The 144,179-nt window shown below is 43.4% G+C and overlaps 3 protein-coding genes across 5 annotated transcripts; 1 reads left to right on the top strand and 2 right to left on the bottom strand.

Moving 5' to 3' along the window:
• Positions 1–54,184: 54,184 nt before the first annotated feature.
• On the bottom strand, positions 54,185–83,895 carry ENGASE (endo-beta-N-acetylglucosaminidase). Of its 3 annotated transcripts, XM_063456253.1 has the most exons (15): positions 83,829–83,871; positions 78,025–78,143; positions 75,489–75,556; positions 75,170–75,371; positions 74,802–74,950; positions 73,886–74,043; positions 73,623–73,771; positions 71,329–71,488; positions 70,443–70,546; positions 60,926–61,034; positions 60,531–60,721; positions 58,891–59,039; positions 58,460–58,553; positions 57,030–57,144; positions 54,185–56,801 (listed from the first exon to the last, which is right to left on the bottom strand). In XM_063456253.1, the coding sequence occupies exons 3-15, from the start codon at positions 75,535–75,537 to the stop codon at positions 56,406–56,408; spliced, it is 2,025 nt and encodes a 674-aa protein (XP_063312323.1). In that variant the 5' UTR covers positions 75,538–75,556; positions 78,025–78,143; positions 83,829–83,871; the 3' UTR covers positions 54,185–56,405. The 3 variants fall into 3 exon arrangements, with proteins under 3 accessions (XP_063312323.1, XP_063312321.1, XP_063312322.1); XM_063456251.1 differs by lacking the exon at positions 78,025–78,143 and having other exon boundaries at positions 83,829–83,895; XM_063456252.1 differs by lacking the exon at positions 78,025–78,143 and having other exon boundaries at positions 58,460–58,548; positions 58,898–59,039; positions 83,829–83,895.
• A 6,402-nt stretch (positions 83,896–90,297) lies between these two features.
• C1QTNF1 (C1q and TNF related 1) lies at positions 90,298–109,084 on the bottom strand. Its single transcript, XM_063456254.1, has 4 exons — positions 108,853–109,084; positions 94,351–94,488; positions 93,150–93,283; positions 90,298–92,270 (listed from the first exon to the last, which is right to left on the bottom strand). Exons 2-4 carry the CDS (start codon positions 94,485–94,487, stop codon positions 91,720–91,722), a joined length of 822 nt encoding a protein of 273 aa, XP_063312324.1. The 5' UTR covers position 94,488; positions 108,853–109,084; the 3' UTR covers positions 90,298–91,719.
• A 9,384-nt stretch (positions 109,085–118,468) lies between these two features.
• Positions 118,469–131,385, top strand: CANT1 (calcium activated nucleotidase 1). Its single transcript, XM_063453428.1, has 4 exons — positions 118,469–118,601; positions 126,253–126,905; positions 129,349–129,552; positions 130,691–131,385. Exons 2-4 carry the CDS (start codon positions 126,272–126,274, stop codon positions 131,059–131,061), a joined length of 1,209 nt encoding a protein of 402 aa, XP_063309498.1. The 5' UTR covers positions 118,469–118,601; positions 126,253–126,271; the 3' UTR covers positions 131,062–131,385.
• Positions 131,386–144,179: the final 12,794 nt, after the last annotated feature.

Genomic DNA, 144,179 nt, shown 5'->3' with positions numbered 1-144,179 from the left:
GAACCCAGGCTCTCACACAGACAGGTCTTCTAAAATTATTTATTTCTATTCAATAAAGTATATTTATATTGAAGAGATTTTTGGTTTTTTTTTTTCAACGTGAGCCTATTGGAGGAAAAAAGCGCCCTTATAAACCTAAATGATACCGGGTATTTGTAACGGCAATAGTGAATGTATTTACCGTGTTGCATACTATGTAGCACTTGTTAAATCCAAACACGTTATAACGAATTCTTTCAAAAGAAATAAAACAAAAACTAAATTGGAACATCGGAATTTGTCTGCAGTGCTTTCTCTGGCAAAAAAAGAAACAAAAAAAACCTACTAATTGAATTTCACCGTCTAGTAAATAGAGTCTTTTTTTTTTCCTGAAATTGCTGATTCTTGAAATTGCTGAGATAGCTATACGGAAGGAAGCTGTTGCAGTTCTAATGCAGTATTTGTTAAGCAGGGGGGAAGATGTGGGTGAAATTCTATTGTACCCATATGTGATACTGTGTGTCACTTTGCATTTCCTGAGGGAGGGACAATTTCATTCTTACTCCGAGTCATTAGCGGATAATGAGCCACCTCACCTGGGACTTGCTGCTCAAAGCCAGCTTTGTTCTGACATTGCTCTTGCAAGATAATTAAATGGGTTTGAATCAAGTACAAGCCTATCTTCACACTATAGCATGGACTGCAGATAGACTTGGCACCAGGTGGGTAAGGTGCCAAGCTCCGAGAGATCATCTGAGAAATTCTACTGGGCAGTCCTCTCCAGAAGGGCGCAGCAGCTCAACGGGGTGGCATGCATTGATCGAGATCATACGATTATTGCAGAGCCACGCGGTACGTGTCCTGCTTTGCAGAGGCAACGGAAGATACAACAGAAAGTGATTTGAATACATTGAACAACAGGAAGACTTATTGCTAAAATGACTGACGCACTCAGTGGATCCATTATTGTCATTACTTATTTATACGTACCTTGAACGATTTCCAGCACACTAAACAAGAATACGGATATTGCAGGAACTGCTGTTTACAAACAAAACTAGTGACACAGTAGATTCTGGAGAGGAAGACAGGCACATGAGAAAGAGCAGACAGTAGATGGGACCAGCCTCTTGGGTGAGGACTGGAGAATAGTAAGAAGATAATGGGTATTCAGACCACTAATTACTTGAAACCATTGTGAATGTGACACAGAGTTCAAGGCCAATGGTTTCCCCCACAGTCATCAAACCACGTTAACAGTCTAGCGTTTAGTCCCGTTCCGGTTCTGCTCAGGCCTGTATGAATTGTAACAAGCCAAGAGAAGGCTATAGGATACATACTGGTAACGTTTCACCCCTAGATAACTGCAATATCTAAGGCAGAATCATATAAAAGCCAAAACTATGAACATGCGCATACCAAAAGTGCACACAAATCCAGACGCCATTGCTGAGAGTGACCCAAAATGGTAGACTCGTGCATTCAGATTCAGCTTTTTGTCATGTGTCATAACCGAGCAAACGATTCGGACGATGGCTAAGCAATTAATTTGCTTGTGGTTCCAAAAAAAAGAGGTGATTGATGGTTAGTGGACACTAAATACTGTTTTTATTCACAAATTAAGAGAAGTGACAAATATATAGTGCAAAAAAAAGCAGTGAAAATAATACTATATATTTATGTAATCTATATCTATTATTTCTGAATATTATTTTTTATAAATATAGATTTATATATTTATTAACTGTTCCTCCTTATTTTCCCTCTGTTGGTTACTTTTTCTCACTTGATTTGTGAGCTTAATGGTGGGAAAATGCTCCTATCATTGTACAGTAGAATATATACATTATTAATATTTCTATTATGTATACATTTTGCAGTACACTGACTAGCCCATATCCGAATATTTACCCAAATAGTTAGTTATTCGGCCCAAACGTCACACGAACGGTCGACTGACATCCCGAACAAAATTTTAAACTTCGGGAAATAATATTCTGCAGAACCAAACAATCTCGCCCAGAACAGGTCTAAAGAAACTGTGTCTGTACAAGCTACCAGTGCTAACCATGATGAAACATTTAGTCGTGATTTGGCAATGAGGACAAAAGCGGGAACACTTGTCTAGCTGTCCGGTGTCAGAGTACCAGCCAGCAAACTTAAGACTAAATAGATGCCAACACAAACAGCGAGTGTGTATTAATAGTTGGTTGCACAGAAGAAAGAGATTTGAGAATACAACAGTCAACAGCCATCCAATGGGTCTATCGGCATGAACTCGGATTTGTTCAATTAATAGAACTGCCGTAGGATAAAGGGATTTGTTCTAAGAATTTATTCTATTGTTTGTAATGAAAGTGCAAGTTCTGTTGTATTATTGTATAAGATACTAATTGCCAAACAAAGTATTCACCAACGAAACTTTATAGAACCCCAAACGAGAGAGAGATTTTCGCATGAGAATAGAGTCTATAAAACAGATATAGGAAATGCAAGATCACTTGTAAAATAATTATGCACAAAAAAAAGTGAAAAACTGAGTTATTACATTCCAATACAGATCAGAAAGTGTATGACCTTCTGAAACGGGGAATTATCTCCCAGTGGCAGCATACGCCATACGGCTCTGTTAGTCACACTAACCTTCATGTAGCTTCACACTGACCCAGCCTATCACAGGCCGCTGTAGCTACAGTAACCAGCTAAAATCACCATTAAAACCATTCCAAGACAGAATTGGAGAATCTCTAGGGGAGATAAATTGCTTTTCGAGAATGAATGAATCAATATACGAGTAGGTTATCTTAATGTACCATGTATCCTGTAAGGTCTGGGTGTCTTCCTGCTAATCGCGTGGGCTCCCTATTCTCCACGTTGGAGGCGATCAGGGTTACTTACTAAAAAGGGGGAATTGTTGGGAATTTTAAGCAAATTTAGGACAAAATAGCCCATTAGAAGCATAGCGAAGGATTTTTCCACTTTAAGTTGAAATTCCCTTTTAATTCCCAAGAACTCACACTTTAGTGGATAACAACGAATGCCACAAATAATGCCATTTGATCGCACAATTCTTTACTAGTTTCTTTGGTCCCTTGAAGTAACTCCGGCTCAGAAAAGGTCCATATTTTAAACACTGATGTTAAAACAGCACTGTTACGACTAGTGTGAGGATTAGAGGGTCCCTGCCTTCGTGATACATCATTCTCAGCCAGCAAAAGTGGGAGTTACAGTCCACAGCATCATACAAGTAGAGCCCCACTTGACCCTATGTCCTTCAAATTAGCCAGACCCCTGCATTTAAGTGGGTATTATGGCTAGAATTCTCTGTTATCCTACTTATATACATTGTTTGTGATACACCGTGTGTCAGTACAAACACTGTCCCAGATTCCCAAAATGAGTAGGCTAAAAAAACACACACACGTCAATTTGTAAGATAATGATGGTCAAACAGGCAGGTCACATCATTCCAAGAAGGATTCATTTTGTTTGTCGTTGGTTTCGAGATCTAACGTTGATGACTACATTTAGACAGCATCCCCAGCAGGAAAAGGTCGTGCGATAAGAATTGATCACAATCCAAAAATATCATATTTAAATAAAAAAAAGTACAAAATACATTATCGAATGGATACGGACAATGCATTGGGACCAGTGCCATACTTTCGCATATTTCTGTAGTTGTTATGGTACTGGGAGTCTTTGGATGCCATCTTTGATTTCTGATTAACTATTTTCAAGCGGTTTCTCACCAGATTAGGTAGTTATTGAAATCTTCCAGTCAATCCTCGCAATCTTAAAGTTAAAGGACAGATGTCATCACATTTTCACTTTTAGTTTTTTAAATGTTTATTACATTGAATAAAACCTGATGATATGATATGAGATGATGATAACATGATAGTTTTTAAATGATTTAGGAGTCTTCTGCTTCAGTTTCACGCAGAGTTTTGCACAGATCAATCACAGCAAAGTGGGTTGAGATAACAGTAGAATCTGACCCAACATGGACACTCATATATACAATTGAAATCATTTTGGTTAAAAAAAATAAAAAAATTGGGGCATTTTCACTTAAAGGTACACTATACAATTAGTATTCCTAACACTATATTGGCCCACTCCCTACTTGTATTCCAGAGTTTTTTCTCCCCTCGCTCATGCAATAAAATAAAATTAAAAAAATAAAGTTTTCCACACATGTGGCTCCCTCGGTGTTGCTCACCTCTGACATTGATTCCATAATACATTCTTCTCTTTATAGGTGTAACCAGTCTTACACCTAATGGAGTTTAGAGAGAGAATGTCAGAGGACCTTGTCCAGTATAGCATGGATACTACAAGTGTCAGTTCCAGTCTTATGAACTACTGGCGAGATATGTCCAGCGTGAAGAAAGTGGTTTCCCTAAAACTATATAAATGATTACCCACAATAACATACACTAGGTAGGAAAGAATCTATAGGAGTATATTTGCCCACCAGTTTCTCCGGAGGCTGTTGATTTCAGACCGATAGAGCGGCTCCAATAACGTCATCCCCAGCACATATCTGCTCCACTCTTTGTTCCCGCGACCAAAGATTAATTTTAGGGAAATTTAATTATTCCAAAAAAAACTGTTGTAACACCTGAACATGCCATAGTGGGAATACCGTGTACACAAACACACAATGTAAAAAAAAAAACAAAAAAAACTTGTAGCAGTGGCCAAAAACACTATTCTCCACTATCTACAGATATTTAAATACAAACGCTCCTTCCTCATACAAGTAGAGTCGTTAGATCCCTTACGAACATCAGAAAGTGCAGCACATACATTTGTTTTAAACCTGTGGACTGTACATACTTTTTCTAAATGCCTCCAGCCAATCCCATTTCAAGAAAACTCTTAAAACCACCACTTTGTTCGTGGCTGGAGTCCTTCAATACCGAAACCCACCAGCTTCCTCAAGGCAAACCCTTATGAATGATAATCTCTTTCATCCTTTCTTGTAGCCCCCTGTTGGTCCACGTTATACCCTATCTTCATTTATATGGGTTGTTGTTTTTTTTATATATTTTTAGACTTGGACTTGACTTGTACTGTATAAAATGCACCAGTATCTGCTTTCTTAATATTATACATATCTTAAACAAAAAGAAAAAACAAAACAGCCATTTAATTCAAAATATGAGACAGATTTAGTCTGATTCTTATGGCAGGCCCTCACATTTCATATAGTGATTAGATAGTGGCCAAAGGCACCATTAGATACTGAGTTAACCAACAGAATTTAAACACTAATGGAAACATATGGAGATGGTTATTAAAGGGAACATCACACTTGAACTCTATAGAGATAAATGGACTTGTCTCGGCTCAGGGTCAATGTGTGTGTTACTCATATCGCTCACCCTTATAATTATTGTTTAATTTCCTATTATAACGACCGTTTACACTCCCACTTACCATCCCCCTTTATTTTGCTATACCACTACCCCAAGGCTGGGCCTCAGTTTAATGGTGGACAGAGCTCATTGGAAAATCAATATATCAGTCCCATGAAAAGATCTACTGAAGCAAAGAGATGTCTGTGTCACAGCTTCCCTTTCAGACTACAGCTCAAATTTCGACTCCCGTCAGGGCGAGCCATCAGAGCTCATACAATAGACTTCAGCCAGAGCCATCAGGTCTGCACTGCAAGCTTCCAAACCCAGATCAATAAACAATAGGCGAGAGAATGAAAAAGGCCATATGGAATTGGATGAGGAGTCCACCAGCTCGATACAAACCAGACCAGACCAGCACAATGATTTAAGGAGGGGTGGCACTTAAAAAAAAAAAAAAAAAAAACATTATTTAAATGTAAAATTTCACTGACAAAAAAATAACGCAAACAGAAATCTAAATAACAGCCAAACATCATACACGTTGTGTTATAATGAACAATGGTTGGACGATCCCATTTCAGAGTGCTTGAGATTAATGGGAGTTGTATGGGAGAATGATCTTAACGGATAGGGTTAAGTATTAGCAAGAGAGTTATTTTATGAAGGCGAGACACACTACAGAGAAAAATGGTGCATGGTGAAAACATTCGGTCCTTCCAAATCGAATCTGTTACCGCTCCTCCTTTTATCCCTCAGTCTCTGGATTATGTGAATAATATTAACATTTAGTGTCTTTCCCCAGACAATCATCTTATATCCATCCCATCACTGATTTGTTATGGTGCCACGGACAGAACTCCGCATCAAGAAACAAATGACACAATCTATTCATTGTCCGTTTGTTTTGTTTTAAGGTTTGGCCACATAACGTTTCAGAGTTATGAAATTCGGACGAATCTCCAATCACCCAAAATCCAGCTGGATCCCAAGTCTATCACACAGAACTATACAACCCATATACTATGGGTCCATCTGGGCTACGAATTATGGTTACACAGTCTTCCAAATGGGCTGCACCCTATTGCAATATGTGGAATTTTTTAGGAAGGTTATTATATTTTAGCTTTATATATGTATGTGTAGCAGTTTAGAAAAAAAACCCTCTCGTCTTGTTAGAGATTTTGCCTTATTGGTTGAAGACTACAAGGTGAATTGTTAGTGTAGGACTCACATAGCAGGTTTTTACAGGAGAGCTCACACTTAAATGGCCATTGGAGTGAAACGAAAAACTGATATTGAAATGTGAGAAGGGTTTTATTGAAAGTGTGCCAGTAACTTCTCTCTTTTGTTCTTATTCTATGTATTGGGGCTCCTGTGTACTATAGTCATTGCTGCCACCCAGGAGCAGCAGGTGTTTGAAGGCAGGACTTCATTTGGTATGTTCGTAATTATTTGTAACAAATAAATGATTTTATTACGAGCAATCAGGGGGTGTACGTGGTAGGTTTTCTGAATTGGTGAGAATTCGGCTAATCTATGAAGCTGTAGAATGTGGGGAACAATCTAACGGAGCAGGAATTCCATCGATAGAATGGAGAGAACCTAGAGGAAGTGGGGGAGGGAGGGGAGTAACGAGAGGAGAAGATCGGAGCACCTTCTGGACAGAACGAAGAGGCTGGGTGACTGAAGGTGGCCGGAGATACAATGTTTAATAGGGAGAGGGACTGGAGAATGTAATTTCATTTTATTAGGATATAAACCACAAATTAATCTCAGTAAATTTAACACTCTGTATAATTCATTATGCCGTTCTGTCCTGCAATGTGATTATAATACTCATCATTCTGAATGTTACAAGATTTACACTAGCTAATACCAGAATCCTTATATGTTCTTCACCTTTCGGATGTTGTTCACAACCAATAACATGGGGAGCTTCTGGACTGCCTGTGCAGCACACTCACTGAAGCTCCCCTCACGTCCTATAACCCACTCACTGCAGCTCCCCACACCTCATATAACCCACTCACTGCAGCTCCCCACACCTCCTATAACCCACTCACTGCAGCTCCCCCCACCTCATATAACCCACTCACTGCAGCTCCCCCCACCTCATATAACCCACTCACTGAAGCTCCCCCCACCTCATATAACCCACTCACTGCAGCTCCCCACACCTCCTATAACCCACTCACTGCAGCTCCCCCACCTCATATAACCCACTCACTGCAGCTCCCCCCACCTCATATAACCCACTCACTGCAGCTCCCCCCACCTCATATAACCCACTCACTGCAGCTCCCCCCACCTCATATAACCCACTCACTGCAGCTCCCCCCACCTCATATAACCCACTCACTGCAGCTCCCCCCCACCTCATATAACCCGCTCACTGCAGCTCCCCCCGACCTCATATAACCCACTCACTGCAGCTCCCCCCACCTCATATAACCCACTCACTGCAGCTCCCCCCCCACCTCATATAACCCACTCACTGCAGCTCTCCCCACCTCCTATAACCCACTCACTGCAGCTCCCCCCCACCTCATATAACCCGCTCACTGCAGCTCCCCCCTGACCTCCTATAACCCACTCACTGCAGCTCCCCCACCTCATATAACCCACTCACTGCAGCTCCCCTCACCTCCTATAACACACACTACCTGTGCAACACGCTCACTGCAGCTCACCTCCTATAACCCGCTCACTGCAGCTCCCCACACCTCCTAGAACACACACTACCTGTGCAACACGCTCACTGCAGCTCACCTCCCATAACCCGATCACTGCAGCTCCCCCCCGACCTCCTATAACCCACTCACTGCAGCTCCCCCCACCTCATATAACCCACTCACTGCAGCTCCCCCACCTCATATAACCCACTCACTGCAGCTCCCCATACCTCATATAACCCACTCACTGCAGCTCCCCCCACCTCATATAACCCACTCACTGCAGCTCCCCCCACCTCATATAACCCACTCACTGCAGCTCCCCCCACCTCATATAACCCACTCACTGCAGCACCCCACACCTCCTAGAACACACACTACCTGTGCAACACGCTCACTGCAGCTTACCTCCTATAACCCGCTCACTGCAGCTCCCCCCGACCTCCTATAACCCACTCACTGCAGCTCCCCCCACCTCATATAACCCACTCACTGCAGCTCCCCCCCCCCCACCTCATATAACCCACTCACTGCAGCTCCCCCACCTCATATAACCCACTCACTGCAGCTCCCCCCACCTCATATAACCCACTCACTGCAGCTCCCCCCACCTCATATAACCCGCTCACTGCAGCTCCCCCCCGACCTCATATAACCCACTCACTGCAGCTCCCCCCACCTCATATAACCCACTCACTGCAGCTCCCCCCCACCTCATATAACCCACTCACTGCAGCTCCCCCCCACCTCATATAACCCACTCAATGCAGCTCCCCCCACCTCCTATAACCCGCTCACTGCAGCTCCCCCCTGACCTCCTACAACCCACTCACTGCAGCTCCCCCACCTCATATAACCCACTCACTGCAGCTCCCCTCTCCTCCTATAACACACACTACCTGTGCAACACGCTCACTGCAGTTCCCCACACCTCCTAGAACACACACTACCTGTGCAACACGCTCACTGCAGCTCACCTCCAATAACCCGCTCACTGCAGCTCCCCCGCGACCTCCTATAACCCACTCACTGCAGCTCCCCACACCTCATATAACACACACTACCTGAGCAGCACTCACTGCAGCTCCCCACACCTCCTATAACCCACTCACTGCAGCTCCACCCCCCACCTCCTATAACCCACTCACTGCTGCTCCCCCCCACCTCCTATAACCTACTTACTGCTGTCCCCCCCCACCTCCTATAACCCACTCACTGCTGCTACACCCACCTCCTATAACCCACTCACTGCAGCTCCCCATACCTCATATAACCCACTCACTGCAGCTCCCCCCACCTCATATAACCCACTCACTGCAGCTCCCCCCACCTCATATAACCCACTCACTGCAGCTCCCCCCACCTCATATAACCCACTCACTGCAGCACCCCACACCTCCTAGAACACACACTACCTGTGCAACACGCTCACTGCAGCTTACCTCCTATAACCCGCTCACTGCAGCTCCCCCCAACCTCCTATAACCCACTCACTGCAGCTCCCCCCACCTCATATAACCCACTCACTGCAGCTCCCCCCCCCACCTCATATAACCCACTCACTGCAGCTCCCCCACCTCATATAACCCACTCACTGCAGCTCCCCCCACCTCCTATAACCCACTCACTGCAGCTCCCCCCACCTCATATAACACACACTACCTGAGCAGCACCCACTGCAGCTCCCCACACCTCCTATAACCCACTCACTGCAGCTCCACCCCCCACCTCCTATAACCCACTCACTGCTGCTCCACCCCACCTCCTATAACCCACTCACTGCAGCTCCCCCCACCTCCTATAACCCACTCACTGCTGCTCCCCCCCACCTCCTATAACCCACTCACTGCTGCTCCCCCCCACCTCCTATAACCTACTTACTGCTGTCCCCCCACCTCCTATAACCCACACTGCAGCTCCCCCCACCTCCTATAACCCACTGACTGCTGCTCCCCCCACCTCCTATAACCCACTCACTGCTGCTCCACCCACCTCCTATAACCCACTCACTGCTGCTCCCCCCACCTCCTATAACCCACTCACTGCTGCTCCCCCCACCTCCTATAACCCACTCACTGCTGCTCCCCCCACCTCCTATAACCCACTCACTGCTGCTCCACCCTCCTCCTATAACCCACTCACTGTAGCTCCCCACAACTCCTAGAACACACTCACTGCAGCTCCCCCCACCTCCTATAACCCACTCACTGCAGCTCCCCCCACCTCCTATAACCCACTCACTGCAGCTCCCCCCACCTCATATAACCCACTCACTGCAGCTCCCCACATCTCCTAGAACACACACTACCTGTGCAACACGCTCACTGCAGCTCACCTCCTATAACCCGCTCACTGCAGCTCCCCCCGACCTCCTATAACCCACTCACTGCAGCTCCCCCCACCTCATATAACCCACTCACTGCAGCTCCCCCCACCTCATATAACCCACTCACTGCAGCTCCCCCCCACCTCATATAACCCGCTCACTGCAGCTCCCCCCGACCTCATATAACCCACTCACTGCAGCTCCCCCCACCTCATATAACCCACTCACTGCAGCTCTCCTCACCTCCTATAACCCGCTCAATGCAGCTCCCCCCTGACCTCCTATAACCCACTCACTGCAGCTCCCCCACCTCATATAACCCACTCACTGCAGCTCCCCTCACCTCCTATAACACACACTACCTGTGCAACACGCTCACTGCAGCTCACCTCCTATAACCCGCTCACTGCAGCTCCCCACACCTTCTAGAACACACACTACCTGTGCAACACGCTCACTGCAGCTCACCTCCTATAACCCGATCACTGCAGCTCCCCCCCGACCTCCTATAACCCACTCACTGCAGCTCCCCCCACCTCATATAACCCACTCACTGCAGCTCCCCCACCTCATATAACCCACTCACTGCAGCTCCCCATACCTCATATAACCCACTCACTGCAGCTCCCCCACCTCATATAACCCACTCACTGCAGCTCCCCCCACCTCATATAACCCGCTCACTGCAGCACCCTACACCTCCTAGAACACACACTACCTGTGCAACACGCTCACTGCAGCTCACCTCCTATAACCCGCTCACTGCAGCTCCCCCCGACCTCCTATAACCCACTCACTGCAGCTCCCCCCACCTCATATAACCCACTCACTGCAGCCCCCCCCCCACCTCATATAACCCACTCACTGCAGCTCCCCCCACCTCATATAACCCACTCACTGCAGCTCCCCCCACCTCATATAACCCACTCACTGCAGCTCCCCCGACCTCATATAACCCACTCACTGCAGCTCCCCCCCGACCTCATATAACCCACTCACTGCAGCTCCCCCACCTCATATAACCCACTCACTGCAGCTCCCCCCCACCTCATATAACCCACTCACTGCAGCTCCCCCCACCTCATATAACCCACTCACTGCAGCTCCCCCCCACCTCATATAACCCACTCACTGCAGCTCCCCATACCTCATATAACCCACTCACTGCAGCTCCCCCACCTCATATAACCCACTCACTGCAGCTCCCCCCACCTCATATAACCCGCTCACTGCAGCACCCCACACCTCCTAGAACACACACTACCTGTGCAACACGCTCACTGCAGCTCACCTCCTATAACCCGCTCACTGCAGCTCCCCCCGACCTCCTATAACCCACTCACTGCAGCTCCCCCCACCTCATATAACCCACTCACTGCAGCTCCCCCCCCACCTCATATAACCCACTCACTGCAGCTCCCCCCACCTCATATAACCCACTCACTGCAGCTCCCCCCACCTCATATAACCCACTCACTGCAGCTCCCCCCACCTCCTATAACCCACTCACTGCAGCTCCCCCGACCTCATATAACCCACTCACTGCAGCTCCCCCTCGACCTCATATAACCCACTCACTGCAGCTCCCCCCACCTCATATAACCCACTCACTGCAGCTCCCCCCCACCTCATATAACCCACTCACTGCAGCTCCCCCCCACCTCATATAACCCACTCAATGCAGCTCCCTCTCACCTCATATAACACACTCACTGCAGCTCCCCCCACCTCATATAACCCACTCACTGCAGCTCCCCCCACCTCCTATAACCCGCTCACTGCAGCTCCCCCCTGACCTCCTACAACCCACTCACTGCAGCTCCCCCACCTCATATAACCCACTCACTGCAGCTCCCCTCTCCTCCTATAACACACACTACCTGTGCAACACGCTCACTGCAGCTCCCCACACCTCCTAGAACACACACTACCTGTGCAACACGCTCACTGCAGCTCACCTCCAATAACCCGCTCACTGCAGCTCCCCCCGACCTCCTATAACCCACTCACTGCAGCTCCCCACACCTCATATAACACACACTACCTGAGCAGCACTCACTGCAGCTCCCCACACCTCCTATAACCCACTCACTGCAGCTCCACCCCCCACCTCCTATAACCCACTCACTGCTGCTCCCCCCCACCTCCTATAACCTACTTACTGCTGTCCCCCCCCCACCTCCTATAACCCACTCACTGCTGCTACACCCACCTCCTATAACCCACTCACTGCAGATCCCCCCCACCTCCTATAACCCACTCACTGCTGCACCCCCCCACCTCCTATAACCCACTCACTGCTGCTCCCCCCACCTCCTATAACCCACTCACTGCAGCTCCCCCCCCCCCCCACCTCTTTTAAGCTAAGGTTCACATGTACCAGTTTACTGTCTAATCTTCTTTACATGGGAGAGTGTCAAGCAGTTTTCTTATAAAGAGATCAGAATCTGTAAAAGATGATGGAAGTGCTACACATCCAAAGTGGATTTCACATTGTGTTTAATGTCTGTGAGATTGTTAATCATATCACCATCCAGTGATTGCTGGAAATACAATCAAATCCAAGGGTTTCAATAAGTGCACAGTGGCGATTCGGCCGCCAAGTTCAGCGAGATTAGAGACGTAGCCCAGTGGCTGCAGGCGAAGCCCCGTTTTAACGCATTAAGGAGATACCAGTTCAGGCCCATTATTGCATTAGGGGGAGCTCTATACATATCCTGCAAGTGAGTTATATATAAATAAAAAACAAAAATCCCACAACTGATACGAAATGCCAAGAAAATAGCACGCACAATGAATCTTCCATTGCCTTACCAAGTAGCCCTCTCGAATGAATCGAGCTAGGCCTCAAACATGCAAGCTTGTCAGGTGCTCTCATAGAAAGCCATGAGAGAGCCCGTGCTAGTCACTAAGAAGTTGTGTGTTATACAGTTATCACCCACGGCTGTGTGGGGTAGAGAAACGTTTAGCCTGAAAGGTCACGGAAGGGATGGGGGACTAATAGGCCACTGAAAGGATGGGGGGCTGGCAGGAAGGGCCCATTTTGTGAAGAAAGAGGACCGAGAGAGATTGGGGCAGGGGATGTCCTTGTACAATAGCCTATGCAAGGAGCATGAGTGGTTATGGTGCTTGGAGAATCAATTCAAAGGATCCGAATTTGTTAATTCCCAGCAAAGAATGCAAAGTTAGTCCTGTTATAACAAAAACATAAACCCAGAGAATGGTCAAAAGATCAGAGAAACTCAATAACTTGCCCTTTGATTAGTCCCTGCTCGGGGGAGAATTCCAATTGCAGTTCAATAAATAAATATTTAGAAACTGAAGAAATCTGTGGCCATTCCAGAGCTATTCCTTCTCTGCGTCATTATGCTCTAGTTATATTTTGGAGACGAGCATCGGGATACGACAAAGATGGACAGGGAAGACAGACCTGACTACCAGAGGCACAGATCTCCCCGTCCCCCCAGCAGGTATCCCCTGTAATACAAGTTACAGAAGCTCAGCTCCTCGGTACATCATTCTCCACTTCTCTCATTCTCCACAATAACGAGTTATTTTTCTCCCCTAACAAATGGTGGCAGCGACCGGCCGCCGCTCATTCCACCAGACCCCATCTGTTACGCACTCGTAATGCAGCACATATTTCTAAATTACCCGTGCCCTCAGGATCAATTCTATTACTTTTATCTATTCTCATATTGATTAGTTCAGTGGTGTGAAAACAGACCTCTGGGTTCCCCTAACCGTTTGGATTTAATGACACCCCTGCTCCCTCTCAGGTGAGTCAATCAGGAGTCATGCAAAAGGCTTGTTTCCCTTACTGACTCACATTAAAAGGGTCAATGATAACTTAATATAAGTTGCTGTTCATTAAAACCGCACACAGACGGATGGAAAGATATGTACTCAAGTGATGGTCCATGGCGGTTTTGGGCCCCGGGGTTGGAAGAAGCTGGGTATTTTAGTTAATGAAGGTAAAGGGAGAACTGCAGTGAGACTCCTGAGACGAGAAGACCTGACTTGTATCTTTAAATTAACTAGAGAGACAAAATCAAGCTGTAACGAGAATAATAGTCAATTATCCCAAAACGCTTCCAATCAATGTAAATTAATGGCGTTTTTTTGCAGATTACAAAATGAAGATTTGAGCAAGTTTATTGCAGGAGGGGATTGCTGAATAGGTATGGGCTGGCTGAGTGTTCTAGGAGTTAGTGCGCGGCTGAATGACTGAACGAGATCGACTATTCCTGGACAGACCATACAGTGATATCAGGAGGAATGTTTATTAAGGGACAGGTCCATGGAGAACACAGACACTAAGCACAACCGAAGCCCAGAGAATAAGGGAATATACAGACACCTTGTACATGCAGTATACAATATATCTCACCCTGTAACAATATAACAGTGATGCGGTCTGCTGCCCCTCTTATAATTTGTCCTTCATTAGCTTCCTCATAAATGTCACATGTGTACTCATTTTTTATCAATCTTTCTTTTTGATTGTAAGCTCTTTGAGCAAGGCCTTAAAGCATTACTTCTTGTTGGAGTCAAACTTTAACTTATTTGTATTTGTCTTGTGAACACATTGTACGGCCCAGTGGAAAATGTTTTAGAAGTAATATTATCGGCTAACTTGGGGAATTATACTGTAGGAGGCAGTAATTATTGGCATCTTAGACCATACCGTTCAGGTAGGTAATCACAGTGGAAGATTTTCCCCTGGTGTGTTTAGGATTACCCCCTGAGCCTTGGGGTGATTCCTAGCGTGGTGATATTGCAGAGTGTGTACACACAAACACACGTAACCCACTGCAGAGAGAGTATTAATTAAATCCATCCAAAATTAATCTTCAGATTTTACTGGAGAAACAGATAAAAATTCCTAGTGTAATAAGTAAACAGACTGTGTGTGCCCCACTATGGTTCTATCATAAAATTCTCCTGAGAACCACGACAGGAGCTGGCTGAGTGTGCTACACTATGGACCTCTCCTACTCCCACATAATAAACATCTTGTTTTATATTGGATCAAGGGGACAATGTTCACTTTTACACATTTAGAATACCAGAACGAAAGGGCGATAACACAAAATCTTAAACTCAAAGCCCTTTGCTAAAATACAGAACAGCAGAGGGTTGGTGCCATGGTGGTACCAACGTTATCTGTGCACAAACTGCTTGAAACACAAGATGCACAGATAACACACAACATAAAGACAAAATAGCAATTACACGTATAGATTGATTTTTCTGTAAATTGATTTTAATTTCTTTTTTATGTCCCTAGACGGCATTGCTTCAATTATTTGTTCATTTCCAGCTGAAGTCTTGGGGGAGTCAGGGGACATAAAATATTGGTGATTTTACAATATACCTTGTCTCGCAATTCTGAATAAAGACTTTGCGCTTGCATTGACGTGTTCAGGACATCAAGAGGGTTTGAAAAAGTGAAAGCTATGAAGATCCCTATGATGGGGGGGTATCTGTGCATTTGGAAATAATCTGAGCCTATTTTTGGGAATGCAGACAAAATACTTGTGTGAACTACAATTGTGTGAAGCTGTAATGCTACATTAAATTAGAACACAAGCTGTAGAACACAGTAATTTATCTCGAAGCCAGCATTGGTAGCCATAAAGCCTTTCTCCGAGCCCCCATTCAGCCATATCAGTTACTGTGTAGCACAATACACGCTGGCAGACCTACTGATAAATCCTTCTCAGTGCAGGAATCACAAGATGGGAATATCCAAAATGAAACCATCTTTTTTATTTTAACATTTGCACTTTATTCATTGTTTTATGGATAGGGAGGGAGGGTACAGGAGGTAAAAAAAGGAAAGGGGGAAAAATTCAGTACAAAGCTTGTGTCTCATAGTTTTACATTCGATCACTTGTCGGGAGAGAAAGACAGTACCCATACATCAAAATAGACTCCAACTTGGATATCAACATATTAGTGGAATTATTGGAATCCTTCGATAACGTCATATTTCTTATACAACTCAGTATTGATACATTCAACATTAACACAACATTAAGACACCCCTAAAGAAACCCACATCAATACAGGTCACATTGGAGCATAGTTTTGTAATACATGGTTAAAGGGACACTATAGGCACCCAGACCATTTCAGCTTGTAGTTGTCTGGGTGCAATGTCCCTGTCCCTTTAACACTCAATGGTTTATGATTAACTACAATAATTACATTGCAGGTTTAAGACTGCCTCTGGTGGCTGTCAATCAGACAGCCACTAGAGGCACTTCCTGCTTGCTAGGCAACCTTTGGACGCCTGACGCTGGACATTTTCACTCTCTGCATGAGGGCATTCAGTTTCAGTAAAATTCCCACAGGAATGCATTTCAGCAATGCTTTCCTATGGAGAGGGCCTAATGGACTCGCCACACATGCGCTTTCGCACATCCCGGGTGACTTTGGAGGAGGTGGAGCACCGAAGGAGTCTGGCGCTGGAATCGGGTGAGTACAGTAAGGGTTTTTTAACCCTTACAGTATGGGGGGAGGGGACAGTTTTGCATTCCTAGCACTATAGAATTCCCTTAAGGTTATACAGTCAAGAACGTTTGTCATGCATCAGATCTCCATTCATGCCACATGTCCAACATTTGCAAATGGTGCATTACATCCACCTCTAGAACAATTAGGGTAATTCCCACCAGCTGCTCTTAATGTTTAGATTAATCCTCCTAGCCGCACTAGTCTAGACTCCATAGACCTCCATATTGGCCTGCTAACATCATCCAAGTAAAACAACAATAAAGGTTCTTGCTCCAACTAAAAAAATAGATCACTATCGTACTTACGACCTCAATCCTTTCTTTGCAAAATTAAAATTAGTAGTATAACAACCCACGGTGAACCCACTGTCTGTGTTATCTGACTGCTAATATCATGGACACCCAACCTAGTCTTAAAACAAGATTTTGATGGGAGAAGTAAAAGCTCAAACAGGATGATTATGTAATTTATGTAACCGGAAACCTTTCATCATCGATAGATGCACGAGTGTAGGGTGGCCTTCTTCAGTCAGTTGGAAATAGGAGATGGTGGCTTGGGACTTGCCAACAATAGACTTTAAACTGATCCTTAGGATAAAAAAAACCCTGGGGGAGCATACAACTTAGTGACCTCGAAACATTAGGGTGCGATACCCTGACTGAGGCTCTATTATCTACAGGATTCCTTGGTCCTATCATCCAGCCTCCATGTTATGTTCCAAAAGACCGTCGTACACGTCCATTGACGTCATCTATGTCAACTGCTGGCTTAGTGCGTTGCAAGAGTTCTGTTAGATAAAACATCTACTTAACTGCGTCAGAGCAACTGCTGTCCAGACCACCATGTAATATGGCCACAATACCACCCCACTGTTATACATCTCTTAGTCAGTAGCATCTAGGGTATTATGCCCTGCGGCGACGATACCCGAGACACCTGTAGAAGCACAATAAGCATTCCAGTTCTCAATTTACCAAAACAAAAGAAAAGAAAAAAACAGAGTTAAGAAAAAAGAATTAGCAGAAATTACAAAAAGTACTCTAGCTTGTGGAACAGACGGGACTAGACACTACACCATTTGTTTAAGTGTTTGACATTATCATACAAATATGTGTATGTGCTCATGCAGACTCTTACAACCATTTATATCATGCGCTCTCCCATGGGCAATGAGTCAATAGATCACTCTAACAATTATTTACACACTGTCATTATATCCAACAGGGTAACAAACTATAGCATATCCACAGACATATTTCATGCCAGAGCCCCTCCGGTCTGATTGGGGGCCACCAGGAGAAGACCATGGATACACAGTATTTTAGAAAATAAACCGCAGGCTCGTAAAGCGTGTGTGAATAGATCAGAGAGCATTGGAATATCACTATATTATTCTGCTAGGCTGAAAAGTTATAAATTGTTCATTAGGGGGAAGGAACAGAATCAGCAGCAGGAGAGAAGTCAATATAATGAGCTAATCAATAAGCGCACACAGCATCAAATGTGCTGGAATCCAATATCTGGGTATATATAATCATGTAAGCATCGCAATAGTAATGCATCAAAAAGTGGGCATCTAAAAAGGTTTTGTTCCAGACTCTTCAAATTCTGTTATTTATTCCTCTATTGACCAAGATAGGCACGCTGATAAAAGGGAGCGAGCGTATCAACGCTACAAAAATAAACTAATATTTGTAAACTGACCTAATGTCCACATCTTGCAAACACACAAAGCATATGGACATTAGCTCCAATAAAGTCGAGGTTTTTCCACCGATAGAATGGTCGTGGTGGAACCTTCATGGCTGTGGAGGTTAAAACACCAACAGTAGATTAACTCGTGATCAGACACAGAGAGGGGCCTTTTCCTGACTGCATTAATCACTGTATTAGTTGTATAACATGGATACTATTTTGTCTAGATAAGCAGGCTGTCCAGGGCGGGGCAACCTACGACCATAGCTGAGAACATTGGTGGATCAATAGCCCACAGATCTTCAAAGGGAATAGGTAGTTATACCACTCGTACCCAAGAAAAAAAAATGCAGGACAACAAGGTATCAATCTTTTCATTTTGTGGGCAAAAACGTGAACTGCCATTCTATTACCCGCAGCAGCACTTTTGTAAATATATATATATATATGGCAGGGGCATAAAGACAAAAGTATATTGCAAGCACCACCAAGGGAAGGCTTTTAATTAAAGTCCATCTTTCTACTAAAGGAATGTAAGTTTGTTTTCTCTTTCAACGTTTAACTGTTCTACGTATGAAACCACTCTAGAAAATAAGAAGAAAAAAACTCACAGAAGACGACTTTCTAAATAAAATAAAAACCTCACAGATATAAAATTTGCACGTTGGGGGATTTCACCCCATTGAGTAGTAGTTTGCGCACTTTGGGGAAGTGTTCTAATTCTCAACTTTTGGAAAATGTGGACACGGATATACGGTAAGCCAAATTTAGTTTTATACCAACACTATCTCATTAAGGTGCTACTGCGTTCTGTTGGCCCTCGCTCTCTCTGTTGGGAAAGAGCTTAGTAACGAGATTCTTGATAAGTCAAACGAAATTTCTGTTAAAGAAGAAACAGCAAGACAGAGCGGGCTCACTCATAAACCAATTTTAGGTGCAGTGCTGAGGATCACACGCAAGTCCCTTACTAAACAACAAATATACCAGAACTGGAGACCTAACACATCACATTAACCAGCCTGACTGGAGGGCAATCTATAGCCCAAACCAAGGACATATGTTACAATACTGTCCAGAACATGGCTATTCACATGGTGATACGGACGTGATGGACAGTGTTGGAGTGATTTCCAAGTACGGTAGCTGAGGTATTGTATCATTAGTGGATATTAATTCTGTTCCGGTATTGGACTGCCTGTGGCTATCTGGTTAACTACATGTTAGAAATACAATTCCTTTATGATATTGGGTTAATTTAAAATGTTATTAGAAATATGTAAATGTATTAAACATTTTCTTACTCTTCAAGCCAATGATAGGTCAATATGCCCTATATAACCTGTCACTTAGAATATCCATGAATTTAAGAATTAAACTTTGACTGAAATTGTAATATTCTAAAAGTGTATTACATGAATTGCTATATTTGGGCAACAGAGAACAGAATTTGTCTGTGGAAAAAAAAATAGCATTGGCTCAATCTAGAATAAATGACTTTACATTAACGGGCAGTGTATGCATTGTCTACAAGTCCACAATCTAAAAAAAAAATTTTTTTTTTATAAATCTTTATTTTTGTTTGCATAAGATTAACAATTATTCATACCATGCCCCAACAGTGGTGGCAAGAAAGAGAACTGGAAGCATAACAAAGGTCAAGGCAAACGAGTATACTGCACAATTTTTTAAGTGATGTGAGGTACAAGCTATATCCAACATGCTAGGTGGGGTATAAAGGGTAGGCTTCCGTTTCTCATATTACAAGCTGGTTCCTAGACATGTAGCTAAAGGGAGTAAAGTAATTTGTGAACATAACATACGCGTGCCTGCAATGTCACATCAGTATTCACCTGTAGTTTGGAAACAGATAGTAGTTAACATTTGCACGGCATGCATAGTAACGCACAATATTTAGTTTATAAGACAAGCTTAATACAGGCTATTTAGTTACATCTAATATGTTGCTTTACGATATGGTTGTCATGCTTAAAACTCGAGACATATAGTGCTTCTTAGTAAAGGCATTCACAACTTTTATGCTACCCAGTCATGCTAAATATGCTGAGAGTGCGTCATGGTAAGAGCCGCTTTTCTGAGCAAGAGATTTCAGACAGATTAGTAACATGAACATGTGTAGATATTGCATAGGGGTAATAACAAGGGGTGCTAGGTGGGTTGCTTGCGCATCTTCCATTGGGTCGTGGCTGTATGTGGCAGCAGTTCTTTGTGAGAACGTGGCTTTCAGCCGACTCCCTGGATTGGTAGTCCCTTTGTGTTCATGTTTAGACCTCGCCACGGCTTGTATGGCACCTCTGTTCCCTCTTCGTCTCTCCAGGTGACTCGTCTGCAGGGGGTATGTGCACTGTCCTGCTGCCGGCTGGAGGGTCTGCGGGGTCCAGATTCCCTGCATCTTCGGCCCAAAACCTGTGCGGGCACCTGTGCCTGTGTTCCATTGATCCCTACTCCAGGATCGTGGGCCCCTGGGTCTGTCTGGTTGCGGACATGCCCCGGGGTGTATGGACGGCTGTGGGGGGTCACCACCACTGGGGTCCCCAGCTTGGAAGAAGAGCGGGCATGGATTCCTGCGTGGGAGTGTGTCGTGCTGTGGGGTGAGTCCTGAATTAGGCATTAATTTAACCGCTGTAGGTGCATTTTGGGGCTCTGAGGCAACAGGGGTCAGTTTCACCTGAGGTCTGCGTTCAAGTCGCTCCCAAAAGTCCTGACACAGTGCCTCAAATCTGGCATAGAATGAAATCATCCACTCCTGTGCCCCCTGGTCGGCTTGTGGCTGTAGTTTTCCCTGGGCGGCAGCCATTTTAGGTGAGCCTTGTGGTACTTGCTTGGGCTGTCTGGGCGGCATTGTGAGGTTGCCGTGCTTTCTGTATGGACCGGGATATCCCACACCGGTCCCGAGGGGGGGGGGGGAACGGGTATTTTGTGCTTTACCCGCGGTCCCAGGCTGGAGGAACGCCCGTTTCCACCCTCCGTGGGACTTGCCTGGTGTACAGGTTGCGGGTGCTGTGTCTGGCCGCCGTCCGGAGCGTGTGTCTCCAGGCTCGGATCGGAGCTCTCCCCTGTCGTTAGAGGCATTGCGGTACCCGTCTGGGTGAGTTTTGGGGATGGTATTGTCGTTAATATTGCCGATGTCCGCGGCTGTTGTACGGAGCTCATGGCAAACACATCCGGTGTCCATGATGGTCAGGCCCCGCCCAATTATTATTTTTTTAAATACAAATGTATTACTGGTTTTTAAAAATCTGCATTATTCGTTGTCTTTTTGTTTGCATACTTACCCAAAAACATCTGTAGAGCTTCTACAGCAATGTAGGACATTAACTGTACCACATGATAACATACCACGGAGTGTCATATTCAGGAGGGATAATCCCTATTTAGGGCCCTAATCTTTCAGTACCACTTTTCTCTCCTGACGTCCCTCTTTTCTAGGAGCTCCGTATTGTTGGTGTGTCTGAGTGTATAACGGAGCTCCACAGCAATAATACTCCCAGTAATGTGTCTGAGTGTATAACAGAGCTCCACAGCAATAATACTCCCAGTAATGTGTCTGAGTGTATCACAGAGCTCCACAGCAATAATACTCCCAGTAATGTGTCTGAGTGTATAACAGAGCTCCACAGCAATAATACTCCCAGTAATGTGTCTGAGTGTATAACAGAGCTCCACAGCAATAATACTCCCAGTAATGTGTCTGAGTGTATAACAGAGCTCCACAGCAATAATACTCCCAGTAATGTGTCTGAGTGTATAACAGAGCTCCACAGCAATAATACTCCCAGTAATGTGTCTCAATGTATAACAGAGCTCCACAGCAATAATACTCCCAGTAATGTGTCTGAGTGCATAACAGAGCTCCACAGCAATAATACTCCCAGTGATGTGTCTGAGTGTATAACAGAGCTCCACAGCAATAATACACCCAGTAATGTGTCTGAGTGTATAACAGAGCTCCACAGCAATAATACTCCCAGTAATGTGTCTGAGTGTATAACAGCTCCACAGCAATAATACTCCCAGTAATGTGTCTGAGTGTATAACAGAGCCCCACAGCAATAATACTCCCAGTAATGTGTCTGAGTGTATAACAGAGCTCCACAGTAATAATACTCCCAGTAATGTGTCTGAGTGTATAACAGAGCTCCACAGCAATAATACTCCCAGTAATTTGTCTCTAAACTACAATAAATATGTTTACAAATCAGTCTGTGTAAATAAGATACGTTGTTCTTCTTATAAATCACATTTTAGTTGCATAAATAGTTTTTAGTAAGTCACCTAAAATTCGTAAGAATGGCCCCTCCCACGGCTACACCCCCACTCGTACCACTAATAATAAAAAAAGTGTCCCTGTTTGTCCATTTGACATGTTGCGAGGTCTAAGGCAAAGGAAAGGGTTTTTTACTGTTCGAACAATCAGGATGTGGAATTCTCTGCCTGAAGAAGTGGTTTTATCAGAGTCCATACAGATGTTCAAACAGCTACTAGATGCATACTTGCAAAAACAGAATATTCAAGGATATAATCTTTCAATGTAGGGTAATAACTGCTTGATCCAAGGATAAATCTGACTGCCATTCTGGGGTCAAGAAGGAATTTTTTTCCTAGTTTGTTGCAAAATTGGAAGTGCTTCAAACTGTTTTTTTTTTTTGCCTTCTTTTGGATTAACAGCAAAAAACAAATGTGAGGAAGGCTGAACTTGATGAACGCAAGTCTCTTTTCAGCTATTTAACTATGTAACTATGATATAAGCCATCACGCCAGTCTAACGGAAGCTTAGAAAGGATAATCCTCTACGACATTGCTAAATAAGTTGGTCAACTCTCAGACATGTTGTCAGGCCGATGGGTAGAGAGCCACAAACATGGTCCAACAACAAAATCAAGGCCAATGGATCGTATTGACTGCTAGTGTACAATATCAACCGTCAAGGGCTATTTATCATCTCCCCTATATTTCAAGAGAAGACATGTAAGGGGGGACTCCTCACAGATGTCACACTCCAGATAGGCTTTTTATCTCCTGCGGAATAAAGAAGTGAATTTCGAGATAAAGGGATCTCTAACCTTTCAGCCAATATCTCCCTAACTCCCTCTTCGTTCATGTATCGATTGAGAGACAGCGCAGCTTCTGCTCGGCCACAAAATGAGCAGCGGCCACCTGGTGAACCAGATAATGTCCACTCCGGAGACAAATCTTACTTACAGGACACACACATTATGGGGACTTCAGTGAGAATTCTGTCAATAGGCTGACCTTTAGGTCATCTCTTTATGACCTTCCTCAGGACAGTTTGAGGGACGGACTGCAGGCCTAATAAATTCTATGTCCCAAAGTATAATTTGGTGGAGGATCGTCGCCATGGCAACAAGAGTCAGAAAATAATTGCAAACAACGCACACACACACACACACACATATATATATATATATTTATCTCACAGACACATAGCTACACTTTTGGTAGCATTGTATTTATTATATCTTATTATTATTTTATTATTATTTATTCCGTAGCGCAGTTCAATATATGGCACCGAAGGGATTTGTGTGCATATATAATCACTTGCATTAATTTAATATACATACATTTGGATATTACTGCATGGAATCTAGGGAGTGCTGTGAAACGGTGATTCCGTTAATTTCCATGTTTGAAACATGTTTATTCATTTTTTGCAGTATAGATAATGTAAACCCAGATTCGGCCGGCTGTCAGTACGAGAAGGTATTAGTTTTCGAAACTTCCAATAAATCCCTTTGATCTGAAGGTACCAGGAGGCGGTTTAACAACATTTGGCACTTTCAGTACAGGCAAGCGATTCCAATCCACGTATTCTGCCAGCAATCGCACAGCTATAAATGTTCCTGGTGGAAATATTTTAAATCCATGTCTTGCTTCGAGCTCTTGAGTACCTCCTGTTCGCCTCCTTATGTAAAAGCCTACATAGGCGTTGATGAAGATGTAGACAAGACAGAGTAAAACACAAACAAATATGAAAACATTAAACCGATAATTTTAATTTTTCTTGTATTTAGCATTCGTAGTAATTTACCAACTAAAGTGAGTTATTAAATTTCCTAAAAATTCCAAATACAGTATATTCTGATATGAACTATTTTAAGCCTTACATGTTTTTTAAACATTCTATTTCATTTAATTTGTGCATTTTATTCACCATTTATCACAGTAGTGCAGTTATTTTATCTGGATTTTGGACAGTTAAGGAATTAATAAAGAAAATAGCCGAAGCGTTCATTATTAACAAAACACATTCCACTCATTTTTTATGATTATTGTTCCCAATTGAATATTAGCAATTGCCACCCCCACAACTCTGAAATTAAGTAGCATTTTGAGTCCAACTATGAGAACTTTACTATATAAAGGTATATTAAAGGTACACTGTATTCACTATTATTATTATTAATATTATTAATATTATTACGCAGCGCTTTACAATAAGAGGGGAATTTACCAAATGAGACAATAACAAAATGTAACAGGAACAATGGGTAGTTTAGGACCCTGCTCAAACGAGCTTACTATAAACAGCTTCATCGTATTGAAGTGCCTACAGTAGATCCCCTCTTGAATTTCCCCACAAAATGTTTTCTTTAAAAAATAAAATAATAATAATAATAATTAGAAGGCTTGGAAGTGCAACTTTAAACCCCGATTCTAGGCCTTCTGTATATTTATTTCTTTATGTTACTACTTGGCTATAATACCCAGTCATAGTGTGATGTCATGCACTCGTGCGCACTATAGTATTCCTTTAAAAAAACAAAAATGTAATTTTAGGGGGAAAAAAAAGGGGGTTTTCTTTGATACTAGATTCCATTTTTTTCAGACATTAAGGGGAACTGTCAGTCCCCAGGATTTGTAATATTATGTTTACTTAGCTCCTGCATTTAAAAATATATTGTGGCAAAACTAACCTCGCCACTGGGTTATGGAGAAGCCTGATTGCCGGCCTCCTGGCTCATGACTATGGCCCCTCTCATCAGCCCATGCTAAACTTTAACCACATGGCGATTTGACTGTGTTTGTGGGATCTGAGCGCTGTGTGGATATATTGAGCGCTCAGATCCAAGCCATCTGGGGATGGGATAGTTAAGCCAATTATCTCCAGGATAGAGGACTCTGTGGAACTGGTTTTGGGCAGAAAAGCCATGCTTCGGTTGGTCACAAATGACTTCGACCTAACTTTTAAACCACTTGAGGGAATTGTCTGATTTTTGAGTATGCTGATTCTAAAAATGTAAATTATGTGAATGTGATGTATACTTTTAAAGTTATGAATATAGGGTAAAACTGTGTATTTTCCTGTCTGTGATAATTATTTTAGCCCATTGTGTTCAGTAATTATATCACAGGCAGAGGGGAGGATTTTGCTGGAATGAATGGGAGTGTTTATCCATGTACTACTGTGATTGGTCAATGCTACATTTTGTCCCAGTTTTCCACCAGGTCTCCTAGGTGAGTGTCCACTTGGTGGGAGACCTGCATAAATACCGGGCAGGTAGTCCCATTAAATCAGATCACTGCTTGACCCTCAACACGGAGCCTTGTCTCGTTCTTGGGGGGGGGGGGGGGGATTTATTGTATGCTGTTACAGTTCGACTGCTAGGAGTGTAAACCTTTCGTATGGTTTTTCCTGTTCGGCTGTTTACAGCATTCGTATCCAGGGCCAGATTAAGAGCCCAGTGGGCCTGGTGCTGATAATTATGATGGGCCTAATTACAAAATCTTATTGACCAAAAACACTAAAACAGTCCTACCTCGAGGTCTCAGGACCGCCATGCTGACGGCCCATCCTTACTAGTGCAGCACAGGCAACCCCAATATATCAGGGTGACAACTTCTCTATAACAATGTTATTAGCCCTAGCAAGCATGTTATTCTATGATCTAACTGCACTAGCCTGTTTGCATATCTAACATTATATATCTGCAATACTTGTGTAGACAATAGCCTCATTTCTGTAGCGATCAAGCCAGCTCACAGCATAAACCTATTCTTAAAGTTGATACTCTACTGTTACCACTACCTAAGCCTACCTATACTATAAAATTGTGCATGTTACTCGTATGTCCCTCATGTAAAGCGACAAAAATGTTTGAGGACTGCTTTTGGGGCACCTCAGGCCTGCCTGTACAACTTATATGCACTACAAAAATAAAGAATTAAAAAAAAATAAAAAAATAAAACAGTCCTACCTCCTAAGCATCATGTATCTGATGGAGATGATGCTGTAGGGAAACTCATAGGATGCAACTATGAGAAAACACATACCCTTTGCTAATCTCATGCTTTCATCTTTCAAGTAAACCCATACCCCCTAACAGCAGTGTCCAGTAAAGCAGGTTTAATGCAAGTCTATGTATGCGGTAAAAGGGTGGGCTACTGACACAAATCACATAACCAGAATGGCCGAAAGGAGAACATACACTAAAAGGGGGAATGTCTGTGTCCCTATGTCTCCCAGTCCCTTAGTGTTTGTGTCCTCATGTCTCCCAGTGTCCCCATGTCCCTAGGGGACATTGAGAGACATTGGGACACTGGGAGACATGGGGACACAGATGCTAGGGAACACTGGGAGACCTGGGAAATCTGAGACTCTTGGGGACACTGGGTGACAGACACGAGGGGACATGGGGAAACATGGGGCACTGAGACACTGTGATATATAGGGGACACTGGAGACTTGATAAAAACCTGGGTACAGGTCAAAATGTTGCGGTGTCCAATAAACCTGCTTAAAGCTATCACAGTGAGTGCCTGAGATTTTTTTCTTTTATACTAGGGGACACTGAGACACTACGGGCACAAAGACACTACGGGCACAGAGACACTACGGGCACAGAGACACTATGGGCACTGAGAGACATAGGGCACTGAGACACTGATACATAGGGGACACTGATACATAGGGGACACTGGAGACTTGATAAAGACCTGGGTACAGGTCGAAACGTTGCGGTGTCCAATAAACCTGCCGTAATCTATCACAGTGAGTGCCTGAGATTTTTTCTTTTATACTAGGGGACACTGAGACACTAGGAGACATGGGGACACAGAGACATTGGGAGACTAGGGGACTTTGGGAGTCTAGGGAACACTGAGACACTAGGGACACTGGCACACTACAGACACTGAGAGACACCAGGGACACATGGGGATACTGAGATACTAGGGACACTGGCTGGGAGACATGGGGACACTGCCATGTCTCCTATGTCTCAAAGTCGCCCAGTGTCCCCATGTCTCCCTGTGTCTCCATGCCTCCCAGTGTCTCCATGTCGCCCAGTGTCCCCTAGTGTTTGTATCCCCATGTCTCCCAGTGTCCCTTAGAGTCTGTGTCCTCATGTCTCCCAGTGTCCTGATGTCACTAGGACACTAGGGGACACTAAGAGACATGGGGACACTGGGAGACATGGGGCCACTGAGACACTAGGGGCAGTGGCTGGGAGACATGGGGACACAGACTAGGGGCCACTGGGAGACATGGGGCTACTGTGTCCCTAGTGTCTTAGGGTCATGGGCATCCGAATGGGGGGGTAAAGGGGGGTACTTGGCCCCCCTCCCCCCTGGATTTTTCAGCTTGTGCTGCTATTTTTCGTTTTAGTGTGAGAATACAGTGCAATACCAGTGCTGGCCAGTAGGTGGCGCTGTGAATGGAGAAAGGCAGGAAGCTACAGCTTATCCCTGCCTCTCTCTCATGACTGAAACCGCAGGGGAGCAGCACAGAGGCAGCCTACACAGCAGTGGGGTGGGGGAGACCGCATAGAGGAAGGTAAAGTAGAAGGAGCAGAAAGGTTCTGCAAGGGGAAGGAGGGGTCAGCAAGGAATAGAAAGGGGCAGCAAGAAGCAGGAAGGGGTCGAAAGGTTTTCAAGGAGCAGGAGGGTAAAGTAGAAGGAGCAGCAAGGAGCAGGAGGGGTCAGCAAGGAGCAGGAGGGGTCAGCAAGGAGTAGAAAGGGTCTGCAAGAGGCAGGAGGGGTCAGCAAGGAATAGGAAGGGGCAGCAGGAAGGAGTAGGGATGGTCTGCAAGGAGCAGGAGGGGTCACCAAGGAGTAGGAAGGGTCTGCAAGGAGCAAGAGGGGTCAGCAAGGAGTAGGAAGAGGCAGCAAGGAGTAGGAAGAGGCAGCAAGGAGCAGGAAGGGGCAGCAAGGAGTAGGAAGGCGCAGCAAGGAGTAGGAAAAGGCAGCAAGGAGTAGGAAGAGGGAGCAGGAAGGGTCTGCAAGGAGCAGGAAGGGACTGCAAGGAGCAGGAAGGGGCAGCATGGAGTAGGAAGGGGCAGCATGGAGTAGGAAGAGGCAGCAAGGAGCAGGAGGGGTCAGCAAGGAGCAGGAGGGGTCAGCAAGGCGTAGAAAGGGTCTGCAAGGGGCAGGAGGGGTCAGCAAGGAGTAGTAAGGGTCTGCTAGGAGTAGGAAGGGGCAGCAAGGAGAAAGAAGGGGCAGAAAGGAGTAGGAAGGGTCTGCAAAAAGCAGGAAGGGTCTGCAAGGAGCAGGAAGGGGCAGCAAGGAGCAGGAAGGGGCAGGAAGAATCAGAAGGAACAGAAAGGATCAGCAAGGGGCTGCAAGAAGCTGGAAGGGGCAGAAAGAAGCAGGAAGAGCTATCAAGGAGCAGAAACGGATCAGAAAGAGAAAGGAGCAGAAGGGCGCAAAATAAGCAGAAAGTAGCAGAAAGGTAAAGGAGCAGAAGGAGCCTCAGAAGACAAAGAAGACTGTGTCAAATGAAGGAGAAGAAAATGAGATTGGAGCACTTCATTCTGGACACCACATCATAAGGCGTTGGTACCTGGGCCTGGCAGGGAAACTTTGGACCTTCTCATCTCCCCAGTTAAAATCAAACAATATCAGTGTTAATGTGTTCACTTTTATTTACTGAGTGTCAGGAAGCACAGAGGGCCGCTGGGTAGGGGTGCCGCTGATTGGCTAGATGGGTCAGCTAGCACTCTAAGCCAATCAGTAGCTCCCCATTCATAAAAACGTAAAACATTTTTATGAATTGGGAACTAGCGATTGGCTTAGAGGGTCAGCTGACCACTCTAGCCAATCAGCGGCACCCATGCGCAACGTCAATCTGCACTTCCTGACACTCTGTTTCAGAAGTCGAATACCACTGAGCGACCTGGAGATCTGGAGCTAAAGGAAGCGTTTGGGGGTAAACCATTTGAGAGCGGTTTCACCCCTTCAAAGAAAGAGCACCCAGGGGCCTTCTTGCATCAAAGCATTTTCATTTAGATAAAGTTGTTATGGTGACCAGAATGTTCCTGTAATTTGATGAAAGGAACACTATAGTGTCAGGAATACAAACATATATTCCTGACACCATAATTGTGAAAACGCTATTCATCCTTGCTTTATGTGAAAATGACTATGCTCCTTCCCTTTCATGACACTGTCAAAAAGGGGCCAAGCATGGATGTCATTACAATTATGCCCCCCCGGAAAAATTCCTGTGGATGTTCCCCAGTGTCCCAATGTCTCAGCGTCCCCATGTCTCGGAGCTGCTGTCTGGACTCTCTGTGTAGAGCTGCTCCCCCTGCGGATCAGTGAGTAGAGAGAGGCAGGGAGGGAGATGCCGTAACTTCTTATCACTGCCTCTCTCCACACAAACAGCGACCCCTACTGGCCGTGGCTGGTATTGCAGAATAATCTATGTTTATACTGAGACAGACATTTGTATTGCCGGTATTACTGCAATACCGGCACCGGCTGGGCAGCTTCAAATGCCTGAGAAATACTTCTGAGAAATACCTGGCAACCCTAAGAAATACATGAGAAATACCTGGCAACCCTAAGAGTAGTGTGTAAAAAAAAAAAAATGTAAAAAAAATTTTTTTTTTTTTTTTTAAACCAATGGGCCTATTCCATGGGCCTGGGCCTGGAGCTGCAGCTCCATCAGCCCCTATGTTAATCCGGCCCTGTTCGTATCGTTCCGGTTCAAGAGTTGGAGCATTCGTATGGTTTCCAGTTCTGGAGATTGGTGTATGGAGTAGTTGCCTGTGTATCTGGAAGGGAATATCCACCCTTTACACCTGGCAGTACGTATAGAGACAGCCACCTCCATCTTAGCTCCCTGTCAATCATTGTTATAGCTCCACCCCCTCTACACCTGGCAGCCAGTATAGAGAGAGACACCTCCATCTTAGCTCCCTGTCAATCATTGTTATAAGCTCCGCCCTTTACACCTGGCAGTCAGTATAGAGAGAGCCGTCTCCATCTTAGCTCCCTGTCAATCATTGTTATAAGCTCCGCCCTTTACACCTGGCAGTCAGTATAGAGAGAGCCACCTCCATCTTAGCTCCCTGTCAATCATTGTTATAAGTTCCGCCCTTTACACCTGGCAGTCAGTATAGAGAGAGCCACCTCCATCTTAGCTCCCTGTCAATCATTGTTATAAGTTCCGCCCTTTACACCTGGCAGTCAGTATAGAGAGAGCCACCTCCATCTTAGCTCCCTGTCAATCATTGTTATAAGCTCCGCCCTTTACACCTGGCAGTCAGTATAGAGAGAGCCGCCTCCATCTTAGCTCCCTGTCAGTCATTGTTATAAGCTCCGCCCTTTACACCTGGCAGTCAGTATAGAGAAAGGATACAGAGAGGAGGAGAAATGAAACAATGTTTCTATTCATCCTCCTCATTCATAATGTGTGCCTTGGCTGTGCCTTACCCGGACTGGATTGTACGGCAATCTGATAAATGTTTAATGTACGTTTAAAAGAAGGTTAACACAAGTTATAGGTGATTTTCAATGTTTTATTCCATGTGATATTATCATGGAAGTGACCATTCCCATCTAATGTTAATTCTGTGATTGCACAGACTGAACTCTAGATGGCAGTAGATCACATAGAACCCATGCTGGCCATACATTGATCGCATGTCCCGACGTTCACATGTAGATTTCACTAATCTACCAAGAAATGAGAGAATTGCAGCGAGTTAAAGGGTATTGTGATTTAACCCCAGGAATGTAACTGAATAAGGTTATGAACAGTGGGAAGCGGGGAACATTTATGTTATTTAGCAGGCTAAGCATTTTAAAGGTTTTGACACATTTCCATTGTAGAGTGGAGCTTTCATTTATCCCCGTTTGATCGATATCGAGCTGGCTGTGTTCAATTTGCATTTTTGGTAAATTGATTAGTGCGCGATCAAAGTGTACCTTTCATGAAATGCATAGGTTAAAGCAAAATAAAATTATATTAAATGCCAGCACATGTGTAGATTGGAAGAAAACCCTGTCCCTCCCCACAAGTAAACCAGTGTATTTGCATTCAAGGACCGCTCCACAGTCAAAAACACAGGGAAACAAAAATCAATCACTGTTTAGTAGATATACTAAATATACATAATTATACTTTCTATAGGTTTCATGCATGCATTCATTGAAGGTATATCTTGAGAGCTTGCAAAAGCTGCAATTATTATGAACTGTAGCCCTTGCGAGGCCTCTCCCTGGAAGAGATTTTTCAGTGGAAAGTAACCAGAGGCTTCTTATTGAGAAGCCTCTGAAGCTCTCTTCGCGTTTGCGCGTCGACTCATATCACACGCACAGAGTTCAGAAAGCACACTGGTCTGATCTGGTGGCAGAGAACAGTTATGCAAGGAAAGGCAGGCGTGATCTCGCAGAGCTAACGGAAGCCGGAAGAAACCCCCTATGGCTGTTTGTTCTATTATTTAATAATAAAAGTATAACAATCTCATAAAAATCTGCACTTTTATAAAATGCCTTTTTAATAGGATACTCCTCAACAATAAAACTCTTTAGCAAGCAAGCTTTAAGGGAGTGGTCCTTCAAGTCAGCCTAGACCTGTACGCTAACAACTGACTGACGGGGAAGGCCGGAGACGCCAGCTTTATAGGGGAGGATTACTTTGGTTGAGGGCATATCCCAGCGCAGGGCTGAGGGTAGGAGGGGAGCAAAGCAGGGGTGGATGTAGACAGTGTAATTGTCACGGCTGTGGCTAGAGAAAAGGGAAGGAATTCATTTTTCCTCTAACTTTTCAACTGACTATATAAATGATACACTAAATGCACAGAAGTATTGCAACACCTGACTGCTCGCCCAACCCCTGAAAACCAGCCCCATACCGTTACCCCTCCTCCACCAAACTTTACGGTTTGCACAATGCAGTCAGGCAGGTAACGTTTTCCTGGCATCTGCCAAACCCAGACTTACCCATCATGCCGGCAAACAGAGAAGCGTGATTCGTTACACAAAACACGTCGCTACGGCTACAGAGTCCATTGGCGGCGTGCCTTATACCACTCGATCTGACTCAATGCTTTCCTATGGGGTTTTAGCTGATGCTGGATGTCCTCATTCAGGGTGTGAGGACGTCCAGTTGCCCAACGACCTGGAAAAAAGTCGCCCAAAGACCCAGAAGCACTTCTAGTGGCACAGACAGACTCTAGACATTATTGCAGTTTCAGGGTTAAGAGGACAGGGGCACTGCACCATGGCCACCTCAATGAGCTGAAATGCTCAGAGTGTCTAAAGCGTCCTTTTAATGCACATTAGGTCCCGTTCCCCCCTCCCCTGGCTGACATCCGCAGAGAAGGCGCCCGACCCAGCACCCATGGACATCGGCGCTGGAACCGAGTAAGTGTAAAAAGGGTTATTAACACTTTATTTGCCGGCATGGGGCAAGAGGGACACTGTGGTTGTCTTTAAAGAACATTAAAGGGGATAAATCATCAGGTGATGCTTGATGTTTAGCATATTTTAAGTAATTATCTGCAAAATTCATTAAAAACCAAACAAAAATAAATAAATAAAAATATTTCTACTCCGGTCTGTAGTGTGTATTGATATGAGTGCCCCCCTTTTGTGTGTGCGTGTGTATTATGACCAGTCTTCTGGGTTAAGCCCCGTACCCGCCTCAGGTACCTCATTGCTGACATACAAAGAGGTCTCTAAATTACTGGAGAATCGTAGAATGTAGATTAAACTCTGGGGAAGGAAAAGAATTGTCAGAGTCTAAATGAGCGATTCTCTTTTATGACGCAGTAAACAGAGCGGCTAAATACAAGCACAGACAGCTATGGCGCTCACATTTATATAGTCCGTGTTTTAGCTGCCAAGTTCCAACAGCGACCCCTACGACCTTGTTAGATCATTACTTTACCAATACGTATTCTCAAAAAGAGAGGGGGGAATTGGAATACAAGAAAGAAAAAATAACTAATTTACAGCAAAGTCTGATAATACATAGATTAAACAACTGTGATTGAAATTTGCTGCATTCTGCGAGATTCTTCACTAAGCTACAAATTGTAATAAATTGAAAACTGAATTGCGAAATGTAGGTTAAAATATTTGTTCTGTGACTATAAACAAAGTTGAAGAATTTGTCCAGATAATCTATTGTTGCCTAAAGTTTGCAATTTAATTTTCAATAAACCATAATTTGGTGTTTGGGGAATAAACTAAAAAGGATTTTTTGGGATAATTAATTAAAAAATCTTGTATCTAAGAGAACATTGTTTTGGAATGCTGAACGAGTGAGAGATTGTCGCATATCGAGTACACCAACTCTTTATAGCAGAAGCACAGTATTTAAAAATGATTTATGCTTTTTGCATTTTACTGCATCTACAGAAACAATATTTATTGAATTCAGTTTGTTAAATTAATCTTTCGATACAGATGATGCAAACAGGCATGTAGGAACGGTAATCGGTTCATAAATATTGTGGCGGACCGCATGGCCCCCCGACTGGGTGCCTCTGCCAATCGATGCTTCCTAGTGCTCACAGAGTACTTCCAAGCACTCCACCAGACACCATCAGCATCGTAGTCTCCACTTCTAGCTTTACAGCTTGGCTGGGGTCTCGCCATCCTCCACCCAGCCTGGACCCAAGTCAGGCATCCAGTTTCCAGTGGGTGGACCTCTCCTCCTCCAGAGAGTATAACAAGATAGCTCCTCCTAGAGCTAGTGATATAGCTGCTATAGCTGTTCCCTACAATCATGAGACGAGGCTCTGTACTGAGATTGAAGTAGATCTTTATTGGTAGCCACAACTGGCCTTTTATGCAAGTCCCAGTGCAAGGGGCACTCCCCCTGGACCTGAGAGTAGACTACAGTAAAAGCATACATACGATTACATTGGCTCTCAGGTTCAGGACACTCCCATACAAAATAAGATAATCCCTCCCCTGTGCCTGGGAGGTAATTGAGTCAGGGACTATACTAAACTCAATTATCTCCAGGTACAAAAAAACACATTTCCCAAACACCCCAAAAGTACCCCTAAAACACATGGAAACCCCACAAAAGACATATCCTCTGATGGCCCCGATCTGGGGGACCAACATATCCAAAAATCACCCAGATCGGTTCAGGGGTTCTGGATTTCCATGGACCGTGCACAGGGTCCTATGCCCAAAACAGTTCCAGGGAATTAGGGCCAACGGTCGGTCTCTCTTTATAGAGTACAAAAGTACATAAATCACATAAGATTTTAAAGGGCCCATAGTCTTTTGGCAGGAGGCTGGCAAGCAGGCCCCTCCAAGAACACGTGGCAGACACATTTCTGCCACAAATGTTAATGGTTTGACTAGAGGGCAAGAGAATTCACCAGGTTCCTAAGTGAGTGCAATAATAATTCAATACTCATTAATAGTAGTAGCCTTATTCTATAATCGCTCTTTTCATTGGCTCCGGTTTTGAGACCAGAGAAGTTGTTAAATGTGGAGTTAGAAGCAAGGCATGTGTATGTCCTGGTTTTGTATAAAGACATATTTCCATTAAATGATTCTCTTAATTCTGGATTGAATCGCTATTATAATTGTTTGTTTTTTTCCTTACCAACGCATTTCCATGAATTCCCCCGAAGAAGGGCATGATACATTTTACATCTCTATTGTCCTGCAATGTTTATTCCCTTAGATTATTCTTTTTGATACATTATACAGTGCCGTACCATAAATATTAATAAACAGCTATAATAAAGATGTACTGTAAAACACAATAATTGGCGTATCAACAGCCCAGGAGATCAGTCATCCTTGCTAAAGTCAAACATTTCTCAAGGACGGAATGTTTAAAGAACAGCTCAGAGCACACAAAATACATGTATGGTTTTGCTATGTGAAAATATTAAGAAAATACTCACTGATCTCAAATCACGTTTTTCTCCTACAGAAACACATCCCAATGCACTCTATATGGGAGGCGGGTGCCGCACTAAACACACACAGAATGGATGCCAAACTCTACACGAGTGGTTTTTATCCTTTTAGGATTTACTAGGGAAAGTGGCCTTGCCAACTCCCAATACTTTTTTTTGTTTTTCTAATTATTTTGTTTAGCCAGCCAATTTAATGGACTATATTTTTACTATACTATGAATTTTTTTTTTTTTTTTGGGAGGGTTGGGGGGAGATTTGGGGTGAGCAACTACATAATGTATACAGCTTAAATAATGATGGTTCCACACCAGTAATACGATTTGATAAAACTGAAAGGTTTTGTAAGTCCAAAATGAATGTGTTGTAAATGGACACAAGAGGGCAACAGAGAGTCAACACAAGGCCACAAGCCATTAAATGGGAAATAGTGCCTTTAAAAAAATAAAATAATAATAATTAATAATAATAATAATATGAAACCCTTCCAGTAAATTTATTCCAAAATGAGGGGTTAAATTGGAAAATACAGAGAATGTCCAATAATGGACCTATTTAGTCCTCTGGTTAGCGCCATTAGAGTCTCACTTGTGCTGTAACTGAGGGAACCTTTACCATCTGCAAATCAGATCGAAGCCGCTCTCAGATCCCAAAAATCAGCTGCCCCTCCGCGTGATAAACAACAAACGCGCTTTCAAAGGTGTCATCGGCGAAGGGTAGCGGGTACCCCCTGGGCAGAGTGAGCATGGGGCACGCTCAAAGTAAACCTCAAGCATTACTCAATTATACAATGATACAGGTTCAAATTCCAATTAAAAGCAAATATATAAACATATTGAAGGGCTGCTTAACCCCTTCATGTCAGAGGACTTGTTATGACGGATTCACAGCCAATATTGGTCAGTTTAATTATACAGCTGTAGAAATTTATGAATGTACATTATCAGCAAAACCCATCACATCGCTTAGAAAGAGTCCCACTAAAACATGCCCACCCACCCCGGCCTTATACAATATAGCGCTGGCCTGGGGGCACACTGGAGTGGAATATTCAGGAGATATGAAGAGTCTAGTGTTAAGCAGAACATCCCTGAACAGGCTCTGCTACCGGCCTAGATATCCCAGTACCCTAGAATAGGGCTAGCTGCCGTATTCTGAGCTCTCCCTCTCACTGCAGCAATCTTTGTGATCCCTCCTTCGTTAAAGGAACACTGGGCTACCCAAATACAAATAAATATGACTATTTAGTAGATATATCCCAATGAAAACAGGCATGCATTTAATTATGCATTTATTTCATTTGGGTTTACACTGATCAGCCACAACATTAAACCCACTGACAGGCGAAGTGAATAACATTGATTATATCGTTACAATGGCACCTGTCAAGGAGTGGGATGTATTAGTTAGTACTTACCAAAAGTGGTGCAAGGAAGGTCAAGCAATCAGAGTCAGTAGCACCCAAGGCTCAATGATGCACGTGGGGAGTCTTTCTGGTGCTATCACAAATTGCTGTGAGGACACACAGTACAGCTGAAATTGCTATGTATGTAACCAAGTAGCAGCAGACCAGTCACCGTGCCCACGATGACTCCTGTTCACTGCCTAAAATGCGTTCAGTGGGGACAGGAGCGTCAGAACTGGACCACAGAGCAATGGAAGAAGGTTGTCTGGTCGGATGAATGATGTTTTCTTTCTATTACGTGTTTGTGTGGCAAGAGATAGGAGCAAGATGAGGAAAAGGCAGGCCGGCAGAGGTCATGTTATGCCCTGGCCAATGTTCTGATGGGAAACCTTGGGTCCTGGTTCATGTGGATGTTACTTTGACAGGTACCACCTACTTAGAGATTGTTGCAGACCAGGTATACAAGGTTGCCACCAGGCCGGTATTTTACCAGCACAGCCAGTATTTGAGACTTCTGTCTGATGCTGATATTGCAATAATACCAGCATTACAAATGCCAGTATTTTTCTTTAGTGACTGACATCAGACTGCAATACCAGTGCCGGCCAGTAGGGTCCGCGCTGTGTGGAGAGAGGCATGGATAGGAAGTTACATCTTATCTCTGCCTCTCTCTACTCACTGAATCATGACAAAGAATTCAAGGTGTTGCCTTGGCCTCCAAAATCTGCAGATCTAAATCTGATTGAGCTGAAACAACAAATTCTATCAATGGAGGCCCCACCTCACAACTTGTAGAACTTAAAGGGACACTCCAGGCACCCAGACCATTTCTGCCCATTGGAGTGTCAGTTATCAGAGGACACATTCAGATGTCTTGTGAAGTCCATGCCTCAATGCACCAGAGCTGTTTTGGAAGCATGAGGGGAACCCACACAATATTAGGCAGGTGCTTTTAATGTTGTGGTTGATCAGTGGATCTAAAACAGCTTTCAAAAAATTATCTTATCAGCAACCTTTGCAAGCCCACCCCTTGTAACCCCGCCCAGACTTTCTGTGGCTGTCCAATCACAGACTTCTCAATGCAGCTCAATGAGAAGTCTTTGAAAGGCAGGTGTTTGGGGCAATTAATATTATTGCCATTTATATAGCGCCAACAGATTTCATAGCGCTTTACAATATTATAAGAGGGGGGATATAACTATAAATAGGACAATTACAAGAAGACTTACAGGAACGATAGCTTGAAGAGGACCCTGCTCAAATGAGCTTGCAGTCTATAGATTGCTGCCTCTTGAGGTCAGCTGCATTGAGCTAATGAAACCAGGAAGTAACATTACCTGTTGTCTGATTGACAGCCAGGGGGGAGTAACCAGGTTCATTTATATATTGAAATCTACAGTTTTGGTAAAATGAAAAAAATAAATAAGAGAACACACTCTGCACAACTGAAGCACTCCAGGAAGCTAAACTGCTATATGTGTACCGAGTAACCCCCATCTAAGCCGCCTACTGGGGTGTAATTTTGAACCCCGGCATTATGTGGGATGCGTTGAGAGCGTGTCCATGCGTATTCCCATTGTATGCGTACAGCGTATAACAGTGTGTATACACGTGTTGGACTCAGATCACAGGAAGCCCTTGCCAAACGCCCACGTAGTATTGGTATGTAAAAACACTCAGAACTCCAAGCTCTTAGAAAACTAATAATTTTCTTCAGAAAATTACAAAAAAATAACTACTTTTCCTCCCCTTTTTGTTCTACCCACTATCCACAAATTAATTACTTTTGTTTTGTAAAAGGGGGGAGGGAAGGGGGGGGACAAACTGTGTTCACTTAGCCAGAGAGTCCATTGCTCCGGAGGGTTCACAGTCATTATGTAAGGTATATATTCATTACTATTTCTAAATTAAAGCACACCGGTACCTTTGGATACATATGATATGTTTGATGTCCTGTGCTTTTATTGATTAGCTCAGAATATTGACCCTGGGCTAGGCCAGCCTTTCCCCCCTGTGGAATCATACAGACACATTGCAATGGGCCCCGATGTTTACATACAGAATTTATGAAGCTGCCTTTTTATATAGCGGATTCTCAGCTGAAATATGACAGCAGACTGCAGTCTGCACTGCTGGCTGCAATCACTGCGTATAAATAATTGTTATCCCCAAAGATCTATTTGTTGATTGCGCTGGGGAGAAATTATAGAAACAAGATTAGCATGAGATTGTTTAATGTGTCGAAAGAATCCTCGATAATAAAAATAGTGTATTTTCTTAGTGTGTAGGACTCTTGCAGGGTTAATTCCTCCTCTAGTGGCTGTCTACCGGACTACTACCACTTAGTACTTTACATTGTAGCAGAGAGTCATTTCTTCAGTATTGTCACATGAAAAGAGATAATAAAATATTTACAAAAATGTGAGGGGTGTACTTACTTTTGTGAGATACTGTACATAATATTAGATTATATAATATCACACTATCAGTGTACTGCTAAATATATACATTATATCATATCACACTATCAGTGTACTGCAAAATACATACATTATATTAGATTATATCATATCACACTATCAGTGTACTGCTAAATATATACATTATATTAGATTATATCATATCACACTATCAGTGTACTGCTAAATATATACATTATATTAGATTATATCATATCACACTATCAGTGTACTGCTAAATATATACATAATATTAGATTATATAATATCACGCTATCAGAGTACTGCTAAATATATACATTATATTAGATTATATCATATCACACTATCAGAGTACTGCTAAATATATACATAATATTAGATTATATCATATCACACTATCAGAGTACTGCTAAATATATACATTATATCATATCACACTATCAGTGTACTGCAAAATACATACATTATATTATATTATATCATATCACACTATCAGAGTACTGCTAAATATATACATTATATTAGATTATATCATATCACACTATCAGTGTACTGCAAAATATATACATAATATTAGATTATATAATATCACACTATCAGTGTACTGCAAAATATATACATAATATTAGATTATATAATATCACACTATCAGTGTACTGCTAAATATATACATAATATTAGATTATATCATATCACACTATCAGTGTACTGCAAAATATATACATAATATTAGATTATATCATATCACGCTATCAGTGTACTGCAAAATATATACATTATATTAGATTATATCATATCACACTATCAGAGTACTGCTAAATATATACATTATATTAGATTATATCATATCACACTATCAGTGTAATGCTAAATATATACATTACATTAGATTATATCATATCACACTATCAGTGTACTGCAAAATATATACATTATATTAGATTATATCATATCACACTATCAGTGTACTGCAAAATATATACATTATATTAGATTATATCATATCACACTATCAGTGTACTGCAAAATATATACATAATATTAGATTATATCATATCACACTATCAGTGTACTGCAAAATACATACATTATATTAGATTATATCATATCACACTATCAGTGTAATGCAAAATATATACATAATATTAGATTTTATTAAAGACACGGCTCCTATTATGCATATCTCTTTCTTTATTTCCTCAGCAGCAAAGATAGAGGAATATAAATATTATCAAAAAATGAAAGAAAAAACTGTACAGGCATAACGGGTAGCCAATCACATAACAGAGGAAGTAGCTATATAAGTCCTGTGTCTCCCACAATCCCCCTCTTTCTTTGCTGCTTCCTCAGACAGCTAAGTATTTTACTTGAGCTCTCCTACTCATTGCATTTTGTTTACTTGTGCTTCATGTTTTGATTATGCTTTGTTTCATTATTGTCGTTTTTATTCATTGTTGATGACTATCTGGTACCTACATCGTTGGTGTATTTGGGGGTTCCCCTAGGGGCTTTGCCCGCCGCCGCGGGCTGTTTTTCCCCTCCTACCGTCCCTGTTGCCGCTTCTCGGCGCTATCTCAGCCGCGTGGCCCTTCTCTGTGAACGCGGCTGAGTGTGCTCGTTTTTTCCCCTCTCGCGGGCTGCCCACGCGGGTAGGTGCACGCGCCCCTTCCCCCGCCTGGAGCCGGTCCACGGGCACACCCTGACACGTGCGGCGGCCATTTTGGGCGGTCATTCGTTTCACCCTGCTGTGCCGTGCGGTCGGTCCCTTTGCTCCGGGTCCCCTTGCTACACCAACGATCAGGTTTAGCCTTTTTCTGTTCTGCTGGGTTAATCAACCCATTTCTAGTATTCCGTTTTGCTTCTATTGTGCCTCATTATGCAGGATAGCAAGGATGGGCCTACTGTCCCCTCTGGGGATTTCCCAATAGATAATCCTGAGGGCGCTGTGGCCTCTCAGGAACTCCAGGCCTTATTAGAAGCTACTATGGCTTCCTCCCTTGAAAAGGCTATTGCCTCCGCTATGGGGACTGTCTCATCCTCTTTTGCCCAGTCACTTCAGTCTGTGCTTTTGCCTTCTATGGCTGCCCCTAACCCCCTGGGTGTGGGGTCCCCTTCCCCTGCCCTAACTGTGCCGGGTGCCCATAAGGCGAAGGCAAAGTCTAGACATATCGGATCCCACTCCTCGATGCAGGCTTTGCCTGCCATGATTGACACGCCTCTGGCGGTCGCAGATAGCGCGCATCCCACGCGCACAAGAGCCCCTGGCCGGGCTAAAAAGGCTAGATTGTGGAAACGGGCTAGAGCCCTGGATGATGGGTTGGATACCGACCGGAGTGTGGACAATGATTCCGATGTTATGGAATATGACTCCTATGGGGAGGACGAGTCAGGCGAGGATCAACCCCTTACGGGTGTAACCCCTTCTGGGTCCTCTGCCGTTCCCCGTGGAAAAGTGCCAGACCCCGCTGGGGATAATGTAAAAGGGCTTTTAGACCCACAGGGGAACCCCCTGTTTGACCCGGACGACCTGCGTCACCCGCGGTCTGCCGAATGGGTCCCTCCGGACCATATCGCCCAGTATGTGGCTAAGAGAATTCGCACGCCTCTGTCCAAGGAAGGCCGCAATAAATTGCGTGCCGAATGCCCACGGCCTTCCCTCCCTGGCGCTGCCTGTAAGACCCCAGACGTTGACCCTCAAATTGCCCAATTTCTAAATAAGTCTGGGTGGAAGCCTAAAAAGGGTCTTGATCACTCCCTAAAAGGGTGCCAGGATAAAATTCTGGATACGCTGGGCCCCCTGTCTAAGCTGTACGAGCTCCTTGAGGCCGCTCGTAATGGTGACTCAGTTCTGGATATGGACGTGGCCATCGGGTGGGTCCAGCGAGCTATATGCCTTGTGGGGAATGCCAACACGGCTATGTCCTCCGAGAGACGCAAGGCCATTCTTTTGAAAATAGACCCTAAGTTGGCTGCTATGACCGTAGCTGAGCCTGACTCAGCCGATGAAGGGATGTTGTTCGGCACATCCTTTGTGAAGGACATGGGGTCCTATGTCAAAACTTTTACGGCTATAGACAAGGCGCAGGCAAATATGAAGCGCGTCTTCGCGCCCAAGGTTTTCGGTGGGGCCGGGCGTAGCAGGAACCGTCCACCCGGCCGTGGTTTCCGAGGCTCATTCCGTGCCAACAGAGGTTCCTTTTTCCCCTCTCGAGGGTTCCAGGACCCGAAAACACCTCCTTTCTTCCCGGCTAGAGGGAGATCGTGGGGCTCTAGATACCCCCGTGGTGGGTCTTCGGGCAGACGCCCTTATGGTGAGTACCCCTTCTTCCCTTCTCGATCAGGTTCGGGTGGCGGGGAGGCTAGCCTTATTCTACCCAAGGTGGGCAGTTATAACCTCAGATGCTTGGGTTCTGCAATGCGTAAAGGGTTACCAACTAGATTTTGTCTCCCTGCCTGTTCAAACGTATACCCCCAGGGAATTGTCCCTCCCACAGGAGCAGGACGCGATGATCTCCGCGGAAGTCGCGAAGATGCTCTCGAAGGGCGCCATCGAGGAATTGCCGTTCGCCACTCCAGGCTTTACGAGCAATCTCTTCCTTGTACCCAAGAAAGGGGGCGGTGTCCGCCCAGTGATAAACCTTCGCCCTCTCAACGCCTTCCTACGCTACCAGCATTTCCAGATGGAAGGCATTCATTGTCTCAGAGACCTTCTGAGACAGTCGGATTGGATGGCCAAATTGGACCTGAAGGATGCGTACTTCACGGTTCCAATAGCGATGGAGTCCAGGGACTTCTTGCACTTCACCTGGCACGGACGGCGTTGGCGTTTTACATGCCTTCCGTTCGGTCTCTCCTCGGCCCCTTGGTGTTTCACCAAGGTTATGAAGCCGGTGGTGTCGTTCCTCCGTACCCGAGGGGTTCGACTGATTATTTACCTGGACGACATCCTAATCATGTCCCAGTCGTTGGAGTGCCTGAAGTTGCATTTAGACTGGACGATCAACCTCTTACAGAACCTAGGTTTTCTGGTAAACTGGGACAAGTCGGTACTGAAACCCGCCCAGTCTATGGAGTTTTTGGGGTTCCAGGTGGATTCCGTACGGCAGTTCCTGTACTTGCCAGAATCCAAGATAAAAGCCATCCAGAAGGAGCTCCGTCGAGCTCTTCGTGCTTCGGACTTGTCAGTCCGGCAGTTGGCGAGGATCATCGGCCTGCTGGCCTCCTCCATTCAGGCGATATTCCCAGGCCCCTTGCATTACCGGGCTCTCCAGCGGCTCAAGGGGTCACACCTACGTTCGGGTCGATCGTACGAATCCCGACTTTATCTGGACGAGGAGTCCAGAGACGAGCTGGTATGGTGGTTGGCACACATGGAAGCCTGGAACGGAAAAGCAATTTTCGGTTCCGTTCCGGACGTGGTCATAGAATCAGATGCCAGCTTGCACGGCTGGGGGGCTCGTTGTGGCGACATTTCCACGAGGGGCAGATGGTCCGACGCAGAGAAGTCGTTACACATCAACTGCCTAGAACTTCTGGCGGGGGCCTTTGCGATTCGCAGCCTTACCCCTGGAAGGGCGAACTGTTGTGTTCTCCTCAAGTTGGACAACGTATCGGCAGTCCGATACATAAATCACTTGGGCGGCACCAAGTCCAAGATGTTGGCTCTGCTGGCGAAGGACTTTTGGCAATTCTGCCTTCTAAACAACGTTTCGGTGACGGCGGAACATATTCCGGGTCTGGACAATTCAGGTGCGGATTGGAACTCCAGACATTTGAGAGACTCGGGAGACTGGCGTTTGCACGCCTCGGTCTTCCAAAGCTTAAACAGGCTGTGCCGAAGTTCTACAGTTGGAGACCGGACCCGGCGGCAGTGGCGACGGATGCCTTTCTTCAAGAATGGCCTCCAGGCCACCTGTATGCCTTTCCCCCATTCAACATGATCGCTCGTACGATCTCGAAGCTGGTTCGTCACGACTGTTGTCTGGCTCTGATCACCCCTCTGTGGAGATCCCGTCCGTGGTTCCCTCGTTTGATGGAGTTGTCCATAGACTTCCCTCGCCTGTTGCCGAACTTTCAGGACCTCCTTCTGGATCCGGATGGGAACTCGCACGAATTGGTGCTCCAGCACCAGTTGCCCCTAGTAGCATGGTTCCTTTCAGGGGACGCTGGCTTGTCCCTGACGTTCCACAGTCAACTCTCTTGCTCCTCGATAACGCCTGGGCTCCGGGCACGCGATCAGCTTACCGAGCTGCATGGAAGTCTTGGTCTGATTGGTGCGTGGAACGGGCAGTGGATCCCATATCTGCCCCTCTCCATTTGATCCTGGGGTTTCTTACAGCCCTGTTCGACTCAGGCAAGGCGTACAGGACTATCAATGTTTTTCGATCGGCCATATCGGCCGGTCATGGTGGTTTGGAAGGTGTACCCGTCGGCAAACATCCTTTTGTATGCCGTCTTCTCAAGGGTATTCGCTTCGTCCGTCCGCCTAGGTCGCGGTTTTCGACATTTTGGGACGTCAACATTGTGTTGCGGTTCCTGTCGGAATGGTACCCTAACCAGGACTTGACTCTTAAACAACTATCCTCCAAGATGGTTATGCTGTTTTGCCTGGTCTCTTGTAAGAGAGTCTCCGATGTTAGGGCTCTTGAATTGGGGTGCCTTTGTGTTTACGCCGGATGGCGTTACTTTCACCATATCTAGGAGAACTAAGTCGGCGTCCAAATCCTTCGTATATCCTAGATTCCCGTTGTGTCCGGCACTCTGTCCGGTGGATTGTTTGAAGGCCTATCTAGAGGCTACACGTACGGTGCGCTCATCTGAACGCCATCCCCTATTCATTTCGTTTAAGGCTCCTCATCGCCCAGTATCGACTCCGACGCTGGCGCGTTGGATTCGTTGGCTTTTATCCCTAGCGGGTATAGACACGTCTGTCTTTACGCCTCATTCTGTACGGGGTGCTATGGCTTCGAAGGCATCCACAGTTGGTTGCCGCCTGGAGGACATCATGCGCGCAGCGGACTGGTCCCGAGAGTCGACCTTCAGAGACTTCTATTTCAGACCAATTGAACACGTCGCATCTCAAGTGATAGCACAGCTTTGAACTTGCATAATAGGAGCCTCCGTGTCTTTAATAAAATTCCCAGATTTTACTAGTAACATGACGTAAAGTCATGATTTTATTAAAGACACGGAGGCGAGTATTATTCCCTCCCACCCTCCCGGTGTGGATTTGGGATTGGAGATGCTTCGATGCTATACAAGTACGTTGGCAATTAGGTCTGTATTGAGTTCATGTTTTGTATCGTGTAGTTTTTATCATGCTTAGATGATTTGACAGTTTTATATTGATTTCTAATCATATATATTTTCTATTTCAGAATCCTGTTTCATGTAGATCCCTCACGTTTATGTTTGGTAAGTCTACAGTTTTGAGTTTGGAAATTACCATATTTTTCTATCTTTTTTAGCTTGAAGTTATCGTTTTGTTTCCCGTTTCCTGTTTGGATCAAGTGGGACATCGTTTATCTTACCTGGTCTTCGGTTTCGCAAGAAAGAGGGCGATTGTGGGAGACACAGGACTTATATAGCTACTTCCTCTGTTATGTGATTGGCTACCCGTTATGCCTGTACAGTTTTTTCTTTCATTTTTTGATAATATTTATATTCCTCTATCTTTGCTGCTGAGGAAATAAAGAAAGAGATATGCATAATACTCGCCTCCGTGTCTTTAATAAAATCATGACTTTACGTCATGTTACTAGTAAAATCTGGGAATTATATCATATCACACTATCAGTGTACTGCAAAATATATACATAATATTAGATTATATAATATCACGCTATCAGTGTACTGCAAAATATATACATTATATTATTATTATTATTATATTATTTATAGAGCGCCGTCAAATTCCGCAGCGCTTTACAATGGGTGGACGAACAGACATGTAGTTGTAACCAGACAAGTTAGACACACAGGAACAGAGGGGTTGAGGGCCCTGCTCAATTATCTTACATGCTAGAGGGAGTAGGGGGTAAAATGACACAAAAGGTAAGGATAGTATTAGATTAGTGACAGTTGCAGAAGAGGAATCAGTTGGGAGCTAATAAGAGTTTAATTGATACACTTTTATGAAGAAGTGGGTTTTTAATGATTTTTTGAAGGAGTGGAGACTGGGTGAGCATCTAACGGAGGAGGGAAGAGAGTTCCACAGGAACGGTGCAGCCCTCGAGAAGTCTTGAAGGCAAGCATCAGAGGTGGGAGTACGGACAGAAGATAGACGTAAGTCTTCAGCAGATCGTAAGGGCCTAGACGGGACATACTTGTGTATAAGGGAGGATAGATAGGTGGGAGCAGCATTATGTAGACATTTGAAAGCAAGAACCAGAATTTTAAATTGAGCCCTATATTTTATAGGAAGCCAATGTAGAGACTGACAGAAGGGTGAGGCATGGGAGGTGCAGGCGGACAGGAAGATGAGCCTCGCCGCCGCATTCATTATGGACTGTAAAGGCGCAAGTTGGGAGCACGTAAGACCACTGAGAAGCGGATTACAGTAGTCAAGGCGAGAAAGTACAGTGGAATGGACCAACACCTTAGTCGCATCTGGCGTTAAGTAGGGGCGGATGCGCGCAATGTTTTTGAGATGGAAATGACAGGATTTGGCGATAGAGTGAACATGAGGCTTGAAGGATAGGTCGCAGTCAAAGAGAACACCTAGGCAGCGAGCCTGCGTGGTGGAGCTGATGGTAGCACCGTTGACTTGGAGGGAGACAGACACAGGAGTAACAACACTTGAGGGAGGAAAGACCAGAATTTCAGTTTTGGTCAGGTTTAGTTTAAGGAAGTAGGCAGCCATCCAGTTAGAAACAGCAGAGAGGCAGTCAGAGACACTAGTCAAGAGGGACGGGGAGAGATCAGGAGAGGACAGGTAGATTTGCGTGTCATCTGCATAGAAATGATATTGGAAGGCAGTATAGATAGAGAACAGTAGGGGACCAAGGACTGAACCTTAAGGGACACCAACAGAGAGGAGTTGGGGAGAAGAAGCAGAGCCAGAGAAAGAAACACTGAAAGAGCGCTGGGAGAGGTAGGAGGAGCACCAGGAGAGAGCAATATCTTGTAGACCGATATTGCTAAGGATGAGAAGAAGCTGTTGATGATCAACAGTGTCAAAAGCCGCAGACAGGTCAAGGAGAATTAGGATAGAGTAGTGACCACGAGATTTTGCAGTGAGTAGATCATTGGATACTTTGGTCAGTGCCGTTTCCACGGAGTGCTTAGCGCGGAAACCAGACTGAAGCGGGTCTAGCAGAGAGTTTGATTCGAGGAAGTCTGTCAATCTCGCATACACAATTCTTTCAAGGATCTTGGATGCAAAAGGCAGTAGTGAGATAGGACGATAGTTGGATGGGGAGTTAGGGTCAAGATTGGGCTTCTTTAGAATTGGGGTTACAGATAATATTAGATCATATCACACTATCAGTGTACTGCAAAATATATACATAATATTAGATTATATAATATCACACTATCAGTGTACTGCTAAATATATACATTATATAATATTACACTATCAGTGTACTGCAAAATATATACATACAAACAGAGCCATCTGACACAGTATCGGATGTACTTAGTGTGTGAGTGACGGTGCAGACACTGACCTAAAAATAAAAGGTACCTGTGCATTATCCCACCATCCCAAATCCTTGTGTAGGACTCACACAAGATGTTTTACCTTGTCGCGGCACTTAATGACCATTGGAGTGATACTAAAAAAACTGTTATTTAAATATAAGGATTTGGGAAAGTGCTCAGAGACTCGTTTTGGTTTGTATTCTATGTATCTGGGCTGATGTGTCCTATAGTCATTGCTCCGCCCAGGAGTAGTGGGGGTTTGAGTGCAGGGCTTAATTTTGTATGTTTGTACTAACAATATTATCTATAAAATATTATTGTAGGGAGGGATTACCACACCCAGCAACATTAACAGCACCAGTCTTCTTAAAGTGACACTGCAGCCAAGTACAAAGGATTTGCTAATTATAATTTAATGATGTTTATTCCAATATGAAATATTGACTTTGGTAATTCCAACTAAACTAACATACTATAGCTTAGATGGTAGCACTGACTTGTTTATATTGTTTACAAAGATCATTTTAATGTTTATGTTAAAACCTGGTGTGTAGATTGGCGCCTTGATAATGATAAATATTATAATTGTTTAATATGGATGTGGTTATAATTGTTGCCCCAAGACATTTTATTGTATAGTTGTCCAAGCCATTGCAATGGATTATGGGAGGTGCAGTCCAATTACATTTTGGTAAATGTATGTCTTACCTTGCTTGCAGTTCCTCTCTGTCCATCGTTAGTCGGCCATGGACTGGCTAAGGATTGTAGGAGTTGTGTACCCCATAGACTCAGTGTTAGTTGCTGCCTAGCGTATGAGTCAATTGGTGAAAGTCTGTTACAGATTCCGCCCTCATGGGGTTACTAGCAATTAAAGAGAGCCTGCAGTGACACTGGGAGTTTGAGGGTGTTTTGGGTATAAAATACATTTACTTTAGGCTTATTAATGAAACCCTTTCACATTGTGTTTCAGTTACTACACACCTCCCAACATTTCACATGGACAAAGAGGGACCCTTTAATTTTAGGGGTGTGAGTGGGGGTGGCCAGGGGTAGGGCTGCCTAGTAGGTATACGTCCTCAACAGACCTAACAGGCACAGCAGGTGTTAAGAACCACTTCTACAGTAAGTGTATCCAATAGGCAACATTTACTGTTCACTTATTACTTGCTGGGAAAATTGTCAATGAGCATTGCTACCAGTAGATGGCGCCAAGCTCTAGGCTAAAGGTTTTACACAGCATGATTTCTGTTTAATGAAGGTAGCGCCAACATATTCAGTGGAGCTGTACAATGGTGAAATAGAAAAAAAATAAAAAAATAAATGCCAAATCCGTTATGGTGAATAGAAACAAGAGAGACAGAGAGAATCGTGAAAAATATTATTTACACAAATTCTATTAAAACTGCCAAATATTGATATAATTTTCTGGTAGGTTTAGCTGCGATTGCCGCCCGCTGAGCTGACCATTTATTTTTGGTGTGAACGCAGCCATCTTTGACTTGTGTAACAATTGTCAAACTCTGACAGGGTTACTCGATAAAGTGTGAATGGTCAGGAATTTGAAGAGAAATTTAGCGCAAACAATACAAACTTAAAAATTCACAAACATCACCCCACTCTTACTTTCCCTAAAATGTTAAATTCGCTTTGAATTCTCAACCATTTACACATTATTGAATTACCCTGAGAAAGGTGCTGCTAAAGGAATATTCTATGGTCATGCTATGGGCCTGCAATGTGAAAAGACATAGCATGCCTCCCAAGTGTCCCGCGTTTGGCGGGACAGTCCTGATTTTGGGATCCTTACCCTAACTCCTGCTTTTTTGTTGCTGTTTTCCTATTTCTGATGACACCAGGGAAAAAGTCATTAGAATGGAACAGCAAACTACAATCAGGGCATCACTTTTTATTATTGGTATTTATATAACAACGACATATTCCAAAGCGCATTACACTTATAGAAAGGGGGTGGGGTTAGAGGATTTGAGGTAGGTATATATATAGTTATTTGTCTTGCCAAGGGACACTTACTGGTGATGTGCTCTGATGGAGATTTAAACCAGAGTTCCCATGTTTTGAGACAGTGATGTTAAGAGACGATATTTGTCCATCAGCTCACCTTAGAACCCTTCAACAAAACTGAGCTTGGCTGTCTGTCAGATGCACAGCATTATAGGGAAGGACAGCCCCCCAGTGATGTATGCAGCATCCCGAGTAGCCTGGCACACCACTAGCCCCACAATTAATTAGGGTTATGATTGGTTAGCTAGAAAGTTTTAATTGAATATCCTAAACTGATTTAAAGGAACATTAAAGCATTATGAATACACTGTGTCCCTGTCCCTCCGTAATGGTCTGATCCAAGCATTCCAAAAAGAAAGCATCGACTCGATGCCTTCCTATGGGGCTACCATGTCACATGACTGAGCTTTACTTGATTTCTCTAGTGGTGGATTTAACCCTGCAATGTAAAACCTCTCTACCTCCTGTGACATCATTGAGAAGGCATTGCTTCCTTTATCATTGATCCAATCCAATGCTCCCTTAGAGACCAGATGAGCATGCGCAGAGAGCCACATGCACATCCAATGCTTCTCACAGAATAGCATATGTGACAAACGCTCCTTCACACGTACGTTTGGAGTGTAGAAGCTGGCCTCCTGCCCACCGACTATGGTTCAGGTCTGCGACATCATTTGGGAGTTGCCCTGCCCAGCCGCCAGCTTTCCCTGGGTTCCCCTGGTTCGGCACTTTACCTTCATGCGAATAAAACCGAACGCTGGCTCTCTGGCCGGCGTTCGCATGAACCAAACCCACAAATAGTCCCAGCGGTACTTAGCCGCTACCACTATGGAACTAAATTTGGCATGAGGACTTTGTGGGTTTCCGGTCACCTCAGCGGGACTTAACCATGAATGTTATGGGCGGCTGCATTGTAACAAGGCTGAGTAATACAAAAAATGGATACAAATGCAGAAAGAAAAGTCCTGCGCTCACTCCCATCACTGGGTGGCTGCAATGACTACAGTATGCATTTGTATCCATTTTTTGTATTATTCAGCCTTGTTACAATGCAGCCGCCCATCCCATGTGTTCCCTATTGAGGGTTAATAATGTATAGGGGTGTATATAAAAAATACCCCTTTCTGTCTCATTAGAGATTTTTGCCAGAGGCTCAAGGAAGCAAGGTGAATGGTTAGAATTAGGACCCACCTAGGGGGGTCTGCCTTGACGTTGGCAGGTGGGCTCATCCTCTCATGGCCATTGGAGGTAACTAAAAAAACTCAATTTGTTTAACAATACATAGGGATTAAGGAGAGAGCGCAGGTAACTTGTTTTTCTTTGGTTTTTACTATATATTGGGGCTGATGTGTACTGTAGTCATTGCAGCCGCCCAGTTGTGATGGGAGTGAGCGCAGGACTTTTCTTTCTGCATTTGTATCGATTTTTTGTATTACTCAGCCTTGTTAAAATGCAGCCGCCCATCCCATGTGTTGCCTATTGAGGGTTTATAATGTATAGGGGTGTATATAAAAAAATACCCCTTTCTGTCTCATTAGAGATTTTTGCCAGAGGCTCAAGGAAGCAAGGTGAATGGTTAGAGTTAGGACCCACCTAGGGGGGTCTGCCTTGATGTTGGCAGGTGGGCTCATCCTCTCATGGCCATTGGAGGTAACTAAAAGACCTCCATTTGTTTAAAAATACATAGGGATATAGGAGAGAGCGCAGGTAACTTGTTTTTCTTTGGTTTTTATTATATATTGGGGCTGATGTGTACTGTAGTCATTGCAGCCGCCCAGTGATGGGAGTGAGGACTTTAAGGAGAGCGCGCAGGTAACTTGTTTTTCTTTGATTTCAGTTCCATTGAATATATACCCTGTGGATTACCACAGCTGGTCTAGAGGTGGAGTTAATGCGTATCTATAGAGATAATGAGTGACCACCCCCTTGTGTTCCAGACCAACATCAATCCAAATTGAATGGTTGGTTTTATCTTCTCTTATGTACCCGCCCCAGAAATAATTGCATCTACGAATTTATTATTTTACCATTCTATACATGTCACACACCTTACTTGCGACCCAATATGGCGGACATCACAATTCCTTAACCTATGGTTAAGTTATCCCACTCATGTTTAGAATATGGCACTTGTCACATTCCAAATATGACAAAAATGAGTCTTAATTATTATTCTGTGGGTAAATATTAATGTTAATTTCCTTTTGGATATGATACTGGAACAAGGCTTATTCCATTAACCTATCAAAGAGATTGACCCATCAATTCAGAAGTACAGGCCATATGGCTGAAGAGACATTCAGACTACTTATGTGCGACTTTTCACACCTTACAAAGCCTTGATTAATTCACAGGCTCCATCCATATGGTAAAACCCTTTTCACATTCCTATGCAATTTCCATTACCCCTTCTGTTCTATGACCTCTGTGGGGGGGGGGGGGGGAAAGAGTGGGGGAGTCCCAGCTTCAAAGAGAATTAAGGCAAAAAAAAAAAAACTTATGACCATACAATCAAATTAACCCCTTTTGACATTGACAATACCATCTCTACCAGGCAGGAAGATCATTAATGCACTACACAAATTAAATGTCAATTTTCCATAGTGCAGTAATGAATTATACACTTACCCCTTACAATACACTCGGGGTATACATGTAAAGTAAACACACAGAGAAAAACAATATAGAGTAGTATTGTACAAGAACACTTGATAAATTTTAATTTGGTGAGTGAAAAAAAAAAACAAACTAATTTTTAAGAGCCTTTTATGAGAATATAGGCTCTAAACACATATGCCTCTGTGCCTTTAAGGTAGGCAACAGCACCTGGGGAGTAAGCCTTTTTCTTTCCTACCCTCTGTCAGTAGGTGTATCTCCAAACAAAACACAGAAAACAGAAGAGGCCTCCTGGTGCAGATTATCTTAAAGCAAATAGTGCACTATATATATATTTGGACTCATTTTATTTATATTCTTTGTTCAAATAAATGTCAATTTTAAAGCTACTTATATACATCTCTACCTTGTATTGGAAATCCGGTTGACACTAAAGCCAGCAATACTTAGAGCCAGTCATCAAAAGGCTCTATAAAAGGTGAGCACTTACATATATATATATATATATATATATATATATTGTGCGCTTTAAAATAATCTGCACCAGGAGGCCTCTTCTGTTTTCTGTGTTTTGTTTGGAGATACACCTACTGACAGAGGGAAGGAAAGAAAAAGGCTTACTCCCCAGGTGCTGTTGCCTACCTTAAAGGCACAGAGGCATATGTGTTTAGAGTCTATATTCTCATAAAAGGCTCTTAAAATTTTATTTTTTTCTTCTTCACTCACCAAATTAAAACTTATCAAGTGTTATTGTACAATACTACTCTAAAATGTTTTTTGCTCTCTGTTTTATTTTACATGTATACCCCAAGTGTATGGTAAGGGGTAAGTGTATGATTTGCACCATTAGAATACTATATTTAGCGCTGCATTTTTATCAAGTAGTGGGAGTTTGTGTATACGGACTCACTACATGGTAATTTGTTTTTCTCTTTGGTCTGACTATTGTAGTGGTGTCTTGGAGTATCCACTAAGTGCATGTAGCAGCTAAACCAAATAATTTCACTTAATACCACAAAGCGCCATCATTCTAGCCACACCTATTCTGTATTAGTTTGTTTATTCCAGTAATTAATTATGCCCCCCTTGCCGTGACAGGCATTGTTTTAGATTATGGGGTTAACAGGACCACTGCACCGAGATCACTTCATTGAGATGACTTCTGCTGGTACAACAGTAAAGAGCTTTGTGTTTGACTGCAAGTAAAACACTGTATAAATGACTATATTTACCGATGGTTTCTAGAGCGGTGGAAATGGCTGACGTTGTATAAATGAATGATACACAATTCCTGGTTTCTTTTCCAAGCCATGTTTACAGATTACAGAACATCATTTATTTCAGTTACATTTTATTCTTTCAGTGATACACACGTAGCAAAACAGAATAATCTTCACACGCTGAGGCGTCTGTAAACATTTTCATCGGATGATCGTGAAGTCAGTCTGTAAGCATGTTTAAAATGACAACAAAAAAAAGAAAAACTTTCGTTTTCCTACTTGTCCCAAGTAATACACACTTTAATAGCCAGTCTCTTTATATAATTTTAGGAATGGTTTTAAAGTATAAAGAAAACGTGTTTTTCTACATGTTTTTAATCATTTTATGGCGTTCCCAACGTTGCTAATGTAATATTCCCTAGCAATCCATTTGATGATTATTACGATCATCTGTAAATCAGAGTCTTACCAAGGATAGTATGGATTGATCATGGATTGATTTTGATCACTTCAGGAATCTATGTCCTTAATGTCCTGGTGAAGAAAAGAAAACCTTCCCCGAGTAGATCCATCGACTGAGGGAGTCAGGATTGAGGAGTGAAGTACAATTCCACCCATGCGACGAAGGTCATGGCCGAGAGCCTAAAGCTCATTTTCTAAATCTGGCAGTTCACATTTTGTCTTTCAAATTGCTGCAGTGGAGCCCAAATCCACAAATACTAGCAGCATGAAGACACATACAATTATAATACAGAAACAAACATCGCTCGATACCCCAAAATATTCAGAATCCTGTCCACTAGCTTTAAGGGATTGTGGTGAAAATTGAGACGTAACTTCACACAGAGGATGCCTTAGTTAATGGATAATTATATAGAATATATATTAAACACCTATACCCATGTCACTAATATAAAAAAAAGTTATGCCTCTACGTGCGTTAACTTATACAGAATTTCACAGATGTGACTGTTGCCCTGAATCAGTGTAGTTCACATGGTGAAGGTGTCACAAAGGCTGAGATTTGAGCAAAATTCGAAAGAGTAATGTAGAAAAAGGAAAAACACAGGGATTGGGAGCAATACTGCGTTCTGGGTAATGTCAGATAGGTGTATATAAAGGAGTACCGTATTTACGATAACAGGCCCATCAGGCAGGCGTTTAACCGTGCCACGACCTCTGTCTCATCTACTGATTTATTGCACCGAATACATGTTTTGTTGGCAGCCATCTGAAGCCATGTGTGGAAATGTCTTATCTTGCTCAGTCATACATTGGAAGTTTAAAACTCTCGCCTAAGTGGGGTATCTGACTGAGTAACTATTAACATATTACCTCCCCCATCCTTCCGGCCCCGAGTAATCTCGTGTCTACCAAGACTGTAGTTTTTATTTTTTTGGACGCCATGACACCCTGCAAGGCCAAGTCTTCTAAAACACAACATTAACGCGTTTTATTAAGTTCTGTCCAAATATGTTTTTCCCATGTGCAATTCACTAAGGAAAGATGATTTATATGATCTTGCTTTCCTCTTTGTAATAAATATGCACGTTTTAGTTATGTATACCCCCCTCAATGTGCGTATAATACCCGACCCATCTTCTATTTCTGATCTTTAGCCCCCAAAAAAACTAATCTTTTACCATGAACCTTTATCCACCCCTTTCCCACATTTCACATAAGTGGAGAAAACAGGAGATAGACAATCCTGGGCAGCCAATGCCCTATGGCTTTTTTTCTTCTTTTTAATACTAATGGCCTTCCAGGAAGAAGGGAAAAGATCGCAACCAGAAGTTACTGATACATGGATCACGGAAGGAATCTGTCCTGGAGTTTGGAACAAGATTTCAAAAAAGCAACCCAACTATCTGCTGGGGACTCATCAATAACAGATGCTCCTGGTCAAAGTTCAAGAGATGGTCATTGTGAGTTATAGCTCCTTCAAAACCTTTCCATACGTCGGCCATAATAAGCTGTGAATTGAACAGGGACAGAGTTTTCAGTCAGTTTTATGGAAGGAATACGATAAGGACATAAAACTTCCAATGCCGACCTAAGTTTTAGGATGGATGTGTGCATAGATGAGGTTTGATTGTCACTGCCTATAACTGCTGTTCTTGTAGTCCCAAGGAAGATTCTTTAGGTGCAGGAAATGCCAAGGTAGGAGAAAAGGGACTATACGAAATGCGTGGACGTTTGTCATCCTGTTACCTGTAGAATCTTGGCTGTTGGTGAAAAGAATGGCTTCATTGGTCAAAAATTTGGTTTTGTGTTGAGGATATGTTAATTAGCCAATCTCTTTGTCAGAGTTTGTGGCTGAGAACCTCCACCATCATCAAACCTCTGTGTGTGTCTGCTCCGCGTATTCTAGCGCCAGATGCCCCCATTCCAGTGGTAATGTTTCAAGTCCGTCTTTACTAACTGGCTGGACAGCGAATTCCAGCCGCCCTGAAATAGGAGGGCAGGCATTGGGCACTGCCAGGTCCACCACCCGATAGACGCAAGCATGCGCCAGACCTAGAAGATGAGCATCAGAGGTGGATGAAAGAAGGCAGGTGACTCCTCTGCAGTAAATGCGAAAGTGACGCGCGCTGCCCTTGGGATGCGCCCAGCGCAATGTGAGGCTGACCAACAGCTGATCTGTTTCTGGATTCCTGCGCCAACGGAGGTTGGAAAGTGAGAGATCTGAGGGCTGTGCAGGCAGAGATGGAGGTTCGGACACATCCAAGATCTGTAGGACGGGAATTGGACAGATCAGTGACACAAGAAGGTGAATCAGCAATCATTTATGATACAGGTGGTTGGAAGATGTCAGACAGGCACAGAATTTCATGCTTATTCAGCTTTTGATGAGCCATATTAATTTTATATTTATCTTTGACAGCGTTAAAAGCATTAAAAATGCAGCGTACGAAGAATGGAAGTGTGAGGGGACCACACACAGAATAAAGAAAGATACCCTGATCTCTCCGATGCGACACGTGAAGAATTCATCCTGCCGACTGTCTGTTAGGTGGGATAGGTGGATGGACAAACTGGTCAAGAAGCAGTCATTGAGCTCCACTTCATAGTACCTGCCAAGAGATAAATTGTCAGCCGTGGATATTCGTGGTCTGTGATTACAAACTCAGACTAAATGGACACCATTTACAGGCAATCACAGACAGCGAGTCTAGAGCCTGGTATACCTTGAGAGGATCAGGAACCAGAGACATATTTTATACTTCACCTTTAATTATCCTCCGAGGAATGTCCTACCCTCACATGCCACTATGTTACACCAGATTTTTTTTTCACAGAACAGAAAAAAAAAGACTAATTTCTCTAGAATAAGAAATAGTTATATTAATTACTATTTTAATTACCAACAGCCCCTCCTTTGTTCCCAAGTCTTTGCACAAGTTACACAAATTCTAGGATACACAACGTGAGCTATAGAGAGTACAGCGATAAGAAAAGTTTCACATAATAAGCCAGATAGAGTAACTGTTTTATGCACTAGAAAATATACAAATATATAAAGAGTTATATGTACTAGAGAATGTACATACATATGTGAATAGTTCAATGCACTAGAGAGAGAGTACAGATAAAGTAAAGGGACCCTATAGTCACCAAAACAACTACAGCTTATTGAATTTGTTCTGGTGAGTAGAATCATTACCGTTAGGCTTTTTGCTGTAAACACTGTCTTTTCAGAGATAATGCAATGTTTACATTACAGCCTAGTGATAACTTCACTGGCCACTCCTCAGATGGCGGTTAGAGATCCTTCCCGGGTCATGGCTGCCTAAAATGCATCCAAACATTCAGTATCTCCTCCCTCTGCATGCAGACACTGAACTTTCCTCATAGAGATTAATTGATTCAATTCATCTCTATGAGGAGATGCTGATTGGCCAGGGCTGTGTTTGAATCATGCTGACTCTGTCCCTGATCTGCCTCCTTGTCAGTCTCAGTCAATGGGGAAGCATTGTGATTGGATCAGGCTACCACTTCTGATGATGTCAGCAGACTGCTTGTTTTTTTAATCAATGAGGCCGACAGGGCTGAGCCAGCAGCTTCAGGCTTGAGTACAGTAAGATTTTGCTATATTTATGGAGGCATGAGGGGCCGGGGGGGGGGGGGGGGGGGGCTAGATGGTGGTTTTAACACTATAGGATCAGGAATACACGTTTGTGTTCCTGACCCTATAGTGATCCTTTAATGTCTAGGGATACGGGAACATGCTGGTTATTCCATGGGCCCAATTTGAAAGTTTAGGTCAAGAGATACTTGGCTTGAATAAAGATCATACTCCCTCTAGGGTAGATGTGAAGCTATTCAGGATCTGATTTAAGCACATTAAATCCTCAGTTGAAGGTCTGTCAGTGGTTTTCAAACACCCACCTTTGCACCCAGCCATGTCTGTTGTCTTTCTGGATGTCTGAAAATTGACTGGGAGGCTCAGAGAGCGTCTGCAGTTTGCGTGCCTCCACCTGCTCTGCGGAACACAATGAGAACATGATCAGTGGAGCTGGGAGGAATACTGTCAGACTCACCAGATGTAGTACATTACATAACAGAGTGACTTAGACATTGGAAGCTAGAAGCACAGTGGCATTACCCCCACCAAACTTTAAATTATTCTTTCAGACCAGATCTCTTCCTCTCCCATCTACTGCCTCACACACAGTGTGGATATATGCTGTATATTAAACCAATTTCCACTATTTACTCTCTGATCAAGTAACCTCCTGTTTGTGCACTACAAGTCCCATAATCCTCAGCTACCGGCAGGCAGAGAGCCTAAACTTAATATAAAATAATACTTGTCTCACCACTCACTCCTGTGATACTCTCCACCTGGCAGGAAGTCACGTCCTGCGTTCCCAGCTCCAGCGCCACAGACACTTTGGATGGTTCCTCCAACTTGTACACCAAGAGGAGCAAGAGATTCTGTGGAGACGCGACATGCAGGGACAACAACCTAAATCACAACACAAGGGACTTAATGGCGATGACCAATTCTTCATTTTAAAAAGTGCCCCTTCTATCTTACAACGGACCGGCCATCAAGGCAACGAAAAGTCCTCTACTGCAGGCCGCTATTCACTGAACTGGGTATCTTAGAGAGAATGTTAGCCAACAGACAAAGGAATTGCACATTTTTGCCCAAAAAAGGCATAGATAGAAAATTGCTGAAATTGAGAATTTTCCTAACTTGTTTATTTCAGCCTAGAATTCCCAAATCTGTGATTAATTCTCCTCAATTTCCAGTTTAGCGAACAATATCTTACAGGATTTTTGTTTTTAAGATACATTTGACAGGCACGTCAAAGCCATTACCTGACTCGTATTTAACAGTTTTAGAATTATTACCAAAAAACACCATAAAAGATTAGAAACATACATTTCAATTCCAGGTCCCAATGATAAAGATCTGCAGTGTTACGTCTAAAATCCTTTATAATATCAATTATTTCCCAAGATAATCTAGACTTGCCAGGTGGTGCCAAGAGTGGTGGAGCGTGGTCATCTGATTCTGAAGTATTGCTCATGGTGGGGTGTTATGGGTTTCAGGCAAAATCAGTTTCTGTTGCTGAACATCAGTGCTCATTATTGGTTTAACCCCTTAAGGACACATGACGTGCCTGACATGTCATGATTCCCTTTTATTCCAGAAGTTTGGTCCTTAAGGGGTTAACTAGGTTCTAGCTGTAAATGGGACCAGTGACTTGAGAGCCGCCGGTATTCATTAATTACAGAGCTCCAATAAGGAAGAACAGCACTATTCTTTACTGGGGTTTAGTTATAATTCAGACCATCGGCCACGCGTAGAGATTCAAAAACATGTTATAAGCAGAAAGTCATTGCAAACAATGCTAAAAAAAAAAAAGTCACAGCCCTGTCTGCCAGGAATTCTGGGAGAGACGTGCAAACAATTTTATTACAGTTGCCATGTCTAGTCTAGGGCAAGTTATATTTTCTTTACAGTGTGTAGTTATAGGACAGCAGTACATGTGACATTTTACGGAAACAGTGGGAAGATTTAGTCACTTTTTGATGTCAGTACAACTTTAATAACGCTTTTTACAGCGGTCCCCAGCTTAAAAAAAACAGCATTATCCATCACTGGACATTGAATCACTCAGATTCTAGCTCATTGTATCGATAAAACACAGAGATGGGGATGGTAATTAGAAGGTGATCATTGGGGTTTATTTGCGTCTTTCATAATAAGTACAGGGAAACTTTCAGGACCACATTTCATACCATACGTAGATTGAGAGTTTTATTGATGTGATGATAGAGCATGACCAACGTTGTCATACCTGAATGCCACCGTAAAACGCATTTCAATGTAAATGATAAATTATTTTTTTACTACTAATATTACACAAATGTATTTTCCAATGAACTTGTCTTTGGCCTTTCACTTCCTTAGTGAACTCGCTTGAATCCCTACCCAGGCACTAACCTCAGTGTGACTCCATTTGTATCTGCTGGTAACTTCCCCTCAATCAGCAGCGAGTTGCCTCCTTGCCACGCATCCTTCTGGCAGATCCGGGACCTCACCCACCCACTCTGTTGGTCTTGAGACGTGACCTCTGTGAAGATTGGCTGAACCTCCTGGGCACTCAAGTTAAACCATGGGCCAACTTCTTCATCCTAAAGACAAAAAATGGCAGCACTCTTTGGGTACTAGGATACACAGCACGGGGCCCGATCAGGGATCATCTTCTTATGTAAGAAAGCATACGGGGCAGACTGATCACTTGGTCATGGTCTGGGGCCCTATTCCCAGCTGATAGGGGTGGAGGGCATACTAGTTCAAAGATTTACATCATAAAAAAAACAAAATGAGGACCTCACCTTTCCAAAAGAGAATCTCTTCTTTCCACATCCAATGCAAAGAGTGGAGCAGATAGGAAGTGAGCAGAGGCTGTGTATAAATAGATAGTTCTCCAGCAGAGACCAGAACCTGGAATGAAAAAGACGCCATCATGAGAGACTGACTGACACAGTGCAACAACAAAAAGACAAGCCATAGGAAATGGACAATATATCAGAAAACGTTTTATTTCTTCTGGTTTCAAACATGTTCTTAGTTGTAGATCTCTATTGCCAAGTTAACAGTACTCTTATTAGACTGATGTGATGCATATAGTGATGGCAATATGAAAATATGGCAAAAAAGAAAAATTGTGCATGATCCAAAGGTGGCACCTGTCGATGGTCTACCATGGTCTGGACATGTATGGCTGCCAGTGGTGATTTATGAATGACAGGATGCGTGTGGTGACATTTTGTCATCAAACTAATATGGTGACCAGGGGTCATGTATGCCTTTCTTACAGGAGGATAAGATTTACCATTTAATATGGTAATTAGGGAATTCAATACCTTTACAAGTCAGGAAAGAGATAATCACTTCCCCCTATCTCCATTCCTCCCTGTTCTTTCTTGGCTGTGCTACTGAGCAGACACGTGAGCAGACATGGGATAATTTTTATCATGGTGAACGGGGAGTGGGATCTGATGACTTTATAAGGTTTAGTTGGTTTTGTGAGTGTAGCGGAGTAGAGGTATTATCCAAGGTATCTCCGCTGGTAGACAGGAAAGGTAATCCAAGACAGATACAAGACAGGTAGCGTAGTTACAATCCCTTCCCTCCAAGAACTAGACGACACATAGCTTGGAGGTCAACTGACGTTTTATTCACACACTCACAGTATTTATGGAATTTCCCATGCAAGGGGTTTCCCTACAGACAATTCAGGGGTGAGGAAATAGGGGACTACGTGGGGACTGAACAAGAGGGACATTTCTCCCATAATACACTGCTGCATGAGAGGGACACTCCCACCAGCATATACTATTAAGTGGATTATCCCCTCGTGCAGCAGAAGCAAGATTTTACATTAAAATACATAAATGGAATATTGTTCGTCAAATTTGGACGAACGGGTGTTCGGCAGATAGCTGGGGTCGGAGCGCACATTCCCTGAAAGTGCCGCTCCGATCCCAGCTTAACCTCTTAAGGACCAAACTTTTGGAATAAAAGGGAATCATGACATGTTACACACGTCATGTGTCCTTAAGGGGTTAAATAACCGAACGCCGCACAAAATACACTTATTTTCTAAGTTCCCCTCAAACTACCGAAGGATTCCATAGAAACCTAATACCGAAAGACCAGGGCTCCCGAACGGCTTGGAAGTCCAGCGGTATTCGTGCCATCGAGCAGCCGATTTTAGTTCCAGGCGCTCGACGACCAAATACCGCTGGGCTAACAAAGGATCCAAGATGGCCGACCGCCGCGTGGTCGGTAGCCGAACGACGGCCACCCTGAATCCTCTTAATTTACAGTTTGCAACAATGTTGCAATCTTTAACGAGAGCCACACGACCTCCTGAGGGTGGTCTCCATCCGGCAGTTTGTTCGTTTCACGAACAGAGATGGAAATCACTGTTCGTGGAACGATTACCTGAATGCCGACGGGTTTTTATGCCGCCAGCATACGAACTCTATAGACATGCAATACATTACACCCGCGTACCCTTGGTTCTTAAAGTGGTACGTACAGGTTACAGGAAAATACCGTTTTACAAATAGCTGCTGCTGCCACAGTGAGTTAGTCAGATTGTGGTTGCTGTTGTTGTTGTTTTAGTTAGTTAGATTGTGGGTCATTATTTGTATGTTGTGTTGTCTCTGAATTAATATTTGTTTAACCCCTTAACGACGAGTGACGGACGAGGTCCGTCACTCAGGGGAATGCGTTAATGACGAGTGACGGACCTTGTCCGTCACCCGTTAAAATTAACCCCAGATCGCCGCAATCGCGGCGATCGCGGGGTTAATGGTGCTCCGGTCTGCCTCTGCATTAGAGGCAGACCGGGAGCACCGGATCGGGCTGCCCCAGTACATGTGCCCGCTCTGACAGCATGTCTGAGCGGGCACATGTGCTGTGTATACTCACCTCCGCCTCCCTGCACTTCCTGGTTCTGTGTGAAGTGCAGGGAGACGGATCTTCAGTGATCCTGCCCCCTGGTGGAAAGAAAACATAGTAAAATTAAAATCCCACCCCCCTTTACCCCCCCCTTTACCCATTTTAATAAAAAATTAACCCCTTCCCTGCCAATTGATCACTGACTACAGTGATCAATTGGCAGGGATTACATTTTACTAAGATCTGATTTTTTTTTTAACCCCTGAGGGTTAATTCTTTTTTTTTTTTAATTTATTTTATTAATTAATTTAAATATTTTAAAATTATAAATTTAGCTAGCTGGGGAGGGTGGAAGTTAGTGGGGAATTGGGGGATTTAGTATTACGCTAACTAGGGGTTAACGTTAAAAAAAGTTTAAAAATAAGCTTTAAAAAGTTAAAAAATTAAGTTAAAAAAAAAGTTTTAATAACATTTAAGTAAAAAATTTAAAAAAATAAACCCTTTACCCAGTCCAAATAAAAATTAACCCCTTCCCTGCCAGTCGATCACTGCCTACAGTGATCAAAATACAGATCACAGTATTATACTGTTCTAATTTTTTTTTAACCCCTGACGATTAACTTTTATTTATTTTTTAACCCTCAGGGGTTAAATTTATTTAATTAACTAATTTAAATATTGTATAATTAAATATTTTGCTAGCTGGGGTGGGTGGGAGTTATGGGAAAATGGGGAATTTACTGTTAGTGCTGCTTACTGCTAGTTAGGGGTTAACGTAAAAAAAAAGCTTAGAAAAATGTTAAATCTGTAAAAAAAAGTTTTACGAAAGTTTAGGAAACTTTAAAAAAATGAATAATCAAAACAAAAGTTTAAAAAATAGTTTTAAAAAGTAAAAAAAGTTTTAAAAAGTAAAAAAATACATTTAATAACGCTCATTACCACTACACCTGGTACAAGCTAGCGGAAAAATGATCCCACGCTAAGGTTCAAAATATGCCTTTTGAAATACCCTGGGATGTCTTCTTTAAGAAATGGTATGGCTTTATGGGGTATTTGGTTTATATAGCCTGGTAAAATACTCTAAAATGGGACATGGGCACAGCGTAAAAATTCAAAATTTGAAAAAAAATGCAATGGCTGTGTCCCAAATGTGCCCCTCCGATGTCCACATATACCTGGCAAAGGTACATACGGGGGTATTTTTGTACTCAGCAGACATAGCTGAGCAACATATGAAGTATTATACAGTGGTAGTACACATAAGGTTTGCAAAATATACTGTGCAAACTCACTTTGTGTGTCAAAAAGGCAGAAAAAAACGCTTATAACCACTACACCTGGTACACGCTAGCGGAAAAATGATCCCACGCTAAGGTTCAAAATATGCCTTTTGAAATACCCTGGGGTGTCTACTTTAAGAAATGGTAGGCCTTTGTGGGGTAGTTTGAATTTAAAACCTGCAAAGATGCTTGGAAATTGCACATAGGCCCGGCGTCAAAATTCAAAGTTCGGTCAAAACTGATATGGCATGGTCTCCTATATGGCACTGTAGCTTCACAAAATAGTGCCATAGACATACAATGGGGGTGTCCTTTTACTCAGAAGACTTAGCTGAGCATAATTTGGGGGGTTTGAACTTAGTGGCACACATGAAATATACAAAATGCCCAGCAAAAATGCAATCCGTATGTAAAATATGCACAAAATTATTTTTTACCACATACTTTGGCATGTAATGGTAAAAAAATGGGGGCATATTAAGGCACAATATGCACCTTATGAGATACCCTGGAGTGTCTTCTTTTACAAATGGTAGGCCTTTGTGGGGTGTTTTGAACAGTCAAACTGTTATAATACCCCAAATGGAAGCATAGGCTCATTAAATCCGTCTCTCAAAATTCTACTGTGAATACTGAAAAGGACAGGTCTCCTATATGGCACTGTAGCAGGGCCGGTGCAAGGATTTTTGCCGCCCTAGGCAAAAAAAAATTTGCCGCCCCCCCCCCCCCCCCATATGTCCAGCCCACCATGTGACATCACAATGCCCCGCCCATATGCTCTGCCATATGGGCCAACGCCAGTCTTCACAAAGTGTCTTATCTGAAAAGACAGTGTGTTTACATTAAAAAGCCTACAGGCACAGGCTATAGACACCAGAACCACTACATTATGCTGTAGTGCTTCTGGTGACTATAGTATCCATTTAATGTGAGGTAAATTAGAGATTAGTGCCACTAATAATATATTGGATTGCCTACTTACCACCAGATGAGGACAAGAGGCTGATGATGGGCTCAGTCTGGCTCCACAGGTCTGGTGTAGAAGAGGCTCTCTGGAGACTGTTTTTAACAGTGCTCACAACAATTAACGAACAGGAAGCAGCTCCATTTTTTAGGGCCCCTTACACAGCTCAAGGTCTGGGCCCCCAGGGGGCATACGCCTACAATGCCCACCCATAAATCCACCTACATGGCCCATCCATGAGTTGGGGATGTTTTATGTGTGCAATTTGTGTAAGGGATGTAGTGTGTTTATAGGGGATGTAGTGTGTTTGCGTGTAAGGAATGCATTGTATGTTTCTGTGTGTGTGTGTGTGTGTGTGTAAGGGGTGCAAGGTTTGTTTCTGTGTATGTAATTGAATGCAGTGTGTGTCTGTAAGGGGTGCATTAATTATGTAAGAGAACGTAAGGGATGAATTGTGTGTTTCGGGTGTGTCTGTGTGTGAGTAGGAATGCATTGTATGTTTCTGTGTGTGTGGGGGGGGATGCATTGTGTATGTGTGTAGTGTAAAAGAGAGGGTTTGTGGGGTAGGATAGGGACTGAGATGGGAACAGCTCTTTCTTTTTTTTAAAAAAATTCATAGTGCTCTCCCCTCAATTATTGATTTCCCCTTCCCTTCTGTCCCTCCGTGTTCTCCCCTTCTGTCACTTAGTGCTCTCCCTTAGCCCCCTGTCCCTCTGCAGTCCCCCTTGGTGGTCTTCTCACTCCCCCCTCCCCCCTTAGTGGTCCTCCCTCTCACAAACCCCTTAGTGGTCCTTCCCCTACTCCCCCCACCCCCTTAGTGGTAATCACCCTCCTCCCCTCTCCTTAGTAGTCCTCCCTCCTTACCCCCCTTTGGTGGTCCTTCCCCCCCTTAGTGGTCCTTATCCCCCCTCCCCTAGTGGTCCTTATCCCCCCCTCCCCTAGTGGTCCTTGTCCCCCCTCCCTCCCCTAGTGGTCCTTATCCCCCTCCCATAGTGGTCCTTATCCCCCCCAACCTCCCATAGTGGTCCTTATCCCCCCCAACCTCCCATAGTGGTCCTTATCCCCCCCAACCTCCCATAGTGGTCCTTATCCCCCCCAACCTCCCATAGTGGTCCTTATCCCCCCCAACCTCCCATAGTGGTCCTTATCCCCCCCCATCCCTCCCATAGTGGTCCTTATCCCCCCCCATCCCTCCCATAGTGGTCCTTATCCCCCCCCATCCCTCCCATAGTGGTCCTTATCCCCCCCCATCCCTCCCATAGTGGTCCTTATCCCCCCCATCCCTCCCATAGTGGTCCTTATCCCCCCCATCCCTCCCATAGTGGTCTTTATCCCCCCCATCCCTCCCATAGTGGTCCTTATCCCCCCCCATCCCTCCCATAGTGGTCCTTATCCCCCCCCATCCCTCCCATAGTGGTCCTTATCCCCCCATCCCTCCCCTAGTGGTCCTTATCCCCCCATCCCTCCCCTAGTGGTCCTTATCCCCCCATCCCTCCCCTAGTGGTCCTTATCCCCCCATCCCTCCCCTAGTGGTCCTTATCCCCCCATCCCTCCCCTAGTGGTCCTTATCCCCCCATCCCTCCCCTAGTGGTCCTTATCCCCCCCTCCCTCCCCTAGTGGTCCTTATACCCCCCTCCCTTAGTGGTCCTTATACCCCCCCCCCTCCCTTAGTGGTCCTTAACCCCCCCCCCTCCCTTAGTGGTCCTTAACCCCCCCCCTCCCTTAGTGGTCCTTATACCCCCCCCCCTCCCTTAGTGGTCCTTATACCCCCCCCTCCCTTAGTGGTCCTTATACCCCCCTCCCTTAGTGGTCCTAAACCACCCCTCCTCCCTTAGTGGTCCTTATACCCCCCTCTCCCTTAGTGGTCCTTTAAACCCCCCCCCCTCTCCCTTAGTGGTCCTTAACCCCCCCCCCTCTCCCTTAGTGGTCCTTAACCCCCCCCCCCTCTCCCTTAGTGGTCCTTAACCCCCCTCCCTTAGTGGTCCTTATACCCCCCCCCCTCCCTTAGTGGTCCTTAAACCACCCCTCCTCCCTTAGTGGTCCTTATACCCCCCCTCTCCCTTAGTGGTCCTTTAAACCCCCCCCCCCCCCCTCTCCCTTAGTGGTCCTTAACCCCCCCTCCCCCTCCCTTAGTGGTCCTTAACCCCCCTCTCCCTTAGTGGTCCTTTAAACCCCCCCCCCCCTCCCTTAGTGGTCCTTAACCCCCCCCTCCCTTAGTGGTCCTTACCCTCCCCTCCTGCCCATGTAGCGTGGCCGGGCGGCGCGGAACGCGGGACAGGAACCTCTGTTTCCTGTACCCGGCCGCCGGCGGAATGACAGGAAATGCTCACTGAGTGAGCACTTCCTGTCATTCCGTCGGCGGCCGGGTACAGGAAACAAAAGGTTCCTGTCCCCGTTCCGCGCCGCCCGGCCACGCTACATGGAGAGACCGGCAGGAGGGAGCGATCTGCGCTTCCCTCCTGCCGGTCACAAACCCGGCCGCCCTCCATGCAGCAGTGCTGCGCCGCCTGGGGCTTGCTAAAGCGCTCAGGTGGCGCAGCATGAGGAGGCGCAGCGGGGACAGGGATCCGGCGCCCCCTGGTAAGTTGCGCCCTAGGCGGCTGCCTAGGTCGCCTTACATGTGGCGCCGGCCCTGCACTGTAGCTTCACGAAATAGTGCCAAAGACATACAATGGGGGTACCGTTGTACTCAGCAGAAGTAACTGAACACATAATAAAACTTTGTACAGGAATAGCACACACCAACTTTACAAAATACACATGAGAAGTTCTTTGTTATAAGTTTGTGTGCGAAAACCCCCAAAAAACACAATTTTACTCCAATATTTAGCATAGGTTGGCGGTAAAATGGCTACGTAGAAAGTGTCAAAACAACCTTAGGTAAATAGCCTGTGGTGTCTACTTTATATAAATATATACTTTTGTGTGGCAATTTTGTTTTCTTTTATGGCTATTAGGCTTACAAGACAAACATACCAAATTCTAAAATCGCTCCACATAAAAAGTTTATTTTACTCCTTGTGCTTTGTGACCTGTAACTACCAAAAAAAACTGAAAATCCCAGACACATTATATATTCTGTAATTCAGAACAACTAAATGAATTTATTTTTAATTACTTTCCTTAACCTGCACTAATTATGTACACATTATTATTGCAAAAACTGTAAAAAAAAACACACAAAAATTCATTTTTTTGCATATTTCTGTATTTTTTTATAATAAATAAGCATTTATATATATATGTGTTACATCAAATTAAAGCCCTTTCTGTCCTTTAAAAAACGGTATATAATATGTGTCGGTGCAATAAATTAGTAAAATGCAAATTGCAGTTGAACGCAAATAGCAAAAAATGCAAAAAATGCCGTTGTCATTAAGTGAAAGACAAGCTTCTGAAGCTCTGTCCTTAAGGGGTTAAGTAGACGGACCAGAGTTTATTTCTTTATGTGTACATCATTTATAGAGTTTGGTAATACACCACAATGCGGAGTATGGCAGAAAGAAGAATTCTGAATAGCACAGGAACACACTGAAATACATCCTCACTAAGACATACAGTTCAAGCAACTAAATAGTTTACTGGCCAAATAAGTCATTTTACCAAAATCCAACAGAGTGTGCATTTTATTTACTGAACAAAATACTGGAGAGACAGGAGATCTGAGAAATTAACAGATGTATGTAAACGCAGACTGGTGGAGCATTAAACATTCCAATGAATGTGACTACAGTGCAGACTGGTGGAGCATTAAACATTCCAATGAATGTGGCTACAGTGCAGACTGGTGGAGCATTAAACATTCCAATGAATGTGGCTACAGTGCAGACTGGGGGAACATTAAACATTCTAATAAATGTGGCCATAGTGCAGACTGGGGGAACATTAAACATTCCAATAAATGTGGCTACAGTGCAGACTGGTGGAACATTAAACATTCCAATGAATGTGGCTACAGTGCAGACTGATGTAACATTAAACATTCCAATGAGTGTGGCTACGGTGCAGACTGGTGGAACATTAAACATTCCAATAAATGTGGCTACGGTGCAGACTGGTGGAACATTAAACATTCCAATGAGTGTGGCTACAGTGCAGACTGGTGGAACATTAAACATTCCAATGAATGTGGCTATAGTGCAGACTGGTGGAACATTAAACATTCCAATGAGTGTGGCTACAGTGCAGACTGGTGGAACATTAAACATTCCAATGAGTGTGGCTACAGTGCAGACTGGTGGAACATTAAACATTCCAATGAGTGTGGCTACAGTGCAGACTGGTGGAACATTAAACATTCCAATGAATGTGGCTATAGTGCAGACTGGTGGAACATTAAACATTCCAATGAATGTGGCTACAGTGCAGATTACTAGAAACAAAAACATTCCATGTGTCTAGTGAGATAGATGGGCACCGACATTAGGCTTTATAATCAAGTACCAGATCGAGATTTTTTTAAGAATGTTAATTTAGGTCCCCAACTCAGGTCCCTTTGAACTTCAACAGTGTTTACAATATATATGTTAGCCCCCTTGTACTTACCTTAGCGGTCAGGCGATCCGCCGACTCTGAGATCCGCAGTCATGACATCAGAGGAGCTCTAAACAATAGAGCTCAGCATACTATTATCTAACCATGCCCCCAACCATAAAAAAAACAAAACAGTCTGCCCAAGGAACAGTGCCCTGTTGTGGCTCTTAGTGTCACTAGTGTCCCTGTAGCGCGTTCTTTTTATCCTTTTGGTATTTATTGGTTTTGACCCGGCTTGCTCTCGACTATTCTGATTTCTGGTTCCCCTGACTCGGCATTGTTACTCGTCCTTGTGTATTTCTGGCTCCCCTTGACCTTGTTTTTTTTCTGACGTTCCTTGAAGTTTATTCTATTATCCGGCCATTCAGGACCGGGTTATGGACATTCTTTCTGTCTCTATTTTATCTGGTGTGTTTTTACGCTGCGTGTTAGGTTGTACGTTACAATATAGATGTAAATAACCCATGACTTTACCGCAGACTGTCTCTGTTTTATCCCAATAGTCATTCTGTTTTTCCATTCTAACAAATATATGTTGGAGTAAGAACTAATATAGCAAATTTTTTATAATAATATTATAACGCAATGTACCATTATACAGAACGGACCTAAACTAGAAAAATAAAAGTCCAAAAGTTGGACAAACCCACTGCACTCACTCACTTGTGCTGGTTCTGTAGGAATTCGTCTTTTTCCAGGCACTCCATAACCCAGCCAGGAGCAAACAGAGCAGCTGACAGGCCATATGTTCGGATCATCTGCAACGACTAAATGAAAATACATTATAAATAACAAGTAAACGCATGTAGCCACGTTCCACTATGGCTTAGAGGGTCAGTCTGAGAACCATCACAACTTTGCATTATTGTCATGTTAGTGGTGGACAGAGTACCCTATACTCACAATCAGTTCTGAGAGTGGCTTAGAATTGACATTTGTAAAATAAAAAAAAAATAAAAAATCAGTTCTAAGCCCACCCCTCAGAGCTGTCAAGCAGGACACCATAAGTCTTATTTCCAGGTTGTCTATATTAGTTTAGTCCAAGTTATTTATATGACCACAGTCTGGTTCACACAGATGAACTAGACTGTATATAAATAGAGAACCGGGGCATGGCTGCAATCACTTTTTAGAGCAGTTCCCCTTACCCTTTACGACGAGTGGAACTGCTCCTGGGGTATATACTACTTATCCCATAATCCTCTGCTGGGTCAGACATCATGGACCAGAATGAGAAGCTCCTGATTGGTGGAGGCTCTTTCTGGTGAGTGAAGAGTTTGCCGGATCATATAACTATACCATCAATTGCCTATATACGGCATGCAAATAGAGGCCTATATAAACCTCTTTAACTCTAGATTATTCTTGAAGAAAACAGGCGAGGCCAAGGGCACAATGATAGCAAATCTTGACGTGAGGTAAACCATGAATATATAAAAAGGCCATCATTTAATTTATGCAGATGAAGTGCAACGAGGACTAGAATAATGAGTGCGTAAAATAGGAAAAGTGTCAGAGAGGCAGAAAAGAATGTTTAATTAGAAGTTACCTTGAAAGTGTCAAATTTCCCTCCCACCACCTCGCTCCGAGCAAACACATCTACGCCGATATACACGTCCGTCCGACGCGGCTCGTCCGCCATAGCCTGCAAGTTTCCCTCTCGCCAGTTGTAGTTTGTAAAAATTCCATCACAGGCGTCAAAAAACTGCCTGCGAAAGATAGAAAACACAGGTTATTCATATACCGGCAAAACAGGTTCCATATCAGCCGCTGGACAGGAAGAAAGATCAATGGTTGAATACAGAAATGGATGGACATTTTGCTTTTATCAACTTTAATTCTCAGCTCAATATTAACAAACTATATATGCAGATGAGCTTGTCCCTATAGCCTTGTGGGGTTTTTATTAATTTGCATGATATGCTCTAGTTGTGCCAGGACAGCCAGTGTAACTTACAATATGAAGAGGAATGACATGTTTAGAAAGGAAATGGCACAATCTACCTTTTAGCTAGCTATCGAGTTGCATAAATCTCACGTGACAGAACTGCTTTAACCATGAAATTAAGATTATTTTTTGTTACCATGACAGCAAAATACATCTTCGCGCACAGCTAGGCTTGCTACAAATTTTCCACTAAATAAAGTACACAAGGTTTGCTTTAATAAGAGAATGATTCAATCCTTTAATTACACTAATTTAGCCGCCTCGCTGCTCGCAGCGCACTCCACAATTTGTTTATGAAGAACGTTTGTCTGGAGGCCAGTAACAATCAGGAGTCAAGAAATGGCTTTACCAACACTTCATCCATCAATCATCATTCTAATATACTGGACAGGAGGTGGGGAAAAAGTAAAAACACATTGCCATTTTGTAAAAAATTAACTTCCAACAAGAGTTACCGTTTCTAAGGAGTTAATGCTGTAGCCATTTGGCTACAATAATAAACATTTATAGCAGAGAAAAAACACACAGTATAAATTGAAGGCAAAGACGGATACGAGTGAGAAAGCCCTAAGAGGCATGATGTCAGACGACCCAGATTGATGAATAATGCGCTGCGGATCTGCGGTTACATGCCGAACATAGATGGGATCCATTGTCCGCAAGGGTCTGATCCTTCTGGAGCATTACAGTCTTCAGCCATTCAGACCGTGTGGGTTTTGATTGCACTATTTTGTATTTTTTTTTATTTTTAGGTACTGGCTCTTGAAAGGATTCTATTCTATTAACTTAGTGTTATTTTGTGGATATTGTGTTTTTCTAATGTCAGAAGAATTTTATAGGTTCTGCCCATTTGTAGTTGCACTAGAAATCGAAACAATTTGCACATTGTTGTTGGCACTTAGCACTGTATTGATGGAGATGCGTATAAAGAATATAATGCAGGGGGCGGGGCCTGACCGCCGATCGGATCAGACATGCCTCGTCTGAGCTCCTGCATCTAAGCCGGAATATCGGAGCTAACTGCGAGCTGCAAGCAGATACAACCCCAAAGCAGTGCTTAAAATACTCACCAGCAGACGGTGAACACGGGGATACCCTTCAGGATACCGACCGGCATCAAAGTAACCTGATTGAGGCCTGAGGCCTAGTAAAGCTTGAGACGGCCGCTCCCCCAGTTCTCTGAACGGCGCTTTGCTCCCCCCCCCCCACAATTAGAGCGCACTTGCACAAACAGTCTCTACCAGCCTTGCTACACACCTGAGAATACCCAGCATGATATATCGTGCTCCGAAGTACACTGTACCGGTAAACTTAGCTTGACTGATGTGCTGCATCATGGTGAAGGGGCTGATTCGCTTAAGTGTTTCCCACGTTTTCAAAACACTATCATATGTTCAGCAAATACTAGTTACATGACCCAAGCTTGTTTTATTCCTTTTATTTTAACCTGACACACAAGACTAAAGCCTATAAAAGCGTAACTTAGCATACAAACTTCAACTTAACTTTTAAAAATGCACAGATATCTCCATGTCACTAATGTACAAAAGCTGTGTTTACATCTTCTAACTCTCCATTGTGGCATGGTCAAACGCTTTGTAAATCTCAAGCAACGCTCACCCACTGTTTATATTTTCTCTTACAAAACTAAAAATGTGCAGTATACTCATATGCCACGTTATGTTTCAAATGTTTGTTATATTACTGCTTGCGACTGCTATTGTGGCTGACCAAGCCTATTGTTATACCATGCACAACAAAAAAAAAGAATTAAAAAAAAAAAAAAAAAAGAATATAATAGCACATTAAATTACTATATATATATACCATGACTTTCCTGGTAATGTAATAATTTTAGCAACGTTCTGACTTCTCCTCCATTGTTATTAACTCACCTGTTATTGTCATTAAGCTCATTCTGCCATTTTAACTCCCCGCTGTGGATCACGCTGTCATACCACAGGATCAGGCCGCCCGGTACGCGCTGGTGCAGCTGGTCTGTCAGATAGCGCAGAAAGAGGGGAGCACGGGACACTGCCAAGGGCTGGGTGAGAAGCGGATATGTGAGTAAAAGGGCCTCAGAACAAACAAACATAAAACAAGCAGCAGGTAGACAGTGTTTTAAATGAAGGATGCAGACATAGAGCCCGATACTCACACTCAGCAGATTCTCGATATTGACCAACCACCCATCGAACTGAAAATACTCTGCCAGACGTACCATCTGATCAGCGACTGCTCGATATGCAGATTCCTCACCAGCCAAAAACAACTCACAGGCCTTTGCTCCGTTCTCCCACTCTGTGATGAACGTACCTAGAATTAAAGGTAAAACTGTGAACTAAAAGCACTACGGAATCTGTTGGCGCTATATAAATGGCCATAATAATAATAATAACTAAGCTGTACCCGGCACAGGGATCGAGGGGAAATAAAATAATCAAAGCAAGATTAAAATGGTTACATAGAAGTAAACTGGGTAAGAGAGGACTGCAAAAGTGCCAGGTGGGTGGTGGTTAGGGTGGCAACAGTGTCACGTGGTAGAAAGTTGGGTCCAGGTTATCACAAGTGTAAGAGTGCAGATCCATATAAATGAATGGCAGGTAAACCGTAAGCGTGCTGGTACTATGGATATCATAGTCACGAAACTGCCACATAATAGTACTTAAAGGAAAGGAATTGTGCTATATTTCATTTCTCTTTAATTCCCACTAAAACATGGATTATAAACCTGACATGAAAGGTAAATCCTAGAACCTACATAATCAAACAGACAGGACAGCTGCCACTCCTGATATCACATTAACCCATTATATCCTGAATAAATGAATAAAAACCTGCTGTTTAAATCTTGGTCTTGTGGATTTTCAGTTCTAGTTAAACACATCCAGTGATTTTCTGGCGGAGTCAATCGCCTGCTTGGCTTTGCTGCAGTTTTCTTGGACTGTATTATAATCCGTTAGAAAGCAGGAAGGCCATCTCCTTGCATTTTATTAGTTGCCAGACCATTAACGCATTGGCACAGAGTTCTCTGGTGCTACAAGGTTACTGCTTGCTTTTTACATGAATCTTACCTAGGACGCACACGCCATTTTTGTGAGCAGCATTGGTCCAACACACAGGAGGCAGCGTGAACATTTGGTGACTGAAGTACACGAATATATCGATATGTTGCCAGTGGTAGAATACGTAGGGGTCACTTGTGTCGGAACCCTGGACAAACCTATAACAGAGCAAGTAACGAGCTAGGAGCGGACATCCATTTCCCCATGGACATCTTTATATCAACAGTACAGACAGTATTTATAAACCCAGGAGACACAAGCCTGTGGCAATGCAGCAGGTAAATTATGATCCTTAATAACGAAGCTTAATAAGATTATCTACAAACACATCATCCAAGCATTGCTTTGTCATATCTCCTGAAGACTCTACACATTACCTGTCTTCTTGGTATCCTCCCTTCATATCATGACAGATCAGAGTCCTGGGTCTCGGGCTTTCAAGTGGTGGGTGTCTCTTAGCGAGAGGAGTCACAGCAACGTTGAACATGTCCTGTCTGGTGGGTTTCCAGGAGATCGCCTCTTCCAGGTTGGAAAGAAAGAAACTGATGGGTTCGGTGGTTTCTCGGTCATGGTGTCTCGCTAGAATGGAGATACGGGTGTTAATACTAGAGAAGACATGACGATGATTGTAATTGTGGTCTGTTTTAACACGTCCTTGGGGTCTGACAGCCACTTTAAGTAATGAATGATAATTACCTGACAGTGGGGCAGATTCATATCGTATCATCTCCTTGTAAACCTTCATATTTGCTAGTAAAGTAAACCTGTGGTAACAGAACGGAAAAATACAACCTGAGCTGAACAACAGAGACACAGAACAGACTGCAAACAAACCCCATCTTCCTACATCCAGACTGAGAACAGACCGCCTCTATGTTGGTTTATTTTGTCCAAATCGGTAGATATCTCTGGTAAAATTTTGGACTGGTTTTTGGCAAAGATAGATATTCAAGGCTAAAACAGATACTATGCAGGATGTTAACAGAAATCTGACTGCCATTTTGGAGTCCTGATGGATTTTACAATTATTTAATTATCTGGGCATTTTACCTTATTTTGGACAGTTCAGGTGCATGTGGTACCAGGCCTTCCCCTTATTTAGGACAGTTATAGTGATTTGTTGCCAGGAGTCATTGTTTCTGTCCCACAGTAAGTACTGTGGTTTGACAACTTACCTGGATCCCACAGCCATGCCTACGAGCACTGACTTTTATTCTTTAAAGACACGTAACGTGGGCACCTAGGAGACCCAGGTAAGTTGCTAAACCATAGTAAACAGTTTGACTACTTATGGTGGAACATTCCAAATGAACTCCTCTCACCACAACCATTAACCCCTTAAGGACACATGACGTGTCTGACACGTCATGATTCCCTTTTATTCCAGAAGTTTGGTCCTTAAGGGGTTAATGAGGCCTGTAGTGTTCTTATTGGACTTGAGATTTTTTTTTAACTTAATTCAAATACACAAGAATAACTACTACAAAAAAACACACAAATATAAAAACCTAAAACCTCACATATTATGATACTGTCCCACATGCTATCAATGTACACCCATGTTCCAATAACTATACATTAAACACAAAAACACATTTAAACAGGAATGCTTAATACCACGACATGCGGAGTTTTTATCGTTTTTGTACACCAATGAGCAAAATGTACTGAAAAACTACAAACAGTGCACAGTAAGATCTAGTGCAACGTTCTGTAAAACACAAAGTGACAATTCAAGGTTTTCAAATACAATAGACAAATCATTTATTCCAATTGGTCTAGTTTGGCCTAAATGTAGAATTTCTGACAATTTGCACTTTTAGTGATTAGCCCTATGTCCGGTATTTGCCATTTTCACCGCTGCATCCAAACAACTTCAAGGATTATGCACAAAAGTGAGAATTCGAAGGGAAATTACACATTTAAGGCCACAATAGCCAAACTGACAAAAATCCTCTAGATCAGCTTTCAGTTCGGCTTCTTTGGTCTTACATTGGAATTTCCCTTAGAATTCTGAATTTAGCGCATGCGCACCTTTTTATTCTTTAACTTTTTATTGTTTAGTTCAAAGCCGAAGAGTCCGAGTAAATATGTCTGATGTATAAAGGAATTATAGTTTATAGTCAGTTTACCAAGCACGGGATTAGCACATCTAATGGATATATAGCAACGTACAGCCATACAAACTCCACATCACTAAGGATTTTTTTTAGGAGGTCTGAACATTATAGCAAATGAAACGGATAGGGGACTCAGACACGTGTCGCTGTCATGCTAGATGGGAAGACACCATGTCCTTTAGTCCATATATTATAAACCTCAGAAACAGAAGCCACATTAGCAGCTACTGAAGATTCTTCGTCTCCAGAACAAAGACATCGTTCAGCTGGACAGGTGCTGTTGACAAAGTCCGAAGAAGTCCAGTTTGGCTAATTTGACTAAGAATTTTAAATTCACTTAAAAACCCTGACAATTCCCATTTTCGTGAACACTTACGTTATTTTGCCAGCATTTAACACGTGTAACACTACAAACAGGGGCTACTTATAAGCAGTGAGTATAATTAGGCGCATTTAATGACGTGAAAAGTGTTACAAATATCTTAGTACTCTTCAATTCTTTCCATTTTCGCCAGCAATTTTGTTCGCTGGACAGTCGATTTTTTTTTACTTTTATTTTGCCCAATAAAGTTGGAATTCATAAGAAATTTGGCCAATACGTCACTTCCCTTCTCTCCAGCGGTTTCTTCACGGTACATTCAACACATGAATTGACAACCACAGACGTAAAACATACAATTGTCCTTAAAAGCAGGCCGATTTAGAAAACTAAATAAATATTTTAGATTAATGGATCTTGCATAAGCTGATTTAAAGTGTACATTTCCCCTGCTTTCACATTTACACAATCACAGATACACAGAGAAACATGCGATACATGGATACACAAAACACGCTTGTGAAGAATCAGAATTAATTCCATATTTTAAACAGAAAAAAAAAAAACTTTGAAAAAACTCTCTCCAGTTCTTATTGTTTTCCAGTAAAACTACTTTGTACTAAAATATGCAGTTCCCCTGCGATTCACTGGTTAGTGAATAAATCCCACAGGCACAACTTGATGTGAATTACCGACTGACAGAAATGGGGAAGCACAGTTTTGATGGTTCTGTAAAGATCGAGCTGTCATTTTAACAATATCTGCTGTAGAAGCTGAACTGGGAAGATCTTACCTGTAAATACAGGTAGCACGCTCACACCTGAGTTAGTTTGTCAGCGATCCGATGGAAGCTGCGTTTCGCTCGCTCGGTTTTCCTTCCTCGCGAAGGGTTTTTATCATTCTCTCTCTGCGCTGGTATGCCTTCAGTAAGAGGATTTTTTTAATCCAACAGACAGAGCGTGGGAGAGAGGAAATGGGGAGGAAAGAGCGTGGGAGGGAGCGAAAGTAAGGAGAGAGGGGTGGAAAATGTAATGGAAGTAACGTACAAAAGAGAAAGGGGAAGGAGAATGATGTGACTATCGGGTGGGGGGAAGACGGGTGAGAGGGGGGATTCAAGGGAAGATTTTAGAGGTGAGAATGAACGAAAATGCACAATTTCACAGTTTGCCGATACTCAATTAACAGAATCCCGGCCTGGTTGAAACCATTAGTACTTTAAAAAGGGGTGACATCGGAAACGTAGTAATTACCCCAAAAATCACAAATAAAACTGCAGTTATAAAAAGAAAAAAGATCCACAAAGGGTTTATTCACTACTCAGAGATTGGAACGTTTTGGGCTGAATTGTAGATTAATTCCAACACAGCCATTTAAGCAGACACAAGTCGGGTCGTTAGTCACTCACAAGGCTCTGCTGAGTGAATAAACCCCTAAATGTAACATTTACCCACTCACAATCCTAAAAGCTTTCCCTGTAGGCAGTTCCCATTAAGAATCCATTAAGCGTTGTCTCACCTTCACCCCCTCCCTGTTACGGGTCTGTTACAGACTATGAACTCTGTCACCAGATCACAATATATTTGAAATAATCTGCCCCCCAGTTACAGTGTATCCCATATAATCTGCCCCCCTGTTACATTGTATCCCATATAATCTCCCACGGTTACAGTGTATCCCATATAATCTTCCCCCAGTTACAGTGTATCCCATATAATCTGCCCCCCAGTTACAGTGTATCCCATATAATCTGCCCCCAGTTACAGTGTATCCCATATAATCTGCCCCCCAGTTACAGTGTATCCCATATAATCTGCCCCCCAGTTACAGTGTATCCCATATAATCTTCCCCAGTTACAGTGTATCCCATATAATCTGCCCCCCAGTTACAGTGTATCCCATATAATCTGCCCCCCAGTTACAGTGTATCCCATATAATCTTCCCCAGTTACAGTGTATCCCATATAATCTTCCCCCAGTTACAGTGTATCCCATATAATCTGCCCCGCAGTTACAGTATATCCCATATAATCTGCCCCCCAGTTACAGTGTATCCCATATAATCTCCCTCCCAGTCAGTGTATCCCATATAATCTGCCCCCCAGTTACAGTGTATCCCATATAATCTGCCCCCCAGTTACAGTGTATCCCATATAATCTCCCCCCCAGTTACAGTGTATCCCATATAATCTCCCCCCCAGTTACAGTGTATCCCATATAATCTCCCCCCCAGTCAGTGTATCCCATATAATCTGCCCCCCAGTTACAGTGTATCCCATATAATCTGCCCCCCAGTTACAGTGTATCCCATATAATCTTCCCCAGTTACAGTGTATCCCATATAATCTTCCCCCAGTTACAGTGTATCCCATATAATCTGCCCCCCAGTTACAGTGTATCCCATATAATTTGCCCCCCAGTTACAGTGTATCCCATATAATCCCCCCCCCCAGTTACAGTGTATCCCATATAATCTCCCCCCAGTTACAGTGTATCCCATATAATCTCCCCCCAGTTACAGTGTATCCCATATAATCTGCCCCTGTTACAGTGTATCCCATATAATCTGCCCCCCTAGTTACAGTGTATCCCATATAATCTGCCCCCCAGCCATAGTGTATCCCATATAATCTGCTCCCCAGTCACAGTGTGTCCCATATAATCTCCCCCCAGTTACAGTGTATCCCATATAATCTCCCCCCCCCCCATTTACAGTGTATCCCATATAATCTCCCCCCCTAGTTACAGTGTATCCCATATATTCTGCCCCCAGTTACAGTGTATCCCATGGAATCTGCCCCAGTTACAGTGTATCCCGTGGAATCTGCCCCAGTTACAGTGTATCCCGTGGAATCTGCCCCAGTTACAGTGTATCCCGTGGAATCTGCCCCCAGTTACAGTGTATCCCGTGGAATCTACCCCCAGTTACAGTGTATCCCGTGGAATCTACCCCCAGTTACAGTGTATCCCGTGGAATCTACCCCCAGTTACAGTGTATCCCGTGGAATCTACCCCCAGTTACAGTGTATCCCGTGGAATCTACCCCCAGTTACAGTGTATCCCGCGGAATCTACCCCCAGTTACAGTGTATTACGTGGAATCTACCCCCAGTTACAGTGTATCCCGTGGAATCTACCCCCAGTTACAGTGTATCCCGTGGAATCTACCCCCAGTTACAGTGTATCCCGTGGAATCTACCCCCAGTTACAGTGTATCCCGTGGAATCTACCCCCAGTTACAGTGTATCCCGTGGAATCTACCCCCAGTTACAGTGTATCCCGTGGAATCTACCCCCAGTTACAGTGTATCCCGTGGAATCTACCCCCAGTTACAGTGTATCCCGTGGAATCTACCCCCAGTTACAGTGTATCCCGTGGAATCTACCCCCAGTTACAGTGTATCCCGTGGAATCTACCCCCAGTTACAGTGTATCCCGTGGAATCTACCCCCAGTTACAGTGTATCCCGTGGAATCTACCCCCAGTTACAGTGTATCCCGTGGAATCTACCCCCAGTTACAGTGTATCCCGTGGAATCTGCCCCCAGTTACAGTGTATCCTGTGGAATCTGCACCCAGTTATAGTGTATCCCGTGGAATCTGCCCCCAGTTACAGTGTATCCTGTGGAATCTGCACCCAGTTACAGTGTATCCCATACAATCCACCCACAGTTACAGTGTATCCCATATAATCTGCCCCCTGTTAAATTGTATCCCATATAATCTCCCCCAGTTACAGTGTATCCCATATATTCTCCCCCAGTTACAGTGTATCCCATATAATCTCCCCGTTACATTGTATCCCATATAATCTCTGCCCCCAGTTACATTGTATCCCATATAATCTCATCCAATGTAACTGGGGGAAATTATATGGGATACACTGTAACAGGGGGAGATTATATGGGATACACTGTAATGGGGGGGGGGATTATATGGGATACAATGTAACGGGGAGATTATATGGGATACTCCCCCCAGTTAAATTGTACCCCATATAATCTCCCCCCCAGTTACATTGTACCCCATATAATCTCCCCCTGTTACAGTGTACCCCATATAATCTCCCCCTGTTACAGTGTACCCCATATAATCTCCCCCTGTTACAGTGTACCCCATATAATCTCCCCCTGTTACAGTGTACCCCATATAATCTCCCCTTTACATTGTATCCCATATAACCTCCCCCTGTTACATTGTATCCCATATAACCTCCCCCAGTTACATTGTATCCCATATAACCTCCCCCAGTTACATTGTATCCCATATAACCTCCCCCAGTTACATTGTATCCCATATAACCTCCCCCCAGTTACATTGTATCCCATATAACCTCCCCCCCAGTTACATTGTATCCCATATAACCTCCCCCAAGTTACATTGTATTCCATATAATCTCCCCCCTGTTACATTGTATGCCATATAATCTCCCCCGGTTACAGTGTATCCCATATAACCTCCCCCTGGTTACAGTTGTATATAACCTCCCCCTGGTTACATTGTATCCCATATAATCCCCCCCTGGTTACATTGTATCCCATATAACATCCCCAGTTACATTGTATCCCATATAACATCCCCAGTTACATTGTATCCCATATAATCGCCCTCCTGTTACATTGTATCCCATATAACCTTCCCCCCTGTTACATTGTATCCCATATAACCTTCCCCCCTGTTACATTGTATCCCATATAACCTTCCCCCCCTGTTACATTGTATCCCATATAACCTTCCCCCTGTTACATTGTATCCCATATAACCTTCCCCCCTGTTACATTGTATCCCATATAACCTCCCCCCAGTTACATTGTACCCCATATAACCTCCCCCCAGTTACATTGTACCCCATATAACCTCCCCCCAGTTACATTGTACCCCATATAACCTCCCCCCAGTTACATTGTACCCCATATAACCTCCCCCCAGTTACATTGTACCCCATATAACCTCCCCCCAGTTACATTGTACCCCATATAACCTCCCCCCCTGTTACATTGTATCCCATATAATCTCCCCGTTACATTGTACCCCATATAACCTCCCCCCAGTTACATTGTACCCCATATAACCTCCCCCCAGTTACATTGTACCCCATATAACCTCCCCCCAGTTACATTGTACCCCATATAACCTCCCCCCAGTTACATTGTACCCCATATAACCTCCCCCCAGTTACATTGTACCCCATATAACCTCCCCCCAGTTACATTGTACCCCATATAACCTCCCCCCAGTTACATTGTACCCCATATAACCTCCCCCCAGTTACATTGTACCCCATATAACCTCCCCCCAGTTACAGTGTACCCCATATAACCTCCCCCCCTGTTACATTGTATCCCATATAATCTCCCCTGTTACATTGTACCCCATATAATCTCCCCTGTTACATTGTACCCCATATAATCTCCCCTGTTACATTGTACCCCATATAATCTCCCCTGTTACACTGTACCCCATATAACCTCCCCCCAGTTACATTGTACCCCATATAACCTCCCCCCAGTTACATTGTACCCCATATAACCTCCCCCCAGTTACATTGTACCCCATATAACCTCCCCCCAGTTACAGTGTACCCCATATAACCTCCCCCCCTGTTACATTGTATCCCATATAATCTCCCCTGTTACATTGTACCCCATATAATCTCCCCTGTTACAGTGTACCCCATATAACCTCCCCCCAGTTACAGTGTATCCCATATAATCTCCCCCTGTTACATTGTATCCCATATAACCTCCCCTGTTACATTGTACCCCATATAACCTCCCCCCAGTTACAGTGTATCCCATATAATCTCCCCTTGTTACATTGTATCCCATATAACCTCCCCTGTTACATTGTACCCCATATAACCTCCCCCCAGTTACAGTGTATCCCATATAACCTCCCCCTGTTACATTGTATCCCATATAACCTCCCCTATTACATTGTACCCCATATAACCTCCCCCCAGTTACAGTGTATGCCATATAATCTCCCCCTGTTACATTGTATCCCATATAACCTCCCCTGTTACATTGTACCCCATATAACCTCCCCCCAGTTACAGTGTACGCCATATAACCTCCCCCTGTTACATTGTATCCCATATAACCTCCCCTGTTACATTGTACCCCATATAACCTCCCCCCAGTTACAGTGTATGCCATATAACCTCCCCTGTTACATTGTATCCCATATAACCTCCCCCCAGTTACAGTGTATGCCATATAACCTCCCCTGTTACATTGTACCCCATATAACCTCCCCCCAGTTACATTGTACCCCATATAACCTCCCCCCAGTTACAGTGTATGCCATATAACCTCCCCCTGTTACATTGTACCCCATATAACCTCCCCCTGTTACATTGTATCCCATATAATCTCCCCCCAGTTACAGTGTATGCCATATAACCTCCCCCCAGTTACAGTGTATGCCATATAACCTCCCCCCAGTTACAGTGTATGCCATATAACCTCCCCCCAGTTACAGTGTATGCCATATAATCTCCCCCTGTTACATTGTATCCCATATAATCTCCCCCTAGTTTTATTGTATCCCATGTAATCTCCCCTTGCTACATTGTATCCCTTCCTGTGTATTGATGTCTACCTGCAGTTCATGATCTGTCAGTGATCACAGCCCAGAGCACTTCCCACCACATGCTCTGCACTTCCTCCTGCTGGGTCACGTGTCGCTTCCCCTGTAAACCCCGCCCCTTCTTCCTCTAACTGTGAGGCTGGGGGTCCCTGGCATTGCTTTCACTGCCACTCCCATCACCTTCAGCCAGCCAGGACTTGGAGCTGCTGCACACAGCACTAACTACCCCTTCCTGCTGAACTGGGAATAATATTCCACATCACCAATAACTTGTGTTAACCTTTTACATGAAACCCTCTCTTTTCTTAAATTGATATTCATTTATATTAAAGATTTAGCATTATCCAGGTCACATGGGGCCAAGTCAGGAGGACAGATAGACACATTTTGGTATATTTATATAAAGACACTGTTACTATTTGTACCATTTTTTTTTCCATTTTTTGGGGTAAAATATTTCTAACTGCTCATTGCATCATTTTATTTTTATTTTTGTGTTTAGAAATGTGTGATTCTCAATGTGTGATGAAAGAGTCGCAATAGGGCACTTTTTTTTTTACCCTTTTTTTTGCCACGTGAGAGTGGTGGGTGTTTGGTAATAGGTTCACAGTCTTCCTTTTAATAAATCCTACAAATTGCAAATTCACCTTTTTTCCCCCTGAGTGATATTATTAATTTGTATTATTTTGTGGATGAAGTCAATAGTAAAATTGTCAGGAAGGAAAGGGGGCAAAAAACCCAAATGATTGTGAAAGCGAGTACGTAACATTATTGTGTTTGTTTTGTAGAGCAGTAATTATCCTGATCTCAGTTTAACCCAGCGAATAATTAGTTGGAATTGGAAGAGGGCCCCTCTGGGGGGATGCAATCAGAGCACTCTAACATTTCCTGTTGAACTTTAGATTATTTATATCATAGGGTTTTTTGCCCTTTCTGAAGGTATTTACAAGCCAGGATTCCTAATAATCCTGATTTCATCTTGTCCACCACCATCCTGACTTTGTTCCCTGGTTTCTGGGTTTTGGGTAGACTTACTCCACAAAGTGTGGGGCAAGGAGTCTGACAATGAGGAAGATACAGCACAGCATTTGTATGTAAAGTGCGGGGCAAGGCCTGATTACCAAAGGGGCTAATGGATCTATTATTCTTCACATGTTCTTGCTTTGTGTAGAAGGGATTAAGTATGGAAACTTACGAGGGATTTAGTGGAACAAACCGTGCGTGGACTGGCTGACTGTAAATGAGTTATGGTTAAGCTGAATTTGCGCACTGTGTTAATGCTCTTGTTGCTTTGGTCTCGCTAACAGTGTAGCATTTCCCCTTTCTGCTACACTTACTACACCCACCTTTTCTCTGTCCCCGACAGTATAACAGGAGCTTCTGCCTGCTAGTACGTAGGTTAGGAGAGGAGTGGACAAGTGAGTGCTAGGGGACAGTCCCCAAAAAGCATAGAGTGAGCGAATCGTTAGAGGCAGAGCGCTGTCTGTATAGAACGCCCTTAGTAGGCCAGCCTTCATGATGGGCGTGCAGTCTGACATGCAATAACGCTAGGCTGACCATCCAATTCTTTAGGCAGACCCGCCCCCTATCTTGGCATGTCTGCCCGCTTGGTGGTCCCGGTTATGTGATTCACGACAGTGGCCCACCCTTTTTACCCCTCACACTAATGTCGTGATTCCCTGCTGTTAGGGGGTTTGGTTGAAAGACGAAAGTGAGAGATTAGCATAGGGGGCCTGTATAGTCTTATAGTTATATCCTGTGAGTTTTCCTGCACCAGATACAGGACCTTGGGTGATATGACTGTTATAGTGTTTTCTATCGATAAGATTCCATAATTCGGCCCATCGTAACTGTCAGCAAAAGGCCCAAGGGGCTCTTAATCACGCCCAGCTGCTGAGGCCCGCAGAATTAGTGGAAACATCTTTGCTGGGGGCTCTGCTGTGGAATGTCAACTAAAAAAAAAAAAAAAGAAGAAAATATTTAATGTAAAATGTTGCCATTCAAATTATGTGCAGGGAATACTTACATTTACTTACTGTGTAATAAAGTACTCAATGCACTGGTTATTAAACAGATAGTAAAGTTATTTTGTTTACATTATGTTACCGTGTCGGTTTTTACAGATCGGAACTTCAGAAGCATCCAGAGCAGGGGTCCCCCTAAGAGGCTGATCCCCAGACGTCGTAGAATTACCGCTTCTATGATGCTTTGTCATTCTAAAGCATTCGTAAGGCGTGCAAAGCATCATGGGAGTTGTAGTTCTACAACACCTGGGGATCTACCTTGTGGACACCCCTGATCTAGAGTTTTAGAAATTGTGGAATGACATGCACATCCTTTGGGAGCACGAGACAACATGCTGGTAACTTTATCTTTTGATCGATACCTTTGTACCTTTGTTTATAATATAAACATTATGTTTTAATTATTGGGTTATAATGTGCCCCTCTATGGAGTCAACCCTTTCTCCCTAGTAGTAAGTTTTCTAAATGGAACTTATGACAGATTTTTCTAATGTATTACTTTGAATTAGAATTAACCACACAAAGAAATACAGTTATCCTTCAATATGTCAGAATGGTATAATTTTACAAATGCATTTTAAGTGATGACTAAGTCTGCAGACCATTTCAAAAACCATTTTAAGATTTTGTACAGGTGGTACTTCGTACCGACAAAGATTTTAAATGCTTTCCCATGCATGTCTGAGAGATGTTGGAGGAAAAGTGACGTAAGAAATATCTTTCAAGGAAGATATTTTGAAAAAAAATAAATGTTTTTTTCCACCTTCTTTATTTTATGTTTTTATAAAGAAAAGCACATGATGCAGATATTCAGCCACTCACAGGTGGATTAAACAACGGCTAAGAGTTAAAGGAACACTATAGTCACCTAAATTACTTTAGCTAAATAAAGCAGTTTTAGTGTATAGATCGTTCCCCTGCAATTTCACTGCTCAATTCACTGTCATTTAGGAGTTAAATCACTTTGCTTCTGTTTATGCAGCCCTAGCCACACCTCCCCTGGCTATGATTGAAAGAGCCTGCATGAAAAAAAAACTGGTTTCACTTTCAAACAGATGTAATTTACCATAAATAATTGTATCTCATTCTCTAAATTGAACTTTAATCACATACAGGAGGCTCTTGCAGGGTCTAGCAAGCTATTAACATAGCAGGGGATAAGAAAATCTTAATTAAACAGAACTTGCAATAAAGAAAGCCTAAATAGGGCTCTCTTTACAGGAAGTGTTTATGGAAGGCTGTGCAAGTCACATGCAGGGAGGTGTGACTAGGGTTCATAAACAAAGGGATTTGACTCCTAAATGGCAGAGGATTGAGCAGTGAGGCTGCAGGGGCATGTTCTATACACCAAAACTGCTTCATTAAGCTAAAGTTGTTCAGGTGACTATAGTGTCCCTTTAAGCACAATTAAACAAGCACAATTATTTTGTTTTCTTGAGTACCAGCTATTCTATGGAAATATATTTTATCTTTACTACAAATTATTGACCCTAATGTTATGACTATTTCCCCCCTGTTGGGACTAGTTAAGTTAACTCCAGCGATATTGTATAAGAGTGAGAAAATTGTAGTATCTCATATATTAATTGCGACTACCTCGTTTACTCCAAGGCATTGGATATCTCCAAATATTTCGATGAAAAAATGCATTATATTTCTCATCGCTGAAAATAAGGGTGACATATTGGTAATGAGACAATCGTCTGCACAATTGGCTCACAGATGGGACTCTTGGGAAAAAACTGTTAAAGAAGAATATATTGTCTAATAAGTCATATGTATATATTTTTGTTAAAACGTATAATATGTATATGTTATATGTCAAGTAGTTTGAAATTATATACAAGAAAGTATGTTATTTTATGTCTGATAAGATTCACTTTTGATAAGGTACAATTAATAATTGTAACCACACCCGACAGGTACGATCACATGACCGCGCCCAATCGGCAGGGCTACCTAAAATAAACTTACCTGACTAATGGCGCTACCTGGTCTGTTCACATTGCAGTCCCTGGCCAGAATGGTGTTATGAAGGACGCCGACTGCTTCACTTCCACAAAGGATTATCACCTGATTTGAACTTGCGTGTTATCAAATCATCGACGCGTATGCATGCTTTGGGATCACATGTCAATTCTGACCAATCATTGCCTTCCTGGGGTTATGTAAACCCCAAACTGCCTTTTGTCAGTGTCCCGTCGTGGTTTCCACCTGTGGGTTATTAGAGAGTGTGTTTTAACTGTGAAGTGACGCAGTTCCAAATAATTATTGTCCCTTAAGCAAATAAAAGAGGGTAAAAACTATTTAATCAGAAGCTGTTGTTAAAAATTTGAACACTGATAAATCTTGTGATCGATGTCCAGATGTCCAAATGTCTGATGCCCCTGGGTGGGACATGGGTACGTTTCACAATCTGGACCTCGGCTTTCAGACTTCATTGAATAAACTACAATGTATCTGACATTTAATTCTATCAATATTCTTTTCGTATAGTGGGGTGTAGACATTCTGATGGCCAAGGCAAAGAATTAAATGGCTAACCCACCCTCACGGCGTCCCACCCTCTGAATTAACACATTAAAGGAACAGTATTACAAACATGTACACCTAACTAACACTATCGTGTACTGTATCAGTTTATGTGTCCGCCACCAACCCCGCTCTCCGAGTGCATGAAAAATGCTGTTTTACTGACATTTTCCCCATCCTTACACTGATATGTCTGTAGCAGCCCAAACTCCTTGGCTGAGGTCATCAATGTTAATTATGTCAGCCAATCCATTGCTTCCCCATAGAGAAACATTAAGAGGCTTGTGCGCATGTGCGGCATGTTGCACCAATAGTCAAGCTCTCCTCTAGAAGCAGAAATTGATTGAAAACAGGGTTTGTGTGTTAACCTTTCAAAGGAAACATTGCAGTTTCTAAAAAAAAAAAAAAAAAGTTTTACATGTCGGGGTTAAAACCCCAGGGCCACTGCACCCAGATGTGGGTGGCTTTAATGATTCCTAAACTTCCACAAGCCAGCATGATAAACAGATTCACAATTAGCCGTATCAGGCCTCTGTAAACATGACATTTGGAGTTTTCCGATGTTGCTTTTGTTAACAGTGGGAGAGGAAATATTTTATTGTGGAAAAAAAATAAAGCTTCAGAAATTCATGGGTTTACTGTCAGCATTGACTGTCCCTAAATTTAATTTCCTAGTGCCGCTTATGTCCCTTTTTTTATCTAAGTAATTAAAAGCAGCTGTTTTTTTCTTCCACGGACCAATATAAATCCAGATGCCAAAAAGCAATGCAACATGTGGTGTTTACGAGACACCCACGGGTTTAAGGGGAGTGGGAAGGAGTCTGAGAATGAGGAAGATACATTTATATGTAAATATTGATATGTACAGCTCATACCTCCGTAAATTCAGCAAGTCCTCATCTAGTGACCGCTGTCCCGCTGTCCTGGGTTTTACATCTGGTACCATTATATCGAGGGGGATCTGAGAAAGTCCCCAAAAAGTTCAGCGTATCATTAAAGAGCCACAGTCAAGGCCATTTCAGGGCATATACGCAGAACAGAGAGCTATCCCAGGAGGCAGTGAATTCATGCACCACAGAGGCCTGTAAAAGGGCAAGGATCATCATTTGCTTCATTCTTTAGGAATTTTGACTTCTGAGCAGATTCTCATTAAAAATCGTTTTTGGATCACTCTCGGCACATCTTCCTTCTTCATCCCAAGTTCAATAAATAACCTTTCTTAGCAACAACAAGTATTTAAGGATTGCAGTTTATTAAAAACATATATTTATACAAAATACTTTTACGATTTGATGCACAATCGTCTGCAGATAGACAGAGAGGATGTTTGCACTTTGCAAATAGTTCAAACTGCGCCGATTGACCTTATAATAACCAGCCGAACATTAGCCAGGTGACATCATCATTCCGCAGTCTGATGGTTTACAGATGTGCGGCTCTGCATTATGGGACTGCCGTGATACTGACAGAAGGAAGCTGGTTTGGGGCCAGTGCTAAGCAAGCTCTAGAACAGCTACTGCGGACAACCATTCCAATGATGCTTAGCCAGAGTTTACAGAGCTGGAGTACCAGTACTTGACTTTCGTAAGGATAGAACCAAGAATCCCACGCATTTAATAATCTTTTGTTTCTTTAATTTAACTTTTTTTATTTCCAATTATGAATTTTCAATGACCGCCCAGCACAATACAACATGGCAACACCCATTGCTACCAATCTCCTTTTCCCCTTCAACAGCCCCTCTGTGTCTCTTTGTGTCCTCCCGGCCCCTCTAGGTGTCTCTTTGTGTCCTCCCAACCCCCCTGTGTCTCTTTGTGTCCTCCCAGCCCCTCTAGGTGTCTCTCTCTCCCAATCCCTGCTCTGTCTATTTTGCCCCTTCCACAGCCCCTCTCTTCTTTTTCTTTTTTTTTGGCAGCAAATTTCAATTTAATTTTAGTCTTTTGACTAAAAATCTTTTTAAGTTTTAGTCGTATTTTAGCCACCTGAATTGTGTTACTTTTATTCTAGTTATAGTCGACTAAATCTCGAAAAGTTTAGTCAACTAAACTTTGACTAAAATTGTTAGTTGACAAGATGAACACTGCTGGGAGTGGCACGATTTAAAGTGGGAGATTAAATAACAAAGTTGAGATAGATTTACAGCCCAGCTATCTTGTACTAAAATGTGCAATTCTGTGATTCCTGTTTTAACTCACAAACTCCAGGAATTAATTATGTTATAGCATTTCAATGGAAAAATAAAATATTGAGAGCTACCTGGTGTTCCAGAACTACTGCTAGAATGGTGACACAGAGGTCCCCAGCCCAGTTTTGTCAGTTTCCTAATATGATCAGGATTGGAAAATGCCTAAATCCTGCAATGTGCCTTGAGAACTTGGGACCTACTAAACTAGAGAACAACCCTCAATGAGTTTGATCAGACAATCCTTAGAATTAAAAGGATGGAGAATTTAAAGTTATTTCACTGATATCGGATAAATGCAAAGTGGTCTATCTGCCAACTATGTGTCTATAGATTCTTGGTTATTGATTTACTACTGCCAGTTTATTAAACATTCTTCATCTCAGCCTTCCTTGAAAAGCTAAAGTTCTGTCTAAAATATAAAACTATTCTATGTCTCCTCCCCCTCCTCTCCTTCTTTTAAATATATTTCTATCTTATATTTCGTTATATCCTTAAAGGATATTGAGTCACTACCCTCTCCTTTCTTACAAGTTGTCCATAATATGGGGAAACATTTTAAATACAATGAAATCCAGTAATCTTGCAGTGAAATAGAACCATTATATATGTATATCATTAACCACACTCCAGGATTACCCAAATTGTATCTTGCAAAGTTCTTATCTCGTGAGACACTCTGATTGACCAGTAATGGTGTAATGAAAGGTTTGATGGGCATCTAGTCCGGAAACATTGTTAACTTGATAAGAGAAACAATACACAGCAAAACAAGAGATGGGGAAAGAGAAAGAAAGGTCTAGTATGAATGTATCGTACCATTTGGAACGCGTGTTTTTGAGCAGTAAATAGAAGGAATGGTTCGTAATATGTAACAGAAGGAATGTCTGGAAACCTAGCACAATATGGAGAATGCTTAGTGTGTTTGGTATAAATTATAAAAATGGGGGAGAAGAGACACAAGATCCTTTAAAAGAAGAATGGGTCTTCAAAACTCGTCTTCAGAAACATATTGATGCAAAAGGGTGGTATAGTCATCTTAATGAAAGCTAATTAGTTCTATGGCACCCAAGAGGGCACATTAACAGTTTGGAACAGGGTAAGGATTGTGATCATGACACCATGGAGTTGAGTATCTGTTATTCTTTGGTCGATGTCTTTAGATTTAAGTCTCTGCCTTTGCTTTGATAAGATAGCCATTGAAAGTCACATAAGTGTCAAAGTCATCGCTGAACACAGCATTTTCACGCTCTCCTTTAAAGAGTCTAACCCAGACCTCATCTTGTTCCTCCAGTTCCAACATCAGGCTCTGACTCTGCATGATGCTCCGGTCACTGGGCTGGGCATATAGAATCACCACTTCCTTGTCATTCTTCATGACGTGCAGGTATGTCTCTTTCTGGTTCCACGTGTGCACGTTCAGGTTGAAGAAATAAACTCCAGGGACGTAGCAGAAAAACTTGCCACTGAACATGTTAAAATGACCGTACAGATTCACAAGCTCCGTATCAAAGATAAGAGGTTGGTAATAATCGTTGCTATGGAGAGACTTCTTTCGACCAACAGAAAAGGCAGAGTAGTAACTCTTGCAAGAGTTTCCGGGAGCCCCAATGTCCCCTTTAGCGCCTCTGGGACCGACAGGGCCTCGTTGTCCTGCATTTCCTGCTTTGCCCGATTTTCCTGGAGGTCCTTTGGGACCGATATCACCTCTGTCTCCTAATATGGATAAAAAATAATCATTGTCATTCTGTACATTAAATGTAGTACATTTAATTACTCACACCAAAGACAGCCATTAGAAATGGAAAATCGTTACGGCATGGGACAAAAATAATATATATTACTTATACAAGCTCTCCTCTTTAAGGCAAAAATTGATATTTTTGAAGGATGACATTTTACCCCAAATCTAGTTAAGTAAATATTTACCAACTGCATTTACATTTCCCGCAGTTGGCAGGCTCACTAATATCTCTTTCGATATTTTTTCTATTTCTATGTCTCGGACTTTGATTAATTAATGTTCACAATATAGTTCCAATACCTCCAAGATTTCCCCCCCACAACATGTTCAATGAAACTTACCAGTTTTGCACAGTTTGCAATGTTTGCAGATTATTCATTCGCAATATATGCATTGAGCCCTTGAAGGTCAGTAGCACTTGTGCATGCAACAATGTAACATGCACCTTGTTGACGCATTGAGCTAACTTTCAGCACAGTAGAAGACATGCGCGGTGATACACTGGAAAACCAGATCAGATTTCCTTTTTAGTACCAGAGAAATGTGTGTAAAATTCACTGCTACAAAACTATTTGTCACAATGGGTCCATAACCATAAATGATCAATTTCCAAATTAAATTGTATATAAACTACAGTGACCCTGATTGTCCAGACTATACACCCAGGTTCTACACTCCTTGAGAACCTGATTGACCTGACTGTATGCTCCTTGAGACCCTGATACACCAGAATATATTCTCTGTGAGACAGTTTGACACCCTCTTCGGACAGATTTTACACTGTTTGGGCCCCCACTGTCCAAACTCTTTTCTTGTCAGTCTTCCGCACACTGCTATTAAACAATGTTTACCTTTTAAAATGGTGATATTGATCTGGGGTATAGGCTGATACATGACATACGCTGGGGATGCTGGCGGTGGGTCACAGCATCGCACACATTGTGATGGAGTGTCCGTAGGGGCGCTGACCGTGCTCTGTGTAACACTGCAAACGACAGAAAAAACAAAGGTTAAATTGCTTACCTGTTCTCAAGCAGTTATATATCAATAAGGTGACATCATGCCAGTACTTGGGGTGAAGTTAGTATGTTTAACAATATTCTCTGGATGTTTTTTTCTGCAGAACACTAGCATTCACAGGAGAATTCTTTGTCTCCAGAGAAGGAGAAGAATATTCTTCCTTAAAACTACCCCCTCCTCGTACATTATAATTTAATCATTATATATTATTTAATAGCATTCACTCATGCACTATGGCTCATCTTGGGTCAATAAGCCAGCTGGACTCCTGTGTGGTTCTCCAGCACCTGTGACACCATCACTTGAGAGACTGTTACTAGAATCTTTTTAATCTATTTAAGCATATATATTTTTAATAAATATGTACATATGCAATTTCTCATAGAAAATAATTATAGTAAAACATTTTTTAAAAAAACTATGTATGTAGTCTATTACAGTCTTTCCACTGATATTTTTGCATCTTCCTGTTGAATTGTGATTGGTTTAAAAGTTTATGTTGAGAATATGTTTTGTTTTTCTAATCTTTCATAAATGGGAAAACACACATTATGCACAGCGAGAAAATTGGTTTTGGCAGAGCCATTTTTTCAGAAAATATTTTAATTTTTTTCGGGACGGACTAATTTCGCCATATGGCGGTTCAGCTTGGCACAATTTCAGTAACGAAAAACTGATCCGAAAAACAAATCAGACCAACCAAAATGGCATTAAAATGGTCCAATCAGTGTACTGCAAAATATATACATAATATTACATTACATAATATCAAAGTTCGTGAGTTCAAACTATCACCGAATCGGCCCACATTCGGACAAATTGTAATTCATAACAAAACAAATCTCCAAGTCTTCCCGTTGTGACGGGGGTGGGGGCTCTTCCATTTTCATCCCAACAACTAGATTATCTGAGGGATTTATCACCCAAATCCTCTCCCTGTTTCCTACATCCGTGCTAGCGAAGGGTCATGGGAATTAAAGTCCAAAAACATAGGGGACAACATCAAAACATGTATCTCAGTAGTGTTACAACCTTTCCGTTCTAGGCTTGTCCTGGTTTGTGGCGTCCTCATCTTCCAGTATTTTGGTAGAGAAGGAATGAACGTTCTGTGCCAGTAACGTTATAACGCAGGAGAAGGTCAGGAACACGCAACCATAATTAGCCGTCATCCTGTGTAAAACAAAACATGTCTGTAAATCTGCATACACACAAACATATTTTATATAGGACGATGTCCAAGGTCCATAAAACACCTGCAAGAAATAAATAAATAATAACTTCACAATTTAAAATGCTGACTTTGTATTAGCCTCAATATCCAGGCAACAGAATTATTGCAGCTCCAGTTACCATAGAAACCAGTAAAACAATGAACAAATTGATCTATTCTACCAGTTTATGAATTTATCTCATATTTTACTGAACTGTTCTTCTGGATATCATCATGCAGATCTCAGTCACAATTTGATTTTATTTATATTGCCAGTCCTTACTGCTTCAGCTGAAAGACTGCTCCAGGTAATCACTACTCTGACTGTATAATAACTGGAATTTCGTGACACTCTCAGTCCTCGTCCCCCATTATATTATTATTGTTATATTATTATTATTATTATTATATTATATTATTATTATACTGGCCTATCAGATTAGCATGCAAACGCTATTCATAAACCTTATTACAGCATCGTATGCATTTTAGGAGCCAGTTTTGGGGTTTTGTTCTCCATAGACTGTGTTCGTCTTATGTAAAACCCAACGTTCCATATTGATCAAAGCAAGACCGGTACAATTCTGAGCCGAAGAACTAAGTTTCCTTCGCTTCAATGGTGATTGTTCTTTGCCCTAGACTGTTTTCCCATGATAAATACAGCCTAGAGAGGATTAATCGTAATGAGCAACTCTGGAGCAGCTCCAATAGAGGAGCAATCACCATGGAAACCGGAGCATTGCTAACATTCCTCTCCATCTCGTGCTTCACCCAATATCTTTTTTTTTTTTACCTCCAAACAAAAATCAGTTGTGGAAAAAAAATAAATCAAGAATCCGCAGACTTTATTTTCAGTAAACGAGTAGGAATCTCCCAAATTTATATTTGTCTCAGCCTTTCTCCGAGTCTTGTTTTCAATCAGGCCTGTAGTTACAAGTAACGGCGCCATAAAATTCGAGCTGGCGATAATTTCTTGACCAGGAATGGTCAAGCCCTTAGCTGTATTCACTGAACACAAAACACGTTGGTCACATTTGATCGGACACATGTCCAGCACACATTCTGACAAAACATCTGCCCATCCCTATCATTGACCCCAGTTACTAAGTCATGGAAACAATGTAGTCGACCAGTTTAGCAACATAATTATTTTCAGAATTTAGACAAAAAATGTTGTACCTAAATTGAGCAACGAAATCATTATTTTTCCTTTACCGAAACGACGTCAACAAAGAGGCATCAAACAGATTGGATCATTACCAGACAAAACTCAGTATGATCTTTCAAACGGCACAAAGTGGTTCATCTTTAAATAGATTTCTTCAAAGAAATAAACAGAATGTTATTTCAGGACAGAACTTGAATCAATTATAGCGTCTTAATTGGTCCCAGAGAGCAGAGGGTTGCTAGGTTCTATCTAGTAGGGAAATAAATAGACGATAATTCATAGAATGCACAATCTATGAATGGTTAAATTAATAAGGCCCTGTCACTAAAAATATGCATCAATAAAACATGAAAGAAATTCAATATTTTAAGTATTTCAGAGATTTGTAAGACATTTGAAATAGATGACACCCACAGGTGCCCTGCGTGGGGTGCATGAGCGTCTGTGGGGCACAGTGTGTTACTAAAACTTAAAGGTTACGCCAGGTATCATGAGCAGTTCAGTGTTTTTAAGTGGTCATGGTGCCTGGAGTCTGTGTGTGCGGTGGTTTTGTACAGCAGAAATTAACCCCAGTAACTCCACCCAGTGCTGGCGCGTCCATAAGGCGGCACAGGCCTTAGGGCACACTGGCTCGGGGGCACAAAATTCCAGTGACCGGCAGGAGGGAAGTGCTCCCTCCTACCAGGCCACCTTCTGGATCCCTGGCGTGGCTGAATTGAAATCCGACTATCCGAGGCGGCGGGGGAGCTCTGATCTCTCTGCTCTGCTCCCTCGCCCACCTTTTATTGATGCCGGAAGCCGGAATATGACTCATGATATTAAATGTATGCTTACTAATGCAAGGAGCCTAAATAACAAAATGGGGGAACTAGAGGCAATATCATACACTAAACAATATGATCTATTAGGTATAACAGAAACATGGTGGGATGAGACACATTACTGGTCAGTTAACTTAAATGGGTACACACTATTTAGGATGGATAGGAAAAACAAGAAGGGTGGTGGGGTATGCTTGTATGTCAACCATGAATTAAAGCCAAATCTTAAGCATGTGGAATGCGATGAGGAAAATGTGGAAGCTTTATGGGTAAATATATGCTTGGGGAAAAAGAAGGGAAATCAATTAGTGGTTGGGATATGTTATAAACCACCTAATTTAAATATTGACGAGGAACAACAGCTGTTTGAGCAAATTGAGAAAGCTGCAAATCTGGGTATCACTTTAATTATTGGAGATTTCAATTACCCGGACATAAATTGGGACAGAGGAGCTAGTAGCTCAGCAAAGGGAATTCGATTTTTGAACTTGTTAAATGACACCTTCATGCCACAACTTGTACAAGCACCAACTAGAATGGACGCTTGTCTGGACCTGGTTTTAACAAACAACGTTGATCTTTTGACCAACATTCAAGTAGGTGAGCACATGGGAAATAGTGATCACAATATAGTGTCCTTTGAAATAATCAAAAAAACAAAAGCACATAGGGTATACTAAAACGGATAATTTAAAAAAAGGCCAATTTCAATAAGTTAAGGGCAGCTTTACAATATATTGACTGGCATAAACTCTTTAGTGAAAAGAACACAGAGGATAAATGGAACATGTTCCAACAAATATTAGAAAGGTACATTTCTCAGTATGTACAATTGGGTAATAAATATAAAAGAAACAAATTAAAACCAATGTGGCTTAGTGGAGAAGTTAAACAAGAGATTAAAAATAAGAAAAGGGCATTTAAAGCATTTAAATCAGATAAATCAGATGAATCCTATATAAGATATAAGGAAGCCAATAACGCGTGCAACAAAAGGCGATTAGATTCGCTAAACTTCAAAATGAAAGAATGATAGCTAAAGAGAGCAAAACTAACCCCAAAGCATTCTTTAAGTACATAAATTCTAAAAAAAAACAAAAATGAAAGTGTAGGTACACTAAAAACTGAAACGGGGGTGGTAGTTAATGAATTGCTACTAAAAACTTGCAGAATAATTGTAATTGGTTAACTCAAGGCAAGGTGCTGCAGCAACTAAAGAAAGTTAATATAACCAAAGCTCCAGGGCCTGACGGTATCCATCCATGAGTACTTAAGGAACTAAGTGTAGAAATAAGTGAACTTCTGTTTTTAATCTTTTAAGATTCTTTTCTTTCAGCAAGTGTTTCAGAGAATTGGAGGAAGGCAGATGTGGTTCCTATATTCAAAAAGGGTTCAAAATCCTTGCCTGGAAATTATAGACCTGTGAGCTTAACTTCTGTGGCTGGGAAAATATTTGAAAGGTTATTAAGGGATAATATTCAAAAATTCCTCGAGAAGAACATGGTTATCAGCAAAAATCAGCACTGTTTTATGAAGCACAGGTCATGTCAAACTAACTTGATTGCGTTCTATGAAGAAGTAAGTAGAAGTATAGATCAGGGTGTTGCAGTGGATGTGATCTATTTGGATTTTGCCAAGGCATTTGATACAGTTAACACAATATAGATTAGTGTTCAAACTCAAGGAAATCGGTCTACATGAAAATGCTTGTTCTTGGGTAGAACATTGGCTTAAAAAAAAAGAGTACAAATGGTAACTTTTCAAGCTGGATATCAGCTATGAAGAAAGGTTAACAAATTTAAACCTATTTAGTTTAGAAAAACGTCGCCTGAGAGGGGATATGATAACATTATACAAATATATTCGGGGCCAATACAAACCATTGTGTGGAAACCTATTCACAAACCGGATTTTACATAGGACACGAGGCCATGCGTTTAGACTGGAAGAAAGAAGATTTTGTCTAAGGCAAAGGAAAGGTTTTTTTACTGTAAGAACAATCAGGATGTGGAATTCTCTGCCTGAAGAAGTGGTTTTATCAGAGTCCATACAGATGTTCAAACAGCTACTAGATGCATACTTGCAAAAACAGAATATTCAAGGATATAAGTTTTCAATGAAGGGTAATAACTGCTTGATCCAAGGATAAATCTGACTGCCATTCTGGGGTCAAAAAGGATTTTTTTTCCTAGTTTGTTGCAAAATTGGAAGTGCTTCAAACTGGGTTTTTTTTGCCTTCTTTTGGACCAACAGCAAAAAACAAATGTGAGGAAGGCTGAACTTGATGGACACAAGTCTCTTTTCAGCTATGTAACTTTGTTACTGTGTAACTATACACACAGTGTTAGACACTATACAATGTGTTACACTATACACACAGCTTTATACACTATACACACAGCGTTACACACTATACAATTCATGACACTATACACACAGCGTTAGACACTATACAATGTATGACACTATACAAACAGCGTTATACACTATACACACAGCGTTACACAATATACACTGTCATGGACACTATACACACAGTGTTGCACACTATACAATGCATGACACTCAGGGCCAGATTAAGAGCCCAGTGGGCTTGGTGCTGACAATTATGATGGGGCCTAATTACAGAATCTTATCGATCAAAAACACTAAAACAGTCATAGCTCTCAAGCGTCATGTATCTGAGTTGGTGTTGGAGGGAAACTCAAAGGATGCAGCTATAAGAAAACACATACTCTTAATCTCTCTCTCTAATTTATGCTTTCATCTTTCAAGTAAATCCATACCCCCCAACAGCAGTGTCTAGTGAAGCAGGAAGTCGATGGGCTGGGTAAAATGGTGGACCACTGACGCGAATCACGTGACCAGAACTGCCAAAAGGGGCGAACATGCCCCAAAAAAGGGCATGTCTGTCCAAAGGATTGGAAGGCCAGCCTGGCATCAGTGTCCCTATGTATCAGTGTCAGTGTCCCCATGCCGCCCAGTCCCCTAGTATCCCAGTGTCTGTGTCCCCATTTCTCCAAGTGTCCCCATGTCTCAGTGTGTCCCGGGTCACTAGGATACTAGGGGACACTGAGAGACATGGGGACACTGAGACACTTGGACACTGGGAGACAAGGAGGCAAGGGGACACAGACATTTGGGGACACTGGAAGAAATGGGGTCACAAACACTAGGGACACGGGGACACAGACACTGGGAGACATGGAGACACAGACATTTGGGGAAACTAAGACACTAGGGACACTGGGAGACCAGGGGACACTGGGAGACATGGGGACCCTAAGACATTGGGGCGCTGAGACATGGGGACAATGACTGGGAGACATGTAGACACTGGTAGACGTGGGGACACAGAGACATGGGAGACACTGGGAGACTAGGGACACTGACTGGGAGACATGGGACACTGGGAGACAGGTGTCTCCCTATGTCTCACAGCGTCCCCATGTGCCTCAGCATCCCCATGTTTCCTAGTGTCCCCTAGTGTCCCCTAGTCTCTTTGCTGCCTTTCCCTCCATCCTACACTTACCTGAGCTGTAGTCTCTCTCTGCAGGCTGGGAGCTGCTGTCTGGACTCTGTCTGTGCTGTGTAGCTGCACCCACGTGGATCAGTGAGTAGAGAGAGGCAGGGAGATGCTATAACTTCCTATCCCTGCCTCTCTCCATACACTGTGATCCCTACTGGCCGGTGCTGGTATTGCAGAGTAATCTCTGTTTATACTGAGAAAAATATTTGCATTTGTATTGCCGGTATTACTGCAATAACGTCACGTCCAGGTAGCCTTAAATACCGTCTGGCCTTAAAATACAAGTCAGGTAGCAAACCTAAGAGTAGTGTGAAAAAAAAAAAAATTAAAAATGGGCCCATTCTATGGGCCTGGGCCTGGAGCTGCAGCTCCATCAGCCCCTATGTTAATCCGGCCCTGATGACTCTATACACACAGTGTTATACACTACTCACACAGTGTTACACAATATACACTGTCATGGACACTATACACACAGTGTTGCACACTATACAATGCATGACACTATACACACAGCGTTATACACTACTCACACAGTGTTACACAATATACACAGCGTTACACACTATACAATGCATGACACTATACACGCAGTGTTATACAATATACACACAGCGTGAGACAATATACACTGTCGCGGACACTATACACACAGTGTTACACACTATACAATGCATGACACTATACACACAGTGTTACACACTATACACTCACACACAGTGTACAATATAAAGATCGACACGTATTATATTGTGTCACACACAATGCTGTGATTGTGGTACAAATATACTCACTATATCACAATGCCGATGGATATTATGGGATAGATTAATTTCACTGATAGTCAGTGACCCTACAGTTTGCAGGGCTTCAGGAAACAAATATTTAAGGGGCCCCTTAACATCCCACCATGTTACAGATCCAGGTCCTCCTTTTCGGATGGAATGGGCACACGGGTCTGCGGGAGGAAAGATGTACACCAGAGAGGAAACAGACGAAATCCCCTCGAGATCAAGGGAGTGTGCTAAAATATTACAATGAAAATAAAACACAAGGGGTGCCTATGCTACTGGGCCTTGTGTGTTCTTGCATGCACAGCGGACATATTTGCAGTTTTTTTATTCATAAAAACATGAATGATACTACTTGTGTAAGTTAATAGAAGTCACCTACTATGGAAGGAGTAGGATTGTTCGGACTACGCAGATGGAACAAATCTTGGGAATCTACTGCAAATAAGGGAAATTAAAGGAATACGCCAAGCACCATAACCACTACAACATGCTCTACTGGCTATGGTACCATGAGTGCCCTGGTGCCCCCAGTGCAGGTAATCAAACTGTTTGCTAATGGTTTCTTACCTAGGGTTCAGCAGGCACCTGTCACTACCTCTGCCTATGCCAGACGGTCTATTCACTGAGCCTCTGCCAGACGGTCTCTTCAAGCTCATGCATGGTAAAGACTTTCTCCACTATTTACATAGCATGAATGTCGATATTCAACAGAGGCCGTGCCGCCTTGTGCTCTAAAGTGCAAACAATAAATTCTATTCTTTTTTTGAAATATGATTTTACAATTTAAATAACATATAGAATGTAACGATAGAATCAACCTCACCCTTTCCCGTGATAAAAAAAATAAAAAAAATCCAAGATGGTAGCACTAAGGCCACCCAGCGCCTTGTAACTTTATGGTCTCTGCCAGGACGACCTTAACTGGAAACTCTTAAGTAAAACAAGATGCTCCCACACACAGCTATCCCAGAAAGGAAAAATTCAATGGGAGGATTATTTTGACAATTTGATATTCAAGTTTGGGTTGGCGTTGCTCCAATCTTCAGCAACGGATCCTCTTGTGCTGAATAATAATACAGTATCTTACATAATACCTCTCTATACCATCCCTATTCACTAATATACTAACAGGGTTATTCACCAAAATGAGAATTCAAAGTGGAGTTCTCCGGATGTGAGGACACATCCTTGTATTGTACCCCAACATGATGTTCGCTGTCTTAGGATACAAGTGGCATCTTTGTTTGTTAATTCTGTGCCAAAATTTTTATTTTCTCTCTGATCCTTCCATTATAATTTCAGTAATGCCACGCATCGGAATATTATTATTACATTTATATAGCGCCAACACATTCCGCAGCGCGTTACAATTTCAGAAAGACCACATTTACTAATAAGACCCTGCACATGTACGCTTACAATCTACGCTCTACAAATCTACCTATTTGAGGTATGTGGATATATATTATAAGGTAACGTGGACTGGTCAGGATTGGAACCCCAATTTCCTAGAACTAAGACATTGATGTTACCCCTGCACTAACCAATCTCATACAGGCACCTCTCAAAGTCATAGAAGGAATCTGAAAACCGTAGGACTCGCCATGGTCTGATCAATGCGAGATTTGTCAACGTGTTGCTAAAGGAAAAGTAAATGTTCTATTTGTGAAGGATCATTTGAAAAAGAACATTCTATTCAGCGTCCCCCAAGGTTCTGTCCTCGTCTCCCTACTGTTTTCTATCTGCACTGCCTCCATTGGTAAACTCATCAGCTCCTTTGGTTAGCATTTCTATGCGGATGACACGCAAATCTACCTGTCCTCTCTTGATCTCTCTCCGCCCCATCTTGACTCATATCTCCGACTGCCTCTCTTCGATTTGCAAATGGATGGCTGCTCACTTCCTTAAACTCAACCTGTCCAAAACAGAACTTCTGGTCTTTCCTCCCTCAAGTGTTACTACTCCCGTGTCTGTCTCCCTCCAAGTCAACGGCGCTACCATCACCTCTACCTTGCAGGCTCGCTGCCTGGGTGTTCCTTTTGACTCCAACCTCTTCTTCACCCCTCATGTCCAATCAATCGCCAAATCCTGTCGCTTCCATCTCAAGAACATAGCACACATCCGCCCCTATCTAACCCCGGATGCGGCTAAGGTGCTGGTCCATGCTCTTGCTCTCTCTCGCCTGGACTACTGCAATACTCTTCTCAGTGGTCTTACGTGTTCCCAGATTGCACCATTGCAATCTATAATGAATGCGGCAGCAAGGCTCATTTTCCTGTCCGCTCGCACCTCTCACCCCTCCCCGCTCTGTCAGTCCCTGCATTGGCTTCCAGTTAGATATAGGGCTCAATTCAAAATTCTGGTGCTTGCTTACAAGTCCCTACATAATGCTGCTCCAACCTACCTATCCTCCCTAATACACAAGTATGTTCCGTTGAGGCCCCTGCGCTCTGCCAAAGACCTACGTATATCCTCTGTCCGAACTCCCACCTCGAACGCTCGCCTCCAAGACTTTTTCAGGGCTGCACCTCTCCTGTGGAACTCCCTTCCCTTCTCCGTAAGACTTTCACCCAGTCCACTCATTCAAAAAATCATTGAAAACTCACTTCTTCAAGAAAGCATATCAATTAAACAGTTAGCAGGTTTTTATCCCGCACCATCCATGACTCCTCTCCTGCAACTGTCAAAAATTACCTAGTAAGCCCTCAGTGAATACTTTTATAACACACTGCTTCCCCTACTTTTACCCTTTGTGTCACTATACCCCACTCCCTCTAGAATGTAAGCTCATGGAGCAGGGCCCTCCACCTCTCTGTTCCTGTAAGTCAATTACAATTACATGTCTGTTAGTCCATGCATTGTACAGTGCTACGGAATCTGATGGCGCTATATAAATAATAAAATAACAACATTCCATAGTAATCATGGAGATAGCGCCACTTGAAGGATTATATTTATATATAGAAGTATGTAGAGCTTTCCCTGTGCAATGTGCAGAGTTCTGGCCACGCAGATAAAGTATCCCAGCCAGATATGATCTTATTAACTCTACACTGATTTTATGGTCTGAGATCGCCACTCACTAATTTTTTTAATACGAGGTCAAGTGACCTCAAATGACCATGGTCAACATGATGGAAGACTAACGTTAGCAGTCCCCCCCTTACTGGCTAATTATATTAAAGGAACAATATAGGGTTAGGAGTACAAACATCTATAGTGTTCCTCTACCTGGGTACACCCTGTTCCAAATTATTATGCAAATTCTATTTAAGTGTCACAAAGATTAAATAATTTGTTTATTAGTTTAACTCATGGATGGCATTGTGTCTCAGGGGTCTTTTGATCACTGAAAACAATCTCTAACACCTGTGATAATTAGATTGCCAGGTGAGCCCAATTTAAGGAAAAACTACTAAAGTAGGGTGTTCCACATTATTAAACAGAGCACCATTTTCATGTAATATGGGGAAGAAAGGGGATCGCTCTGCTCCCGAAAAGAGTGAAATAGTTCAATGCCTTGGACGAGGTATGAAAACATTAGATATTTCACGAAAACGTAAGCGTGATCATCGCACTATTAAGAGATTTGTGGCTGGTTTAGAGCACAGACGGGTTCGTGCAGATAAAGGCACATTGAGGAAGATTTCTGCCAGATCCATGCATCGGATCAAGAGAGCAGCTGCTAAAATTCCATTACATAGCAGCAAACAGATATTTGAAGCTGCTGGTGCCTCTGGAGTCCCACAGACATCAAGGTGTAGAGTCCTCCTGAGTCTTGCAACTGTGCATAAACCTTCTATTTGGCCACCACTAACCAATACTCACAAGCAGAAACGGCTGCATTGGGCAGAAAAATACATGAAGACTAATTTTTAAACAGTCCTGTTCACTGATGAGTGCCGAGCAGCCATGGATAGCCCAGATGGATGGAGTAGTGGATGGTTGGTGGACGGCCACCGTGTTCCAACAAAGCTGCAACGGCAGCAAGGCGGTGGTGGAGTCATGTTTTGGGCCGGAATCATGGGAAGAGAGCTGGTCGGCCCCTTAAGGATCCCCGAAGGTGTAAAGATGACCTCTGCAAAGTATGTGGAGTTTCTGACTGACCACTTTCTTCCCTGGTACAGAAGAAAGAACTATGCTTTCCGTAATAAAATCATCTTCATGCATGACAATGCACCATCTCATGCTGCAAAGAATACCTCTGCATCAATGGCTGCTATGGGGATAAAAGGATAGAAAGTCATGATGTGGCCTCCATCCTCCCCTGACCTCAATCCTATGGAGTACCTTTGGAGCATCCTCAAGCAAAAGATCTATGAGGGTGGGAGGCAGTTTACATCCAAACAGCAGCTCTGGGAGGCTATTTTGACATCTTGCAAACAAATTCAAGCAGAAAAACTCACAAGTTCAATGGATGCAAGACTTGTGAAGCTGCTATCAAATAAGGGGTCCTATGTCAAAATGTAACGTGACCTGTTTTGTTTAAAAAGTTAAAATGTTGTTATAAGTTTGATTGAAATAGCTTTTGATTTCAGTAAATATGCTGCAAACACAACAAATGACAATTTTCAGTTCTTTACAACCTATAAAAAGATTTTGAAACTTACTGTGCGTTGTAAGTTTTTTATGTTTAAAAAAAATACTGTTATCATTAGGAGGTTTGTTCAATACAATTTGAATTGTACTCTTAATAGCTGATAACATGAGAATTATGCTGACTGTTATTTACATCAATTATTTTGGTAAATGAGAAAAATATCATTTGCATAATCATTTAGAACAGGATGTAGGTGATCACCCCTGCCCCTTGCAGGGGTTTAACTTACCTTGTATCCCACGGCACGCTAGTCTCAATGCTGATGCTCTGCCTGAAGATCTCATTGGGAGGCTAGTGCGCAGGGCAGCAAATCGCAGCACTGTGCCAATCAAATACTCTGAAGTACTCAAATACTTTGAGCTACCCTACAAAGCGGCAATGTTTTCCGCTACAATCACAGCTAGGCTATTGTATCTGAACATTGTGTCATTATATTTTCAGTTCCCTAGAATTTGGCCTTTTGTTACTAAGTCCATTATTGCTTCTCTCCCGAGGCCAGGCGAGCCCCACCAGTCTCTCAGTGTCTCCGTCCCCGGAAACAGGTTCTGTTACATTCTTCTCTTCAAATCTTTTCTTCTGCCAAGTCCTCTCTGACCTTTTTCCAAACCCTGGGATTCAACCACTTCCTTACACGTTTCAAAATCCTGTGTTTTTCTCGCTTTAAGCTTTTTTTAAACAATTTTCTTTTACTTTCTATTCAGTTAATGCCCTCATTTTATTTCTCCACTACAGAGGCTCCTAAAAAAGGGACAGGTAACTTTCGGTCTCCAACTGCTGTTGGTCACACCTTCCGGCATCTTGATGGAGCTTGATGAGAGTTGGATAATTAAGGCTTTAATTCCTAAATACTGTATTACATCTGACGTGAATAAAGAGAGACTCTGACAGCATATCCCCGAGCTTTGTTTTGGGTTTTTTGGGGGCTTAATAGCTTTGTATTGGTTTGCCATACCCAGGAGAAATTGAGCCTATATTTTATAAAAACTGAAATTCTATTTTCTAAATACTGATATTTGGGGTCAGAGCTTTGGGTCCCTTGAGATAGTTTTTGGCGGCCCTCATGTAGATGTACCCCCATGTGACCTGTAGGTAAAAGAGATGCAGTTCTAGCTGAAAATGTCAATAAAAATAAAGGACAGGGAGACCCCCAACTCCTTTCTGACTGACCACCCAGCAGGTTCTTCTACAGGCCTCAGGGGGGGGGGGGGGGGGAGGATTGGGAGCTGCTGTATGATGGATAGGAAGAAGGGCACCTCATAGCATTATTGGCAACAAGGCTAACAATCTAGAAGAAAGCGATCTTCTTTATGGTAGCATAGTTCCAGTAAAGCGTTAATACAGAGTGCTCTCAGAGTGTGGGAAACCCATAGAAATCAAACAGGAGTTATGACAATTTATATCAGAAGTGACATGAAATGCACATGGGAAGGATTGGAATCAGTCCCAGTACTAGCAAACCCGGCTATTTAAATCCATTTACTGCTGCATTCCCAGATGGGAGAAAATGTAAACGTATTGCCATGGAAACCGCATAATTATGAACTCCTAATACAGAGAGCAGAAATCTGGACACACATTTTCAATCTTCCAATACACAGACATCAGGACACGTACCTCTCAACCCCTCCTAGTACACAAACATCAGGGCACCTACCTCTCACCTCCTCCTAATACACAGACATCAGGATACCTACCTCTCACCCCTCCTAATACACAGACATCAGGACACCTACCTCTAACCTCCTCCTAATACACAGACATCAGGACACCTACCTCTCACCTCCTCCTAATACACAGACATCAGGACACGTACCTCTCCCCTCCTCCTAATACACAGACATCAGGACACTTGCCTCTCCCCTCCTCCTAATACACAGACATCAGGACACCTACCTCTCACCTCCTCCTAATACACAGACATCAGGATACATACCTCTCACCTCCTCCTAATACACAGACATCAGGACACGTACCTCTCCCCTCCTCCTAATACACAGACATCAGGACACCTACCTCTCACCTCCTCCTAATACACAGACATCAGGACACCTACCTCTCACCTCCTCCTAATACACAGACATCAGGACACGTACCTCTCACCTCCTCCTAATACACAGACATCAGGACACGTACCTCTCACCTCCTCCTAATACACAGACATCAGGACACCTACCTCTCACCTCCTCCTAATACACAGACATCAGGACACCTACCTCTCACCTCCTAATACACAGACATCAGGACACCTACCTCTCACCTCCTCCTAATACACAGACATCAGGACACGTACCTCTCCCCTCCTCCTAATACACAGACATCAGGATACGTACCTCTCACCTCCTCCTAATACACAGACATCAGGACACGTACCTCTCCCCTCCTCCTAATACACAGACATCAGGACACCTACCTCTCACCTCCTTCTAATACACAGACATCAGGACACCTACCTCTCACCTCCTCCTAATACACAGACATCAGGACACCTACCTCTCACCTCCTCCTAATACACAGACATCAGGATACCTACCTCTCACCTCCTCCTAATACACAGACATCAGGACACCTACCTCTCACCTCCTCCTAATACACAGAAATCAGGACACCTACCTCTCACCTCCTCCTAATACACAGACATCAGGACACCTACCTCTCACCTCCTCCTAATACACAGACATCAGGACACCTACCTCTCACCTCCTCCTAATACACAGACATCAGGACACGTACCTCTCACCTCCTAATACACAGACATCAGGACACCTACCTCTCACCTCCTCCTAATACACAGACATCAGGACACGTACCTCTCCCCTCCTCCTAATACACAGACATCAGGATACGTACCTCTCACCTCCTCCTAATACACAGACATCAGGACATGTACCTCTCCCCTCCTCCTAATACACAGACATCAGGACACCTACCTCTCACCTCCTCCTAATACACAGACATCAGGATACCTACCTCTCACCTCCTCCTAATACACAGACATCAGGACACCTACCTCTCACCTCCTCCTAATACACAGAAATCAGGACACCTACCTCTCACCTCCTCCTAATACACAGACATCAGGACACCTACCTCTCACCTCCTCCTAATACACAGACATCAGGACACCTACCTCTCACCTCCTCCGATTTTCAAGCCATATGTGATATATTTGCAAACAGAATAAAACCTCATGAAATGCTGTAAGCATAAAATATGGCAGGACTTATTCACTAAACAGTATATTGTGTTACATTGTAAATGTTCCCACAGAGCGTGGATATTTTATGTCAATGTTGCAATTTGGTTTTCAGTACATTACAAGTTGCTGTTTAGTGGATAACCCTTTACATTAGAAGTTTAATTAATCTTAACCCATCGTTCACAATAACAGGCAACCTTTCATGGTCACACTCACCTATTCCGTGGTTTGTACACTTCCAGTGGATGTAGGATCTTCTTTAAGATTTACGTGCGCTTGAGTTAAGTGTATCCTCAGGATAAATGACTTTACCCACATCAAATGGAGTGTTTATTAGCGGAGTATATCCTGGCTCTAACTTGGAAGCAGTATAAGTATTGTGTTTGAGCCCTCAGCTCCTCCCGTACAATGCTTAAAAATTCATGAGACAAAGAAGAACTCTGCAAAACTGTCCCAAACGCTCTCTCTCCCCCCATCCCACCCTCTCTGCGCTGTGCAAGCTCAGACAGATGTTCAGAAACAGCTGGGGCAACTCTGCATTTCTCCTCTTTGGAACAGAGTCCCTTTAAAAAGGAAACACTCACATTGTCACTGTATCAACAGCTGTCCTACACAGCACACCTCACATACATAACAAAGCATCTTACACAGCTCTTAACACATTAACACCACATCAGCCGGACAGTAAACACCTTATAGAAACCGCCAAACAATGTTGGGTTAACGGAACTCTCCTGTATCAAGTTATTTGCATTAAAAAAAAATATATATAGCAAAAACATAGAATTTATTTAAAACCTAGGGATACCTAGAAAAAAAGTACGTATCTTTATTTTTTATTTTATTCTCTTATCCGTTACGGAAATATTGTGGGAATGAAGTGCAATAGATATTCGATGACATTCTTTATCTTACAATATTTCAGACAGGATCTCAAATGCAGACAGAGAATCAGGTACGAAATAAAACAAACATGCTATTGGGAGGGCGGCGTAAAGAAGCAATACAGAGATAGAAGAAAGAAATGTTTGCAATGTTAGACCTGACTTTGACTTTCCTAAACTGGAATACAGTGTAATTTGCTAAATCTTTAAGATAAATGTAAAAGAAAACACAGCAAGTCTTAAAAAAAATAAGCCTTAAAGGTTACTCCAAGCACTATGACCACAACAGCGATTTGAAGTGGTTGTGGTGCCTCGCTATGAAACGCTGCACATACTGAGCCTAACTCGTTGCCAGATCGGACCAAGAGCTCCAAGCTGGCTAATGCCAATTCCGTGCATAAATATTTGCCAAATCTGCCATTTATTGGCTGAGAGTAGTCAGCTGATGCTCTCAATCGTTGATTGGCGATTGGATCGACTTCTGCAGCTCTGGGGACGGTTAACCCTTTAACACGTTATTGGTGATTTTCAAAGTTCAATAGTATAACGTGCTAAAATGAGCTAAAAGACAGTTCCCTTTAATGTTACATTTTAGCCAAGGATACGGGATTTGCAATGTTTGCAAACTACTAGAAAATGCATTAAAGCAGAACTAACCCTTCCTTGTAAGTGACACTTCCTCAATCCTACACCGAATGAAAACTAAATTGAGTGCTCACTGAGGTTAGTAAATAAGTAAGAACACTTAATGCCGCAGGATTTCTGTGTTCAGGGCGATGCTTCGTGCTTTCACGTGCGTGCACAGAAAAAGTGTCCTCCGGCTTTCCTTATACTGTCATGTATAAGGTGGGGGAAAAATTGCCCATAGAGTATGGTTTGAGGTTTGAGGAGCCAATAACCTTTTTTTATCAGTGAAATCACATACAATGAATGCCTAACGTATGGAGATCGGTTTGACAGGTTAAGGAAGATGACATCTTTTAAATCAGCTCCATTTGCCGCCTTGCAAAGTCGGGCTCTTTCGATTGCATTTTTCATAACGTTAGTTAACATTTGAGGCTCGAGCGCCCGAATTTCTGCACCAATATTCTCCCCGAGCTGCTCAGGTGTACGCGGTTTGTTCATGTACATCCGCTCCTTCAGATTGCCACGCAGGAAGTAATCGGGACTTGAAAGGTCGGGCGAACTTGGCGGTCAATTAATCTGTAAATTATTTTTAATTATCCGCTTGGTGAACAGTTTTCTTGGTTTTTGAAAATAAAATTCCAATATTTTTACGTGAAATAGACTCCATTATTGCACTCCACTAGACACCATAACCACCGCAGACCCCACGATCCGCCGCCATTTGGTTGGGGTCTCGCCGTCTTCCACCCACTCTGGACCCAAGACCAGGATCCAGCTTCCAGTAGGCAGACCTCTCTTAGAATCCAGAGAGCAGGAACCAGGACCAGCTCTTACAAGAGCTTAGTGATACAATTAACTAAGACAATGGACTAACTCAATTAACTCTAAGCAGAAAAAACATTTTTACAAACCCCAAAAATTAACCCCAAAATACAACATATCCCCACAAATAGCCCCGATCTGGGTGAACAACATATCCAAAAATCACCCAGATCGGTTCAGGGGTTCAGGAATTTCCAGGAAGTCTTATTTTTGCCCCACCGTGCACATGGTCCCATGCCCAAAACAGTTCCATACACTCAACAGCAAAACACTGAGGGACAATTTAAGATGGCCGCCGCCACATGTTTGAATCTGTTCCAGTTAAAAGTCCAAGGGGCAGAAACAGTGCCTTTTAAATCCAATATGCCCAAATAGTGTTTTTAAAGGGCAATATATTAATTATTATTATTATATTATTTATAGAGCGCCGTCAAATTCCGCAGCGCTTTACAATGGGTGGACAAACAGACATGTAGTTGTAACCAGACAAGTTGGACACACAGGAACAGAGGGGTTGAGGGCCCTGCTCAATGAGCTTACGGGCTAGAGGGAGTGGGGTAAAAGGTAAGGATAGTATTAGACTAGTGACAGTTGCAGAAGAGGAATCAGTTGGGAGCTATTAAGAGTTTAATTGATACGCTTTTATGAAGAAGTGGGTTTTTAATGATTTTTTGAAGGAGTGGAGACTGGGTGAGCATCTAATGGAGGAGGGAAGCGAGTTCCACAGGAACGGTGCAGCCCTCGAGAAGTCTTGAAGGCAAGCATCAGAGGTGGGAGTACGGCCAGAAGATAGACGAAAGTCTTCAGCAGGTCGTAAGGGCCTAGACAGGACATACTTGTGTATAAGGGAGGATAGATAGGTGGGAGCAGCATTATGTAGACATTTGAAAGCAAGAAACAGAATTTTAAATTGAGCTCTATATTTTATAGGAAGCCAATGTAGGGACTGACAGAAGGGTGAGGCATGGGAGGTGCGGGCGGACAGGAAGATGAGCCTCGCCGCCGCATTCATTATGGACTGTAACACCGCAAGTTGGGAGCACGTAAGACCACTGAGAAGCGGATTACAGTAGTCAAGGCGAGAAAGTACAGTGGAATGGACCAACACCTTAGTCGCATCTGGCGTTAAGTAGGGGCGGATGCGCGCAATGTTTTTAAGATGGAAATGACAGGATTTAGCGATAGAGTGAACATGAGGCTTGAAGGATAGGTCGGAGTCAAAGAGAACACCTAGGCACGAGCCTGCGTGGTGGAGCTGATGGTAGCACCATTGACTTGGAGGGAGAGAGACACAGGAGTAACAACACTTGAGGGAGGAAAGACCAGAATTTCAGTTTTGGTCAAGTTTAGTTTAAGGAAGTGGGCAGCCATCCAGTTAGAAACAGCAGAGAGGCAGTCAGAGACACTAATCAAGAGGGACGGGGAGAGATCAGGAGAGGACAGGTAGATTTGCGTGTCATCTGCATAGAAATGATATTGGAAGCCAAAGGAGCTAATGAGTTTACCAAGGGAGGCAGTATAGATGGAGAACAGTAGGGGACCAAGCTCAATATATCCCTAGGGCCATAGTCACAGGGCAAGAGGCTGGCAAGCAGGCCTCTCCAAATCCCAGTGACAAAGGTGCTTTCGTCACAATTATATTATGTACCTGCACCAAATTTTTTTTAACTAATAACAAATAAATGATTGACCTGTCAAATCCTACTCTGAATTTAGGACCACCCTGTACATGCACTTGTACAGGGTGGACCTAATTACTTTGCATGGCATGCTCTGGATGTGTCAGCACAGTCAGGGGTAGACTATAACTTAAAATAAACAAAAATTATCATTATTATAGTTAGCATATAATGCCAACATATTGCACAATGCACAGCGCTTTACAAATATCGAGAGAGGATATTAGAATATATTAGATATTAGATATTTAATTGTGCAGAATTAAAGCTTGCAAGCTATGAGGATAAATATAGACAGTAAGCTCATTTGAGCAGGGTCCTCTTCATCCTATCGTTACTGTAAGTTTTTTAATTGCCGCATTTATTGTTAAACCTCCCCGTCTGATAATATTGTAAAACTCTACGGAATATGCTGGCGCTATATAAATACCAGTAATAAATAATAAAATGCCCAGCTAACTTGTAACACGCTATCAGGTTATGCAGAAATCTCACGTCAATTCTTCTTTAAAGGGACTCTCCAGTGCCAGGAAAACAAACCGTTTTCCTGGCACTGCAGGTCCCCTCTCCCTCCCACCCTCCATCCCATATTGCTGAAGGGGTTAAAACCCCTTCAGTGACTTACCTGTATCCAGTGCCGATGTCCCTCGGTGCTGGTTCAGGGTCCGCCCACGCTCCTCCCCCGCCGACTTCATCCAGCGGGGGAAACCTATTGAGCATGCACGGCTGCCGAAGGAGACCTAACGCGCATGCGCGGCAATGCCGCGCACGTGCATTAGACCCCCCCATAGGAAAGCATTGAGAAATGCTTTCAATGCTTTCCTATGGGGAAATGAGCAACGCTGGAGGTCCTCACATAGCGTTAGGACATCCAGCGACGCTATAGCACACTTTTCGTGTGCTATAAACACGGAAGTGCCCTCTAGTGGCTGTCTAGTAGACAGCCACTAGAGGAGGAGTTAACCCTGCAAGGTAAATATTGCAGTTTATGAAAACTGCAATAATTACACTTGCAGGGTTAAGGGTAGTGAAGGTTGGCACCCAGACCACTCCAATGGGCAGAAGTGGTCTGGGTGCCTAAAGTGTCCCTTTAACACCATGCATTGGGCAGGAATACAGAGATTAAAATAATTATATTCCCCCACCCCCATTAGCAAGCACAGACTAAAAAAAAAAAAATGAAATACAGGGCACTGGCATACTGCCAACTGCCTCAGATTTGGAGGGACAGTCCTGATTATGTTTTGCATAAATGCAGTGCAAATGTCTCATTAGATGCACAAATAAACACATGGATTTTCATCCCTTGAGAAAGCGTTTCAGCTGCATCTCACACATGGGCGACCGCCGACCTTAAAAGTGACGGGTCAATTTGGCTGATTGGCACACGTGTATGGCAGACTGGCATGCCTCCTATTTGGAAGACCTGTCTCCCACGTGACATTAACAGGCAATGCAACACAGGAGTTACAGGACCTACTATAAATTCAGAAACCGCTTTTCCAAGGCATCGTATGAAAACGACTGAGCAACTGATTAACCACCTGTGTTAAAGCAGGGAGAGCACAATATCAGGGCAACTGGTCAGGTTCCAAGAAAAGCTTTAAAAAGCACACACAAAGGGTTTATTCACTAACGTAACTAACAGTTAACAGCTGTATCTTGAAACCTAAATTGCTAAATTCACACCAATATACCCAATCCCCAGGCAATCAAGGTGTTAAAGCCGCAGGCAGATTTAATGAAACAAAAGGAACGGCAACGTTTCAACCTCCTAAGAGGTATTTTTCAAGCTTGAATCCTAGCTTAGAGCGTCCGTGGTGATTAGGAATTATGTGGCCCCCTGTGTGGCTACGTACACAAACCATCTGTCCACTGAGCTATACTTTATTTATATGGGGTGTATTACACCCCATATACTCTGTATTATACCCCATATACCCTGTATTACACCCCATATACTCTGTAGTATACCCCATATACCCTATATTACACCCTGTACTGTGTATTATACCCCGTATACTCTGTATTACACCCTGTGCTGTGTATTACACCCCATATACCCTGTATAACACCCTGTACTGTGTATTACACCCCATATACCCTGTATTACACCCTGTACTGTGTATTACACCCATATACCCTGTATTACACCCTGTACTGTGTATTATACCCCATTTACTCTGTATTATACCCCATATACCCTGTATTACACCCTGTACCTTGTATTATACCCATATACCCTGTATTACACCCTGTACTGTATATTATCCCCAGGGTATAATACACAGTACAGGGTGTAATATAGGGTATATGGGGTATAATACAGAGTATATGGAGTGTAATACACAGTACAGGGTGTTATACAGGATATATGGGGTATAATACACAGCACAGGGTGTAATACAGGGTATAATACACAGTACAGGGTGTAATATAGGGTATATGGGGTATAATACAGAGTATATGGGGTGTAATACACAGTACAGGGTGTAATACAGGGTATATGGGGTGTAATACACAGTACAGGGTGTAATACAGGGTATAGGGGGTATAATACAGAGTATATGGGGTGTAATACACAGTACAGGGTGTAATACAGGGTATATGGGGTGTAATACACAGTACAGGGTGTAATACAGGGTATATGGGGTGTAATACACAGTACAGGGTGTTATACAGGATATATGGGGTGTAATACACAGTACAGGGTGTAATACAGGGTATATGGGGTGTAATACACAGTACAGGGTGTAATACAGGGTATATGGGGTATAATACAGAGTACAGGGTGTAATACAGGGTATATGGGGTTTAATACACAGCACAGGGTGTAATACAGGGTATACGGGGTATAATACACAGTACAGGGTGTAATATAGGGTATATGGGGTATAATACAGAGTATATGGGGTGTAATACACAGTACAGGGTGTAATACAGGGTATATGGGGTGTAATACACAGTACAGGGTGTTATACAGGATATATGGGGTGTAATACACAGTACAGGGTGTAATACAGGGTATATGGGGTGTAATACACAGTACAGGGTGTAATACAGGGTATATGGGTGTAATACACAGTACACTGTGTAATACAGGGTATATGGGGTATAATACAGAGTACAGGGTGTAATACATGGTATATGGGGTGTAATACACAGTACAGGGTGTAATACAGGGTATATGGGGTGTAATACACAGTACAGGGTGTAATACAGGGTATATGGGGTGTAATACACAGCACAGGGTGTAATACAGGGTATATGGGGTGTAATACACAGTACAGGGTGTAATACAGGGTATAGGGGGCGTAATACACAGTACAGGGTGTAATACAGGGTATATGTGTGTAATACAGGGTATATGGGGTGTAATACACAGTACAGGGTGTAATACAGGGTATATGGGGTATAATACACAGTACATTGTGTAATACAGGGTATATGGGGTGTAATACACAGTACAGGGTGTAATACAGGGTATATGTGGTGTAATACACAGTACAGGGTGTTATACAGGATATATGGGGTGTAATACACAGTACAGGGTGTAATACAGGGTATATGGGGTGTAATACACAGTACAGGGTGTAATACAGGGTATATGGGGTATAATACAGAGTACAGGGTGTAATACAGGGTATATGGGGTTTAATACACAGCACAGGGTGTAATACAGGGTATACGGGGTATAATACACAGTACAGGGTGTAATATAGGGTATATGGGGTATAATACAGAGTATATGGGGTGTAATACACAGTACAGGGTGTAATACAGGGTATATGGGGTGTAATACACAGTACAGGGTGTTATACAGGATATATGGGGTGTAATACACAGTACAGGGTGTAATACAGGGTATATGGGGTGTAATACACAGTACAGGGTGTAATACAGGGTATATGGGGTATAATACAGAGTACAGGGTGTAATACAGGGTATAGGGGGCGTAATACACAGTACAGGGTGTAATACAGGGTATATGTGTGTAATACAGGGTATATGGGGTGTAATACACAGTACAGGGTGTAATACAGGGTATATGGGGTATAATACACAGTACATTGTGTAATACAGGGTATATGGGGTGTAATACACAGTACAGGGTGTAATACAGGGTATATGTGGTGTAATACACAGTACAGGGTGTTATACAGGATATATGGGGTGTAATACACAGTACAGGGTGTAATACAGGGTATATGGGGTGTAATACACAGTACAGGGTGTAATACAGGGTATATGGGGTATAATACAGAGTACAGGGTGTAATACAGGGTATATGGGGTTTAATACACAGCACAGGGTGTAATACAGGGTATACGGGGTATAATACACAGTACAGGGTGTAATATAGGGTATATGGGGTATAATACAGAGTATATGGGGTGTAATACACAGTACAGGGTGTAATACAGGGTATATGGGGTGTAATACACAGTACAGGGTGTTATACAGGATATATGGGGTGTAATACACAGTACAGGGTGTAATACAGGGTATATGGGGTGTAATACACAGTACAGGGTGTAATACAGGGTATATGGGGTATAATACAGAGTACAGGGTGTAATACAGGGTATATGGGGTTAATACACAGCACAGGGTGTAATACAGGGTATACGGGGTATAATACACAGTACAGGGTGTAATATAGGGTATATGGGGTATAATACAGAGTATATGGGGTGTAATACACAGTACAGGGTGTAATACAGGGTATATGGGGTGTAATACACAGTACAGGGTGTTATACAGGATATATGGGGTGTAATACACAGTACAGGGTGTAATACAGGGTATATGGGGTGTAATACACAGTACAGGGTGTAATACAGGGTATATGGGTGTAATACACAGTACACTGTGTAATACAGGGTATATGGGGTATAATACAGAGTACAGGGTGTAATACATGGTATATGGGGTGTAATACACAGTACAGGGTGTAATACAGGGTATATGGGGTGTAATACACAGTACAGGGTGTAATACAGGGTATATGGGGTGTAATACACAGCACAGGGTGTAATACAGGGTATATGGGGTGTAATACACAGTACAGGGTGTAATACAGGGTATAGGGGGCGTAATACACAGTACAGGGTGTAATACAGGGTATATGTGTGTAATACAGGGTATATGGGGTGTAATACACAGTACAGGGTGTAATACAGGGTATATGGGGTATAATACACAGTACATTGTGTAATACAGGGTATATGGGGTGTAATACACAGTACAGGGTGTAATACAGGGTATATGTGGTGTAATACACAGTACAGGGTGTAATACAGGGTATATGGGGTGTAATACAGAGTACGGGGTGTAATACAGGGTATATGGGGTGTAATACACAGTACAGGGTGTAATACAGGGTATATGGGGTGTAATACACAGTACAGGGTGTAATACAGGGTATATGGGGTGTAATACACAGTAAGGGTGTAATACAGGGTATATGGGGTGTAATACACAGTAAGGGTGTAATACAGGGTATATGGGGTGTAATACACAGTACAGGGTGTAATACAGGGTATATGGGGTGTAATACACAGTACAGGGTGTAATACATGGTATATGGGGTGTAATACACAGTACAGTGTGTAATACAGGGTATATGGGGTGTAATACACAGTAAGGGTGTAATGCAGGGTATATGGGGTGTAATACACAGTAAGGGTGTAATGCAGGGTATATGGGGTGTAATACAGGGCTCTATGCAGGTGCTGTGTTGGCAGCTAATTAGCATAGCCCCACCCACCATGCGCAGACGCGGGCTGCCAGTCGCAGTGCATGCCGGGAGCTGTAGTCGCCGCCTGGAATGCCGGGAGTTGTAGTTTGTTGGGGAAGGCGGAAATTCTGTCCCCAGTTTGAGGTGATGGAGCCGGGCGGGTGACCGGAGCTCAGTGTGTGCAGCAGGCGGGAGCCAGGGACCCGAGTACCGGTAAGAAATTACGGTTAGACAGGAACCCCCCATTATCTAATCCCCTCCCCCATTACTGACAGGAACCCCCAACATCCCTTCAATACTGACAGTAACCCCCCAAATCCCCACAATACTGTCAGTAACCCCCCAAATCCCCACAATACTGACAGTAACCCCCCAAATCCCCACAATACTGACAGGAACCCCCATTATCTAACCCCCCACCCCCATTACTGACAGTGACCCCCCATTATCTAATCCCCTCCCCCATTACTGACAGGAACCCCCAACATCCCTTCAATACTGACAGTAACCCCCCAAATCCCCACAATACTGACAGTAACCCCCCAAATCCCCACAATACTGACAGGAACCCCCATTATCTAACCCCCCACTCCCATTACTGACAGTGACCCCCCATTATCTAACCCCCCTCCCCCATTACTGACAGTGACCCCCCATTATCTAACCCCCCTCCCCCATTACTGACAGTGACCCCCCCATTATCTAACCCCCTCCCCCATTACTGACAGTGACCCCCCATTATCTAACCCCCTCCCCCATTACTGACAGGAACCCCCATTATCTAACCCCCTCCCCCATTACTGACAGGAACCCCCATTATCTAACACCCTCCCCCATTACTGACAGGAACCCCCAACATCCCTTCAATACTGACAGGAACCCCCCAAATCCCCACAATACTGACAGGAACCCCCATTATCTAACCCCCACCCCCATTACTGACAGTGACCCCCCATTATCTAACCCCCCTCCCCCATTACTGACAGTGACCCCCCATTATCTAACCCCCTCCCCCATTACTGACAGTGACCCCCCATTATCTAACCCCCCTCCCCCATTACTGACAGGAACCCCCATTATCTAACCCCCTCCCCCATTACTGACAGGAACCCCCATTATCTAACACCCTCCCCCATTACTGACAGGAACCCCCAACATCCCTTCAATACTGACAGGAACCCCCCAAATCCCCACAATACTGACAGGAACCCCCATTATCTAACCCCCCACCCCCATTACTGACAGTGACCCCCCATTATCTAACCCCCCTCCCCCATTACTGACAGGAACCCCCATTATCTAACCCCCTCCCCCATTACTGACAGGAACCCCCATTATCTAACACCCTCCCCCATTACTGACAGGAACCCCCAACATCCCTTCAATACTGACAGGAACCCCCCAAATCCCCACAATACTGACAGGAACCCCCATTATCTAACCCCCCTCCCCCATTACTGACAGTGACCCCCCATTATCTAACCCCCCTCCCCCATTACTGACAGGAACCCCCCATTATCTAACCCCCCTCCCCCATTACTGACAGGAACCCCCCATTATCTAACCCCCTCCCCATTACTGACAGTGACCCCCCATTATCTAACCCCTCCCCCATTACTGACAGGAACCCCCAATTACTGACAGGAAACCCCAAAATCCCCCCATTATCTAACCCCCCTCCCCATTACTGACAGGAACTCCCCATTATCTAACCCCCTCCCCATTACTGACAGGAACCCCCCATTATCTAACCCCCTCCCCATTACTGACAGTGACCCCCCCATTATCTAACCCCCTCCCCATTACTGACAGTGACCCCCCCCCATTATCTAACCCCCTCCCTATTACTGACAGTGACCCCCATTAAAAAAAAAAAACCTCCCCCACTACTGACAGTGACCCCCATTATCTAACCCCCTCCCCCATTACTGACAGACCTCCCCATTATCTAACCCCTCCCCCATTACTGACAGTGACCCCCCATTATCTAACCCCCTCCCCCATTAGTGACAGATCTCCCCATTATCTAACCCCCTCCCCCATTACTGAGAGATCTCCCCATTATCTAACCCCCTCCCCCATTACTGACAGATCTCCCCATTATCTAACTCCCTCCCCCATTACTGACAGATCTCCCCATTATCTAACCCCCTCCCCCGTATCTGACATCTCCCCAGTATCTAACACCTCCCCCATTACTGACAGGAACCCCCCATTATCTAACCCCTTCCCCATTACTGACAGGAACCCCCCAATTATCTAACCCCCTCTCCATTACTGACAGGAACCCCACATTATCTAACCCCCTCTCCATTACTGACAGGAACCCCCCATTATCTAACCCCTTCCCCATTACTGACAGGAACCCCCCCATTATCTAACCCCTCCCCATTACTGGCAGGAACCCCCCATTATCTAACCCCTTCCCCATTACTGACAGGAACCCCCACATTATCTAACCCCTTCCCCATTACCGACAGGAACCCCACATTATCTAACCCCTTCCCCATTACTGACAGTGACCCCCCATTATCTAACCCCCCTCCCCCATTACTGACAGGAACCCCCCATTATCTAACCCCCCTCCCCCATTACTGACAGGAACCCCCCATTATCTAACCCCCTCCCCATTACTGACAGTGACCCCCCATTATCTAACCCCTCCCCCATTACTGACAGGAACCCCCAATTACTGACAGGAAACCCCAAAATCCCCCCATTATCTAACCCCCCTCCCCATTACTGACAGGAACTCCCCATTATCTAACCCCCTCCCCATTACTGACAGGAACCCCCCATTATCTAACCCCCTCCCCATTACTGACAGTGACCCCCCCATTATCTAACCCCCTCCCCATTACTGACAGTGACCCCCCCATTATCTAACCCCCTCCCTATTACTGACAGTGACCCCCATTAAAAAAAAAAAACCTCCCCCACTACTGACAGTGACCCCCATTATCTAACCCCCTCCCCCATTACTGACAGACCTCCCCATTATCTAACCCCTCCCCCATTACTGACAGTGACCCCCCCATTATCTAACCCCCTCCCCCATTAGTGACAGATCTCCCCATTATCTAACCCCCTCCCCCATTAGTGACAGATCTCCCCATTATCTAACCCCCTCCCCCATTACTGAGAGATCTCCCCATTATCTAACCCCCTCCCCCATTACTGACAGATCTCCCCATTATCTAACTCCCTCCCCCATTACGGACAGATCTCCCCATTATCTAACTCCCTCCCCCATTACTGACAGATCTCCCCATTATCTAACCCCCTCCCCCGTATCTGACATCTCCCCAGTATCTAACACCTCCCCCATTACTGACAGGAACCCCCCATTATCTAACCCCTTCCCCATTACTGACAGGAACCCCCCAATTATCTAACCCCCTCTCCATTACTGACAGGAACCCCACATTATCTAACCCCCTCTCCATTACTGACAGGAACCCCCCATTATCTAACCCCTTCCCCATTACTGGCAGGAACCCCCCATTATCTAACCCCTTCCCCATTACTGACAGGAACCCCCACATTATCTAACCCCTTCCCCATTACTGACAGGAACCCCACATTATCTAACCCCTTCCCCATTACTGACAGGAACCCCACATTATCTAACCCCTTCCCCATTACTGACAGGAACCCCACATTATCTAACCCCTTCCCCATTACTGACAGGAACCCCACATTATCTAACCCCTTCCCCATTACTGACAGGAACCCCCACATTATCTAACCCCTTCCCCATTACTGACAGGAACCCCCCCATTATCTAACCCCCTCCCCATTACTGACAGGAACCCCCCCATTATCTAAACCTCTCCCCATTACTGACAGTGACCCTATATCTCCGCATTATCTAACCACATCCTCTTATCACTTTTTGAAAGCAGTCCCTTCTCCCCAATCCCCGCTTTATCAGACCACCCAATAATCTCTCATAGATGACAGCCCTGCCTCAGGGTCTCCCTAAATCCCTGTGTTAATAGTTCCCCCTTTAATCACTCATTGATGACACTTCTCTGACTGGAGAAATAGATATACCTCCTCCCCGTTACTATACAATGAATGGTAGGTAGTTACAATATTCATTGTTACTTGGAAAGGCGTGAGTCATTCCTGGGCTAATGCTGCAAAGGTAGGTGTGTCCATACATGCTATTCCTGAACAGGTGTGTGCTTTTATCCCAGTACTGAAAAGGTGGGCTTTTATTGCAGCCTTAGTACTGAAAGGCAAAATGTTTCTAAATGTTTAACTAATACTCTAATTGTGTCTATTTTATGGATATTCTGATACTGAAAACTTGTGTTTTATTGTTCTGACGATGTATGTGTCAGTGCTGTAAGGTGGTGTCACTGTGCTCCCCATGAACCCCTATTAATCCTTAGATTATCCCCCTCTGCAGCTAGACGACAATCAAAAACCATGTTTAGTATATATTAAGAGTTTCTATTTTCTGAACATGTGCTTGTCATCAGTGGAACTGTAATAGTGTGTATATGCTGTGTTAGTCTGTAAGTGAACTGTGACACTGTAATAGTGTGTATATGCTGTGTTAGTCTGTATGTGAACTGTGACACTGTAATAGTGTGTGTATGGTTTGTCAGTCTGTATGGAATCTGACACTGTAATAGTGTATGTATGGTTTGTCAGTCTGTATGGAATCTGTGACACTGTAATAGTGTGTATATGCTGTGTTAGTCTGTAAGTGAACTGTGACACTGTAATAGTGTGTGTATGGTTTGTCAGTCTGAAGGAATCTGTGACACTGTAATAGTGTGTATATGCTGTGTTAGCCTGTAAGTGAACTGTGACACTGTATTAGTGTGTGTATGGTTTGTCAGTCTGTATGGAATCTGTGACACTGTAATAGTGTATATATGGGGTGTCAGTCTGTATGGGATCTGTGACACTAATAGTGTATGTATGGGGTGTCAGTCTGTGTCTATGCGATCTGTGACACTGTAATAGTGTGTGTATAGTTTGCCAGTCTCTGTCTATGCGATCTGTGACACTAATAGTGTATGTATGGGATCTGTGACACTGTAATAGTGTGTGTATGGGGTGTCTGTATGGGATCTGTGACACTGTAATAGTGTGTGTTTGGTCTGTCAATCTGTGTCTATGCGATCTGTGACATTGTGTTAGTGTGTGTATGGTCTGTCAGCTTTCGGCTATGGCATCTGTGAACCTGTTATAGTGTGTGTATGGTATGTCTGTCTGTCTGGAATCTGTGACACTGTAACAGTGTATGTATGGTCTGTCTCTATGGGATGTCTGGCATGTGCAACACGGTCAGTCATCACCTATAGCAATCCTTCCCTCTGTCTGCCGTCACCTGTGGCAATCCTTCCCTCTGTCTGCCGTCACCTGTGGCAATCCTTCCCTCTGTCTGCCGTCACCTGTGGCAATCCTTCCCTCTGTCTGCCGTCAACTGTGGCAATCCTTCCCTCTGTCTGCCGTCACCTGGCGGCAATCCTTCCCTCTGTCTGCCGTCACCTGGCGGCAATCCTTCCCTCTGTCTGCCGTCACCTGTGGCAATCCTTCCCTCTGTCTGCCGTCACCTGTGGCAATCCTTCCCTCGGTCTGCCGTCACCTGGCGGCAATCCTTCCCTCGGTCTGCCGTCACCTGGCGGCAATCCTTCCCTCGGTCTGCCTGGCGGCAATCCTTCCCTCGGTCTGCCGTCACTTGGCGGCAATCCTTCCCTCGGTCTGCCGTCACCTGGCGGCAATTGTTTATGTGTTTCCCTTGCCTATAGCAAAATTTTCATTTTTTTACCCTTACTTAAAGCAATCTTTACAGTTACATTGGCAATCTTTGCTGTTGTTTCCCTTTACCTATTGCAATTTCACTTTTCTTTTCCCTTACATTTCCTGCTTAAAGCATTGTTGGGAATAACCCAACAATCAGTTGAAACCTGTGTTTTGCAGAATAATCCACACAGTAAAGGAGTCTGATGTATGTACGTATGCCGATATGATATACTATAGGCATCCTTCCACTCCTCAGGAAGGTAGGTTTCATGGTGGTCACCCACCAATGGAGAGACCTGAAACCAATTTTACAAGTCCTGTGTTTGCTAATCGTTCCTTGTAAAATTTACTTTTGCAGCCAGCGTGAGGACAAGATTTATTTTTTTTACATGCTGAGGGGTTTTTGAAGGGTTAATCTGCATAGAATAAAGATAAGGACATGAAAAGGTGGCACACCCATATGTATGTGACGTGGCTCTAAGCTTTGTCCTGCTTGATCCCTGTTTGCTTAACCAGTTTTACTGAAACGTCTGCTTGAGGGCAGTGACACTTCTTGAGAAAGTCTCATGTAAATGGCCAGAGTCTCAGCCAGAATCACAGCTTCCCAGATAATTTCTGCATAGAGCTGCGGATTGAGGTGCATCTTCATATAGTCCTTAGATTAATGCTCTGGATAAAAAAAAATGACTGGCATTTCTCAAAGACACAGATTTAAAAAACAAACAAACATTTCTTAAAGCAATGTTTGACAGTATTTTCTAAACCGAAGGTGATGAGAACAAAAAATAAAACTAAACTTGCATAGTAATGGCGGGGGAGTGTGGTTCTTAAATATGGGGTCTGCCCTTAGTGAGCCATTGCAGCTGTATACTGTAACTGTCCTACAGTACATACCAGGATGTATATACGTGTGTTGTATGTCACCTTGCATGTGGCCCTGAATTACTTAATGCAATTACAGCATTACAACAATGTATTTGTTCTGGTGAGTATAGTCAGTCCCTGCAGGCTTTTTGCAGTAAACACTGTTTGTTTCAGAGAAAAAGCAGTGTTTACCTTACAGCCTAGGGAAAACTCCACTTGCCACTCCTCAGGTGGAAGCTAAAGGTGCTTTCTGGGCAGTGCTGCACACTGTGCAGTACTGCCATTCAGAGTCTCCACCCTCTGCATGCAGACACTGAACTTTCTCCTAGAGATGCATTGATTCAATGCATCTCTAGGAGGAGATGCTGATTGGCCAGGGCGGTGTTTGCCACGCCCCGCCTCCTTGGCTGAGATAATCAGAATTGACAATCTCAGCCGATCCAATGTGAATGTGAAAGCATTTTGATTGGCTCAGATCATCACTTCAGATGATGTCAGCCAAGCATGCAGAGCCAGCAGCAGCAGAATTTAATAAAAGTAAGATTTTACTATATTTAGGGGGGCTAGATTGTGTTTTTAACACTATAGGGTCAGGAACACATATTTGTGCATTTACATTCTACAGGTGAAAAATCACCTATAGAATGTGTTGATCTTTTTGTTTCATGTTTCTTTTTATTATGCTTAGTTTCCATTGAAATGCATATGAAAGTTTAAGCAGTTGGGTCACAATCCAGTTTTGGTCCTGTCTATGCTGAATGACAGGAGCATGCAGAGAATATTACAATGACACAATGATTAACAGTGAGTTAAGATGGAGGCACCCAGTTCCAGGATAGAGGTAAATGCGGTGGATTGGATAAAATATTAAAAATCCTTCCAAGTAACCGTAACCTTTTAAAAGATTTCTATTCGGTTGTGTGATCTTTATATAGTTGATCAGTAACGTTTTTCTGTTTGTGACCTGTTGCTTTATGGGTATTGAGTGTTTTACTTTGTTACGAATTAGAAATCAAAACCCTGTAGGAGGACTAAATCACGGTGATGTTTCCATCTTTCATTGGCTGAGTAGCTGACTTTAAAAGTAGAGCATAGTCAAAAGGTTGTGTTATATGGAGGGTGAAATATAGACTCCTGGTGCCCTCTAATGGCTGAGTGTGTGATTACAAGCCACACAATAATTCCTTCTGATATATTGTTACTGCTTCTCATGTTTGTTATGTTTCTCTACCAGGGTCTGGCAGTCCTCACTAATGTCTTATGAAGCGGTGCTGGAATGTAAAGAGTCTATGAACCCCCTGCGGATCAGTGTGGGTGGTCTCCCTGTCCTGGCATCCATGACAAAGACAGCAGATCCCCGTTTCCGACCGCGATGGCGTGCTATTGTACTGTTTGGTGTTGGCCTGGCACTGATCTTCTTGCTGCTCTGCTTTCACCGCTCCTCGACTCCACGAGCCTCACTACCTCCAAACAATCACAACTGGAGGATGGTGGAGCCCATGACTGGACTGGTCTACAATGACACCTACCCACTGACCCTTCCCCAGAAAACTGCCGAAGGCCTCCGCTACCAGATTGCTCTCATTGCAGACTTGGACACAGATTCTCGAAGCTCCAAAGACAACACTTGGTTCAGCTACCTGAAGAGGGGTCATTTGACGTTGTTTAATACTGGGGACCAAGTGACCGTTGAATGGGAAAAAGAAGATATCAAGTTGGAGACTCACCTGGCAGAGAAAGGACGTGGGATGGAACTGTCCGAGTTGATCGTTTTTAACGGGAAGTTGTACACCGTGGATGATCGAACAGGAGTTGTTTACAGAGTGGAAGGCAACAGGGCCGTGCCTTGGGTCATACTGACTGATGGTGATGGAAGTGTGGATAAGGGTGAGTGTTTTGTAGCACAGTATCAATCCGTGTGCGATCATAAAAGCATGGGTTTCTCATAATGTCTAAAGCAATGTCTCATTTTGAAGGGGTTTGCTACGTTTTGAGTGACAGACCTAAAAGGAACATAAAAGTAACAAGTATTGATCTCGGATAATCTGCTGGATAATTTTTGGAAGCCCATACATGCCTCTAAAAAATGGCCAGTAATGTCCATCAGATAACATTGCTCTAGCCATCCTCTTCTGATCCTTAAGGAGGGGCTTGCAGATTGACACTATAGTCACCAGAACCACTACGTATTAATGTAGTTGTTCTGGTGCCTGTAGCCTTTTCAGATAAAAGGCAGTGTTTGCATTTCTGCCTCTAGTGACCGTTACTCAGATGGCCACTAGAGAGTCCTGTGTCAATGCTGCTCAGTGTGCCGCACCTTTGTTCTGAATGTTACCTGTACAAATCATGCGCAATATCCCCCCAGTGCTTTCCTATGGGAATACATTGGCTTAGCTGAGATCATAACGCTGTTAAGGTGGAACAAGCAGCGGTGAAACCGGCATGGCGTGGGAAAAAAGGTGAGTAAAACATAGAAACATAGAATGTGACGGCAGATAAGAACCATTCGGCCCATCTAGTCTGCCCAATTTTCTAAATACTTTCATCAGTCTCTTATATCTAAGATAGCCTTATGTCTATCTCACGCATGCTTAAACTCCTTCACTGTATTACCTCTATCACTTCAGCTGGAAGGACTTTTCCATGCATCCACTACCCTCTCAGTAAAGTAATACTTCCTGATATTATTTTTAAACCTTTGTCCCTCTAATTTAACACTATGTCCTCTTGTTGTGGCAGTTTTTTTCTTCTTTTAAAGGGACTCTCCAGGGAGGAGAGTTTACTCACCTCGTTCCAGCGCCGGGAGCCTCGTGAAGCCGCGCCCCCTATTTCGTCAAAATGACGAAATAGGCGGGCGCGAGCAGGGAGCAATCAGACGCTTCCATTTGGAAGCGTCATTGCTCCCTTGTGCGCATGCGCGGCTTCGCCGCACATACTTCAGAGGGCGGCATTCATGCCGCTCTCTGAAGTGCTTAGCGCACTACCGCGCATGCGCGCGGTGTGCGCGGCCGCGAGCTGAGCTGAGTGACAGCTCTGCTCGCGGTCTTTGCCCGCCCCCCTCCTCCGCTGACAGGCTGGAGAGAGAGAAGGCGCGCACACAGTGCCTTCTCACTCCTGAACACGTCAGCCGTATTTTAATACGTCTGACGTGTACAGGGCCTTTTTAGGGCCCTGCGTGATAGGAAGTCCCTCTAGTGGCCGTCTGAGTGACGGCCACTGGCGGTATTCTTATCAATTAATGTAAACACTGTATTTTCTCTGAAAATACAGTGTTTACATTAGATTGCCTGCAGGGAGCTATAGATAATACCTGAACAACTACATTAAGCTGTAGTTGTTCAGGTGACTATAGTGTCCCTTTAAATATAGTCTCCTCCTTTACTGTGTTGATTCCCTTTATGTATTTAAATGTTTCTATCATATCCCCCCTGTCTCGTCTTTCGTCCAAGCTATAAATGTGATTGGAGCGGGGAAGATACCTTAACAGACGCACACACAAACACTGACAGAGACATGCACACACACATACTGACAGAGGCATACACACACTGATACACACACGCATTTACATTTTAAATTGTAGTCCACCCAGCCTCCCTACCTTTGAGAGAGCTGGCTGGATCTTTCCCTGGGGTCCAGTGGGGCTGCTCTCTCTTTTTGCGTGCGTGGGAGAAGTCATATTCCGGCTCCCAGTATTATTAAACAGTGCGATGCTCCCCAGAAGGCAGGCCGGCCACTAAGGGGCAGACAAATCCCAGGATTCAGAGCAAAATTTCTAGTCGCCATGGCGTCCTGGGATTTTTCAAGCCCTGGTCTATTTGGATTAATAGACACCATTCTGTCTGTGTCAGATTGCGGTATTTCTTCTGGCATGAACCCTTTCATATCCGATCCGATCAAATTATGAAAAACTTTGAATACATCAAGTTTTCAAATAACCCATATAAACATACCAAGCAGTGATGACTTACCTTAGCAGTGTTTATTTCTCAAGATGCATAGTGGTTCAGGTTAGCAGTGCATTGTGGGAAAGCTTGCTAACAAACCTCTGCATTGTCAAAGTTAGCCAACATTAAAGGGATCTTGGTTTAACATTAGTAGGATCAGAAAATAGGCCAGTTGCGTGACGGGAAATATCTTATATGCTTAAAAAGGGTTAAACGTTGGAAGACTAATTATGCTGATTTAGAAATTAGAGAATGAATGGAAGTTTTCACAATCTTAAGGTTATCCAAGTACATCAGTGCATTTGTTTGTGTTTTTGTTTGTTGTTGGTGGTGTTTAGAAGAATATCCCAGTTATACATTATCTTGTGTCTCTTTTGCGGCAGGGTTTAAGGCGGAGTGGCTAGCGGTGAGAGACGAGCAGCTGTATGTTGGAGGGCTGGGGAAGGAGTGGACCACCACATCGGGACAGGTGCTGAACGAAAATCCAGAGTGGGTGAAAGTGATCGGGCCACGGGGTGATGTCCAGCATTACAGCTGGGTGTCCAACTACAACACACTGCGTGCTGCCGCTGGCATTCAGCCTCCAGGTGAGTCTGCGTGGAGTTCAGGAAACTGTGATAACATGTGAAAGATGGTAAACTAATGCCACTCCTGTGCCCCTACCGGTACTTATGGGGGAAATTCTAACCTGTAGTAAAGCTGGGCGTTTTCTCCACCCAACCGCCTGCCTTTACAGCCAGAGTCTGTCACCGGTTATTCACTAAAGGGGGAATTGTTAAGAAATTCTAAGTAAATTTTCCATTTTAGGCTCAAAAAGCTGACTTGGAAAAATTCTCCAGTTCAGTCAGTCAATTCTGTCAGTTCAGCTATCTTGGCCTGAAATGTGGACTTCACTTTAAATTGCAGACACTTTAGTGAGTAAGTTTGACAGAGGTTAGAGAGTAGTTCTGTGCATACGTCTGTGACTTCGTATTGTTACTGGGGTGGAACAGATGTTTAATATTGGTGAGCGTCTGTTGAGTAATAACATCAAGACCCCCAGTTGTCCCTGAAAACTAACTGTAGATTTCATGGTTAAATAATAATGATCAGGCATAGGCAACCTTTGGCACTCCAGATGTTTTGGACTACACCTCCCATGTTGCTTTGCCAGCATTATGGGGGATGTAGTCCACAACATCTGGAGTGCCGAAGGTTGCCTATCCCTGTTCTAAGGCATACTACCATTACACTGCTGACAAACCTGTAGAGATTATGCATTTAGTGCACACAGCCGCATCTAAATATAGAAAATGTGCAGGATGATGCTTTCACCATTTAGGGACAGAGTCCATCCATTTCAGAACTCCGCATTAATTAAAAAGGAATTCTATGTTAAACTATATATTTACCAGCATTTTTTCCAGCGCATGTATAGAATGACTATATACAAACCTAAATGTAACAATGTCAACTACTGGGTTTGTGAGTAACCAAGAAGAATGCTAAGATTCTATTGGGGATCTTTACATAAATGTAATAGTTGACATAGTGATATATTATTTATTTTTACACTGTTAGATATAACTTTTTTTTTTATTATTCCCCTCTCCCCCCAAGTTTTGTTGTATTTCTGGTGTAACAGTTCATAGAAAATGACATGTTTAGTTTAATGTGGTCATGACATTGCTGATTATGCGAACATTGGATACGATCTTTTTTTCGGTCTTCTCCATCCCAATGCAGGATACCTTATCCACGAGTCTGCTGCTTGGAGTGACACTTTGCAGAGCTGGTTCTTCCTGCCACGGCGAGCCAGCCACGAGCGTTACAGCGAGAAAGAGGATGAGCAGAGAGGCTCAAACATCTTACTCCGTGCCACTCGGGACTTTTCTGATGTCTCTATGTCCCACGTAGGGCCACTGGTCCCCACTCATGGCTTTTCATCCTTTAAATTCATCCCAGGCACAGATGACCAGATCATCGTGGCTCTCAAATCCGAGGAGGACGGTGGCAAGGTGGCCACTTACATAACGGTCTTTTTCCTGGATGGTCGAGTCTTATTACCGGAGACTAAAATCGGAAGCGTTAAATATGAAGGAATTGAATTTATCTAAATCATCTTTGTGACTTTTAATTCTGCTGCTTCTCTTGTCCACAGACATTTTTGGGGGGTGTTGCTAAATATTAAGGGGATTCTTTTCTTATCAGATTTTGTAATAAATTACTTAAATCCTCAAACCTAAACTGAATCAGTAACATGCCCCTAGTTAAGGGAATTATATTATTTATTCGTTGATGATATTTATATTTGGGGACGAAAATCATTGGAGAAAAACACTTTACGGATCTTCCACAATACCTTGAGCCTTTGTAACCCCAAATCAATATGTCTGAGGTCGATGACTCTGGAATCTTTTTATTAAACTGTGTTTTTAAAACCCCTGTTTGTGTGTTGTTTTTTTTTAGGAAAGGTCATTTCACATAAAGTTTTGGATTATTCGACAGGATCAGTAATCTTGTGTTTCAGGTTGTTGGTGCCTTGAGGACCACTGAGTTCTGGTCAATCTGCTTGAAATGGTTTGACCAAGAATCAGAGAGGTTGTGCTCACAGCCTAATGGAACCATAACTACTACCTCGTCATGTAGAGGCTAGACTGACTCTTTAATGTTGTTTGTAAACATTATAAGTTGCAGAGGAGCTATGGGATGGTTTTCTTATTCTTTGCCAATGCTTAGAAATACTTTCAGGAATTTGTTAATTGTTAAAGTGTTTTCAATTACTTTTCAAGTCGTTTTAGTGGTTGTATTTGATAAGTGTCCAGTGGTTTCCGTTTATGTGTCATTAACTCTTCTTCAGGATTGAGATCATCAAAGTGGAAATGTCCAATGTAAGGTAGAGTGTTTTTTTATTAACTGATTTTATATTTGTAAGTGTTCTCAAAAAGCATCTGAATGATAGGGCTTGTGATCACTTCAACATAGTTGTTATTATTATTATTATTATTATTGCCATTTATATAGCGCCAACAGATTTCGCAGCGCTTTACAATATTAGTTAGTGGCTAATTGTCATCTTTAACTGGCAAAATTAAAGGGACACTATAGTCACCCAGACCACTTCAGCTCAATTAAGTGGTCTGGGTGCCAGGTCCATCAGGTTTTAACCCTTTAGATGTAAATATAGCAGTTTCAGAGAAACTGCTATATTTACATTGCAGAGTTAATCCAGCCTTTAGTTGGTGTCTTCCTGACAGCCGCTAGAGGCGCATCTGCGACGCTGGATGCGGAATTCGCATCCAGCGTGCAGAACGTCCATAGGAAAGCATTGAGAAATGCTTTCCTGTGGACTGTTTGAATGCGCGCACGGCACTTGCCGCACATGCGCATTACGCTCCACTCGGGAGCTGATGTCAGCGGGGGAGGAGAGGTCACTAGCGCCAAGGGAACCCGGCGCTGGATTAAGGTAAGTAGCTGAAGGGGTGTTAACCTCTTCAGCGCCAAGGGAGGGGGACCCTGAGGGTGGGGCACCCTTAGGGCACTGTAGTGTCAGGAAAACCGCTTTGTTTTCCTGACACTATAGTGATCCTTTAAGATATAAGAAGTTGACTTAGCCCTCTGTGTTGCGCTATTTCCATAGTGTCACAATTTACCGGAGACATATTTACTAATCACTGTCTTTCAAAACTGCAGATTATGTTCAGTCAATATGTAGTCTGCTTTTCTTAATTCCTCTCCTTCTTTTCAACATAACTCAATGTGTCACCTAACTCTAACTGTTGGCATGATTCTATCTAGCTCCTGCCATTACACATTTAAAGGCAGCGTAATGTGTTCTGGTGGGTATAGTCAGTCCCTGCAGGATTTTTAATGTAAACACTGCTTTGTCAGAGAAAACAAAAAGTTACATTACTGCCTAGTAACACTCACATGGCCACTAGAGATGCTTCCTGAGTCAGTGCTGCACAGTGTGCAGCAATTGGCGTTCAGCTGCATTGCATCTCTATGAGATGATGATCGGTGCAGCGTTTTGCCATGCTATGGCCTCCCAATGCTTTTTCACATTTAAAAAAAGTAATAAAGCACATGTAGCCGGATTTAGATGGATTTTATTTGCACAGACCAACTGGACTAATATGCTTTAAACTCGCACTCACTAAACATTAAGCTGACATTCAGCTTTCGAAACCGAAGACCAAATAGCAGATTTAAAAAAATAAATAAATAAAAATCTCTAAACTCTGGTACTTTGACCTCAATCATCAAGTGACCGAAACTCGCCGATAACTTGTCTACCTTCCATAAATCCATCCTTAGCCATTTCCTACCTACATCAAACTGCGAGCCCCATTTACTGTTATTACTAATTTACATTATTGGCATTTATGTATCGCCAACTTATTGCAATGCTATAGAGGGGGGAAATGTAACAGTTAACGAGACAATTACAAAATGTTAAAGGAACAATAAGTTGATCAGGACCTCCATAGTTTGTGATGTTGTACAATGTTTAAACAGGCCTTTAGGTGTGTGATGACAGGCACATTGCGGCTCCTGTATAACTTTTGCTCTGACTTGATTTATAATCTTCCACCATTATGTTTTGGGCTTTTCTTCCCTGTGTTTCCTAGGATCTTGCAGCCACTGTGCAAACTGTTTGCTCTTCTCTTCTACCTTTTATGGATTGGAAGTTGTTTAATATTTGTATATTTTATATTTACCCTGTGCATTATCATGTTTTGGGGAGAATTCCTTACATTTCTGCTTCTCTGACAGATCTGTTTCTGGTTATTTCCCAGTGATCCTTTTTAGCTTGGAGAACACAAAGCGAGTTTTATGAGCTTTTAGCTGCTGCCGTTTCCTGTTCTCTGGGTGATGTAAGGAATTCTCAGTAGAATATAAGGAGGAGAGATGTGGCCCCATGCAGCAATCTCGCTCTCCCTCCCTAAAATGTGCAGGCAATTCTGCAGCTGAAAGATCTCAATGGCCAACAGTCAGCATTTCAGCAAAACACACTCTTACGCTACTTTATGCTGCCTGGCTAAACAATAAATGTAGTCCTGGCACCCAGGATAACTTATGCAGCAGTTTTAAGGGAAAACCAGGCAACGTTTTGATCTCAACTGAGATCTTTTTCAAGCTAGAAACGTTGCGTGATTTTCCTGATTTTCCCTTAAAACTGCTGCTGTAATCCTGGAGTCTCTGGACTACATTTTAATGTTTTTCCATTGGAGTGGGGTCACCCAGCCCCATAATCCCTCATTTTTGATGAAAAATTGGAGGAAAAAGGCAAAAAAATATATTGATATATTTCTATCTATCGCAATGTGCCTTGTTTTGCGATAAATCCCTAGAATTAATCTTCTGCAGTGGTGTTTGCTGGGACCAGGAATTGCCTAAATCTCAAAGTCCTAGTTTTTTTTTTTTTTGCTTGCATAAACATAGATGTGGTTAGATGACAGTAAAGGCTTTTGCAGAAGCCAAATCACAATGCATGTTTTGTTGATATGATATGTAACAGGGTTGATGTTCCTGGAGGGATAAGCCAAATGGCAAATGATTTAGGTAAACTAGAAAAATGGTCAGAGTTGTGGCAGCTGACATTTAATGTGGATAAGTGCAAGATAATGCATCTTGGACGTAAAAACCCAAGGGCAGAGTACAGAATATTTGATAGAGTCCTAACCCCAACATCTGAGGAAAGGGATTTAGGGGTGATTATTTCAGATGACTTAAAGGTAGGCAGACAATGTAATAGAGCAGCAGGAAATGCTAGCAGAATGCTTGGTTGTATAGGGAGAGGTATTAGCAGTAGAAAGAGGGAGGTGCTCATGCCATTGTACAGAACACTGGTGAGACCTCACTTGGAGTATTGTATGCAGTACTGGAGACCGTATCTCCAGAAGGATATTGATACCTTAGAGAGAGTTCAGAGAAGGGCTACTAAACTGGTTCATGGATTGCAGGATAAAACTTACCAGGAAAGGTTAAAGGATCTTAACATGTATATCTTGGAGGAAAGACGAGACAGGGGGGATATGATAGAAACATTTAAATACATAAAGGGAATCAACACAGTAAAGGAGGAGACTATATTTAAAAGAAGAAAGACTACCACAACCAGAGGACATAGTCTTAAATTAGAGGGGCAAAGGTTTAAATAATAATATCAGTAAGTATTGCTTTAGTGAGAGGGTAGTGGATGCATGGAATAGCCTTCCAGCTGAAGTGGTAGAGGTTAACACAGTAAAGGAATTTAAGCATGCGTGGGATAGGCATAAGGCTATCCTAACTATAAGATAAGGCCAGGGACTAATGCAAATATTTAAAAAAAAATAGGGCAGACTAGATGGACCAAATGGTTCTTATCTGCCATCACATTCTATGTTTCTATGTTAATGACCTTAATTAAAATGCTTTGTTGTAGAACTGATCACAGTTTTTTCACTTTGCACGATACTATGCTTACTCCATTATTGACGAAGGCATGGTAATAGTATAAAACCCCTCCATAGACTTTGAAAATAGTATCTTGCATAAATCTATAATTTAGGGTCTGAAAAACTTATTTTGCATCAACATTTTTTTTTTTTTTAGAACAGCCTATAAACAACACACTTTAAGACACTTTAATTTTCCATATTTTTTAGTCCATGGAAACCAACTTCTGTCGGTGGGTCTACATGGTGATAAGAAGAATGCTCAGCCTGGTGAATGGCCATCGAGGGAACCAGAAGAAGATACAAATGTGGAGCCGTCACCTGTGTAACATTTGGGCTGTTCACCAAATCATCCAAAGAAAGCAAAATAAGAGAAACTTCATTCTCACATCACCCAGCAAACATTCGGAGACCGTCCATCCACATAATCACCTGACAGAAGAAAAGAAAAAATAAGTCTTTGTTTCACTAAGCACTGTAGAGCCTTCTGCATGGGTGAAAGATGATTCACAGCCCGCAGACTGCCCATGGATGGATCCACGAACCGGTTGAAGATGGAAAAAGACACGTATGTGGAGCCCTGACCTGAGCAACCTTTAGGTTCTGACACCTACTTACGGAGTAAGATTTTTAAGCTTTTAGGGTTTGGGGCGAATTAATTCAATATTCCATGGAACACATTGGCAGAGTAATGCTCAGTGATGGTAAATATATTTGAATTGCAGACAGGGCCGGACTGGGAACAGAAAGCAGCCCTGGAAAAAAAATATTTCAGCCCTCTAATTCATTGTGTCATATAGTATGCTTGTATTGTTTATATGTATGTACTTTGAAGAAGACTTTTGTCTTACCTGCAGCCCATCGCTCTAGATGATCCATGGGTGTTACAGTGCTATAACCACCACCCTCCAGGATGCTCCCTGTCCGTTGTGACTGCCTCTGCTTGGGGACAATTCTATAAGCAGGGAAACACTCCATGCCAATATCAGCTGATCGGCATCAGTGTGTCAATTGTGTAATTTCAGAAAATATATATATTAAAAGAATGTCCCACATTAATAAATCACACTAGTTCAATGGCGCACACACACACTGACTACAGAAAAGCTCACTGACACAAAAGAGCTCACTACAGACAAGCACACTGATAAACACAAAAGCTCTGACACATGCACAAGCTCACTACAGACAAGCTTACTGCCGTACACAAATTCACTGACATTCACTCAAGCACACTACAGACAAACTCAGTGACAAACACAACCTAACTACAGACAAGCTCACCACACACACAACCTCTCTGACCAACACAAGCTTGATAATGACAAACACAGAAGTGCTCTGACCCACACAAGCTTACTGACACACAGAAGCTGATACACACACAAGCACTCTACAAGCTCACTGATACACAAGCACACTACAAGCTCACTGACAAACACACAAGCACACCACAAGCTCACTGATGCACACTACAAGCTCACTGATATACACAAGCACACTACAAGCTCACTGATACACACATGCACACCACAAGCTCACTGATACACACACAAGCACACTACAAGCTCACAGATATACACACAAGCTCACTGACAAACACAAGCACACTACAAGCTCACTGATACACAAGCACACTACAAGCTCACTGACAAACACACAAGCACACCACAAGCTCACTGATATACACAAGCACACTACAAGCTCACTGATACACACAAGCACACCACAAGCTCACTGACAAACACACAAGCTTACTGATACACAAGCACACTACAAGCACACCACAAGCTCACTGAAGCACACTAGACGTTTACTGATATACACAAGCACACTACAAGCTCACTGACAAACACACAAGCACACCACAAGCTCACTGACAAACACACAAGCTTACTGATACACAAGCACACCACAAGCTCACTGATGCACACTAGAAGCTCACTGATATACACAAGCACACTACAAGCTCACTGATACACACCACAAGCTCACTGATCTACACATGCACACCAGAAGCTCACTGAAGCACACCACAAGCTCACTGATTTACACAAGCACACTACAAGCTCACTGATGCACACTACAAGCTCACTGGTACACACACAAGCACACTACAAGCTCACTGATGCACACTACAAGCTCACTGATATACACAAGCACACCACAAGCTCACTGATATACACACACAAGCTCACTGATATACACACACAAGCACACCACAAGCTCACTGATATACACACACAAGCTCACTGATATACACACACACGCTCACTGATATACACACACTCTCTCTCACACACACTCTCTCACACCCTCCCTCTCACACTCTCCCTCTCTCACCCTCTCCCTCTCTCACACCCTCTATCTCTCTCCCTCTCTCTCTCTCACCCTCTCTCTCACCCTCTCTCTCGCCCTCTCTCTCACCCTCGCCCTCTCTCACCCTCGCCCTCTCTCACTCTCTCACTCTCTCTCACACCCTCCCTCTCACTCTCTCACCCTCTCCCTCTCTCACCCTCTCTCTCCCTCTCTCTCTCTCACACACACTCTCACACACACTCTCACACACACTCTCACTCTCCCACCCTCTCTCTCTCACCCTCTCTCTCTCTCACCCTCTCTCACACACACTCTCACACACACTCTCACTCTCTCTCACCCTCCCTCTCTCTCTCTCACCCTCTCTCTCTCTCTCTCTCTCTCTCACCCTCTCTCCCTCTCTCACACTCTCTCCTTCTCACCCTCTCACCCTCTCTCTCAGTATCAATCATACATTTACCTGTCCCTGGCAGTGTGGATTCTAAGTTCAGTGTGAGGTTCTTTTCGTGAGGTGCTTCCTCTTCCTGTACTTCCTTTTCCTGTGTGGAAGTTCAGCAGGCTGAGGCTGGTGGACGGAGCTCCAGTGCGGGGGCTGGATCCTTACCAGACAGGCCGTGCAGAAGAGCTGGCAATGTGGGAGAGACTCTCTCTCCTCCCTGCTGCAGCTGGCTGCCACCTCTGTATGTGTAGCAGCCACCTCGGTAATTGTCTGCCCCAGGCCCCCAGCCTCCAAACAAAACCTCACAGGAGGGAAAAATGTGTCAGATGCTGCACTGCCGGCCCCAAGTCCACCGAATTTCCCGGTGGGCCAGTCCGGCCCTGATTGCAGATATATCGTGCTCAATAGATTTCTGGGCGTGAAGATATACAGCCTGGTGACTGACCATGGATGGATCCAGGAACTGGTTGAAGATAGATGCAAATACTTATGTGGAGCTGTGACCTGAATAACCTTTGTGATCTGACAGCTACTTACTGAGTAAGAATTTAAATCTCTCTCTCTCTCTGCCTAATGAAAAAATGAGAGAGAGGGTCAGATGGTGATAGAGAAGAAGGGGTGATGTCCAATGGGGATTGGAAAGGGTGGGGTGATGCCTATTACCAAGATAAGTATGCCACCTGTCACCATTAGATTTAACCCTCTCCCATTGTCAGTGTCGACACCCCTCCCTCTCACATCAATATTGTCCATCACCCACTCCCACCACTATTTAAGGGTCAGTCTAAGCACCTTCAAAACTTACAACATTGATGGTGCATAGAGCTCGGTGAGGTGCTTAGAACTGCAGCGATTTGTAAAAATGACAGCTATAAGACAGTCCTTAAGAGATGTCAGTCACCAGCTGGATCTCTCAGTTCTGGCTGTCTGCTATCAGAACATATACAGAACCACTGACTGGACTCATGCATACATAACCTTGCAGATACACACAGACATTAACTCTGCCAGATGCACATATATACACTGCCAAACTGTCAGGGTCCTCACCGTGACATCCAGACGTGGTTGTCCCAGAAGTGCCCAACAGGGGATTTCATCTCTGGACTCTTTCTGCCTTAGTCCTGCTGTCTTGCCTCTTGTCACACCTCACTTATTTTTTGTCCTAATGGTTATCCTCACCTTGTCTCCAGCAATGGGGCTGGACTTTACCTGTGGCTGCTCCTGTCTATCTAGCCCACCTGAAGCAGATCACTAATTAGCTGGGTATATAAGCACTGCCTCACCCTGGGAACTTTGTCAGTTCATTGACTCTGCTTCACGTTTTTGGTTCTGGGTATCCAGATCGTGTGTTCTCCAGTTTGTTCCCGGCTCCTGACCTTGGCTCTTCTCATCATTTTCTCTGACCTCTGGCTTCCCCACACTTTGGCTTTCCACGACTACTCTTCTGCTTGTCCTTGCCTGTACTGCGACTTGGAGTTATAACCCTTCACAGCCCCTGTGCACAGACTCACAGGCCAGGTGGATTCTTACCTGGTGGTCACTTTTGTCTGTGTTTATTTGCAGACCCACACTGCCAGGCCAACAAATACACCCCTGATGGCAGCCCTGGAGATGTCTAATGTGATGTATTGGTGATGGGAGAAAAGTGGGGTGATGTCTAATGGTGGCAAGGATGATGTGCATCACCCCTGCAATCTCTCACCACCATTAGACATCACCACCCTTCCTCTCACATCACTTGGCCATCACCAACTTCCTCTCCCAACAACATTAAAGGGTCAGTCTAAGCACCATCACAACTTTGCATCACTGATATATTACCCTGAACGTGCTCTCAGCTCTTTGAGTAGCTTAGAACTGCAATGATTTGTAAAAATCACACCGTTATATACTGGCCCCTCAGAGCTGTCAATCAACAGCAGGATCTCTTAGTTCCAGCTGCCTGATATCAAGTTTGTCCACGTTGTGTGTAGCATGCCTATATCATGTTCAGAATTCGGACTGAGCTGTCTTCTTCCCAGAGATTGAGAGCCAACTTGCCATGCACTGACCATGACTCAATGGCTGCACTCGGCATCTTAAAGGGACACTCCAGGCACCCAGACCACTTCTGCTCATTGGAGTGGTCTGGGTGCCAACTCCCACTACTCCTAACCCTGCAACTGTAATTATTGCAGTTTTTTATAAACTGCAATAATTACCTTGCAGGGTTAACTCCACCTCTAGTGGCTGTCTACTAGACAGCTACTAGAGGTCACTTCCTGGTTTGTAGCAAGGATTTTCCTTGCTAGAGCGTCGCTGGACTAACTCACGCTGTGTGAGGACCTCCAGCGTCGCTCAAATCCCTATAGGAAAGCATTGAAATCTGTTTTCAATGCTTTTCTATGGGGAGCGCTAATGCGCATGCGCATTAGGTCTCCTCGGCCGGTGGACGGGATCAGTCTCGCCCACCGGCCGACGGAATGACAGGGAGGAGCGGCGCGGAGGAGGAGGCAGCGACAAGGGACATCGCCGCTGCCTCAGGTAAGTGACTGAAGGGGTTTTCACTCCTTCAGTAACTGGGGATTGGTGGGTGGGAGGGAGAGGGACCCTCCAGTGCCAGGAAAACGGATTGTTTTCCTGGCACTGGATTTTCCCTTTAATGCAGGTGGGAGAGTGATGGGGTGATCAGGGCTGCTATTGGAACACATAAAGAACCACTGACTGGACCTTCCTTGATGTGTAGATATATAGCCTCCCACACACGCGTACATACAAATTCACAGACACACATGTACAGTTACATAATGTGAGTCACAGAAATACAAACTGTGACAAATACATACTAAGAGATACATACATACTGCCACATCACACATATAAATACTGCCAGATACACAAATGCACACAGCCAGACACATCCATACAGATACACCCACTTACTGCATCTCTGGAGATGTCTAACTAAAATATAAGGTAGAGACTTATGTCAGATGGTGATGGGAGGAAGGAGGGATGATATCAAAGGGTGGGGGTGATGCCTAATGTTGATATCAACGTATGCATCAAACCCTCCCTCCCCCACCACTGTTAGACTGCTTCTCTCATCATTAGCCATCATCACCCTCCTTCTCACATCAATATTGGCCATCACAAACTCCTACTCCCACCATCGTTAATGTGTCAATCTCAGCACCATCACAACTTGGCATCATTTCAATATTGATGGTGCATAGAGTACAGCTGTGAGTGGCTTTAACCTGCCATAAGACAGCCCAACGGATCCGTCAATTGCAGCAGGTGAAACACTCAACACCGGCCGTCTGATATCAATTTACTCCACATTGTGTATACGGCATACACCCCCACTCCGCATGCACAACTTGGACTAAGCTCTCACTACAATGTTCGGAGGTGAGAAGAAAGATGTCCTAACATGTACACTGTATATTTATACAATTTTAACTGGATTTTTTTTTTCTTTAGTCACCCTAAGCACCAAAACATTTTTTTTATCTTGTTGAAGTGGTTCTGGTGCAGGGAATTTTCAGATCTTGTTTGAGATTGGGAGCATGAAGCTCTGCCTTCCTCCACCTGTCTGACATCCTGGTAAGGAAGATCAGATCTGTCCAACTTGTGTCTACGGAGTCCATACCACAGGCACAACTGGGACTGGTCTCTCTCTCCTCTGCCAAGCTTTGCACACAGCCCAAGTGAACTGGACTGTGTATAAACTGATGGCAATCGTGGTATGGCTGCTATCGGTATACAGAGCCGTTCTGCTCATCATATGTGGTGATTGGAACTATGCCGGGGGGATTAACGTTCTTATCCCATAAACCCAGGCTGGCTATATTCCAAAATGAGATGCACCTGATCGGAGCCTTTTCCTGCTCAGAGAGGGGCTGCATGTAACTGCAGTCAGTCTCTCTAAACCGAGCCCCTGAAGGGATCGTTCATGGTAAGTATTGTGTGTTTTTATTTTTATTTTTTTTGTTATTTTTTTTATCAAATTAAACATTTGGGTGATTTTGGTCATATTTCCATTTCCATCATTATATATCAGGGGTGTCAACCCAAATATTTACCTGAGAGCCCCTGGCTTTTCATATAGTTGCTGCTGATCTCTACACCCACATGCCTTTTGGTGATGGGAGAGAGATGGGTGCTGATTAATGAATGGGAGAGGAAATGAACTGTGTTTAGTGGTGATGGGAGAGGAAGAAGGATAACCCTTCTTCCATCACCATTTATCACTACTCCCTTCATCTCCCATCACCATAAGGCACCCATCTCCATTAGACTCAGCCCTCTGTCTCCCATCTACCATGTGTGGGAGAGGAATACTGAGGAAGATACAGAAACTAATCCTGGCAGTGGAAGATGAAGAGGCCTTATGGTGATGGGAGAGGGGAAGTATTGGCTGATAATAATGGGAGGGGGTTGGCACCTTATGGTTATGGTAAAGGGGAGTGGTTTATGCCTAATGGTGATGGGAGAGGGGGTTACGCTTAATGGTGGTGTTAGAGGGAGGGCGTGATACCTAGTTCAGGTGGGCGAGGGCCCTTTAGGTATCATCTCACTCCCTCTCCCATCACCATTAGTTGTTTGCCCCCTCCTTCTCCCATTAACATCAAGCATCACTCGATCTCTCTCCCATCAACATTGGGCATTACCCCCCTCCCTGCCAGCGGAGGAGAGAGCTAGGCTCAAGGAGAATGCTGTAGGTTTACTAGTGGATTTTAAAGGGAGAGGGGTGATTCCTAATAATGGTGGAGGTGATGACTAATAATAAAGTGCGAAGGAGGTGGGGTGATGGGAGGGGGAGATACCAAGTGGTGATTTCTCATAGTGATGGTCACATCATTACAAGGCCTCACACCTTCCCTCTTTATGTAACCATATAGCAGTCACCGCTGGCATCTTCTAAGCTCAAGCGGGTTTTTGTTTGCTCTCCCTGTTGCCTGCTGGATAGCGAGTGCACGGTGGTTCAGGTGGAGTTAGCTGTCGCGCCGTGCAAATCTGCAGTCGGTCCTGCAAGCGGTCACTAGTGGCGGAACCTGGGGGTAGCATCAGAACAAATGCCTCCCCACCCGAGAAGTCACTGTGCGGTTTGTTGGCTAGGGAAGACCATGATAAGTGCCTCCCCCAAGATGCCAGGGGTTATGTATCTGGCCATTAGCACATTCCCTGGCCACCTGCCAAGGTCCTCCTTATCCAACAAATCGCACAATGCCATAGATGTCCAGGAGCAGTCATGGAGGATTGGAGGCATTATAATATGATTACAAGAGCAGCACCAACAATCACCAGCTTTACTTCCAAGATCTCTTCCTTGTTTGTGAGAAGTCCAGGTACTGTAACCCTGCTCCCTGATGCTGAGACAATGAAAGCTCTAGAAGAGAAGGCAATGTACATGTCTCTCTGTCAGGGTGTCCAGGATCAGATGTCCCAATGGAAAGTGAATAGGTGACATCAGAAAGCCCTTCTAGGAGCAGATAGAGCACATCTGAGGTGTAGAATCCGAAGGGGCAAATTTTGCAATTGTGACAAGATCTTGACATCCTGAGTTGGTCTCTACAGCTTGTCTGGACTGTCATCAACCAGGGGGAGGGGAAGCTGGAAAACTTATCCAGAGATACAAAAAAAAGTTGTAACTCACACTTTTCTAAAGTGTTAGTTTATGGGGGGGGGGGGGGGGGGGGGGATTTCATGAAAATGTTTAAGCCAAACTCCACTGGAAATCTTTTTATTTAATTTTTTTCCTTTTCCTGTTAATATTGTTTTGTTGAAAATCTCAAATGAAGTTTAAAGAGTGAATGAAAAATCTCAGTCCTCTCCATTGCCAAGAGTTTGGGGTTTATTTAATTTTTTTGCAACAAACATTGTTGAGACGCTGCCCTAAGTTCTGCTATGGATGAGTCTCTATTGCAGTTAGCTGAAGATCAATGAATGAAGCATTGCAGACAGCAGTTCAGAGAATTTCATCTGACGGCACAAAGGTAGGTCGTTATATATCATCTCTTATCATCAATCTGTGAGATTTAAGGTTTCA

The sequence above is a fragment of the Pelobates fuscus genome, chromosome 5 (genome assembly GCF_036172605.1).
Source record: "Pelobates fuscus isolate aPelFus1 chromosome 5, aPelFus1.pri, whole genome shotgun sequence".
Classification (NCBI taxonomy): domain Eukaryota; kingdom Metazoa; phylum Chordata; class Amphibia; order Anura; family Pelobatidae; genus Pelobates; species Pelobates fuscus.
This window is presented reverse-complemented; position numbering and strand designations above follow the sequence as displayed.

What these genes read in the sequence shown, in the direction of transcription:
- CANT1 (XM_063453428.1), top strand. Translation starts at nt 126,272, where the DNA reads ATGTCTTATGAAGCGGTGCTGGAATGTAAAGAGTCTATGAACCCCCTG. An exon ending in TGATGGAAGTGTGGATAAGG is followed by an intron (nt 126,906 to 129,348) that starts GTGAGTGTTTTG and finishes CTTTTGCGGCAG; the next exon opens with GGTTTAAGGCGGAGTGGCTA. An exon ending in CGCTGGCATTCAGCCTCCAG is followed by an intron (nt 129,553 to 130,690) that starts GTGAGTCTGCGT and finishes ATCCCAATGCAG; the next exon opens with GATACCTTATCCACGAGTCT.
- ENGASE (XM_063456251.1), bottom strand. An exon ending in TGAATCTGCCCCACTGTCAG is followed by an intron (nt 75,372 to 75,488) that starts GTAATTATCATT and finishes TCTCCATTCTAG; the next exon opens with CGAGACACCATGACCGAGAA. An exon ending in GGAGGATACCAAGAAGACAG is followed by an intron (nt 74,951 to 75,169) that starts GTAATGTGTAGA and finishes GCTCTGTTATAG; the next exon opens with GTTTGTCCAGGGTTCCGACA.
- C1QTNF1 (XM_063456254.1), bottom strand. Translation starts at nt 94,487, where the DNA reads ATGACGGCTAATTATGGTTGCGTGTTCCTGACCTTCTCCTGCGTTATA. An exon ending in GACAAGCCTAGAACGGAAAG is followed by an intron (nt 93,284 to 94,350) that starts GTTGTAACACTA and finishes TGTCGTTTGCAG; the next exon opens with TGTTACACAGAGCACGGTCA. An exon ending in CAATATCACCATTTTAAAAG is followed by an intron (nt 92,271 to 93,149) that starts GTAAACATTGTT and finishes TATCCATATTAG; the next exon opens with GAGACAGAGGTGATATCGGT.